This window comes from Pleurodeles waltl, chromosome 6 (assembly GCF_031143425.1).
Source record: "Pleurodeles waltl isolate 20211129_DDA chromosome 6, aPleWal1.hap1.20221129, whole genome shotgun sequence".
NCBI classification, from domain to species: Eukaryota; Metazoa; Chordata; class Amphibia; order Caudata; family Salamandridae; genus Pleurodeles; species Pleurodeles waltl.
Window position 1 is genome coordinate 722157722 of NC_090445.1, and position 144179 is coordinate 722301900.

The following is a 144179-nucleotide window of genomic DNA, read 5'->3' on the forward strand; positions in this document are numbered from 1 at the left end:
AGGGGTGACCCTGGCCAAGATAAGGTTAGCAGAGGTGGACACCTCTAAGACCAAAATAGAAAGAATGGGTGGAGACATTGAAGAGGCAGACAAGAGGCAATTCAGACTAGGTCCTATCACTGTGGAAGTAGGTCAGTTCCCCAAAGGGAATGACCTGAACAGAAGGATGTAAGGCAGAGTAGGCCCTGCAACTAACCAGCCTATTTCTCCTACTCTTCCTCGCCTGACAGACTAGGAAGACTCTCCCAGCTTGGGCTGAGTCTCCTGGCCTGTGGGCTGGGGGGGGCTTGTGTAAAGAAATGGCTCCCTGTTGCAGTTACCCCCCACTTTTTGCCTGATACTGATGCTGACTTGACTGAGAAGAGTGCTGGGACCCTGCTAACCAGGCCCCAGCACCAGTGTTCCTTCACCTAAAATGTACCATTGTATCCACAATTGGCACACCCTGGCATTCAGATAAGTCCCTTGTAACTGGTACTTCTAGTACCAAGGGCCCTGATGCCAAGGAAGGTCTCTAAGGGCTGCAGCATGTCTTATGCCACCCTAGAGACCCCTCACTCAGCACAGACACACTGCTTACAAGCCTGTGTGTGCTAGTGAGAACAAAATGAGTAAGTCGACATGGCACTCCCCTCAGGGTGCCATGCCAGCCTCTCACTGCCTATGCAGTATAGGTAAGACACCCCTCTAGCAGGCCTTACAGCCCTAAGGCAGGGTGCACTATACCATAGGTGAGGGTACCAGTGCATGAGCATGGTACCCCTACAGTGTCTAAACAAAACCTTAGACATTGTAAGTGCAGGGTAGCCATAAGAGTATATGGTCTGGGAGTCTGTCAAACACGAACTCCACAGCACCATAATGGCTACACTGAAAACTGGGAAGTTTGGTATCAAACTTCTCAGCACAATAAATGCACACTGATGCCAGTGTACATTTTATTGTAAAATACACCCCAGAGGGCACCTTAGAGGTGCCCCCTGAAACTTAACCGACTACCTGTGTAGGCTGACTAGTTTTAGCAGCCTGCCACAAACCGAGACAGGTTGCTGGCCCCATGGGGAGAGTGCCTTTGTCACTCTGAGGCCAGTAACAAAGCCTGCACTGGGTGGAGATGCTAACACCTCCCCCAGGCAGGAATTGTCACACCTGGCGGTGAGCCTCAAAGGCTCACCTCCTTTGTGCCAACCCAGCAGGACACTCCAGCTAGTGGAGTTGCCCGCCCCCTCCGGCCAGGCCCCACTTTTGGCGGCAAGGCCGGAGAAAATAATGAGAAAAACAAGGAGGAGTCACTGGCCAGTCAGGACAGCCCCTAAGGTGTCCTGAGCTGAGGTGACTCTGACTTTTAGAAATCCTCCATCTTGCAGATGGAGGATTCCCCCAATAGGGTTAGGATTGTGACCCCCTCCCCTTGGGAGGAGGCACAAAGAGGGTGTACCCACCCTCAGGGCTAGTAGCCATTGGCTACTAACCCCCCAGACCTAAACACGCCCTTAAATTTAGTATTTAAGGGCTACCCTGAACCCTAGAAAATTAGATTCCTGCAACTACAAGAAGAAGGACTGCCTAGCTGAAAACCCCTGCAGAGGAAGACCAGAAGACGACAACTGCCTTGGCTCCAGAAACTCACCGGCCTGTCTCCTGCCTTCCAAAGATCCTGCTCCAGCGACGCCTTCCAAAGGGACCAGCGACCTCGACATCCTCTGAGGACTGCCCCTGCTTCGAAAAGACAAGAAACTCCCGAGGACAGCGGACCTGCTCCAAGAAAAGCTGCAACTTTGTTTCCAGCAGCTTTAAAGAACCCTGCAAGCTCCCCGCAAGAAGCGTGAGACTTGCAACACTGCACCCGGCGACCCCGACTCGGCTGGTGGAGATCCGACACCTCAGGAGGGACCCCAGGACTACTCTGATACTGTGAGTACCAAAACCTGTCCCCCCTGAGCCCCCACAGCGCCGCCTGCAGAGGGAATCCCGAGGCTTCCCCTGACCGCGACTCTTTGAACCTAAAATCCCGACACCTGGGAGAGACCCTGCACCCGCAGCCCCCAGGACCTGAAGGACCGGACTTTCACTGGAGAAGTGACCCCCAGGAGTCCCTCTCCCTTGCCCAAGTGGAGGTTTCCCCTAGGAACCCCCCCCTTGCCTGCCTGCAGCGCTGAAGAGATCCCGAGATCTCTCATAGACTAACATTGCGAACCCGACGCTTGTTTCTACACTGCACCCGGCCGCCCCCGCGCCGCTGAGGGTGAAATTTCTGTGTGGGCTTGTGTCCCCCCCGGTGCCCTACAAAACCCCCCTGGTCTGCCCTCCGAAGACGCGGGTACTTACCTACAAGCAGACCGGAACCGGGGCACCCCCTTCTCTCCATTCTAGCCTATGTGTTTTGGGCACCACTTTGAACTCTGCACCTGACCGGCCCTGAGCTGCTGGTGTGGTGACTTTGGGGTTGCTCTGAACCCCCAACGGTGGGCTACCTTGGACCAAGAACTAAGCCCTGTAAGTGTCTTACTTACCTGGTTAACCTAACAAATACTTACCTCCCCTAGGAACTGTGAAAATTGCACTGTGTCCACTTTTAAAACAGCTATTTGTGAATAACTTGTAAAGTATACATGCAATTTTTATGCTTTAAAGTTCCTAAAGTACTTACCTGCAATACCTTTCGAATGAGATATTACATGTAGAATTTGAACCTGTGGTTCTTAAAATAAACTAAGAAAAGATATTTTTCTATACAAAACCTATTGGCTGGATTTGTCTCTGAGTGTGTGTACCTCATTTATTGTCTATGTGTATGTACAACAAATGCTTAACACTACTCCTTGGATAAGCCTACTGCTCGACCACACTACCACAAAATAGAGCATTAGTATTATCTCTTTTTGCCACTATCTTACCTCTAAGGGGAACCCTTGGACTCTGTGCATGCTATTCCTTACTTTGAAATAGCACATACAGAGCCAACTTCCTACAAGCCATCTGTGCTAGGAGGGAGGGTTGGAGTGGTCACTCACACCTGAAAGGGCTGTGCCTGTCCTCCTACAATGCAGTCTCCAACCCCCTGGTGAGTGTCTGGGGCCTGGCCTGGGCAAGGCAGGATTTCACATTCAAGAGAGACTTTGCTTTGAAGTAGGCCAACTTCAAAGGAGAAATTGGGTATAAGAAGGGCACCTAAAACCACAGACTTTGGAACACTTCTGGAAACCGAGAGGAACCTCGGCCTGGAGAAGAGCTGAAGAAGAGCTGCCCTGCCTGTGATTGAGCTTTGTGGAGATATCCTGCTGTTGCTGCTTCTGCCAGAGTAAGAGGGCAAAGACTGGATTTTGTGTGCCTTCCATCTTGTGAAGATCTCCAAGGACTTGATTTAGAGCTTGCCTCCTGTTGTTTGAAGTCTCAGGGACAGCAAAGACTTCTCTCTGCCAGCACTTGGAGTCTCTGGAGAGACTCCTACTCTGCCAAGAGGTGCCCATCCAGATCCTGGGACCCTGAAAGGAGAAGCTGACAGCCTCAGAGGAAGAAATCCACGCACAGAACGCCGTGCGGGGAAAAGATCAACGCAACTCCGATCAGCGGCTGAAAAATCGACACGCCGCCGGCTGCGCAGCTGAAAATCGACCCTCGCCTGTAACGCGACCGAAGAATCGATGCACAGAGCTGGAGAAACGACACACAGCACCGCTGATGGAGGCTGGTGAGATCGCAACCCGTGCTGCGTGTTTTTCGGATCATCGTGCAGCTGGATTTCCGATGCAAACACCGCTGGGTGTGTAAAAACAACGCAAGGCCTGCCCGTACCCGAGAGTGCTGACTGGATCGACACATCGCTCTCCTACGGAGAGAAGAAACAACGCGCCCGACCCGACGAATGGAGAAACAATGCAAGGTCTCGCTCTTGAGTGAAATCAATGCATCGCAAGCTCTTTTTGACGCACACTCGCCAGTGTGGGGTTATTTTTGACGCACCCAAGGTACATTTTCACGCTAACAGTGTTAGTGTGTGTTTAAAAGTACATGAAGACTCTTTTTGCTTTTTAATTGATAACTTGACTTGTGTATAATGGATTTTTGTCGTTTTGGTCTTGTTTTGTTTAGATAAATATTTTCTATTTTTCTAAACCTGTGTTGTGTCATTTTGTAGTGTTCATTAAGTCAGTGTGTGTGTTGGTACAAATACTTTACACCTAGCACTCGGAAGTTGAGCCTACTGCTTGTGCCAAGCTACCAAGGGGGTAAGCAGGGGTTAGCTGAGGGTGATTCTCTATTACCCTGACTAGAGTAAGGGTCCTTGCTTGCCCAGGGGGTAACCTGACTGCCAACCAAAGACCCCATATCTAACACAACTAATGGGCCTGCAGCACTCATTTTGCAGTCCACTGGAGTACCCTGTTACAACATCTCTCCGGGCTGCAACTGCCATTTTGACCTGGCAAAGGAAACCTTCCTTTTCAATGCATATACTACTATTACATATATTTCACCCTTAAGGTAGGCCCTGAAGGCTCAAAGGGCATTACATTTAAAAAGTAGGATGTGTACTTAGGTTTTGCATCTCCTGGCAGTGTGAAACTCCTAATGCCATTTTTAACTGTTGTAAGGGTTATATCTCCCATTGAATAACACTGGGTTACCTTATTACATTTAATAAGTGATAGCTTTGGATTGGGACCAGATAAACATATGCTGTTTACACTCATGTGGATTGTAATTTTAAACCCTTTTTAGCCCCTTCGCTGCCAGGCCTTTTCCCCTCCTGTGCCGAGCCTTTTTTTGGCTATTTGGGGCAGTTCGCGCTTAGGCCCTCATAACGTTTTGTCCACATAAGCTATCCACTCCACATTTGCGTCCTTTTTTTCCAACGTCCTAGGGATTCTAGAGGTACCCAGAGTTTGTGGGATCACCTGGAGGAGACCAAGAAATTAGCCAAAATACAGCAAAAAAATCGTTTTTTTAAAAAATTATTGGGAAAAAGGGCCGCAGAAGAAGGCTTGTGGGGTTTTCCCTGAAAACTGCATCAACAAAGGATTTGCGGTGCTAAAATCACCATCTTCGCAGCTTTTAGGGACAGGCAGACTTGAATCAGAAAGCCACATTTGTCAACACAATTTTGGCATTTTACTGGGACATACCCCAGTTTTACTATTTTGTGTGCTTTCAGCCTCCTTCCAGTTAGTGACAGAAATGGGTGTGAAACCAATGCTGGATCCCAGACAGCTAAACATTTCTGAAAAGTAGACGAAATTCTGAATTCAGCAACGGGTAATTTGTGTAGATCCTACAAGTGTTTCCTACAGAAAATGACAGCTGAAATAAAAAAATATTGAAATTGGCATTTTTCCCCACGTTTTACTCTGTAACTTTTTCCAGTGATGTCAAATTTTCAAAAGCAATATACCGTTACGTCTGCTAGACTCTTCTGGTTCTGGGGATATATAGGGCTTGTAGGTTTATCAAGAACTCTAGGTACCCAGAGCTAATAAAGGAGATGCACCTTGCAACGGGTTTTCATTGTATTCCGGGCATACAGCAATTAATTTGGTGAAATATAAAAAGTGAGAAATAGGTATCAAGAAAACCTTTGTATTTCCAAAATAGGCACAAGATAAGGTGTTGAGAAGCAGTGGTTATTTACACATTTCTGAATTCCAGGGTGCCCATACTAGCATGTGAATTACAGGGCATTTCTCAAATAGAAGTCTTTTTTACACACTGTCTTACATTTGGAAGGAAAAATGTAGAGAAAGACAATGGGCAATAACACTTGTTTTGCTATTCTGTTTTCCCTTAAGTCTTCCGATAAAAATGGTACCTCACTAGCGTGGGTAGGCCTAATGCTCGCGACAGGAAACACAACATGGACACTTCTCATTTTTACATTGAAATCTGACATGTTTTATGCAAAGTGCCTAGCTGTAGATTTTGGCATCTGGCTGAGCCGGCACCTAAGGAAACCTACCAAACCTGCACATTTTTTAAAACAAGACACCTAGGGGAATCCAAGATGGGGTGACTTGTGGGGCTCTCAACAGGTTCTGTTACCCAGAATCCTTTGCAAACCTCAAAATTTGGCCAAAAAAACACTTTTTCCTCACATTTCGGTGACAAAGTTCTGGAATCTGAGAAGAGCCACAAATTCCCTTCCACCCAGCATTCCCCAAGTCTTCCGATAAAAATGGTACCTCACTTGTGTGGGTAGGCCTAGCTCCCACTACGGGAAATGCCCCAAAACACAACGTGGACACATCACATTTTCCCAAAGAAAACAGAGCTGTTTTTTGCAAAGTGCCTAGCTGTGGATTTTGACCTCTAGCTCATCCCGCACCTAGGGAAACCTAGCAAACCTTCGTATTTTTGAAAACAAGACACCTAGGGGAATCCAAGATGGGGTGACTTGTGGGGCTCTGACCAGGTTCTGTTACCCAGAATCCTTTGCAAACCTCAAAATTTGGCCAAAGAAACACTTTTTCCTCTCATTTCGGTGACAGAAAGTTCTGGAATCTGAGAGGAGCCACAAATGTCCTTCCACCCAGCGTTCCCCCAAGTCTCCGGATAAAAATGGTACCTCACTTTTGTGGGTAGGCCTACTGCCCGCGAAAGGAAATGCCCCAAAACACTATCTGGACACATCAAAATTATCAAATACAAAACTACCTATTTTTGCGTAAGGGACATCTGCGTTCTGGTCCTGGGCTCAACAGCCATCTAGGGAAACCTACCAAACCCAGACATTTCTGAAAACTAGACACCTGAGGGAGTCCAGGGAGGTGTGACTTGCGTGGATCCCTCAATGTTTTCAAACCAGAATCCTCAGCAAACCTCAAATTTAGCTAAAAAATACATTTTTTCCCACATTTCTGTATAAGATCACCACACCGGGACAACTTTCATACCACCCAACGTTCCCCTCAGTCTCCCGGTAAAAATGATACCTCACTTGTGTAGGTGGGCCAAGTGCTTGTGACAGGGAAATGCCAAAAACATGTCGCAACTGAGGGGGAACCAATGCAGGTCCAAAAGGGCAGTTTGAAAAAAACAATTTTGGGGTGACAAGTGCAGCAGAATTTTTATCGGTATAGAGGAGACAATGCTGGGTGGTAGGAATTTTGTGGATTCCTGCAGATTCCGGAGGGTTCCATCGCAAAAATGTGGGGAAAATGTGTGATTTCCAGCAAAGTTGGAGGTTTGCAGGGCATTGTGGGTAAGAAAATGGTGCAGGTGCATGTGAAACACACCACCTTGGAATCACCCAGATGTTTAGTTTTCAGATGTGTCTAGGTCTTGTGGATTTTTCTACATGGCAGCGTCCCAAAGTCCATAAAGTGCAGCCCTCACCATTCCAAGTGGGACGATTTTGAGAGTTAGCCAAGCTCTCATGGCCCAAATGTAAAACCAAAACCCAAAATAATCAAATGTCCTCTTGCTTGCCGTGGGATAAGTGGGATTTAGTGTGTGGGAGAGAGCTGAAAGACTGTTACCCCCTTCAGTTGGGTGGGGGCATAACTAGGCCCATACTGGTTGGTAGCCACCACCTTACTATTTTTTTTTTATTCCCTGGCATCTAGTAGACTTTCTGCCCCCGGGGTGTGGATCAGGGGTAACTGCCCCATCTGCCCACTGGTGGGCAGCACAACTTTGGCCCCATTTATTTGGGGTGGGATATGGCCATACCCTCACCCTCTTATTTTGGAAAAAAAATCTTCACTGGTCTCTGGTGGGCTGTCTGCCCCCCCTTGGGGGCAGATGGGCCTTCCAAAAATAGGCCAATCTGCCCCCAAGGGGGGCAGATGTAGCCAACAGTAATGTGCCCCAATGGGGAGCGACCCTTACCCAAGGAGCTTCCCCCTAAAGAAAACACAAACACACACACACACCAATCCCTGGTGCCTGAGTGGTTTCGCCCCCCCAGGGGCAGATCAGCCTAATAGAAATACGCTGATCTGCCCCTAAGGGCAGCAGAAATGGCCTAAAATAAATTTGCCCCCCCCCCCAGTGGAGCGACCTTTGCCTAAGGGGTCCTCTCCCATGGCGTGAAATTGGCGCAAAAAAAAATCCCCGGTGCCTAGTGGTTTCTGCATCGGCCTAATAAAAATAGGCAAATCTGCCCCCAAGGGGGGGCAGAAATAGCCTAAAATAAATTTGCCCCCCCCCCGGGGAACGACACTTGCCTAAGGGGTCGCTCCCCTGGCGTGAAATTGACGCAAAAAAAAATTAAGATCTCTGGTGTCTAGTGGTTTCAATTGGCCGATCTGCCCCCAAGGGGGCAAGAAATGGTTTAAATACAATTTGCCCAACAGGGGAGTGACCCTTGCCTAAGGGGTCGCTCCCCACCTCTAAAAAACAAAAACAAAAAACAAACAAAAATTATCCCTGGCGCATAGAGGTTTCTGCCCTCATTGGGGGCAGATCGGCCTAATAACAATAGGCCGATCTGCCCCCAGGGGGGCACAAATGACCTAAAATAAATTTGCACCCCTTGCGTGAATTCGCCTTGGGTGCAGATTGGCCTCATAAAAATAGGCTGATCTTCTCCCGGGGGTGGGGGGAGGGCAGAAAAGGCCTTGAAAAAAATTGCCCCCCTGGGGAGCGACCCTTGCCCAAGAGGTTGCTCCCCTTGTGCCAATTTCTGTTGTTAAATAAATCCCTGGTGTCTAGTGGTAATTTCAGAAGCCGAATCACTTCACGATCCGGCTTCTGAAATGCTCTGAGAGACTTCAAAAGGAAGGAAATTCCTTTCCTTCCGTTTGAAGCCTCTCAGGCCCCCATCACATGATCGGAAGAGAAATGCTTTGCATTTCTCTTCCGATCACGCGACGGGGAGGTGGTCTCTGATGAGGTCAGCGCTAGATCGCACGCTGACATCATCAGACGTCACTGGGGGGGGGGGGGTCGGTCGTGGAAGGTGAATGGCTTCCCCTTCCATCCCTGCCTTGGGGGGGAGTGGGAGGGAAGCCAACGGAGGGAGCGCTATCACTCCCTCCAAGCTCATGTCCGAGGACGTAATGGTTACGTCCTCAGCACAGGAGCACTATGCTGGTGGATGTAACCATTACGTCCCCGGCACAGAAGGGGTTAATGGACTAATACTTCCACTATAGGAACATGTTACCTCATAGCCATGGGATCAACACAGACTTTTATACTTATGAGGTCGATAAAGTGTGGAACAACTTAACTGGTAACAGAAAACATCTGTTATTCAGCTCCAGTATACCCTTTTGGGTTGATGTGTGCTTGACAATACATAGCTTATATTATGTTATTTATCACTGTTCCCATTCCACAATATAATATATAGGCCTACTGTTGTTTCTTAATCACCTGCATAGTTCAGACTATGCAGGTGAAGTGTGCATAGTGATTACACAAATTGTGATAGCAAAAATTAAACAAATTGATTACACAAATTGTGAGACCAACTTATCATGCTGGGGTCTAATGTTCAGTGAAGGAGTGAATAATATGCTTCATTTATTTTCCCAGGAGCAGCACATGAACACACTGGCTTTTAATTGCTTGAGGAGGATGTCTGAATTTCAAAGGAAGATTATGCTGGTCACCTGAGCACTCTGTCAATGAACACTGAACACAAAGTGAAAAAACGTTGCACTCAGTGCTGCTGACCTAAGGAGAGGTAATGGGGGAGTTTAATGAAATTTATTTCTCTGAGATCAGCAGAAATCCAAATACAGACTCTTGTTACAGGGGCGGCTCCTCTGCAATGGCGGAGGAGCGTCGCCCCACTGGCTTACAGCCAGCAGCTGAAAAATAAAACAATATTTCATTATTGTTTAATTCTTCAGCAGCTGGCTCAGCCAGCATGTGCAGGGCGGGGCTGGGCTGGGACATGGGAGGAGGGAGAGGCGAGGGGGAAGGAGTGCACCTAAGTGCACATGTTAGTTTGGCCGGCTGTCTTAGGCGGGCCAAACTGACATGCGCACTTAGGTTTCTCCAACCCGGCTGTGTTACACAGCAGGGTTGGAGAAACTGCACAGACTTCCATGTAGTGTCTGAGCGGCAGACCAAGCCGCTGAGACCAATCCTGGCACTACTCATACTAGGTATAGCATAACAGGAGCGCCAGGATTGCACAGTGAGCCTGTGAGGGTGTCCCAGGGACTGCTGGGACACCATCAGGAGAGCAAGGTGGCGGGAACTGTATTTTTTATTTTTTATTTAAGTATTATCCCCGTCCCCATTGACGCTCCTCCCCTTGAGATTTGGGGAGGCTGCCGCTGTCTTTTTAAAATCGTAGGTATTTTCAATGTGCTTGTTTTGTTAGTTGTTTTAGTGTTAAATAACTAGTTTTAAATTAGAAATACATTTGTGATTGCTTAGACTATTAAGAGCAGATTTCACCTGTTGAGTCTTTGGCAGATTAGAGGGAGGCTCCATGCAAGCTGATCTTTGTGAAGTATGCCAATAGGACCACTGTCTGTCCCACTGTGTGCACCTACATGCTAGCTACAGTGAGAGTCAGGGAAAATCTAACCAGTGGGCCAAATTATGTTGTAGTTTGTGGCAAAACATTTAACCCATACCCTGCAAGTGATGTTACAATTTGCTGTCTTGCTGTTAGGACATTTCAAGAGTAAGGAGGACAGTATCCTGGGCAAATCATTATTCAGGGGAGAGAATGCCTATTATCATCTGCATGGTAATGTTGTTCCATTCCACTTGACCTCTGTGAGGGAAACGTCTAATATTGGTCATCAAGGGAGGTAAGTAGCAAGCACAGCAGGAATGTCCAGGTTCGGCCCGGAACACAGCTGATTTCAAGATAACCATTGGTAATTTAAATTATTGGCATATAGATTGAATGTATGTAAACTTATTTCATGTGGCTAGACTGAAAATCTAGCATGGCAAAGACCAACATTGGACATCCCTGAAGTAAAAGACATCATGAATTACAACAGCTTACTGCAAATAACAGTCGTATAGAAGCTAGTCTCTCTAGTCAGTGTTTCATCAACAAAGGATTATTATAAATAGCCATAACAATTCAGATTCTAAATTCATTTTATTCTTTTTTTCAAATATACCAATACATTTCTCCGCACACACATAAATAAACCTACAGTTTTTTTACACACACTTTATCCGTGTTCTTACATAAAGTGCCTAGTTGTGGAAGGGGAAGCAGTGCCTTGTTAAAGCAGTCGGGTTATATAATGGTGTGACATGTGGCAGTGAGCCAGGTCAGGACCGTGCTGAACTCTATATAACAAGTGTAAGCCCTCTCTCCTACCCCCGGTATGGGACGGTACATTCAGATTGTTTGAGATTGTGAACTCCACGATTATGGTGCTAATCGGCCAGCATTAGCATTGGCCAAAAGTAGTTACATTCATATGGCTTCAGAAGTAGTTATAATCATATGGCTTTAAAGATTAATTATAATCATATGGCTTTTCAGTGGTCCATGTTTTGTAGCTGGTGGCCTCAGTTAATACGACCTTTTTTAAACTCCTTGTCCCACATTTGACCAGTTGGGATAATGCCTATATCATAGTCAAATGTCAGAATTACAAGGCAATATCACCCCCTTAATATTCTCTAGGCAACACATCCAAGAAGACAACAAGGACTGCACTACAATGTACGGTGTGGCTTTGCTGGCAATAAAGGTCAAGCATAGAATAGCTATGGAAAGAAATCCATCTCAGGTCTTCTTGCAAGAGAGGGAAGGGAAACAAAAGAGTCTGGGTGATCCCTCTCCAAAGAATAAGTCATGGATCAAACGACCCTGAAGACCCACCCATATTTATTTTTAGCGGGAACTCCTAAAGAGAGATAAGGATCAGCATAGTCTTGAAGACTCTGTGCTGTAAACATAGCGCTTAAAACGGCTCTTTCTGGAGTGGTCAATGTCTGACAACGGACAGAGAAGAAACTCCTTGACTCCCCTATTCTTAGAAATGGAAAATCTGTCCAGAGAAGGGCTGAGGCACATTGGTAGGAAAAGGCAAAGGGGAGGAAATAGGGATTTTGAAGTACAGTATCTGCTTCACAAAGACAAGAGAAACGTTATCCAAAGGATCCATTCTGAGAGTGGCTTGACGTCACTACTTTGCATATGCGCCAGAAAGAATCCAATGCTGGAAGAACAATGTAACTTTGCAACACTTGACGAAATTGCCACTCCCCAACATGGCCACTGGTACTGAAGAGTATTGCAGGGGAGGCTGCCTGAAGAATTCACAAATGATTGCCTTTGCTTGATATTATTCAACTGGAAGCTGGTTGTGATCTGTTTCGCTCACTCTACGAAGGACATATTGGCACATATTAAGTCTCTCACAGGAGCTCAAAACAGGATATAGTGTCAGGTAAAATTCCCTAGAGTTACTAAGAGCATTAACAATAGTATCTTCACAAATAGCAATGTATATTTTTAAGAGTCAGGTTTAATGTCCTGAATACATTGGGCTATTTCAATGTTAATTGCTACAAAACTTCCCAGGAATATTCGGATGAGACACATTTCACCTTAATTACACCAAAAACTAATGTGGAAAACAAGGCACTGTGGAAGAAAATGGCTTAATCTCTTGCTCTGGATTCAAAAGTCATTGAGATTTTATCATTGAGTAGACAGATAAAATATTCTGATTTCACTTTTCTTGCAGTTTGTAACCAAGAGTTAAAACAGTTGTTGACTAAAGCAGTTCTTGTTTGTTTATCAGCGCAGATAGATATGTTCAAAAGATTAAACCATTAATTGCTTCTTAATTGCTTTTTTCTCTCCCGCCCACCAACAACATGTTCTCAAAGCCATATTTTGTGCAATGCTCTGGAAAACACATGCAACATAAATGACACTGAAAAAGCACAATTAAGGTATTCAATTTGTGAAAGCTTATAGCTAGTGCGTCACCCTCTAGGGTGCAGTGGCATCGCCTGGTGTCTGGGAAGAGCTGGTGGGGTTGGTGAATCCGTCTTCCTTTGACTCCGATTGGCGAGTTCCCCTGCCACTTTTGTCTGCTCCAGAGTCAACCTCCATGCTTTCCTGCATGCATGGAGGGGCATTGCAAGTGTTTGCATTCTCCTGTGCCTTCTGCTCCAGTCTTTCCAGAATGCTCTGGACCTTCCGGACACCGTCTCGCCTGACTTGGCGTACATCTGCCCGACCTTCAGGATCCACAGAATCCAAAGCCAGCAGCTCTTTGGTGAGGTACTCTTCCAGCATCAGATATGGCTTCTCATTCTTCTTGCCCTTAAATTTTTCAACGGCTTGCTCCAGTGTCTGTACTCGCTCTAGAATCCACTCGACCTGCAGTATGCCACGGTGCTTTGCAGACATCTCTGGTTCCGTAGACTGCTGAGGTGCAGACTTTTGGGGGGAGGGTGTCTCAGGTGGTGGAGCACTTTTATCAGGGCTAGGCATACTTTTTTCCATGCTCTCAGTAAGGGAGATCGGAGGAGGTGGCAGCTCCGGCTCAACCTCTTGGTGAGCAATGTGGGTGGGAACATTGCTAGGAGGAGAATCAGGCTCAGAAAGACTTGCCTTGCTCTCGGACAAGGGTTGTGGAGAGGATTCCTTCTGATGTGGTATTTCATGAGAAGATGTTTCTTGTAGAAAAGCCTTCAGAAAGATAAAAAAGAAATTGGTAAGCCTGATGTTGTATGTATTCTGACATCTTTCTAGTCCATCTAATATTTTTGTATTGAACACTGAAGATATCCATGAAAAATAACATGATGGTCTGCCTTTTAAACGGTGACTCATAGAAAGAATCAAAGCAAACCTTAGGTTTATTGGAAGTATCTTAGATTCTGCACTTGTACCGTGATTTTGCAAAGGAAAAGGTTCACCCATGCCTCATTTACACTTTGTTGGTAAGTTAAAATGGGGCATTGTTCCAAAACAACAAGTTAAAATGGCAACCTTATTTTCCATAATGGAACCTAGGTATCTAGTACAAAAGGTCAATGTCCCTATGAAAATATAAACATTATGATGTCTATTTATGTTTCGGCCTATTACTATGTGCAAGCCTTATTATCACTACTGAAATGACAAAAGATGAGCCCTAATGAAATCAATTTTCAAAATTATTTGATCAGCTTAAGTGCAGTTTATACTGATTCTTTAAAATAGTGGCAAAAAAGTGTAGACAGAGTGCGGACAGTGCATTTTAAAATATCTCAATTGGATAAAATGGAAGAAAGAAGCAAGCAGTTGAATTAAGGTAATGCAAATAGGCAGTCTATCACTCTGGTGGTAAAGTTTGTTAATTGAGAAAGACAGGCATTGTTAAAACCTATTCTTTGCCTCCATGTAGTGTAGTTGTTGCAAGCACTAGCAACAATGAACACAAGAGCTTCTGGGAGGTGGGGTTTGGCCATGAGGAAAATAGCAACTCTCTAGAGGAGTTGGATGCGGTTTTACCAGTAACCAGACACTCTCTCTACTGATTGGCCAAAGTTATATCACCGCACTTGGATCACAGAAACCAATTCTGCACACAATGACAGCCATGTTGCCACCCAAAACCTACTAGAACTGGCTGAAATATGGCATAATATCCACAAAGCTGAGTCTAGAGTACAGAAAGACTACAGCACGCCTCCTGCACTGTGGAAGAACGCACAACATGTTTAGTTGCAGAAGTCAGATAAGTTTACTCTTCTGCTGGATAGGTGGGGCAACAAACTTGAAAGGATCAGTTTTATAGGATTCACCTAACTCTGGGGAGCCAAGTACCTGTGTCGGCAGGTAGAGGAGGGATGCAGTGGAGACAGAGAGTCACCGGCACCAATCCTGACTTGTCATTCTCCCTAAGGCAGATGGCGGGTGCAAATGGCATGCTTGCTTCCTTTGTTATTGGAGGGGGAGACCGCCCTCTGAGGCAGTTGCTGATAAAGAGAAATACCCCAGTGTGCATTTGATCGGTGCAGAATGGAGCCTATGAAAAGAAGCCATTGTGTTAGAGAAAAAAGACATAAGCGGTGCCATGAAGACGCCGGTTGGCCTTCTGAAATATGTGTTTTGGTGATATGTAACGCCTGGAAACTTGATCCCGAGCTATAACACAGTCTACTTGCCTACTGCCATCAAATGTCTGCCAGGGGAGGCCCACCAGAAATATATTCCAATTTATTTCTCCAACTTCCAGGTAATATGCATGGATACATTCATTTGCATTACAACATTAACCTACTTGAATGTGGAACCGGATGTATTACGGGACCTACTCTTTCCTGTGATCAAGGACACATTTTATACAGTAAGCACTAATACATAAAGCCTGGGCACTGGTTCTGAACTAGACAACAAGATACAATTGCCCCTGTGTTCGCTAATTTTATTGCCAGTGCCAAGTATGACAGCAACAACATGACTCGTAGCTTGTGGACACTGACTGGCATATCCATATCTGTAGCCTAAATAGTACTAGGAAACATCACATACACAGAACCCTGTTCTCCCTGTATCTATATTTAAATCATGGCTGGTGAGACAACTGCTCTTTTTGGAGTACCCAATGAACTTCCAAGTGCAGCCCCGAGAAAACACCCTTACAATACCTTAGGTTACTCTTGAACCAATCATTAAAGAACTTTGAAATCAGAACTTGCGATACGCTAGTTAAATTACTGAATGTTGGAAAAATGGATGAAAATCAAGTCTATACACTTTGACATTGCTGCCTCCCATACACAATTTGATGCAGCAGAGTGATGACTTCAGGCAGTGGAATATAGACACAGTAGTACTCAAAGTGAGCTAGAAGATGGAACGCACAACTAAAGGTTACAGACCTGGACTATCGATCACAAACGAGCAATGTTCACTTCAATGTAATACCAGAGAAGCAGAGAATGAAGGTAAGATGAGATTCTTGATTGCATTTATACCGTGCTTAACTAATATACAATTCCAAGAGCCAGTTGAATTCCAAAAGCATGAACTTGTAAGACAGACTGATCTACTCAACAATGCCCCATTATTGTTTGCTTCCATCTTCGCCAACACACCAGACTATTTCTCCAGGAAAATGGTCCATTCTCTTTTGAGCCGCCCGATAGGAGTGCCAGCCAACTACTCATCAACCACCAACATTAAGAGAGGGAAATTCTGGGCATTTAGGCCCATATTTATACTTTTTTTTCACCGCATTTGCATAATTTTTTGGCGCATAAGTGGCTCAAACTTACAAAATACATTAGATTTTGTACGTTTGTGCCGCTTTTGCGTCAAAAAATGAAGCTAATGAGGCACAAAAAAAAAGTATAAATACGGGCCTTATTCCTCACATCTGCCAATGGGATATTATTAGAGCTCCCAGTTTTCCGTTTTTACTGCTTTTTACAGATAAATACAGACACAAAACTATTTATTTTCCTGTCTGTATTGATTTTTAAATACAGAATAATACAGAAAATATGCCTTGTTCAGATTATTTTTTCTACTGCCAATCATGAGTAACAGGTCTGTAGGTGTACAGACAGAGAGTAGGGGAGATAAAAAAAAAAGACAATAGATTTCCTAGTTAAGCTTAATTAAGTGCCGATCTGCAGTTATTTATGCTATTCTGCAATGCAAGTGTTTTCAGCTAATGCTATTGTACTGTATACTGCTGAAACCTTTTGAACATTCAAATGCGAGTTTACATTTTTCAGTTAAACAAATGTGGAAAAATACCTGTAGCAACTTCCTTCATACAGTAAACGTAAAATAAAAATGGATAAAGGAAAAAATTAGCAAAAAATAAATATGGATAAATACAGATAGAAATGTCAAAAAAGAAATACCATAAAACTGGGAGCCCTAATTATTTTGTATGGCCTTCTAGAGCCGACGAGCATGATAGTAACACTTGATGGTTAAACTACAAAGTACTTGGAGCCTGATGCATTGGATGAGTTTATTAACTCTTAATTCCTACATTATGTGAAAACAATAGTTTCTTTAGAATCAAGACACTGACAAACCAGGCGACTGCTTCACCCGACGGATAGCAATTACACATTATAATCATATGTAAATGGCACATCTGCCGGACTGATTACTTCCTGCTACAAGGCTCCACTCTTTCTAATATAAGTAACCGTGATTTATTGATTGATGTTTGTTCAGACCTCATTTTGCCTGGGCTTAGACTTGGGTCATATCTCTGACCACTAGCATTTTGGGCCATGCATGCTTATAGATATAAATTACCAGATGCCAGGCGTGAACTCTGCTCCCTTATACAAACTTTCAGATAGCGAAACAAAGATTCATACTCTTCTGCAGAGGTAGTATGGGCAGTGAGCACTTTATTTGGAGGGATCTAATAATGAAGAAATCTGCCATCATCAGGTGAAAAACATAAGCTGAACATGACAGATGAGAAACTTTATTAGAGTCCGGGTGGACCACTACAACCGTCAATCCAAGCGAGCATTCACAAATGACATTAATTAGAATTGAATAAATGTTTTTCGAAATTCCTTGTGTATATCAGCAGTGTAGCAAACTCCACTGAAGTTAAATATTACAAATTATGAAAGGGGAAGGGGCGGAGTCTACAGTTTAGTGCCCATGCAAATACATCAGAGGGAAGCACAACTTTCCATACCAGCATTATGTGATTCCAGTAGTTAACGTATTTTACAACCAACTGCCGTAGGTGAGTTATATGGTACATTTTATAAGGAACTGTAGTTTCTCCATTGAATATACAGCAAGACGAGCTGGAATTTGTTCAACATTTATGTTTACCCACTTTGAGGAATGTATCTTACTAAAAGAAAGCATGATTTCAAAAGATGAGATTGAGGTTATTTCTAAACTCTCTACTTATATATATATATATATATCCCTGGATGCCTACCCTAGTGAATTCTACAAAGTTAACAAACCATCGTCCCATGCTCTGCGCTGCATCTAAGAATGCTGAAGAAACAGCAAATCACCAAAAAAGTGTTCTCTACCACACTACACTTCTCCCACTGAAGAGAACAATTATGCCAAATTTATATTATTATCTTTAGAGATAAACAGAGGGACACAATAGGAATGACAATTGACCCCAACATTTTTTCTACTGCCAGTAGAACCTCTGTCAGCAGCCACATTCAAATTGAATGATATAATAGGAATTAAGACCTCTACTACTCATATCAAATCATTCTTGCATTCTGATGTTATCTTACATTTAATGAGCCCAAACCATCTACCCTTGCAATGATGTTCCTAATCAAATCTTTCTCATGCTTTTCTGGTTACAGAATTAAGTGCAGATGTAAGGCCTTACCCACGTCACATACCACTACTAAAGCTATCCGATTATAATGGGAAATGGGCCTCAAGGGTTAGATAAGATGGTTGAAGACAGTTTACTCTCTCTTGTTGCCAAATAATTTATCCGATGGTCAGAACTTAATCTGTTGGGCAGGACACAAATAAAAATAGGCATTAGCAAAACTACCTGCTCTTGCTTTGTTCATTTATTGGCTTGCCAATACTTTTTGCTGATGCTATGTACCATAGGCCAAAAAAAGGAACAATGACAAGCCTCCTGCAGCTGGTCACATCATTTTATAGGTGCATGCATCTTTGGTGACATCTGGGTCACCATGCATGCATGTTCCGATTTTTTTTTTTTTTTTACCGATATAAGGTGGCAGACGTCATTTTACAATCTAAGTTTAGTGTGTGAAAGTCCCTTTGAAATAGTAGAATGGACCAGCAGCAAATGGAGGCTGCCAGGCCTTCCAAAACGTTTAAATTTAAAGAGGTAGTGGACAATAGGGGAGCAGGTGCAGGGGTTGTGGGGCGAGGGAGAAATGGAGATGCTCGAGAGTGCAATTTAGAGTGAGGAGAGGCCTAGCAACAAATGGCAGTTTCCGGGTCCTCCCAAAAAAGTAAAAAATAATATACTCATATGACTGCTAAGGGTGGGGGAGAGAAGCAATAGGAAGTACTGGGGGACAGGCAGCATAGGGAGCAAGAAAGAGCAAGAAAACACATGCCACTCTCTTGGAGTGCTCAGTGAAAAATAAAAAATAATTCCCTAAGTGCATGCAGTGGAACAATACAAGACAGCCATTCCAAAGGCTGGTAATGATGCTATGCTTAAGGAGAGAGACAAACACAAGAGGAAGAAGGCAAACAATTGAATAAAAAGCATGCAAATGAGAGTCACAGTAAAGCCAACCAATATTAAAAACTGAGCATGCTGTAAACCCAGTGTACGTTTATGGTAAGGTCCTCTAGAGACTTACAACTGTCTGGTAGGTGTAAGATGAGAGCACCACTGAAACACGGCAAAGGGTCTGGTCACCAGTAATGTTAGACTCGAGGAATCAGTGGTTTGTCGAGTGATTAATAATACGTTCCCGGGGCGTGGTCACTCTTGTCATATCACCATTATCCAGAAGGAGCACCCTTCGTTTAGTGCTTTGGTGTCCCTGTGCCTAAGTGAGGGTGTACTTTGCGAGAGGGTAGCATCAATGGAAGTGCGACTGAAATTAACACTTAATCTCACTTTCGTCAGTTTGTACTGTATGCAGGGTCACCCTGGAGTAAAAAGCTGAGTGCTCCGCAACAGCGTTAGTTTATGTCAAGTGAAGCACGGCATAAGTAAAATACCTGAGTTCTGTCCAAAGTTGTATGTAGCCGAGTTGGAGATGGTATCTGGTTGCTGGTTCGGACTGGCGACCCTTCACGGCTCGAGCCCTTCGGGGCCGCTCTGAACAGAGCCTGTTGTGGTTCCTGCCTGGGCTCCCAGTCCTCGTGAACTTTATGATACACAGGCTGGTGCTGGTGGAACTCGCCTGACTGGGCTGGGAAGTGTGTCTTCTGTGCCTGGTGGTATGGCTGCGAAGGCTGCCTTGGAACGTTGGGAACATTGCTCTCGTGGATCACCGGGATAGGAATATACCCTCGCGGGAGCTGGTGACTTGTGGAGCCCGGCCTGCCTGGCAGCTGAGGGGAGCCAGTGTGACTTTCCACGGGAGACGGAGACGTCTAGGGAGGAAAATGAGGTTTGATGAACATCAAGAGCAAAACAATTATTGTGTCAATGCTGGCTATCTCCTTTGCATGTGTTGTATCACAACGGGGGGTGGCGGGGGGAGAAAGCAGATAAGATAGCAACACAAGATGCTTTTTAGGAAGTGAAAGGCGAAGAAACCTCATGAAAGGGCAAGCAAAAGACAGACTGCTCAGGAGCTAACCACTCGTCACAAACCTTACAACATTACAAGTCAGCTTCAACTACAGTAAGAATTATTACAGAAAAGAAACTTACCTCACGTTCTCTTTATGGTGACATTAATGCGGGAAACAGAGACAAAAGCGCTCAGGGAAGTCGGGTCAATGTTGTGACACGACTTGCATGAACAGACTGCATCTGAGCAGTCTCGCCATGGCTGAGGGCTGAAAATGCCTGCACTTTCGTCTCAAAACATTATTTCCTGAACCTTATCATTATCAAATAGTGTGAAAAGTGTCACAGTACAACAGAAACCCTTCTTAACAGCTGTAGCAAACAAACTTTATTTCCCATTTAAAAAGAAATAGGCCAGTGGACACACACACACACACACACACACACTATTTCCTCTGGTGCATCTCCCTTCCTCACTCTTGCGAGTGAGCCAACCTTCTATTGGCTGAGTAAGAGACCAGGAAAGTAGGTAGAATCTTGGTAACCAGGAGGGTATGGACTGAACATACCAGAGTGACTCCTAAGAATAGAACACACATGGAGAGGAAGGCAGCTGTAGTGATCTTTAATATGACACGAAGACAAACAACCAGCAATAGGTTTATTTGACAGCATTAAACGTACAGACCTACCACAGGGAGCACAGGATGGTCTCTCCTCTCTTGCACCTGGACCACCCTTCCCATTTCAAAGTGAACATTCTGAACGGTTTACATCATGCACATTCTACAATAAAGTAAGAGTCAACCAATACTAACCGCAGGTTGCTACACATAGATTTATGAAAGGTCAAGCAGACAGGTTGAGAAACATGTCTTGGCCAAGTCAATGAACATCTATGAACCTGCAATCCAGGGTAATATGGAGTATATCATGTGACTGCCATAGATCTCTTGAGTATGAGGTCATGGTAGAATAATTTACCAGGTTCTCAACCATTTTTTGGATAAACAGAGCTTTAATCTCCCAGAGGGGGGCGATTCAAGATAGGATCCAGCGATAAACAGAAGTAATTGACAACAGAACATTTCCACTAATGGTAACATGCGTCCTGATAGTGAGATGAACGAGCAAGGGTACTACATAGTGATACAAGTACAGCGCAAGTTCAATATATCCTTGCTATTATGGCCATTGGTTTAATTATCATGCCTCGTACATTGAGCTCTATTATGCAATGTAGATCTACCTGCTGGGGCTATAATTGTGTATCATAACCCTGGAGAAACATGTGACCAGTACACCCCATGACCTGATTACCTTCAGTGATGAGAAAAGGTGTTCTGCACTGGTGTCGGCTACCTGGATCTGTTTAAATGATGATTTGACTGACTAAGCATGTATTAAAGCCACAAATGTCTGCAGCCAGCTGGCTTAGATGAAGCCTGTTTCATCTAAAATGTAAGGACATGCATGGACCATGGAATCCAGAAAGCATTGTGACTGGGAGTGGGCCTGCTTTGCTTGGTGAATCCATTGACCTTGTTGGAACACATATTATCCCTTTTATAATGTGAAAACGACACAACGGGTTTTGAATTTTTAGCACAGTTCCCACTGTGGAGACTGGATGCTCTGATTCTAGACCCATTCGAATCACATGCTTTATGGTCAATGTCTGTACATGTTTTAGGGCCCTCATCCTACCTATCAGTTGCCCTGTTACTAGTAAAAACCTTTTAACCCAGTGAGTGTTCCAGTCACAACTACCCAAAACATTTTTCTACTGCCAGCCAGATAGATAAACACTACACCTTCCCACTGCCTAGGAACCGACTGTGGGTGCCAAGTTCTTTCCAGCACCATTTATTCTTTAGCTGAAACACTGACTTTCGAGACCAATTGGAGTTCTAACTGACCCCTCTTTGACAATGTCCAGCAACCTGCCACTGAACATCGGATCCACTGAGACCCTGTACCTTGACTTTGAAACCTAGTTCTAAAATACATTAAAATTGGCATCTCTTGAGATTTGGGAACGCTGTTCACTTTTCTGCAGTGAGGTTTAGGATTTCAGACACTTTTTGCAGACTATCACCACCTAGGTTTAAACCCACTGAGTTCTCCTTCTATAACCCCAAGATCAATGAGAAACCAGATACTTAATTCAACTGTAACATTCTGTTTAAGACCTTTAGTTACTGCAATGACTAAAGAATTGAGATTTGAGTAGAGAGTCCCAAAGATCTCTGTCCCAGAGAGTAACGTTATCATCTGTAGTTCCATGCTATTCTTAATCATAGAGCCTTACTGTGTAAACGCTATACCTCATATCTGTTTGTGTGCCGTTTGCTGGAACATCCCTGTATGTTTTGAAGATTGTCTTTTTTAAGTGCCCTATATTTCAAATTATTTTTAAAATATACAGCTCTGCTTCCACATCGAGATTATTGACTGTCACTAATGTGCCAAACTGAATTGGAGCTCCATATCTTCTACCACAGCACTAAGTAAGCATTCACCGCTTGACATATTTACCACGGGAGACCGAACTGTTGAAAGAGTATTACCCAATTGGAGAGCAATAGTATTTAAGACCTTGGGACAGCAGTGATTAATGGTGTGGGAAAATACAGATCTCTCTCTCTCTGCTAGGTCCAGGGCTATTTAATATACTTAAGCTAATGAGATGAACAAGAGACCCAGCACTTCTTTAAGTCCACCTACTGGTGGACAGCACTCTGTTTGGTGGACAATAAACAGATCTAATACAAATGAGCAGGAATTTAATTCATTGCCATAGATTCCACACCTACAGTAACCTCCCTCAGATGCAAAACACACTTAAAAACAAAATTAAATGTGATCAGTGCTACGGAAACAAAGGTGTGTAGTTGTTGATTCGTCGCTAAAACCAAGAGCTCGACCAGCACCCAGCACTAAAGTTCAGCATAAAAGCAATGTATAGGCTATACTTGTCTGCCGTCATTATCGCAAGCATAGATGTGACAGGCAGGCCCATGGCTGTCTAGACAACCAAAAGTCTTTCATTGTTGGTACTGAGTGTGAGGCCAACCATATAAGGATTAAACAGGAACAACGAAGGCACGCGCTGTCAAAGGCAGTGCACAGTTTCTGGCCAAAAGAAGACAACAGTTCATGCCCAGGAAATGACCCTGGCAACAGCCAATGGAGATTCTACCTTAGAATGAAGGAGATGCCAAGGCGAGTTCTGGTGAGTCTTCCTGCACAAGTCCTTTAAAACTGAAGTGGGGATACTTGTTTATGTCCCACTGTGAGGTGCACAGAAGGGTGCAAAACCTTGAGTAAGGGAAATACGTAGCCAGGAAGAAATAATCCCAATCCACCTTCTACTTAGTTGAACACCTCATTCAACACAGGAATAGAATAAAAGGACCCTCAAACCTCAATAGCTTCCATAAGCCCATTCTTGGGACTCAGAACAACAGTGGCGTCCAAAAATATAAAGATCTAGGTCAGATCCCTGCCTCGAAACAGATGGAAGAGAAGTGACAGCAGCCCCAGACAAAAAAGCAGCTCCTCAAGTTAGAATTTCACTGATGACATACCCTGCAGACCCAGAAAGGAGACGGGGAAAAAACATCCTAAAAATTTCAGCAGTGACTGAGCCCATATAGGGAGGTGGGGTGAAGGCCGCCTCAGAGAAGGCTGCAAAGGCTGAGAGGGTGGCTGGTGACAAGGCAGGCCAGGAGCCCCAAAAAGGGGCTATACATTTTACTGTAGTGCTAATTCAGCACCAGCCAGACAAGAGGAACTGGTAGCATGCCTGCATGGAAGGAGAAACTTAGTTGTGCCACAAGCAAAGAGAGGAAGGACTTATGACTTCTTTAGACAAGGAGGTAGATGGAGTGTGGAGATCTCAAAATGGTTAACCCGGGAAGGGACTCACATTCTGCAGAAACCTCATACTCGTAGTGGCGCTCCAGGGATGTACAGATCCCTCAGGAGTCACCCAAAGTAGTCCACATCAGCAACAAACAGTGAATAAATAATTAACACAAAATGTGTTGCCCTTATATTCACGAAGCTGGATGCAAGGTAAGAAAATGAGGCTATGAGAGGAAATCCTATGATGACTGCTGAGAAAAAGTCCTGTGTGGGCTCTTGGAAGATGAGCCGAAGACAGGAGAACACTCGGGACAAAGATGAGCATACAGACCTCCTAAAAGGTGCTTTTTAGAACTGTGTTCAACAGTGTTGAGGGGAGAACTATGAAAGACTGAGCAGGACTACTGGTAGTGCAAGAGACAGCATAAAACCTCAAAGGATTCCATGGGGCCCTAGCAAGATTCTCAATTGTGACCTTGGAGGGTGCACTACTGGGGCATAACTCACTGAAAACATCTTTGAGAGCCCAATGTCAAAAAACCCAAGAATAACCACAGATTGTGCTCAGGTCAGAGTAGAGAAAAACTACTATAAGAGCTACTCAAATAAGCATGAAGATACCATCATCTTCATGAACCAACACTATGGTTTTAAATGATAATAACTATATATTATTGACCAGTTGTATACTCATGATATCAGGCTACTATACTTAGGCACTTGGTCACAGATAGAGTAATCCTATTACATAATTTTATATGAAATTATTTTGAAGATAAAAATATTTTATTATTCAATAATAATACAATCATGAAAAATATACATAATATCGAAAAAAAAGGGGGGACATACAAAGCACCTAAATCAAGCATACCACATGCACTCTAAACTAGGCGAATGAAAAGACGTGTCATATTTACAGGTGAAACAGCACATCAAAAAAGGCTAATCCAAATAACATAATAAAGCTAAAGCAATTTTGAATAATAAAGATATGAAAATATAAATTTTTCTAATACATTGATATTGATACTCTAATACACACAAAAAAAGATAATGCTAACAGAGTTCTATCCGAGTGGTACCGTAGGGACCAAAGGCCTACGCGCGTTTCGGTGTTTTAGGATATTATGGGCCACCTTCCTCAGGGCCGTTCCCAGTGGTACGGTTCAATGATGCTCTAGTCTTAGCAGCCAAATCTTCTGGTCAGATTGATTATAGGTTTGTGATGTATTTTTTGATAATGCAGTCAAGGAATTTGCAGAGTTCTGTCTAGCGTTTTTTTAGGGCAATGATTTTTCCGGCCATTTCTACCTCACTGCGGAGTATGGTGATACCAATTATTATACAGGAAAATAATCTAAGTATTCGCTGGTAACAGCTGTTGGAATTAGGTCCATATAGTCCGTTTTTTATGGGTCCTCAAGATCGTGCCGGCATACAGGGTAAGTCCAGGGTATGTATGCCTGGATATGATAAACTCTAGACAGCAGACGCGGGACGATTGAACGTCGTGATCGTCTAGTTTATCATATCCAGGCATACATACCCTGGACTTACCCTGTATGCCGGCACGATCTTGAGGACCCATAAAAAACGGACTATATGGACCTAATTCCAACAGCTGTTACCAGCGAATACTTAGATTATTTTCCTGTATAATAATTGGTATCACCATACTCCGCAGTGAGGTAGAAATGGCTGGAAAAATCATTGCCCCAAAAAAACGCTAGACAAAACTCTGCAAATTCCTTGACTGCATTATCAAAAAATACATCACAAACCTATAATCAATCTGACCAGAAGATTTGGCAGCTAAGACTAGAGCATCATTGAACAGTACCACTGGGAACGGCCCTGAGGAAGGTGGCCCATAATATCCTAAAACACCGAAACGCGCGTAGGCCTTTGGTCCCTACGGTACCACTCGGATAGAACTATGTTAGCATTATCTTTTTTTGTGTGTATTAGAGTATCAATATCAATGTATTAGAAAAATTTATATTTTCATATCTTTATTATTCAAAATTGCTTTAGCTTTATTATGTTATTTGGATTAGCCTTTTTTGATGTGCTGTTTCACCTGTAAATATGACACGTCTTTTCATTCGCCTAGTTTAGAGTGTATGTGGTATGCTTGATTTAGGTGCTTTGTATGTCCCCCCTTTTTTTCGACATTATGTATATTTTTCATGATTGTATTATTATTGAATAATAAAATATTTTTATCTTCAAAATAATTTCATATAAAATTATGTAATAGGATTACTCTATCTGTGACCAAGTGCCTAAGTATAGTAGCCTGATATCATGAGTATACAACTGGTCAATAATATATAGTTATTATCATTTAAAACCATAGTGTTGGTTCATGGAGATGATGGTATCTTCATGCTTATTTGAGTAGCTCTTATAGTAGTTTTTCTCTACATTGGTTATTTCCCTGCTTGAGCTACGCTTATTTGTTCAGGGAATCTCCTTATTACTATTTTCCTGTGCTCAGGTCAGAGCCTGTTTCGGAACTAAAAGACTCAAGTTGAAGAAACTGGAGGGGATCTTCAAGAGGAGCTGTTGGTGAGGCTTCTAATGTCACACTTCAAACGAAACCTGGATAAGGAACCTTGTAGATATTCTCAACAAAAAACCCATAGGTTACCTACAGTGAAGCACTCATACATAGCTGTTAAAGGAGCCCTGGAGGAAGCCAGGTGTAGGTACTCACGGGATGATTCAGTTGAAGAACTAATAAAGAGGACAGATGAGCATCCAAGCACATGCCTGGAATCAGGCCAGTTCCTATCGGAGGAAACCTGGCACATAGCCCCGAGGAGAATTTTAAGCTAGGTTTAGCTTAAGGCCCGTCAAGAAACTTAAATGAAAGTCCCATACTCGGCTGTGAAACGTCTTGGTGATGGATACAGTATTAAGCCCAGCTAAACATCTAGGGGTGTGAGTCTGGGAATGTCACCTTCGGATGAGACCCTATATTAATGTGAACCATGACACATACTGTGATCCTAGAACCGGCATGTACTTCCTTTTTAGGTATAACAATTCACAAAAAGTAACGAGGATCACTGGACAGACTTTAATACATGCTCCCACTCAGCCCTCCCCTTCACTTGCTCCAAAGGAGACTTTTCTTATGCCACCTGTGGTTAGAAATTATACATTATTTTACCTCCTTATCGGCTGTCATCTCTCTTGAATCCAAGTAATGGAATCAGTGACAGAGCAGCTCTACTCCTCTCTGCAGCTACCAACAATGTGTATATTTTATGCACCCTACGTACAGCCGGCCAGCCACCCTCGGCTTCAATTTTAGATTGTTGTATTGGATCCCAACTGATCATCATCTTCACTTCAGTTGTGTTAAATTAATAAATATTAGTTTAAAAATGTACAGAGGCGATTAATGTATTTTTTCTGTAACAACTTCACAGGAGAAATGTGTGATGGCAGAATGACAATATTTCAATTAAATGGTTAAGAACATACTATGGATTTTTAAAAGCAGTAAATCTATTGGACAAAGGTTTATCAATTACTATCATACACTGAAATTAGCATTGGTGGATAGGTTGATCTTAGATAAACAAAGTTTCACCATTTATGTCCTTTTATTGAGAAGAAACTATGGTTTTAGGTGTGTTACCTAATTAGCTACACAAGGCTTTATCAATGGCAAAATGCCAGTATCATAACATAATGATGCACCAAGATGACTTGTTGTAGTATGATTTTGTAGTAAGGGCCAAAACAAAAGTGTTTTGTGTTTTTTTTTATTTTCACGTTGCAGCTCTGACCATGAATCTTTGAAGATTGTCAGTACCATATCACATGAACAGATTATCATGTTTCGATGCTTAATGAGAGCTACAACTGACCAATCAGTACCATGTCACACGAACAGACTCTCTTTTTTCAGTGCTTAAGTGAGAGCAAAAAACTGGCCAGTTTAAGCATCCACCAGGGCTTCACTGGTGCCTAAGTTGGAGGAGCAAATCCAATGAACAGCGAAGTTTGTCTAGGTCATAAAGAGGAGACGCGCCACATGGTGTTGCAAGCTATCAAAGGTTAGGTGAAAGAGAATATTTCATGATGTCTTACTAACTGAGGGGAGTGGGGGAAGTACAATTAAAAGAAAGCACTTAGGGCTACATGTACTAAAGTTAGGTTTTGCGACTCCGCAAATTGCAAGTCAGAGTGACTCGCAATTTGCGAGTCGCAAAACCTTATGTTGCACAGTGTCAATGACACTATTTGCGATTCGCAAGGGGGTCGCAAATGCCCTACCTCATGAATATTCATGAGGTAGGTCGCAATTTGCAACCCCCTTGGGAATGGCCGCCCTCACAGGGATGGTGGCTTGCTGGAGACAGCAGACCACCATGTCTGTGACTGCTTTTAAATAACGCAGTTTTTTTTTTTTAAATGCAGCCCGTTTTCCTGTAAGGAAAACAAGATACATTTCAAAAACAAAAAATAAAACGTTTTTGTTTCATTTTTTTCAGAGCAGGCAGTGGACCATAGGACCAATGCCTGCTCTGAAAAAATGTTTTTCCTGCCATTCAGAAAGGGGAAGGGGTCCCATGGGTGACACTGGTGCTAACTGCAATTGTTTTGCGACCGCATTTGCGGTCACAAAACAATCATACATGGGACTGCGAGTCGCAATTAATAAGGGAACACCCCTTCCTAATTGCGACTCGCAATCCCTTTTTGCGATTCAGTCAATAGTTTCCTATTCACCATTTGTGATTTGGAGCACGTACCCACAGACTCTATTTACCTCAACATGGAGGTAAGCTTGGTCATACACGAACTATGAGAGATACCAATGGTACAGAGCTGCAATTGCAGCAAGTAACTTATTTTATTGGACACTGAGTCTAATATGGCTCAATTCTGTTTATTGAATTTCCAAAAGAAAACAGAGATCATCCACCTACAATGCGAGGACTGGCATGCTTTAGATCATGTCAGATAATGAAAACAATCGAATCAAAACCTAGGTAGCAACTCCTTCCTCCTTTCCCTCCTGACCCTTTTACGTTCTGTGCTTAATAACAATCTTATTCCACATTGCTATTGCCCCATGCAGTGTACGTGTAAAGCTGTTAGTCTCCTGCCCCATATACAACATACATTGATTGACCCTTTTGTGGGCGCCACCTACGCCTCCCTGTGAGGGTGACATTTTATGAATTAGTGTGAAGTATTTGGGTCATGTCTGCTCACTGAATTCTGCAGAGATGAGGTTAATGCATGACACCCACAACTCTTGACAACTTTCCAAGTTGTACTCTAAACATAGAGTAAGCTTTTCCATTCCTAATAGATGCCAGATTCTGTGAAGCCAGTTAGTATGATCTGGAACACGGTCAGAGGCCCATGTGGAAAGAAAAGCTTGATGTGTTGCCCCAACGATAAAGCTATTTGTCTACTCTTCTTGGACTTAGTCATTTGGGAAGGCATGTTACATAGGCTGGGAAGTGCGTGATCTGCATGTTGAAGAAATAATCTAAGTCATCTATGGCCCTCTACCAATATTGGGTGAGTTTTGTACAGCTCCACAACACGTGCAGCAGTTTTCCAGAATCTCCGCAACCCTGGCAGCGCTCCTTACTACATCAATAGATCCTGGAGCAACAACATAATTCGGTCTGTATACAAAACAGGTCCGTGTATTGTTAATTACAAAGCATTGTTTCACAACACGAAGTGCAATGTCCAACAAAGAAAGCAGCCGACACGTTTTGTCTTTCTATGCGACTTTTATAACACTGAGATTGTGATTTCAAAAAAATAAAGAAATGGAAACTAAAAGATCTGTTTCCTTGACAAGGTAAAGATTCGCACATGATCCACTTTGAGGAAAACTCCCTGACATTAAATGTATTGAAAGCTTATCTGGTATGTCTCTTGTATTTTCGCCTGGGCATACAAGTGTAGTACAACAAAAGGGTAAGATCAGTTTCTATGACTTTCCTAGGAGCCAGAATGTCATGTTTAGATTGCCATAATCACAGTCCACCCCGGTAAGGTGAGGGGTTCAGGTGAGGCGCTGGGAGCTAGCCAGGAACTGAGCAGACAGCCTCTAATGGTGTGGAAGGGCTCTGTCTCCTACATTCTGAAGTTCTGCTGTCCTACTACGCAGTCCTACTATCTTAGTAGGAATCGTATAACATCTTCTTTGTCTCAGGACCATTCTCTCTCCCAATCCCTGAAGAATGATGGTCTGAGGGGCATGGTCTGAAAGGGGCATGGGTTTGATGCATATTTCCTGCATCTTTGCTGTTGGTTCGGGAGTACCTGAAAAATAATATATTTGTGCGTAGGTTTTGTGAGCAGCTGAGTAGAAGGTATAATCTCTGTGGTTAAGGTGTGTGAGCCCCCATAAATCCTCTAAGCTGCGCCCCTTATCTAGTTCAAGTATCTGGTGGGCAATGCCTCAGTCAGGCCAAAATGCGGGCCTGACCTGTCAAGGGTGCTATTCATTACTAGAAGAAAATCTTCCCCAACCAAGATTACTGAGTATGGGACTTGCACAATATTTGAGATTACCTTAATCAGGAATGATTAATGGTTCTCACTGGGATGTAGAACGACACTACAGTGAAGCATTGCTCGCCCAACTTTATACAGTAGCCCAGCATTCCCTCCTGATCTCTGCCACCCTGCCCACCACTTCACCTCAGAAGCTTTGGGCAATGAGTACAACGACCCCTTCCCTCTTTGCCAGCGCTCAGGACAAATGTTGTTGGGGATACCAAAGTGACCTTAATCTATGCCAATGCCTCACCAGGTATGGCGCCAGCAGCGACAGGATAGCTATCTCTTGGTCGGGTTACTTAAGCCTCTTAGATTGAGGCTAACTATTTTAACATTGAAAGGACCAGATTGCAGATGTTCTTGACAATTTTGGGCAAAATCCGAGCAGGATTACAGGAAGAAAAGACAATAATCACATATTGTATGTGCTCAAAATGAACCAAGAAGGATTTTATTATATGACATAAAGCACATCAAACGGTGTTTCTCTGAATGTCTATCCTCAACCAACCCTGAAACAAAGCAAGAACATAATAACCATGAACAGGTCCATTTACAATGGCTAGAGTGAGTTTGTATTCTTCAGGGATCGCCAGGATGGGGCTCGACTTTCCCACATCCAGATCAAATTACATCAGTCTAGCCCCAAACCCCATGCTCTGTCCTGCGGCAGTGGACCTAGGGTCATGCTCAGGCCCAGTGGTGACTGTCTCACCTTCGACAATGGAGACGAACCTGCGTCCTGATGACTTGCTTCTTCCAATAACCTGTCCTGTACTGCCTCTCGTTCTTGCACTTTAGGGCTGGGGTCCGGCCACAAACCCCTCAGCAGCTTTGACACCCACTGCCATTCGTAGGCGCACCCCATTCGGGCCTGACCTGGTCTTCTGGTTGTGGGTTACACCTCAACAGGCCTTTGACATTGACCTAATCTGGTGAAGCTTGCCTTCATTATTCAGAATGGGGGACTCCATTCATAACGAATGTCCCTGCCCAGAGGTAATTGGTGATTAAGGTTTAAAGTCTCTGCACCTTTGAAGAGTGATCAGGGAGAGGTCCTAGAACAACGCCAGATTGTATCCTTGGAAGGTGGAAGGGTGATTGTCTTCAGCATTCTTAAGTATCTCTTCCTTAAGATGAAAATCGTGAACACAGGCCAGGATATCCAGTGGTCATGTACTGTTTCCCCCAGAGCGGCCCACTCTGTGAACTCTATCCAACGGCACCTTCACCTCCTCTCCTCGGGCTAAGATCTGCTGGAACAACACTTTTGTAAAAATGATATCCACACCTTCAGCATTGATAGGCACTCTCCTTGTTCTGATATTATACATTAGTCCTTGGCATGAGCTTAAAGGTCGGGTTGTTGCTCCTGCAGACAGATTACTTCCTGTTGTATTTGTTAAACTGCTTTATTGGATAGAATGCTAATCAGCGATTGCCAGGAATACAGGTGAAGAGTATGTCCATGTTCTGTGATTAGATTTTTCTGGATCAGATTTCCAACTTGTCCAGCTGCCATTACATCTACTTCCGGGACTAAATGCAGCAAAAATTATTTAAAAGCCTCTTTGCAAGGTCAGCATCACATGGGATACCCAAAATTATGATTTAGGTTTCTAGGTATGGGGACCTGAAGGACTTCTGACTATACAACTTGTATCTTGTCCCAGTAGTTTTGAACAATAGACAGCCCCAGAGAGTGACAAAACCTTCCCTCAAGTTTGTTGCATCGCATAATATTGAAGATAGTGCCCTCCTCATTTTATGTTCTTTACTCATAGTTTACTCATATTGTAAAGCACGCTGTGGAGTATTTTCAAATGAGTTAATCTCAGCAGGGCTTGATAGCTACTTCTTATGCTGCATCAATGTTGCCTCTCAATCGATGTCCTCTGGCTGGCCTAGATCTGCCTCCCAAGTCACCTTAAATCTTGTCAGACTTTCTAGTCTGTTACTGATAAGAGTTTTATAAGGGAAAGAGGTGGCCGTGCTCAGCAGCTCCTTTTGCAGCACTTTTCCAGAGGGTTACTGTCAGTCAAATCCGACCTATCTCTTCTGTCTGTCCCTATGGCATGAATACGTTGCAAATATTTTTATCTCTGTGTTGGCGCTAAGTCATACTCCTTACAAATTTATTTAAAGGACTTCATGGAACCGTATTCTATAATATATACTAGTTTTCAGATGTTATATCTATACTTAACATGTTACTCGTAAATATTTAAATAAAGAGCAAAAACATGAAATAAATATTGGGAACCTCTAGAAGTCATGAAGGTAGTTTACTGTTCTTGTGATTCCAAGAACATTGGATTCCTCAAATTGACTGTCAATCCACGCTCGAAAAGATAGTTACTTGACCATCCTGTCTAAGAAATGGTTAAAGGAGGTATATCACAAATAGACAGGGCATTGGTCAATTACTCACCTTGTACTCTCGTTAGCCTGCAAACGTGATGGGAGAGTTGGCTGGGTCCCTTAGAGGAGGGGGAATGGAGGGAGGCATGCATGGCACCACGCACCTTAACGATATATGCTTGGCTATGAATTATTCAGGTACATTATCTACACTGAACATACTTTATGCCCAGATGGTTATGGCAAGCTCGGAAACACGTAGAGCCAAGTTGCAGTAGGTGCAGGGATGATACATTAGACAACTTTCCCTATGGTTTAGGGTTCCCCATCATTCAACCATATTGGCTCACTATTTATCAAACACTTTCAGATGTCCTCGGCTACTGAATCGAGGCCTCCCCTAAAGTTGCCCTACTCAGGACTTTGAATGACTTGGGGGGACCAGGGGTGAACGGACTTTGGTGGGTTTGGGAACGCTACTGGAGAAGAGAGACATTGGCAAATACTGGAAGAGGCTGAACGCCCCTCATAACAGACTGGAGAGCTGGCATGGACAGCTGTATAAAACAGAAAGAACCTATTTACACAGCTCATGGGTGCCTAAAAAGCATTCTAGCATGTGGGGAAAATGGTGGTCGTATTCTGGGCTTGAAGAGGACAGTACTTGAGTTGGGGCAAAGGGTAATGGCTGTGTGCAGGAAATGTTTTGGATAATTCCCAAAGGATCCCCTTGAGGGCATGTAATAGGTGTATTCTCTTTCTATTGTGATTGGAAACCGAATAAAGTGTTCTTATAGAATAAAAGAGAGAAATGGTGTGATCTCCAACACCCATTGAAACTTTAGCTTTGAAGCACCGACGGATGCAGTGGCAGTCTATCCTGACAGGATGAGCTATTTTGCATGGTCAACAGCAGCAGGCAGATGAAACAAAAGGCTTCCCTCCCTTAGGACAGGTTATGCAGGAACCTATGAAGTGATTTTCAGGTAGACCCTCCAGAGTGGATAAAGGGGAATGGCAGGCCAGAAAGGTATTCCACCCTTCTTAGATGACATCTTAAGTATTCTGTCCTTCCACGGAGACCAATGGATTGGGGTAGTGGTGGAAAATGCCAAACGTAATGTTACTCTATCTTCTCAAGAAGCCCATCCTCCTGCGCCTGAATCATGTTCAGCAGGAGAACAAAACTGCCTCTCTCCAGTGTTCCATGGAAACATCGGACTCACCGTACCCTTTTACCTTATTCTGTCTTGTGCTGTATGAGCACTCAGTACCCTGGGGCGTTTGGGCACTGTCCCTGGCATGGGTGCCCACAACATGCAAGATTGCACCTGAGAAGTTTGCTCAGCAACACTTTATGAATGGACACTGATTTATCAGAGCTAGGGCACTGTGAATGGTATCGGGGATACTGTATTTCATTTTGCGATTTCTTTATTTTACGTTTTTAAGCCAAAATGAACTCTGTATGCAAACTGGATTGTAAGTATTGGCATCAGTTCAACTCCAACTAAATTCATTGTACTGTCCTCAATTCACCACTCAAAGTGTATTGAAAATGTAGCGTTCAAAAACCATTCCATTGCAAACTAGGAACACACCAGGATGCAAAAAGTAGGGTAAATGAGAGAACTCAAAAAAGCAAGTGCTGCTGAAGAAATCATGAAAAGGAGAACAAATGCAATGAACAACAAAGATAGGCAGTGAATTACTCGAAGGCACTTCATGGCACATTTTGCAATAAGGACAGAATTGGAGGTAAATATTCTTTCCACATCCTCTGAAGCCAAATTAAGAACAAAAAGGTCTTGAGGAAGAAAGTTACGGATGTTTGCTAAAAATAATATGCAGAAATATGAAAATATCCACCCTGGGAATTTCCTAATGTTCAGGGTTGGTACCTTTTTGACCTCAGGATATGCAAAATGATGAAATAGTGAAATAGATGGGAGAGCAAAACTGTGGGATGCTGAGAAGGTTCAAGCTAGTTATTGTAATAGTTGTGTACATCCTTCGAGTAGCCTGAGAAGGAATCCCTGTACCCAGCGCTCCCAGTGTCTGCGCTGCAGGTACAAATAATTGCCTGCCAGTGGCCCCTGATTAAAACATGTCATTACATTATTTACCAAAACTAGTACTGCCTAAAGTTCCCCTAGAGGGTCCCATGTTGTCCAACACTACTACTCACTGGAGCCCTGCTCTTCTAAAGCAGAGGTGATCATTAAGGACATATGCCTCTGCGTGATTCATTTTTAGTCTCAGGACAATCGTCGTGCAGACAGCATGGCCACGGTTACATGTTTGTACATTACAGGGCAAGGATGACCTAAAATAATTTTAAGTCTACAAACGCTTGAAGTAGAACATCCTAAAATATCCCCAGGTATGGGTGGGAAATAGTTCTCCATTTAGGCAACAGTACTTGCTAGCACGGGGAAATGGAATACTGGTTTAGATGATAATTGACACACTGTGTTTTTATAACAAAAATTATAAGTGCATTAAAACCCGGTAAAGAAGATCAACTTTTACAGAGAAGCAGCTCATTTTGAGCACATTCCCAACCAAAAGAACACATCAATTAAATGGAGACATGCCGAAAGTTTCAAGCCGTACCGGGACTAAAGTCATATAATTCTTAAGACAGATTCCATAAATGGAGGCACGAGAGTCTGACTTAAAATGCCGAAAGTAAGCTAGGCACACCCTGCTGTAACCGCTTACCTCCGGCCTCTGAGAGACGGGGGACTGTCCCACTGAAGCAGTCTGCCCACTTGCTTTTTCCATTTGGGGCGCATCGTCAGTGCCTCGTGCTGGTGACTGGGACCGCCCGCCGCCCCACAGAGGTGACTGAGAGCGCAGCGGCGGGGTGCCCGGCTCCGCCATCACTCTCTCCATGCCAGGCCGATGCTGGCCGTAGTACGGGTGTCGCTGGCAGTTACTCAGGCCGTCGTGTAGGACCTGGATCGGGATGTAGCCAGGCCGTAGCTGCGGGTAAGAACCGCCTTCTTTGGTTCCATCTCGAAATGGGCCATTCGGCAAAGGTTGATTCTCCTAAAAAAAAAAGGAAAAAAAAAACAAATAAGGAGACTGGATATGGCAATGCAACCAAAACGAAGAGACAAAAACAGATTACATTTACAAAGTGTCACGAAGTGAACGTACTTTTTTCACATTTCGACAGAATCATTTGTTAGGGCAATGTCGATATGTTACATTTTCATTGTCGAACAGAAAAAACAGTCACCCTGTGTCTATGGTTCACACTAAGGAAAGAGATCACCGTGCGCTACCATATACGAGATACATGGAAAAAATGAAGCACGCAAGACAGCTCGGCGAGACGCCCCAGGCGCGGCGCCAGATAGGGTTCTGAAGTTGGGGGGGGGGGGCATTTACTCCCCATCTTTGGAAGTAGCACGTAAAATGATTTTTATTGAGCATAGAATGTATTACCATTCCCAATGTGAGTATTTTAGCAGGTAAATAATTTGGCTAGAAGCATCTCGATAAGTACATTTATTTTCTAAACTATAAGAAAAATATGCATGTTCAATGCAGCCATTGTTTTCTTTGTACCTTAGCTTTCAACTTCCGAGAAAATATGTATTTCCCCCTCAAATTCCTACCTTGGATCAGAAAGTAATGAAACTAGAATAGTTTCTTCTGGCAGATCTCTGCAGAAGTCATTGATTTGGACATATCCCTAAGGCAACTGGCGGAGAACTATTTATATGATATCCCCATTTTATTCCGCAGGCGGTATTTGCCAGATTACAGGAAGTAAAACTACATTTGGTGGTTTATGGCAGGATTTTAACCGTTCCACGTTTAATTATGTATTAGTAACATTTCCTGTTCACAGTGGTACGTTACATCTTTTTATATTCCATCATAACTCTCCTCGACTCATATGCATCAGTGCCACAGTCCACCTTTTACTCTCTGCAGTGGAGCGTGCTTAACAAACGGAGCCACTCACGCCTCGGTCCCATACTCATGGACGTCATCTAGGGGTCGCAACTGCGACCCCTGGCTTGCCCCCTGCGACCCCTGTCCTCCCATGGCCTCAAAGGTGGCAAAATGAGTGCCTGGAAAACGGAGGCATTGAAGTCGATTGGGGACCCACTTTCCTGGCTTTCTGTCAATTTGTTTACTACCCAGATAGTGAACGATATTTTTCACTATATATGTAAAAAGAAATGGAGTACAATTAGCTGGCTTATAACCCTATTTGGCAGCTAAGGTAAGTAAAAATGTTTTTAAATGTCTGTTGTATGCATACTTGTGGGTGAGAGTGTGTTTATGTGAAAGAGAGTGTGTGAATGTATATGTAAGCATGTGTGTGAGTTAAAGTAAAAGGTCAAATGGTGTGTCATGTGATGCCATGTCCGCTACCCCTGGCATTTTGGTGAATTGACGCCCATGCCCATACTGAGCGCCCTATGCAGTCCAACCGTCGAAATAAAAGTAGGGCTAAGGTTAAGCGGTCTAGGAGCTAGCAGTTAATGCCTAACAGAAATACAGGTTAGACTGCTGCAGACGGGAAACCAAACTTGAAGGCACCATACAGCGCACTCAACCTGTCGCCTCTTTCCAGATTCGGACATTGCAGTTACTAATGAGTCTTGCGCTTTTGATCCCTACATACCTTTATCAGATGTACAGAGCAGGCGGCATCCGCTTAGGGATTGCTAGCCTTAATTAAAACTATTTCATAAGCGGGCAATTGAACAATAATTGCAAGCCCCATGGTACGGAACACAATGCAACAACTGTATGTCGCATCACTTCCTGCCTGCAGCGACGGTGAATCAGTAAAGGCAGAACAAAACTTGAGCTGAAACCAAAGACAGCCACGCTAAGGATGAATGGGAGGTTGTCCAGCCCATATCATATATTTTCATACTCATTAGTCAGATTAATTTTAGGTTGACGCACGATTTTGACACAGAAAAATGCAGTTCTGAAAGAAAACAGGATGTTCTGTTAGCATGTGGGTGGTGGGGTGGAGACTACGCAGCTCTACTTTACCCTTGCAAGCGCAGCCAGCGCTTGATCAGGAAATTCAGAAAAACGTATTTAAAGGCATATTTTAAAGAGTATTTTTCCACTATTCAATGGCATGTCTTGAAAAAATAGCAGTACTACCTTTATGCTTAAAAGACCCTTTGTGCACTCCACGCCATTTTCAATAGGTCGCGTTGGCACATGCACTTGTGAAAAACTAGATGTCTGAGATCGGTTTTGACAGAATCCACAGAGACCTGATTGGCTGTCACCTGGTATGAGTTACGGATAGGAAGTACCGAGGAGGACAGTGGGGGGGGGGGGTGGACTGTCAATATGGCGGTTCAGCTTGTTGTTTTCTGCCCTACACTGATGGTGGCAGGAATCAGAGAGGTCATAATGAAGGGTTCTAAAGCAGTTATAGGAACTCACAGTTCAAATGGAATAGGGTATTTGAACATGGCAGCACTAGGCTGGCCCTGAGCAAGCACCATGTAGATTCCTCAGGGGACATCATTTTCTCAACCTGCCCCTATTGGCGTCAGCTAGCGATGAAAAGACGTGGGATGACAAAAGAAATCCCGATCCACCGGCCTCCTAGCAGAGCATTAAGTAGGCAACACAGGTCGCATCACCACTCGGCCTACCGACCTGTGGATGACATTGCTAAAATAGCCCTTATTCTCACCAGCTCACAGCCAGGTACAGAAGCACAGGCCTGCCTTCATGGAGATGGAATTTGATCAACTCATCACTCTGTCCAGGTAGGACATAGGAAGGATGATCCTTCGTATTGGCTCGCATACCACATTTTGCTTCTCCACAGTCTTCACTCCTATAGGTAGGTGAACAGACATACTAGGACTGCAGCTGTGAGGGAGGATGCTCCCCTTCCCAGGTCAGAGATTTGCAGGTTAATGATATAGTACTGGTAGAGTGTGTGAGGTAGGACATGCAAGGTACAGAATGAATGTCTCAGCTGCCTGGATAGCCAAATGGTTGCAGCATTGTTCATCTTTTCATTAATTTTCTTTTGTCTATCTATTTAAAAGGGCCCTGTCTGCTCCTGAGAAGTTGATTTATTAAGACGCCACGCAAGAATATGGCACAGAGACCCGAGGGTATGTGCATTTTATTTGGGGGCAATCTTGTCCTTAGCTAGGTAATGCAGGTGGAAGCACTATACCCCACTTAATATTTAAGATTAGATGTGAGGACCATCTTTTGGTAATCACCGCCTGTCTACCCTACACATACCTGAATGGCTTTCAGAAAAAAAGACCAGCTGCTCGGGTTTCTTTTCCTCAGCTTACACCACTTTCGGGTTGCTGCTACACTGTGAAAGTATGTCTGAGAAGTGAGAGGTTAGGTACTGGCATCGATGGCTGGGCCATGACTGTATAGCTTGCCAGTAGCTGCTGCTTATGACATTGCAAGCTCTTCAATTCTATTACATCCCTATCTGGGAGACCCACTGGAATGGGAAACCTGAAGGTGAGGGGCTTGACCAGAGGGTTGACCATCTTCCCTTTTTGGATGGATGAGATTTAAAGCGGATAAGTGAATTATTAGTTTTGAATATTCCACTCAGGATTATCACTATTTGCTGCCACTTGATTGCTGGGGTTTGGACTTTTACAAAATGTAGTAAACCACTGATGCACCACTGAATCTCAAGTTCATAACTTAAAGCTATCATACGTGGTATTGGGATCACTTCTCAAACTATTCTTCTGTCACTACTGGCCTTTGCATCAACAAAGACGACTGAATGACCAGCCTTGTTTCCACCTAGCAATGTCTGAGTGATCTCATGGACTCCTCAGGTGAATCATAGATCATCGGCACTTCAATCTGGTATGTCAAACTTCATCATCTCTACATCAATAACACTAGTCTGTGATTAAGATTAAGGATTCAGATTTAATTTGTGTTCAGCTAATAAAAACATTCACAAAATGCTTCAGAATTCACAAAACAATATAAAATATAGTTTTTTTTCCAGACAACCCTAAAAAAGAGCATTCATGAAATAATCATAGGTACAGCAAGTACAGCGCCAGGGCTAAAGTGCACTTATCACGTCTAAAACATAACCTATATAAATCCTAAAACACAGTGGTGAGCAGTCATAAAATAATCATATCTTGCATACATCTAATTTCACAGCAGTAATTGTATTTAAAATCAAGTCCCGTACACATATTCAGGAGAGGCATAGTGACATTTGCTACACTATTTGGCGCAAGTAAAATTAATGCAAAATTGCTTCTTACCCCCTTGGCCATCATTCCTGGTCTCTTTTTAGGTCGAGCGTAAGCGTTCAACCTCATGCATACTTTTAGAATACTTCTTATGGCTTAAAGCGATTTCATTTGTTGGTTGCACTGTCCTTTAAAAATTCTTGCTCGCTAGTGGTCAATTCTGCCTTTTTCTCTCTCCCTTTTCTGTTTCATAGCAGTGACCAACTACTGTATTATCCACTTTGGTTTCTTTATCTGTTGCTGTGATGGACTATTTTTGTTTTTTTCTTTGGTGCTCCCCTTTCACTGTGGGTGTTTTAGGCTGGTAGCATTCCATTTTTCCCATCTCCTCCCACGTAGCTGACATTTGTTTTGGCTTTATTCCAGTGCTGCCCTCATTTACCTCTGGCTCCTAAAATAAACTTAATTTAAAAAAGAAAGGCGCGGTCGTTTAGCTCACTGAAAGCCACAATATGCCCTTTCTTGTAGAATGTAGATAAACCTAAAAGCAATGATGTGAAACTTGCTTAGCCTGGCACCAATCTCAAGTCTCTCTCTCCAGGGCCTCTCTCTGCCAGCACTCATGACATCATGGCATCGCACACAGGGCACTGCTTATCTCCGTTATTGGAGCAATAAATCTTCTCAGCCTGCTCTGCTGAAATGCAGGCAAGAATGCTTGCAAGACTTTTCATTCTGTTAAAATAAAAATAAAATACTTTTCCAGCTTTATTTTCCAATTTCTGTTCAGATGTTTAACCAGTCGAGTTAGTGTAGCCATCTTCTCATTTCTCCTCAATGGCTGGAGATTTCTGATGTCAGTAGCCGCCTGTGACCACCAAAACATGGCTGGAAAAGGCGAAATTATGAGACAGGGTTCAATCAATCAATCAATAAATCAAAGCATTTGTAAAGGGCACTACTTACCCGTGAGGGTCTCAAGGCTCGGGGGGGGGGGGGGGGACTGCTACTGCTTGAACAGCCAAGTCTTGAGGAGGCTCCTAAAGGTAAGTGAGTCCTGTGTCTGTCGCAGGTGGATGGAAAGAGTGTTCCACGTCTTGGCGGTGAGGTGGGAGAACAATCTGCCACAGGCGGTCATTCTGTGGATGCTTAGGACGGTGGCGAGGGCGAGGTCAGCGGAGCGAAGCTGTCGGGGTGTAGAAGGAAAGCCGTCTGTTGAGGTATTCTGGTCCGGTGTTGTGCAGTGCCTTGTGAGCCTGGGTGAGGAGTATGAACGTGATTCTCTTGGAGCCAGTGCAGGTCTCTCAGGTGGGCTGTGATGTGGCTGTGGTGGGGATGTCCAGGATGAGGCGTGCAGAGGCGTTCTGTATGCGTTGCAGTATTTTCTGTAGCTTGGCCATGGTTCCTGCATAGAGGGTGTTGCCGTAGTCCAGTCTGCTGCTTACGAAGGCTTGGGTGACCGTTCTTCTGGCTCCAGTGGGGATCAATTTGTAGATCTTCTGAAGCATGCAGAGGGTGTTGAAGCAGGAGGAAGAGACGGCGTTGACTTGCTGGGTCACTGATAGCGATGACTCCAGGATGAATCCCAGGTTACGTGTGGGGTCGGTGGGTGTTGGTGCGATTCCCAGTGTGGCAAGCCACCAAGAGTCATCCCAGGAGGAAGGGGTGGAGCTGAGGATGAAGACCTACGTTTTGTCAGAATTCAGCTTCATCCATTCGGCGATGGCCTTCATTCCTTCGTGGAGGTTGGTTTTGGCGGTGGCGGGGTGCTTGGTAAGGGAGAGGATCTGCTGGGTGTCATCAGCGTATGAACGATGTTGAGGTGGTGAGATTGGACGATGTTTGTGAGCGGAGCCACCGATTTATGTGGCAAGAAAAGTCCAGTTCTGAATTTACAAAGCCAGTAGCTCTAACTGAAGAAAATGAGAGGCCTACTGCATTGCAAATGCTTCTTTAAAATCTAGTCTGCAGCCACTAAGTGGAACATCGCCTCAGCCACCCTTATAGTTGGACACGTGGTAGTGGGATGGCCCAGGTCCCTATCTAGGCCTACAACAGTGGCAGCACTGTGCTGTTAGGAGAACTTAAGGTCTTTAATAAGGAGACTGTCCTGTGTCACAGGCAAAGCTGCCACAGTAGCAGCGCCCGCCGCCACAAAGAGACTTGTGGGAGCACCGTGAACCCTTGTACACCTGCAGCGGTGAGAGCTGTGTGTCACAGCTAGTGTTGTTGGACAGAACCGCTCGGCTTCACGGCTAGACATTTACAGCCGGATTTGCAACGGTGGGAAAATTAACGAAATATTGAAATTGTAATTCCTTCCCTGCAATGTAAAAGCATGCTGAGAATACTTGCGTATGCACTGTGCCTCGGGTTCTTACATAGTTTCCAGAAGCCTTCGCTGTCAGAACCGTATTTTAAGGTCCCAATTTGGAAGTTTCCTTGTTGGAATGCAGAGTACAGCAGAGAATGTGACAACATAAAATAAATGATTCCAATATGTGTACCCTTAAGTCCATTCCTGTAAAGCTTTGTACAATAAAAAGGTAAATGTGCCCAATGCCCAGGGTCCGATACACACGTCTGCTGCCAAGGTTGCGAGTCACTGACAGAGCCTGTGAAAGCTCAGCTCGTGAGTACCCCCAGCCTAGCTCTTGCACATTCTCCCGAGCCCCGCAACATGGGTCTTCGAGGACAAAGAAGCTATAAACTACTTGCCAAGAGTGCTGGTCTTGAGAAATCGCACGCAGTGTCCCACACGGCGGCTTTGCGGGCCCTTGCAATAAAGCTGCAGACACGGCAGGAAGCGTCCAATGGGCCGGCTCTGGCGTGTGGGAAGCCATGAACCGGGCTCGCGGCTTGAGGCGCACGTCTGGTCCACTCTGAGAGCCACTTCTGCTGCTGTCGAACAACTGTGGGGTTCACAAACTGGCCTGAGTCTGCGTGCCACGGCACATCCAACGAACTTCTAGGCACAGTGCTGTGAAGAACTACATCTACACTGGGTTGCTTTCTCGTTTATTCAAAAGAAAACGCATTCTGTTTTGCCGGCATTATTCCCGCGCAACCTGTGCATTAATTTGCAAAATGAAGGAGCCCAATGTGCGAAGGTTCTGGTGTGTACAGGAATGACGCAGTTAGGTCCAACCTACCAAACACGAGTGCTGTTTACACCCAGGATGACGGGTCATAGTCACCTTGATGTTTCATTTAGTCGTTAATTGGTATGCTCTGTAATTGCTCTCTTTTGTGTTATGTTGTATTTTTAGTTTCCCTTCCCTTGAGGCACTGCCCGGTGTACAGGAGAGAGTTAAATCTAACTGCCGCCGACAATAGTTATTTCTAGGGATAAGTCTCGATTCCTTAAGCACCCATGGTGGAACTAGCACCAAAATAGCCCCCCCCCCCAAAAAAAAAAAAAACATTCATGGATGATGACTTTTCACGAATCACCATTTAGTAGAGGGCGTAATTTGTGGTGAAATGTGTAGTAAATGACAGGATCTGTTTCCACCCACGCCTTCCACCTTCTTCTCTCAACCCTCCTCATTTCCATTCTTTTACTTGTGTGAGGGAGGGACGCTCGCTCTTGCTATCTGTTTCTCCTGTTTTCGTCCAAGTACCTTCAGCTCTTCTTCCCCATGCTTGTGGCACCGCTCCTATAACTATTCTTTGTGTTTGAGAAGCCCTATTAGGAGTTATGCAAAAACTCTGTATTCTTTTTCAACACAGCAATACTGCTTCCATTTAATATAATAAACATTTGAAAACAGCCTAGATTTTTGTCACATTATCATATTGTGTTTGGTGCTCACAGTTTATATCTCAAATGCGAAAAATAACGGATATTAACAATATTCACATTTTTTACTTATTTAGCATGAAAATACTGGAAAGGCTTGTAACATAGTGGCCAAGAGGCTTCCTCCCCAAAAAGTGGCTTCTCCCATGACGGATACAGCCATTTTGGTGGACAAACCTCCTAAACCTAGTTGGAACTTTAAAAAAATATGAGGGGTTTTCCACCACTGCCTATAGATCCATATAGTTTTACACCACATCTGTGGGCTCATTCCTTCAACAGATGTCTCTGCTACACCACGTACTTTGCACTGACAAACTCACAGAAATAAAATACCATGTCCTGCCCTTCCAAGTGCTCAGCTAGTGTGTCCTTCCAAATGTAACAGATGCATTATTAAACTACACAGACAGAGCGGAATGCGCATACATACTCGTGCAGAGAGCAGCATTCTGTTCTCCAGAGCAGGATCCTATTCTGGAGCGGATGCCTACTCGACAGCGTTTTCTCATCACCTTCAGTATCTTCTAGCATTAGCAGCACAGAAGGCCTCACCGCAGCAAGGGATACAATGACACTGCTGGTATCTCTGGACCCCCAGGCTGTAATCAGTCTTCCAGCCCCTGATCAACGTGTATGCAGTAGGTTCAATGTTAATGATGGAAGCACTTGCCTGTCCCTGCCGCAGGGTAGCACTGTGTGTGACACTCATCTGCGAGCACCCAGGAACAGTTCCTTGGTATTAGGTCACCAACGTGTCACGGAGGATTCTGACTAAGCATAAGATTTAACAGAGATACAGGACAAAGTAGGTGTCTATGTCCTCTAGATGGTACTCTCTACTTTCATACAGCTATTCCGCAATCTTCATATACCACGTAGTTGGTTTTGTTCCTTGACCCTTTGGGCCTAAGTTTCGTGAAGTACATACAGCACTTCTGAACAACAGTGCTTTTTTCATCATGGTCTACGGTGGTCTTAGTCAAGACCAGTCCCAGAATGACTGGAAGGTTCCACCCACGGGGCAAGGTTTGAAAATTCCCGACATTGTGTTGCTTCAGTCAGCGCTGTCCTCTGTTTTGTAGGGTAGCCTATGGGTTAGAAAATTGTTTGCCTTTAATTTCTCACTTGATTAGAAAAATAACGCTTTGCGTTGCTTTTTGGAATATGTCTGAAACGCCAAGAAACAGTACTCATAATTTTTGGGGGGTTTCTATAGTCACATGGTTCAATTGTATGTTTCAGGTATAATCAATCTGTAAGGCAACACTCCATGCATGTGTTGTAATATTAAGGAAAAAAGGACCATCAGCACTGGTTTAATCAGGTGCAGGAACAGGCACAGTATTCCTTTGTAGTAAAAGTGATGGGCCAAACAGGTCAGCTGGTGCTATTTTGACAGAGAACAAAGATTAGACACATAAAGCAGGCCTTTGGAAAGTAGCCAATAAGGTGCAGCTCACCAGAAGTACAGAGTGCTCTCAGGGACACATTTGCCCCACCCACGATTCGAGCGCGTCTTTCAGCATCTCCTGGGGTGAAAATCCACGTCACACTGACTGAACGAGTACAAGTACAGTATCCAAGGAAGAAAACATCTAACTATTATAAACAGGTAGTTTGTTCCACTGACTAACAATGCCGTCGCTGTAACAGGCACGCTCTAAGTTAACCAAATGGTCCCAAATTTAATATCTTCTGAAGGATGGATGGAAGAGGTGACCCTGCCAGCATTCAGACCTGTGGCCTACATACCTCTTCAGCAGGAGAAATAAGCCCTTTATGCAATTTCACAGACGTTTCTCCATGCTTTGAATGCCAGCTGTTGGCTTTTTTTATGATGTTCGAAACAGTGAACAGTAGAGGGGCAGCTTGCTACCTGTTTAGTGGTTAAATGCTGTGATACAAATAAGCAGAATCCAAAAATTGCCAGACCCCTCCAATATATATCTCAATGGCATAAGCCTGGACAAAGAGAAATTGTTTATTGAAATCCTCATGTTGAGCTCTGGGGGACACCAAGTGCCCTTACCAGCCTGTTTTCATAATTAAATATAGACAACCCAGCATCTCTTTGAAGATAGAGATCCCTAGGGTTTTTCAGAGCCATCAACAGACCCATGCAAAGAGCCTAGGAATTGTTCAGGGCTAACATCTATCCAACAAGGTGGGTGGAAAGCCTGAATTAATCTCAGTTGCTCAAGGTCGCATCCCCGTCCATCATTTTTTGCCAACCATGCCACCTCAGTTTGGACCCAGCCATATGCAAATCACTCTTGACCCTGCTCCTCATGAGAACAGTCCAGCTTGAAATGCCAGGCCTGGTCCGCCCTGAACCAGAACACAAGCACCCTAGGAATGGTTTTGCCCTAGTTACGGCTCTTCAACTACATATAGCTTGGTTCCACAGTGGTGGCACAGTGAGCCAGGGACCCACGTCTGGGCATACCCAGTGCACTTAGTGCATCAAATGCAAAAACAACAAGATGATGGGTGGAATGCATGATTCATCTCAGCCACTGGCAATCACTCAGGGCCACAACCCAATACATAATTTTTTGCCAACCATGCCACCTCACTTTGGACCCAGCCGTATACAAATCAGTCTTGACCCTGTTCTTCGTGGGAACAATTCAGCCCTTGTAACCGGAGGAAATGAAATGCTTAAATGAGCTGATCTGGATGCAGTACTCATTTGCCATTGACCAGCCAGGTGCAAGGGGTCTTCTTTTCATTCCAAAACAGAATGGAAATAAGGCAGAAAAGACTGAAGGATGCATTCAGTTCCAACTGTAAGAGTATTTAAATCCTAAACAAAGTACAATTTAAGTTGATTCTGGCTCCAGAGCCCCACATTTTAATAAATACTGGCCCACTGGGATAAGTATTTTGGACTGTACCTGGATCAACCTAGACTGAGTTTGACCATGGACAACCCCCTATGCAGCCATCATTCTTTAGGGGATAGGACCACTTCATAGACTCTCGAAGAGCCCTGCTGCTGGGACATAAGGAAGCAGGACCAGTGCTCACTGGCGAAAGAAGAGTTTACCCCATAACTAAAAAGAACAGAACAAAGCACAGTTGAAGGAAGCCTACAGGGTGTCTTACTAGAGGAACTACAAAGACCTCGCGGATGATCTGCCCACAATCCACACAAGATGCTCTTGCATGATCGGCCGTCGTGGACCTGCAGTGGTGCATTTTAGACTGTGACTAGGATGAGCCTCCGACTCACCCAATACCATCCCTGGCCTCAGGGTATTTTTTTCCTGTTTCAAGCCCTAGCGGTCCTGGAGGGCAGTGCAGGTTTGGGGGGGAGTGGGTTCCTTGCCTAGCACCCCTGATGTTGACAACCCATGAATCAAAGAGACTGCAAAGGATCACATGTTTAGAAGGAGTGCCGCTATTGCACTGTCTCTAGTTTCATTTGAGCAGCACTCACAGCAAGATTTATTATTGGCTGTTTTGGATGCACATTGTACCAGGGTTTGAAAGCATATCTATATTTACAACATGTGTATACGTTTATCTCTGTGGTACAGAATGATCCAGTGCTAGTGAGAGGTGAAACACCCAGTGGTGTCATTAATGCAATGTTGGGGCTGGTGCTGAGGTGAGGGGAATTCTTGTCATAGAGTTGAGAGTTGGGAGAAAGAAGCTAAGTCGTTGATTGGTGTCTGCCAACACAAAGGAGTTCAGGCCAGAAGCACAAACTCTACTCAAAGTCACTGATGGATCCTTCCCCCTGTAAGTCCTGGGTAGCTCTTAATTTTGGAGAGCTATGAGGGGCCTTAGAGAGGTCCCAGCCTCATCAAACGGTATTCAGAGGTGAGGGAGCCTCATTTTTTAGAGCAGCAAGGTTGAGAGGCTGACTCTGTGATAACTAATACCCAAGTGAACCATCAGGGTTTTAAATATTGTCAGCAGTACGGTATGTACTTCATTCTCTGACTGAGACAGAGGTCATGCAGGTAGAACTGTGACGAAGGTAAGAGTAGATGGACTGAACGGTATTGTCTGCTGACGGTCAGGAAGTTGCTTAAATTAGCAACTAGACCAAGTAGAGGAAGGTACCGCACTTTGAGGAACAACTGAGGTGATTCAGTCTCAGTACAGGTATTCAATAAAGTCCAAATGCGTATGAGAACACTAAACTTGGATGGGATAAAAGTAATTGAGATTCATATATTTGTTCTATATAGTAATATATTGACCATTCATTGAAAGATCCATGTTTGGATAGGTGAATGGAAGTGAATTATGCCCGATCGAGTACTGTAGAATATTAAGAAGGCAAGTGATAGAAAACTGAAGTATAAGTTTACTCAAAGATTAAGTCGAATAGGTCAAGAAGAACCAAGATGCGCCAGACAGTTGTGTGTTCAAAAGGTGTTTAATGATGTTTTACATAATGCTGTGCAAGTGGAGGAACCTGAACATATACATTCCATGGTGTGAAGCTCTTGTATATTTTCAGTCTCAATTGCAGATTATCCTATCAATTATCCAGGGAGCAGGACTACTTAGCCTCAGGAAACTGAGAAAGTGTAACCCCACCTCCAGTTTTACCATTTTACCACACAGTCATAGGTTTCAAACGGGAGTACCCTTTGGGTCACTTTGTACACCTTTTGGATGGGGTGAAACTCTTTCGTGCATTGTATTGACTGAAAAGAAGTGATGCAGATTTCATACCAATTAAAATACTCTTTCACAGCCTTATCAATGTGGATTTAGATTCATTTGGAGTTCCGGTTTGGCTGTTAAATCTCAGTTCCCAGGCACTAGTGGTTGAGTCAATGTGTGCCCCCGTCAGCTGAAGGTCTAAACCTCAACTGGTCCGCTTTAAATTAAGGACCTTGCCTTTTACACTGCACTTAAGTAACTTATAAGTCACCTATATGTCTAACCCTCACTTGGTGAAGGTTAGGTGCAAAGCTACTTAGTGTGTGGGCACCCTGGCACTAGCCAAGGTGCCCCTACATTGTTCAGGGCAAATTCCACAGACTTTGTGATTGCGGGGACACCATTACACGCGTGCACTACATATAGGTCAATATCTATATGTAGCGTCACAATGGTAACTCCAAACATGGCCATGTAACATGTCGAGGATCATGGAATTGTCACCCAAATACCATTCTGGTATTGGGGGTGACAATTCTAAGCATCCCCGGGTCTCCAGCATAGAGCCCGGGTACTGCCAAACTAACTTTCCGGGGTCTCCACTGCAGCTACTGCTGCTGCCAACCCCTCAGACAGGTTTCTGCCCCCCTGGGGCCTGGGCAGCCTGGTCCCAGGAAGGCAGAACAAAGGATTTCCTCTGAGAGAGGGTGTTACACCCTCTCCCTTTGGAAATAGGTGTGAAGGACCTAGGAGGAGTAGCCTCTCCTGGCCTCTGGAAATGCTTTGAAGGGCACAGATGGTGCCCTCTCTGCATAAGCCAGTCTACACCGGTTCAGGGATCCCCCCAGCCCTGCTCTGGTGCGAAACTGGACAAAGGAAAGGGGAGTGACCACTCCCCTGACCAGCACCTCCCAGGGGAGGTGCCCAGAGCTCCTCCAGTGTGTCCCAGACCTCTGCCATCTTGGATGCAGAGGTGTGAGGGCACAATGGACAGCTCTGAGTGGCGAGTGCCAGCAGGTGACATCAGAGACCCCTCCTGATAGGCGCTTACCTTTCCCTGTAGCCAATCCTCCTCTGTGGGCTATTTAGGGTCTCTCCTGTGGGTACCGCACCAGATAACGATTGCAAGAGCTCACCAGAGTTCCTCTGCACTTCCCTCTTCGACTTCTGCCAAGGATCGACTGCTGACTGCTCCAGGACGCCTGCATAACCGCAACAAAGTAGCAAGAAGACTACCAGCAACATTGTAGCACCTCATCCTGCTGGCTTTCTCAACTGTTTTCTGGTGGTGCATGCTCTGAGGGCTGTCTGCCTTCACCCTGCACTGGAAGCCAAGAAGAAATCTCCTGTGGGTCGATGGAATCTTCCCCCTGCCAATGCCGGCACCAAACTACTGCATCACCGGTCCTCTGGGTCCCCTCTCATCCTGACGAGCGTGGTCCCTGGAACACAGGAGCTGGGTCCAAGTGTCTCCCACAGTCCAGTGGCCCTTCTGTCCAAATTTGGTGGAGGTAGGTCCGTGCCTCCCCACACCAGACAGTAATCCTGTGTACTGCGTGAACTGCAGCTCGGGCTTCTGTGCACTTTTGCAAGACTTCCTTTGGGCGCAGCCTAGCCCAGGTCCCCAGCACTCCGTCCTGCATTGCCCATCTCGCCGAGTTGGACTCCGACGTCGTGGGACCCTCCTTTGTGACTCTGTCGACTGCTGTCCTCAGATCTTCTAAGTGCCTGTTCCGGTACTTCTGCGGGTGCTGCCTGCTTCTGCGTGGGCACTCGGAGTTGCTGAGCGCCCCGTCTGTCTCCTCCTCCAAGGGGCGACACCCTGGTCCTTCCTGGGCCCTAGCAGCACCCAAAATCCTCAACCGCGACTCTGGTAGCTAGCAAGGCTTGTTTGCGGTCTTTCTGCGCGGAAATAACTCTGCGTCCTCCAGCACGCAGTGGGACATCTTCTGACCAAAGGAGAAGTTCCTGGCACATTCCGACGTTGCAGAATCTTCGGCTTCTTCCACCCGGAGGCAGCCCTTTTGCACCTTCATCCGGGGTTTAGTGGGCTCCTGCCCCCCCCGGACACTTGCGTGACTCTTGGACTTGGTCCCCTTCCTTTACAGGTCCTCAGGTCCAGGAATCCGTCTTCAGATTTTTTGCAGTCAGTTGTTGTCCTTGCAGAATCCCTTATCTCGACTTTACTGTCTTTCTGGGATAGTAGGGTAACTTTACTCCTACTTTTCAGGGTCTTGGGTGGGGTATCTTGGACACCCTTGGTGTTTTCTTACACTCCCAGCGACCCTCTACACACTACACTATGCCTGGGGTCCATCCGTGGTTCACATTCCACTTTAGGAGTATATGGTTTGTGTTGCCCCTAGACCTATTTCTCCCCATTGCATTCTATGGTGATTCTACATTGTTTGCACTACTTTTCTAACTGTTAATTGCCTGTTTTTGGTTTGTGTGCATAAAACTTGTGTATATAACTTACCTCCTAATGGAGTGTATCCTCTGAGATACTTTTGGCATATTGTCACTAAAATAAAGTACCTTTATTTTTAGTAACTCTGAGTATTGTGTTTTCTTATGATATAGTGCTGTATGATATAAGTGGTATGGTAGGAGCTTTGCATGTCTCCTAGTTCAGCCTAAGCTGCTCTGCTATAGCTACCTCTATCAGCCTAAGCTGCTAGAATACCTCTATTCTACTAATAAGGGATAACTGGACATGTCACAAGGTGTAAGTACCACAAGGAACCCACTATAAGCCTAGCCAGCCTCCTACAGATACCCAACAGGTCTTCCCTTGCGACTTGTACTCAGAGCACTACATTTTTCACCAACTGCAGTTCCCCAGCAGCCCCATTAACTAAGGAGTGAGATTTTGCAGAACTGTGCCTTTGGCAACCAGCATAATGTTTTGGACTGGAATGTGACCACTGTTCTACTCTGAATGGAGGATTCTGGGGCGTAACTAGATTTGCAAGACTGTTTTTAATGAAAACCCAGCTACACTTTTTCAAATCCACTTAGTTGTCCAGTTCTGCACTGAGGAACTTAGGAAGAGTGCAGATATATCATACCTAGCTGAATACATGGAGCGTCTTTGTTGGCACCTCTGTCTCACTGACTGTGGCCTGTAAACTAAAAATAGTAAAGCTGCAAGACAACCTTGAGCCACTGAGCCATGTGTTCAATGATTTAGGCTAATTTGACAGCACCTCATGGGAAAACATAGCCCTTATGAACACATGCTATTTATTTTTGTAGGGCCCAACCTACACAACAATGTTGGGGACGTATCTCAGCCCGAGGTGATTATATGACCATTGGTTGTATTGTGCCTGCCCCCATTTTTAACTGCCACATTTCACCTCTCAGTAAATAAAAGTGATAATTATTACTGTACTTTTAGTTTGTTGTGTTTTACTTAATATGTCATGATGTTCCTGAGTTTTTAACATACTCACACATTCTAGACTGAGACTTGACATTGACTATTCATCTTCGCTATCACTTGAGATTCACTTGCCCAGAGCGAGTAACTTAGAAACAAAACAGTAGATGTGGCTCTGAGACATCAATGTAAAAAAAAGCAATACACTCCACAGTTACTGGCATGTAACCACTTGTGCTATATCTGTTCCGGCATCTGTGCAGATGACAGTACCAGAGCTCCCTCAAGACCACCTCGATTCAGAAAGAGAAGAAGCATTCTGCATGCTCTCCATCACCGCTTGTCAGACAGAGGCCATGCTCAGGCCACTGTTGAGCACCCTGCCGCTTGGGTCATTTTGGCTATCCAATTATTTTATCCTTCCTGATGTCAGGAGGGGTGTGGTGCCTTGCTGGTTTTCCAGTGCTTTCTCCATCTTCAATCAAGGATTACAATATTGCCAAAGTAGTTTTTCCCCTTTGAGGGTTTTAACGACTGGGACCCTCTAGCGGAGACACTTCACACTTTTTATGTATATTATTCTTTGCAGGTTGGCACAGGAGGCATCCTTTCCTCAGGCAATTGAAAAGGGTACTCGACAGACTTTCTCAGCATCCAATCCTTGACAACTCATTGGTCCATAAACCAAAGAAACCTCACAGTGGGTCTGTTTATAACCATAGTACCTTAAACATATGTATATTCCTGTCACTCCAAAATACCTTCTAAAACATGCTCTTTGAGAAACATCTTCATGCGATTGCATAATAATTTTTCTTTCTGCTGTTTGTAGCAGCCTCGGTTAATTTATTTTACTAACCATGTCTTACTTGAGCTCACTGTTTAAAGGTGATAACCAGCTCTGTGATTTAACTGCCCCGCATATTTATCAGACGCTCATCTTACTTAGTCGTCATCTGCACTTGGTTATGCCCAGCAGGCATCTTTCTGGACTGGAATGTTCATTCTATTCGTGTTTTTGGAAAATGGCCTTTCAGAGCACTGTGAATTGGTTCCCCTCATTGCGTCCGGTATTCACATCTGCACAACGCGTTTACAGAGCTGTAAAACTGTTTCGCCCCATGTTTATTCTACATCGTTGCTATAAGCAGCCGAACAATGATAACTCCTTAAGTGCTAATCTTTTGGCTCAATTCAATGGCTAACTCTACACCGTTTTAAGTATGTTCGGTGCTCGAAATCCAGCACGGAAAACAATGAATAATCCTTGAAAAATACCTACTCCTGCGTCAGAATGCTCGTCATCTAGTGGTCATTTGTGAGCCCCTGCGTCACATAACTGTGAAGGTGGCTGAAGAATGTCGCACCAGCATGCCGTGGAGAACCGGCGGTATGAAGTACTTAGGCTCTGAACGCAGTGGCATCCGCGAGGCCGCAGAGTCGGCCAGTCCGAATGTGCCACCATAGTGTAGCATTTCATCAGCTCCGAGGAGACCTCCGCCACAAACGCCCCTCCCGCCTTCCCCACTTGACAGCTGGGGGAGGCAGCTGCTGCCAGGAAGCGTCAGGGGGCCGTCACCGAGAGCCAGGTCTGCTGGCCTTTCAGAACAGGGAACACGTGTTCACTGTCAGCCGCCATGTCACACCGCTGCGACAGCTCCGGCCCTCCTCCTACAAGGACGCACAGAAAAAGAAACGTCGCAATCCCACACGGTTTGATTTTAACTGTGATGGTCTTTCTAACAGTGCCGACCCCCCTGCCCAAATGGAACTGCTCAGGTCTCAACTTCGGGCTCTTCCAAACGAAATCTACAACAGCCCCCCCACGAACATACAGCAACACAAAGAGTCCCCTCTCTTAAAAAAATCAACAGTCCAGCTCCCCAAAATCTGGCCCATCTCCCTCAGAGGTTCTGCTGCAACACAGCTCACATCCTGCCATTCCACTACACTGGTGTTGCCTCTTCATCTTTTCAGGGTCTCGTTCCTTTCCCATAACAGCATCTTCCACCTCTCGCCCCTGTATCCACAAGAGAGCCAGCCTGTCCCAGAGCCCGGACCTGCCCTGCGGCACACCTTCCTCACGACAGAGCCCCTGTCTAGCGCTGTGTAACAAAGGCCTCTTCTCCAACGACCCTGCCCGCCACCTGCAGAGCACGCAGTGGCAGAAATCTCAAGTTGCTCTCGTCAGGTGTCAGGAGTCCAGCCAGTTCTGTTTTTGTGGCACCGTCCTTCTGTAGTTAAAATTTGAAATCACATGCACCGAAAGGCAAGCAAAACAATGGGACAGGGCCAAATACACCTAACAGGGAACACGCCATGCGTTATCTAACTTCCTGAAAGTCTGGTCACTAAAATAGAGATGGTGTGGCATCAAGTACAGACAGATACTCCTTGCGCACCCCCTCCCTCGGCCGGCGCTGCTGTACCACTGCCCAAGATAAGGCCAAGCAACCCAGCCCCTCCCCACATTCCTCTTCCAACATTCCACCAGGGCCAGATGCTGACTGGAAGTAGAGCTTTGGGGAAACAAGCCCAAAACATCAGCACTTTCCAGTCGAGTATCACGTCCACGCCAGGGGAAAGGAAATTGTGCGCGCAAACCACCATTTGCTGCAGTTAAAATGCTGCACTTTATGTGAACCATTGCCAAAGGGAAATGGAAAATAAATACTACAAGACAGTCTCATCATGGCGAGAACCCCCAGAGCCTTCAACACAACTATAAGCATATAAAATATTACCAGCATAGTACGAACATTTAAAGAACAGCAAAAATAATAGAAGACAATCCATGTTCACTAAACTAACATAAAAGCACCAACGAAAAAAAAAATTCAAAGGAAAAAAAAGCTGTGAGACTTCAAAGTGAATCCTTGTTTAATTCCAAAGCTTAAACAGAGGCGAATAGACAAAAGTAGAGGGAGGCAGGAAGGGGTTAAGAGGAGCCAAGAATGCCCTGAAGGTGTACCCCCGCCCACACACACAAGAAGGTGGGGAAGGGAGGAGCAGAGGAGGAGGAAAATAAATAAACCCTTTTTACAAATGGGTGAAAGAAGGTTAGAACCCCCACCTCATAAAAACAGGGAGAGAACAGGGAAGAGAGGAAGAGAGAAGAAACATGGGAGAATCAAAAACAAGCAACGGGAAGAGGGAAGAGTAACTCAAGATACAACCCACGTTAACAGCAATTTAGAACAAGCATTGACAAAGACAAAAGATGTGGCCTTAGCAACCTGCTGAAATGATTGTTATTTTTTTATCGCACACGTCACAAAACGGAAAGGAAAACATTCTGCCACCTATAATGGCGACCGCAGACTTGCAATAAAAAAAATTACATTTAAAAAACATTCGTCTATGTGGCAGGTTTACTAATAACGTTTTTAAATAATACGCCTATCACTTGTGACATAGTATTTGTGTAGAAGGCAAGAAGTCATCAACTAACCAAGCACTCAGATACAGGCAGCTACAATGTTTCAATGTCTTAACAGCAGCTTTAAAAGGGATTCTGGAACACATTTAACTACAATTTAAAAAAGGAGTCAGAAGATAAATCACCATCAAACTGGGAACCCAAATTACAGGCAAAATAAATAACTGTTATTTAAATAAAACCTGAATCAGTGTTGGCACCAAGAGAAAAGGAACTATTTTTAGGCAGAGGTCAACAAGGATCGCAGGCTTTGTGCAGTCACTCAAAGTGCAGGGAGCCAGCAGGCAAAACGGGCTGATACTTTATCCCATGCTGTGTGCTGTGGTCAGTGGAAGCAACATGTGAACTGCTATTTAACAGACTAATGGATACAGGCCAATGAACAAAAGCTCCTCTACGAATACATATTATATGTGATTTTTTTTTAAAAACAATAACCTCTTGAAACAGATAACCTTTTTCTCAAAAGCCAGACATTAAAAAGTAAAACGTTGCCCAGGGACAGGACATGGGAAGGTTAAGGGTCATGAAGGAGAGAAAATGGTCTTTGGAAAATATGTGTAACATATTTTCAAGGGTAATTAAATGTATACTTTAATAAGAAATTTCGAGAAAGGCACTCTTAATTTTTTTTTTCAAATGTTAAATGCCATTCATCTTGAAAATGTCAATTAAAAACGTTAGGTGAAATAATTTAACAGAACTGGTACTCTACTGAGTAATTGTTTTATTAAAGCACATACAACCGAATGTGTAATACAAGGTTCAAACGAATTGTACTTTAAAAACAGTAAAGTTAACAGGTCTGAGCTTTAAGACCACATTGGCTTTTTGTCAAACTAGATCACTTAACCGGATAAATAGATATGACAAATTCCCCTAAAAGGACAACTTTACGACAATTAAAAATGGTGACATTTCCCAATTCGTTTTCGTGTTTTAGTGTATTTTCTAGACCAGTTCTACGTGCTTGCTAGGGTAATTTTTTTTTTTTACTGCAAACACATGGCCGCACATTCAGGCAGCGAGATTTTTTCTTTTTTTTATTGTTTTAATTTTTGTGGCATATGCACGAAATTATTTTTTAAAATTTCTCATCACGTCAGCTTGCTAAGGTCAGACATTTTAGCTTTGACAATACTTGCTATTTCTGGCTTCCTTCTTAGCAGATCTAATTAAGTCGTGCATGATGAGTGGTACAAGACTGTAAATCTAACTCTTGTTAGTGTGCAGCATGATTAGACCAAAGTTTAATGGAACTCTGTGGACACAGCAAGGATTCCTTATCAAGAACCATAGCACAGTGGGCTGTAGATGCATAAATGCATGCGTGTGCGTTCAGCCTCGGTATGGTACGGTGTGACACAAGAGAAAACTGAACTCCAGCCATTCTTTATTTCTGAAGAGGTGTCTCCTGGGCAGGAAGTCAGACTAAGTGTGAGCTGTGCGCATAGGTGATTTTCAGCTGTCAACTTTCACAAAACGTTTCTTTCTCTCATTTTAGCACTCCTTTCTGTGTAATCACCCACTGGTAATGTCGCACAAGGGATGTCTTTCACACTTAGGATGGAGTACCTGTAGGAAAATGCCACTGTTGGCATCGTTACCCCCCACCTTTTGCCTAGTGTTGATGCCAAACTTGATTGCAAGTGTGCTAGGACTCTGCTTATCAGGCCCCAGCACCAGTGTTCTTTCCCTAAAACTGTACCTTTGTTTCCACAATTGGCACAGCCCTGGCACACAGATAGGACCCTAGCAAGAGGTACCCCTGGTACCAAGGGCCCTGTAGCCAGGGAAGGTTTCTAGGGGCTGCAGCATGTATTATGCCACCCTAAGGGACTCCTCACTCAGCACATGCGCACTGCCCTGCCTTGTGTGTGCTGGTGTGGAGAAAAGACAAAGTCGACTTGGCACTCCCCTCAGGGGGCCATCCCCACAAACCACTGCCTGTGGCATAGGTCAGTCACCCCTCTAGCAGGCTTTCCAGCCCTAAGGAAGGGTGCACTATACCACAGATGAGGACACAGCTGCATGAGCAATATGCCCCTACAGTGTTGAAGTCAATTCTTAGGCATTGTAAGTGCAGTGTAGCCATATTAAGCATATGGTCTGGGAGTTTGTCATCACAAACTCCACAGCTCCATAATGGCCTTACTGAATACTAAGAAGTTTGGTATCTAACTTCTCAGGACAATAAACCCACACTGAAGCCATTGTGGGATTTATGAAAAAATACCCACAGAGGGCATCTTAGAGATGCCCCCTGTATGTTAGCCAAACTGCTAGTGTAGGACTGACCGGTCTGTGCCAGCGTGCCACTTTCAGACGAGTTTCTGACCAAATGGGGTGAGTGCCTTTGTGCAACCTGTGGTCAGAAACAAAGCTTGTCCTGGGCCAAGGTGTTTCACACCTCCCCCTTGCAAGAACTGTAACACCTGGCGGTGAGCCTCAAAGGCTCAGGCCTCGCGTTACAATGCCCCAGGGCACTCCAGCTAGTGGAGATAGGGAAAACAAGGAGGAGTCACCACCAAAGCCAGGACCACCCCTAAGGTGTTCAGAGCTGAAGTGACCCCCTCTGGGCAGAATCCTTCATCTTAGTTTGGAGGACAGGGACCAATAGGGTTAGGAATTTGCCCCCTCCCAAAGGGAGTGAGCACAAGGAGGTTGTAGCCACCCTCAGGGACAGTAGCCATTGGCTACTGCACTCTGACCCCTAAAATGGCCCTATATTTAGTATTTAGGGGCCTCCCTGAACCCAGCTCACCAGATTCCTGGCGACCTACAAGAAGAAGGACTGTTAAGCGGAAACCGAATAGAGAGAGAAAAGGAGATGAAAACTGCTTTGGCCCCAGCCCTACCGGCCTGTCTCCTTCTTCAGAGAACCAGCAAACCAACAGCGACTCACCCAGCGGGACCAGCAACCCCTGTCCGATTACAGAGGACTGCCCTGCACCCAGAAGGACCAAGAACTCCCGACGTCAGCAGAAATGTCTACAAAAGAAGAGCAGAAGACTCTGCTTCTAAGGACTTCCATCTTACTCCAAATGCATCAGTCCTAACCACTCTGCCCCTGATGCCCAGAGGCTGTGTCCAGGTGGCCCATCTATCCAGGGAGAATCCCCAGGCGATTCCGACCGAGTGTCCACCCTGGCCTGACCTCTCCACCCCTCCACAACGCTTGCAGATGGAATCCCGAGGACCCTCCTGGCCACGACTGCGCAGGACAAACATATCCAACACCTGGAGAAGCACTGCACCTGCAGCTCCCAGACTAGAGAGAAACCGACCACCGGTGCAGTAATGGCCAGCAGGTGGCCCTCCTCTCTATCCAGTCGGTGGCTTGCCCGAGGAGCCCTGCTGTGCCTTGCCTGCAGCCCCTAAGTGATCCCCGGGGTCCCCTCATAGAGTTTCATTGGAAACCCGATGCCCTGTATGCACCCTGAACCCGGCCGCCCCTGTGCCGCTGACGGTGTAGGATTGGTGCCCCCTACAACAAGACTGGTACTTACCTGCAAGCAGACCGGAACTGGAGTACCCCCGATCTCCATAGGGGCCCAGGTTATTTTGGCTCCTGTTTGACCTCTGCACCTAACCGGTCCCGTGTTGTTGGTGCTGGGCTACCTATGCTTCTGAGACTAACCCTTTAAGTTTGTTACTTACCTCGAAAACTGTACTTTGCTTTCCTCCCCCAGGAACTGTTGAAAATTGCACGGTCTACTTTTAGAATAGCCTTTCGACATTTTAAAGAAAACTATATGTACTGTCAATTTAATTCAAAGTCCTGAACTTACCTAAGCAAAGTACCATTCATTTTATGTACTTACCTGCAAACTGAATATTGCGGTTCTAGAAATAAATTAACAAAATATATTTTTCTTTATAAAAACCTATTGGTCTGGAGTTGTCATTGAGTGTGTGTTTCTTCTATTGCTTGTGTGTGTACAACAAATGCTTAACACTATCCTCTGATAAGCCTAACTGCTCGACCACACTACCACAAATAGAGCATTAGTACTATCTATTATTGCCTCTGTCAACCCTCTGGGGAAACCCTGGACTCTGTGCACACTATGGCCCTCATTCTAACCCCGGCGGTCTCAGACCGCCGGGGCCAGGGTCGGCGGGAGCACCGCCGACAGACCGGCGGTGCCCCGCAGGGCATTCTGACCGCGGCGGTTTGGCCGCGGTCAGAAAGGGTAAACCGGCGGTCTCCCGCTGCCCTTAGAATCCCCCATGGCGGCGCAGCTTGCTGCGCCGCCATGGGGGATTCTGACACCCCCTACCGCCATCCTGTTCCTGGCGGTTCGCCCGCCAGGAACAGGATGGCGGTAGGGGGTGCCGCGGGGCCCCTGGGGGCCCCTGCCGTGCCCATGCCAATGGCATGGGCACGGCAGGGGCCCCCGTAAGAGGGCCCCACAAAGTATTTCAGTGTCTGTCTAGCAGACACTGAAATACGCGACGGGTGCAACTGCACCCGTCGCACCTTCCCACTCCGCCGGCTCAATTCTGAGCCGGCATCTTAGTAGGAAGGTTGATTTGCCCTGGGCTGGCGGGCGGCCTTTTGGCGGCCGCCCGCCAGCCCAGGGCAAATCCCAAAATACCCTCAGCGGTCTTTCGACCGCGGAGCGGTATTTTGGTGGGGGAACTTCGGCGGGCGGCCTCCGCCGCCCGCCGAAGTTAGAATCACCCCCTATATGTCATTTTGATATAGTATATACAGAACCAGCTTCCTACAGTACCCGTCCACCAAACTTTGTCAGGCTCTGACACAAGTGACTGGCCAATCAATGTCCCTCACTTACACTTGTCCCCTACCTAAGCGTTTGTTATATCAAGTGAGGGCAAACTTTGATGAAACATTAATGTTTGGTTGGAAGCAGTACTGGGTCTTCAGTAGACCAGTCATGCTGTTGCAGTTTTATGTTTTATTGTGGAGGGTTTCAAAGCACAAACCTAGCTTTGTAAAAGCATTGACAGTAGCGCATAGTAGGGGGAAGCAGATTAGATGCACAACACATCTCGTATTTCAGGAGGACTTAAAAATACCAGGGAGACCTGAAGGCACATCTCTTCTGCTCTAGCGGATCTCACCTAGCATTTGTAATTTCGAAAAGAGGGGGTAATATTCATGCAAGTCACCTTTTCCTCTGAGGTGTTATTACCTTCTATCACTGCAGGGCACCTGCAAAGCACAGTTTCAACTGGCCATGTTAATAAACACCACCATGTTTAATGCTACAGTTGATGGCTTTCCCCCCGCCAACCCGCTGCTTACTGCTGTAAGGAGGATCAACTGTAGCAGTGTGCAATGCTTTACAAGGACCCTAAACAAATAAATAAGTGTGACAGTATTGATACATAGGGGAGGGTCATGTTTTTTTTTTTTTTACATGGGGCCACAAATGGGTAAGGTGGGAGTTTGGCGGTAGAAGGTGCCACGCCCTAGGCTGCTGGCATCTCAAGTAAAGTGTCCATTAGGCTGTGAGGTTTAGCAGCTATGGTTTCAGGCATGACCAGACTGTATGGTGAAAGTCTCTTATCTTACCACTCTCCACAGATCAATTATTTTCCCATCTTTAACAGTCAGGTTTTTGTATAATACTCTTTGTGCAACAGTTTCAGTTGAACCCCGGTGAACTCTGCATAACGTTTGCACTTTTGTTTAGGTGAAGAGAGTCTAGTGACCTTCTGGAACAACAAGAAGCCTAGTGATGTCCACGTACTTCATCAGTGAAACTGGCATGAGGGGCTGAAGGCTGCATTCGTCAGATGTGTGAGTAGCAGGCTTGAAGTTGCCATTTTCAGTGAACCAGTGGGAACAGAGGTAAAAGAGAGATGTGTAAAATAATTCCTAGCAGGCAGTACCTAAGGTGTGCTCATGGCAGAATGCTCAAAGGCAAAATACAAGAATCCAGTAGGGATAAATACAAAACCAAATAACTCAGAGAAAATGTAAATTATTCACTGGGAAAATACATTTCTTTATTCAAAGTAAGTCAATTAAACTAGATTAAGCTTAGTGTCTACAGGTCACACTCTAACAACTGTGTGACAAATAACGATACCTTATAAACAACAAATAAATAATACAAACAAAAAATTGTTACATATCAAAAATAAAAGTGCTTTACAAAAGACTGTACAAAACACCCAGTGATGCAGTCATTATGTGAGCGCTATCTGCAGCAATAACATACCACTAAGGCACTGTTCGTGTTGTCCTGAGGAGGCCAGATTTATAAAGGCAGAAACGCGTCGACTTTAATAATGGAGGAATGCATGCTGAAATTTTCGAATAATTGGATGTTAAAAACATTGGACCGTATCGGAGTTTTTTCCCAGCGATAGACTTTCTGCTGATGGACGATACGTCTTTTCCATCTTTTGCATTACCTCAACATAATACTGCTTGCCATTGTATGGCTAAGCAGCTTATAGGCTAAGACATAACGGTGCTCAAAGGAACTTTCGATTCATCTCTTTTTAATATTATTTTGTGTTTTGTACAGTCTTTGCCATCACCTCCTTCCTCACAGCAAAAATCTAATCATGCCTGGAGAGGGACCTAGCGTTTTGGACTTCATTTTTGAAGAATTATCTCTGTCCTTTCAAAGACATGTGACCAAAAAGCACCAAAACTGGTTCAAGCCCAATTTAGATTTTTCAAACTCCCAACCACCTTTCTTTATGACATTTCCAGTAACTACTACCCCAGGCCCCATTCTTACAAATGTTGTCTGGTGTTCAGTAGGCTAAGGCACCAGATTCAGACTCACTTTTACAACCTGAAAGTCACATTAGAGCCCAGTGAGAAAGGTGACCGGGCTATTGCATCTGTTACAGGTAACAGAGTAACATGGATAGCCAAAAAGGTCTAAGCAGCTGCTGCAGAGGTAAGCGTATTATCACTGGGTAGATTGCGCAGCAGGGGAACACATCTCCTGCAGAGCTTTGTGATCAACTGCAAGTAAATTTATTTGAAATCTGGCAAGCTATTGTAGCGATGCATGTTGAACCTGTAGGTCACCGATTTGGATGTGGCAGAGTTGACTCAATTTAGTATGCCAAACTGAGTAGACTTTGTCAAATCACTATCCAAAGAACACACTAAACCCTCTCTCCTTAAACAATAAAGTCCTCATTGATAGACCTGATGTAGCTGCCAAAAGCATGGTGAGGACCCACAAATACGCTGGAACTTACACTGGAGTGGGTAGGCACTCACTCACTGCTCACCCTACCCCTCAGTTACGTAGTACTTGGAACAAGGGGCCTTTGGTTGAAATGCTCTTTTCCCCATCTGAAAAAATTATTTGATCATTAGCTACTCAATTTATTTCACCATGATTCTGCTTCCCATCTGCCAAAGTAATTTCCCTATGGGTAAACCCTTCCCCGTAGAATATGCTGGTGTTATCATATGCAGAAGAAAAATCCCTGTTCAGATCATCACAGGTATAGTTGCTCTACTGCGTTCGCAGAATTTGGTCCTCTCTACTCTGAGTTTGTAATGCATGCTTGTGGAATGAAAACCAACCCCTGGATGTAGAACAATACATTTAAAGTAATGCTACTAAAATTAAGGTGTTGTCGGTGTACCAGTATACTAATTTATGGCTTCCTGCCTGGGGCTTACCCCTCCCAGCTCATCATGTCCTGAAATCCTGGTGTGCTCCTCTATAGGGAATGTCAAGGTAATGCCAAATTTCAACTGATAAAACCAGTAATTGCAACCTTTGTTCCCTATGCAAGCTCATCAGATGACTCATGCTGTCTATGAACTAACTGGTGTCCAGTCTTGGGTTTTGATTTGAAAATTTCATTTTATCCCTAATTTACTCCGTTGATCAAATTAAACTAACACAGCTGAAAACAATAAATTGTAAAGAAAAGTAGCAAGAGTCCTTGGTGACCACATCCTTTGGGAGACCATTTCTATATCTAACATTTCCACAAAGAACCTCGGTGGTAAGAGGCATAGTTCTTTCTAAACCAGATTACGCTCACAAAGTTTACAGGGGTCTTCACCAGCACTGTCCTGTTTTGTCCAGCAAGCACAGGACGTATTGGCATGCATTCTGCTGTAAGCTAAACGAGGAAGCACAAACCTCCAGCCCACCGAAAACTCTTTTGACTGGTAGAGTTTAGACAACTGAGTTAAAATGTTATGCCATGCATGGAATAGGTCAAACTTTCAGAAGAAAATGTATTCGGTATATTCCACCTGAAAACTGAGATCAGACTCTGGCCGTCTATAGAAATGCTCTTATTTTCAGTCATTTACATCTGAACGGTAAACTTGATATGTTATTTGATCTTAGCTGAACTAACAAGCTTGAGGTTGCATTTTTACAATAGAAGACATTTTGGCAAAAAATTGTAGTGCATTTTTTGTTTATTAGGACTAATATAAACCAGCAATTGCCGTTCACTTCAATATAAAATGCAAATAAATATTGCCATTAAAACAATTCTACAACTAAAATCAACTTTTCCAGAGCACGTCACCGCATATCCTATAATACTTTCTCTCCTTCCAATTGCGAACCTATACCATACTTAATTTTACACGTAAAATACAACAGCAGAGACCCTCATTTCCTTTTATTAACCTCGTGAACTCAGCATGTACATAAAAGAGGCTGAGACAAATTCTAGCTTAAAAAACAATATGTTTCATCTCTGGAATCGTGAAAAGGGTAATATAATGATACATGAAATCCTCTATCCACAGCATCGTATATGATATTATATAATTGTTTGTATCCAAGTACTTTAAATCACTTATTCTTGCTTCATATGCAACCGAGGATCGAAATTCGTTTTCAGACCAGATACGTGGGGCAGCCAGATCATGAGGGTCAAAAATGACATAACTTTTAATGATGTCAAATTGCTTCCTTACCTCTCTTAGCTCAATTAAGTTCACTCTATGCTATTTCATGTAAATGTAGTTTAGCGGGTTTTATTTGGGATGGTAGTCAGAAGCTTGAAACATAGAGGTTGTTAAACTATAGTATATTTCAGGCCGTTTCACTGGTTTCTAAAATGACAGCTTAGAGCATCGCTGTCTTATGTAAACCTAACAAATGTTTTAAACATTGATCTTCTTTTCTATCCCACAAAAGATTCCCACTGAGGCTGAACATTTCAGCCCCAGGTAAAATCTGTGGGTGCAGCATAGCTTTGAAGGCACTTAATACCGGGTAAAAGATGGCCCACCAAAATCTTTTATACATTTCCAGAGGCCGACAACTCAACAACCCTTGATAAAGCTTGAGGTTTCTTGCTCTCTATATCGCCTTATTAGTTTAAGCTGCATAAGGAAAGACGTGGTACATGGGTACCTCCTATCTTCAGGGAATAAGAAGATGTCTGCGATAGGGTGTGTGGTAACTCTACCGAAAGTAGAGCAAATAAAGCAGGGGTGATTATTCGCCCTTGACGTAATCCATTCTTTATGGGAATTTTCCTGGACAAGGTACCTTCCAGATCAGTCCCAACATTTACCCAGTTTTTCTTGTGAAGTTCCTATAATATTAATAATACTATTCATGGATTTTCCTTTGTCTTAGTTTCTCCCATAACAACTCAAACCAGACAGAACTCAGTGCAGCTCGCAAGTCGAATAAACAACAGATTAAGCTTCCTGTAGTTTCTACCAATCTCAGCCAAACACCACAGGCTAACACAACTGTTAATTCTTGGATGCTCTTCTTTAAAACGCACTTGCTCCACTGAAATTAGTTCCTTCTGATCAATCCAATTTCTAAAAGCATAGAGCAAGATTTTGGTGTACATTTTTACACCCACATCAATTAAACTAATTTAATATTTTTTGGAATGAAAAGATCTCCCTTCTTAAAGAGGGATTTTATCATCACACACTTCCACGTAGTAGGGAATAAACCTTAAATGTAAACCATTTAAAGGCACGGGTAAACATACTTGCCCACTAATCGAAGCTGAATTTTATATTAACAACAGGGAGATTATTAAGACCAGCAGCATGTGATAAATGTATGTAGGAAGGTGTGTTCTTTATAACAATTTCTAAAAGCATGGCCAATGTCTCTTCATCACAAATATACTCCTCTATTAGTGGTTCTAAATATCCATTGCTATATATTTCTTCCATATGAATTGCCCAGGATTTTTTCTGAAACTATACATACAATAGAAACGTGTTGTCTAACTATCCCATGCTGCATTATTTTCTAATATTTCCCAGTATCTTTGGACATAAAGGCTGCCAATATTTATTCCTAACATGATGTCGGATTAAATGTTAAGACTTTTTTCCAAAACTTATTTAAATTCCTTCCTCTTAAATCTATGAATGTTCTTAATTTGATCATCCCCGACTTCTAGTTTTCCCACAATTACTTTCTTAATTGACTTTTTTAAAATAGGCAAAGTGACTCATACCACCTCCACTTATATTTACAACCATTTCAGTAGACCAATTATTTTATTACCCTATCATATCCACAGGTTGTGTCACTCATTGGATCAGCCAAATTATCAGATGATAAATGAATCTGAAGGCACAATAAATTTTGCAATTGCTTTTATCCACTTAGTCAAACGCCTTTTTAAATCAATCCTCAGATGTATTACTTTTTCATGCACTTACGGTTCCAGAATATGTAACATTATTTTTAAATAAGTATGGTCACTGTCTCTGCATTTAAAAACCTGGAACTCAAACAACAATTCAAAATATCAAGCATGTATTAAATCTATAGATCATCTTTAAGTGCCCGTTACTAAACATTTGGGCAATCGGTATATCGGAGTTAAAGTGACCATACAAATAACCCATTCCCTCTGCTAGAAGAGTTGTTTTGCATTTCCTGTGCAAATTTTGAACAGACAAAGGCATGGAACTAAGCTATGGGAATATTAAACGCTGCTAATAAATCTATTTGTTTTCGGTTGCATCATTTTGGATTTAGACAAAGATAAAAATCACCCATTTAACAAAACATAACCTAACCTTTCAAACCTCGCAGAGTTGCTAACTGTGCCTTTAAAGTTTTTGTTGTTTTATTTGTATTTCCTCAGGGGAATACTACCTGTAAAACATTTATGAATAATGGGCAACATACAAATGTATGCGGTGTGGCATTTTACGGGGTCCCCTCCAATAACATCACCTTTCTTACCTAGGAATATAGACTCTTGTCAGCATAACAATAATCAGATTGAAATTAGCAGATTTGATCTTCCCTCACATATCAGGAAAATATTGTTATCCATTCATATGGCTTATTAAGAGCAATTTAGATTATAATTTATACTTTCTCATTTCCACATTGACCTTACACGTGGTCTACAGTGTCACCAACAGCACATCACACCCTCTTAACTTATCCATCCAGCCCCAAGAACTCTTCTCCTCTTGCACAAATGTTCAGGAACTTTTTCAGGCATCCAGTACCCTCCTAAATGTTTTTCTGATAAATAATTTGCAGTATATATACACAGCATATACAGGGTCAAAGAATTTACAAAACTAATGTTAGGAAACAGAGATCTAGCCAGCGAGGGGGAAATTACAGCTACACCACATCAGAAAATAAAGGCCAGGACTCGCTTGATTCCTCATTCAGATATTTCAATAATATCACGTCTCCATATTTATGGTCTGGATTGACAGCACATCTGTAACCAGACCATAAATGATGTGAGCATTACTAGAAAGGGGCTTTGGCTCCAACCACTTGTTGGGCGCCAGGAGTATGTTATGATTGGGCAGAAGTTGTGTGCTTCCATAAAAAGTTCTTGTCTTCCACACAGCTGTGATCATTTTGTTTATTTATCCAGCTGCACTTTCAGGGGCACACACATGGTACTGTAATGCTATTAAAGCATTAAAACAATTTATGTTGCTTTTCTTTGGCAGCATCACAGATGGAACAACAGTCATTAACCTACATAGATGTTTAGGTCTGGCTTGAAAGTTCAACTTTCTCCTCGTCTTTTAGCCTACATTAATAATATTCTACTGTCCTTTAGTTCTACACAAATACATATCCATCCCCGTGCTATTTTCACACAGCATTCCTTTAAAACTGGACCTATTGCCATTGGGAATGCTTGTTATAAATGTCACCAGAGGGTGGAAAATATTAGTATGCCTGCTGTAACTGCAGTAGCTTTCAAAGTGTCTCTTTGTTCAAATTCTGCTCTAGCCACACTTTGGACCAGTAAAGCATAGGATCATTTTAGGATTTGGTACCAAGCTTGTCCTTAGAGTATCAAGGCTCCATCTTCCACAACTGACAGTTACGCGGCCCGACAGAGCCCCACTCAGCCACAGTCATTTTTCTAACCTTTCTCAAATCTAAAGCCCATATTGCTGAAAACATGCATTTTCATTTAACTCTATTAAAGTTTTCTTAGCTGGAAGGGGGGCTGTCGTTTTTGTTGCAGGCATAACATTATTTCCTTTATCATTGACAGTCATCCCTGAGGGCCTGAACCCTTTCGCTTCACAAGAAAACCAGAGGTGAATTACTTTAAGGCTGGTTTTTCATGGGGTGTTTTCTTTAAAAAATCGCAGTTAGTGGTGTACTGAGTGGTGGCATGTCAGGTGTATGCTGTTTCATCTACCGAGGCTCGGCTTTCTTTAAACCTTCATGCTGATACTTAAAATTACGCGGCTCCTTTCTGCCCCGACTTTTGGTGAAAATGATTTCATTCCACAGCATTTCACTTTTTGAAATAGCCAACCCTTCTGATATCTCCTCTGCTTTACTGCGCCTCTATTCTCTGGCTTCCTGACAGAAAGCGCGACTGCCCACGACACATCCTCTCTGGCATCAACCAGCCGTCATCACTATTAATAGGAACAACTTTCCTCAGACCTGAGTCTTTCACTGAAAATTCTCGTTACAGGGACCGACTTAGCTAAAGTCTCACGTTCACCGAGCTGAAGGAACCTCCCTCGCGACAGCCTCCCTTCCGACAGGCATTACAGGGGCCCACCTCCTCGCCAGTGACGTGTAGCGGACACAATTCTACCAAGTGCCAGCCATTCACTGGCACCACCCCTGGCACCTACTTCTTTATAGACAGTCTACCTTTAGTCTCTTCTGTGTCCTGGCAATACTTCCTCGAACAGCCGCCCACACCTGCTGAAGAGCTGCTTCCTTTCTCTGGGATGACAGGAAGTAGGTGATTGTTTTGCCCAAGCTCCGATCTTCACCCAAAGATGAGTAAACAGCGTGTTCCGGTTTAGGTGGGAGAAACGCCTGCCTGCAGGAAGTACTCTGACTGCTGGGGGGCTTCTTTACAGAGCCACCAAAAACCAAAGCATGTGATGTACAGCTGCGAACAAACAGCATTCAACGCCTAAAGCTGAACTCTGAAAAAACGAAAGTCCTCATCCTCGGCAACACCCCGTCCGCCTGGGACGACTCCTGGTGGCCCACGGCCCTCGGCACCGCACCGACCCCCGCAGACCACGCCCGCAACCTCGGCTTCATCTTGGACCCTCTTCTCACCATGACCAAGCAAGTCAACACCGTGTCCTCCGCCTGCTTCCTCACCCTCCGCATGCTCCGCAAGATCTTCCGCTGGATCCCCGCCGACACCAGAAAAACCGTGACCCACGCCCTCGTCACGAGCCGCCTGGACTACGGCAACACCCTCTACGCTGGGACCACAGCCAAACTCCAAAATCGCCTACAACGCATTCAAAACGCCTCGGCCCGCCTCATCCTCGACGTACCCCGCAGCAGCCACATCTCCGCACACCTGAGACACCTGCATTGGCTCCCAGTCAGCAAAAGGATCACCTTCCGACTTCTCACCCACGCACACAAAGCCCTCCACGACAAGGGACCGGAATACCTCAACAGACGCCTCAACTTCTACGTCCCCACCCGCCCCCTCCGCTCCTCTGGCCTCGCACTCGCCGACATCCCTCGCATCCGACGCTCCACGGCGGGTGGGAGATCTTTCTCCTTCCTGGCGGCCAAGACCTGGAACTCCCTCCCCACCAGCCTCAGGACCACCCAGGACCACTCCGCTTTCCGGAGAGTCCTAAAGACCTGGCTGTTCGAGCAGCGATAACCACCCCCTTTGCCCCTAGCGCCTTGAGACCCGCACGGGTGAGTAGCGCGCTTTATGAATGCTAATGATTTGATTTGATTTAAATGTCCATTGCACGCGTGAACTAGAGCTTGCTCACTCAGCGGAAGACTATTCTAGAAGGCCACGCTAGGGGCACCGGCTCCTTCAATGCTAGGCGTAACTTCTATGCGCTGCTTTGCAAACCTTCTTTTAAATTAAACCTGATGCACATTTTGGAAAAATTGTAGCTGTTTTTGAAGCGGAACTGCGGTCTATCTTTTCAGCTCCAGTGCATTCAGAGACTGCGGCTACAGAGCTGTGCCTTTTGCTGACCCCTCATTGGCTACGGTCTTGTAATGTCACTCTGTTGACATCAAAAGCCACGATGTTTGTCGTCAACTTCCAGGATTCCCTACTCTGGAAAATACCCTTCCTCTATTCAGAGAACTGGCCGCAACTGAGGATGGCCTCGGTGATGGCACATTCAGACTACTGCCAAATAATTCATTCTGGGCTCCCGGCTTCGACTCGTTAAAATGACTTCGAACCCGAGCAGATAAAATGTAAGTGAAACAGAGAAAGTGTGACCGCATAAAATCAACCCAGAAAGCGACCCCGGGTACCCATAAGGGCAATGGATATCTACAAAAGCTAGCATCCACTCTGAATCTAACAGGAAAAGGTATCCACCCACCACACACTGAGTGTCAGTGTCACTCAGTGAAGCTTAAAATGGCTAAAACAGAAAGGCAGAACCTGGGAGTAAGGAGTCCTAGGCTGTGCAGTGCACTGAACGCAAACCAGAACTTCATGCACACTAGTAAATGCTTGAAAACTGCACTAGGATGTATCGCTCACAAGTGTACTCCATGCAAGCAGGGATTGCCACTTTAAGATATCGGTATAAGGTCCATCCTTCTTCGGCTGGACTCTTGGTGTTCCCCTTCTTACAGTGTACCTGCTCTGGGAGAGCTCTGACATGGCCAACAAAGGTTTTGTGCTGTGCTCCAAATGCTAAATAAACAAAGACCAATATAAGGAAAAGAAAGTGTGTGGTGAAAGCCCAGGAGTGTGTACACTTTCACACAAGAAATTAATAGATTAAAAATTCGGGCTGGTTCAAGGGTTGTGCACTGAATGCTTCCTGACACTCCACTACTTTGAGGACTTCAGTGACCTCTCAAGCCAACTATGCTGACAATGTTACTTCAGCAATGCTTGTTTAGGTCTGCTGTCTTTTTCGGTCTTTGAGTGAATTTCAATTCCAGCCTCCGGGTCAGCTTAGGACAAATATCCTAACATTGCCTTAGACCGCACCAACTCTTGTCTCCAAACCTCACACCTTCCCAGTAAATCTGCCCAATCTGCCTTAAATATCCGTGTGAAATAAAGCATCTATCCCGCTTATTGTTGCAGTATGCTTGGGCCTAGTTTCTTTAGTATTTGCATCAAGGCCCCTATGCCTTCGGTATCCCGAATAAGACTTTCAAGTTCTTCCACATTAATACTGTCATGTAGCCTCCTCTTTATGTTTGACTGGTGCCAGGGAAATGCCAGTCCAGACAAACATTTCACCAGGTACGATTGGTTATCGACTTTGTGTACATCAGTTTTCAGCGTCATCATGAATTTTGCTAGAATTATTTTCCAACTGCAGCAGCAACAGATTAGAAGGTCTCTGATGACACACCGCAATATGTTCAGGTGCTATCCCTCATCCCATATTCAACCCACCCCACTTTGCTGCCAGTTACCGTGAAAAATATTTAGTTCTTAGTTGTCACCTTTATAAGCCTGTTACTATGGGAAAATATGCATTTCTAAACTTCCTCCTCCACACTCCCCAAGTAGAATGAGTTCCGATTGTGCTTTCGCCATCAATAGGTTCTGTTTGGAGAAGCACAGTGTTTACCATTCAGATGCACAGCGAATTAAAGAAAATATGACAATGTTCTATTTTAAGACTGAAGTCAATCCTTGTTCCAAAGGGTCAGAGATATTTGTAGGACATACTGGACTCTGCCATCCACCAGCTCCTCTACCACACCCACTCAGCAAAGCCCCGCACACGCCCAGCTGCTCCAATTACTTGTGAGCACAGCACAATCTTTCTGTTTACAAGGCTGGATACGCTGAAGTGCTTATGGCTATTCATTTCTTGGTATTTTGCCCTCTATGCTTGCTGCCTGGAAGCTTCGGCTTTGACTAGCCAGTGAGTAACCAGTGTCACTATTACCCAAGGCAACGTCACTTCTCTTACCGGCAGCAGGAGAAAGGCACCTATGATTTGTGAGTTACGCACAGATCCCTTCGTGTACACTCACCTGTAACGCGTGCAGTGCAATATTTGGACACAATGGGGTTGTGATCTTGGAGTATTCCTGTAAGCTCATCAATACCTGAGCAGAGAGGTCATAAGATGTCTTACTGGCAGAAACAAAACACCCACACACAGGCAGTCTTGTGGGAGTGGGGCCTATTAACCAATGTGGGGTGAGGGGGTTCATCTGGCGATTGGAACCCAACACGCAAGATCAGTGCCATGTCTCCCTGCCTTACCTTCAGTCCTAGAAGGAGTGCCCAATTTTACTCTACTTTTGCAAAGTCCCAGTGCCTACCCACGCAGTCCCCACAACACGAATCCTTTATGGTATGTGCGCCCACGCAGGCTGGCCCCTTCAAAATATTATACAAACCTAAATATTATACCTAGAATGATAAAGTACAGTGGGTCAAAGTCGAAGCTGTGATTAGACTCCCACCTTCAATCCAAGATTACATTCCTATCACATTTTAAGTCTGAAATAAAGGACGAACATGTGCCCCCTTCTCGGACCCCCACCACCTTATAAACCAAACAAAATCCTACATGTACAGTGGCATCCAGAAAGAGGCATCTTCTAGACGGGACAGTCAGAAACCTCAGACTCCGCCCACTTTTACCCCCGCCATAACAAGACAGCCAGAATCCCCCAGGGCCCCACAAAGGACACCCGTCCGCCAGCCACACACAATTGTAAGGTGGAAAGTATCGACTACATCACAATTCGTCCGAACGAGACCTGTCCCAAGTGATGTACCCCAACAATTATGATCCTTCCTACCTTGGGACATCGCCGAGTTTTAGCAGGGAGGGACATGTTTGATTCACTCGGGGACATTTCTGTAACTAGGCCGAGAGGGAGGAATTAGAGGGAAGGCAGCCACATCAGGAAATCATGGGGGAGCTCCAGAGAAGTGGAATAACAAATCTGGAGAGGTGTCCTGGTCAGGAGAACTAGACAATGGAACCTGGAGTACCAGGCGCCGGCCCAGGCTAACTTGAGAGGACCTCTAAATTCTGGGGATAGTGATCCTCATGCCAACGGGTTTACACAGTTGAAAGGGGCTAATGAGGGGGTGGGGTTGGGGTTAGATTATCTCTGTAGTCGTTGTCATTTCAGGTTTATTAACACCTAAAGCAATGGAGGCAGAAAATGCGTTGTTTTTAGTTTAGATCGGATTATAATCAGTGCTTGAAATGGAAAAAATAAAGTGCAGGTACTCTGTGCCAGAGTACCTGCTTGTTTCTGAGACGTGCCACTACTCTACAATTAAAAGTATTAGGTTTTTCTTGAGATGTGCCGGTACTCTCCCTCTCGAAATAAAAAAAATGCCGGTACTCAGTACCGGCCCATTTAAAGCACTGATTGTAATTAAAATGACCTGTGTCCGAATCGGTATGGCCGCACGTCCCTAAAATGCGCCAGTCATTTTGTTTTTACCCTCTGTACAGGAAGGGACAGGTGTGACAGCAAGAGACCCAGAGAAGCCTGGCTTTCAACAACCGGTGACAATAGGGATTAGAGCGCAAAATGTCAATTAATGCTTCTTATTCGAGTATTAGCGTCACTAAATTTCTACCGGACAGAACAAATCTAGTCTGAGCTATCCGACTGGCAAAGGAAAGCAGACGGCTCTGGTTGCAAACATGGAGCCGCTCAGTGTGAGCACTCGAGACGGTAGGAGAGGGCACCCTGCTCGAGCCTGGAAGGACACCGAGAGCGAGTGCAGCGTCTCTGGGGCACAGGCAGGAGTGGGTCGAGGCAGGGCCAGGAGGGGCTGTCAGTTAGCCGTGACGCAGTAATAGGGAACCCCGCGAGGGGAGCAGGGGCTCAGTCACTAACACTGCTCCAGAGAGACTACGCCGGCCCCTGAAGTTTCACACGGGTCTGATTACTGTAAAATATCGGAAACTCTTTTACAAAATGCTGCGCTGGTAAAGTGGGCACAAACCGCTGAAGGCGATGTCTGGATCCAACCGTGTCTGGCTAGCACTGACGGTGTGCCTTCCAGCGCCCGCCCTCCAGCGGAGGGCGCCACGAGGTCGGCCCGTGGACCCTCACTTTGGCTTCTAAGGTAGTGTGCGCTCCCTTCTCGGCCCGGGTGGCCTCGCCTCCCTTCAGCACACTGCAGGTGGCCGACAGTCTCCTCCTGCCCCCTACCTCGCATGCTCCTGTGGTATCACCCCGCCCGTACCTTCTGTGCCCCCCAGCCCCTGCCCTACCTTGGAAGGGTCCCCGCGAGGGTCGCTCCAGGTGGTCGTCCGGTTGTTGTGATCCACGAAGAAGGGCCATCCGGTGTGAGGGTCTAGCTTGATCTCCCAGCCGGGGGGCAGGGGCTCTCCCCCGGGGACCTGCAGCGGGCTCCTCATCCTCCTTGGCTGAGGGTGCTCCATGGGCCGCCGCTCTCCCTAAATATCACCCCGGGCCAGACTAGAAGCCTCTGGAAGAGCCCGGAGGAGAAGGGGGAGCTTCCGAGGGAGGTGGGAAAGAGTGGGAGGGCGGAAGAAGAGGAAAAGGGAGGAGGGAAGAGACATATAGGGAGGAGGGCAATGATAGGAGGGGAATAGCGCAGCCAAAGGGAGAGGAGAAACAGAGCGGTGGGCGACGCAGTAGGAGTGAGGAAGGGAATGAAGACGATGGACAGGGGAGGAGAAAAGAAGGAGAGGAGGAGGAGGAACAGTGGAGCTTGACACGAGGAAGGGGCGGAGAAAGCGAGTGAGAGGAGCTTAGGAAAAGGAGGGGAGTGAGAAAAAGCACGTTGGCTAAGAAGAATCGAAAGAATTGGAAGAAAGCGAGGCGGACTGAGAAGAGAGAAGGACAAGGAAAAGCGGCAGGGACGCGTAGAAGAAGGGAGAGGAAAGAACACGGGCGAGGAGAAGAAGGGGGAAAGAAAGGGAGGAGAGTTGAAAGGATGGTGGGTGGGTTGGAGATTTGTCAGTCATCTATATTTGAATGTGTGCCCTTGTTTAGCCTCTGAACGCCAGAAAGGAGCACACGCTACACAGACTCGCGTCTATTTGGACAGAAGCCAAAGACCGCAGACATCCCACAGAGCCTGTGGAAGAACAGACAGAACAAGAGCAGCGCGCACTCAAGGCGGTCGATGTAAGCAGATTCAATGCGCTACTACTAGTTGTGTTGTTACCAGAAAACGCCAGAAAAATACCTTTTGTTACCGGATAGGGCTGCCCCAGCAGTAAACCTATATGTTGTCTACAGCGTTGACAATGCTTGGCCCGCCTTTTAAAGATGAGGGACATCGTCTTGTAGCTGAACGTACGCAGGTTCTGCCCTGAACCCCACTCCAAACCCCGACGCAGACAGACATTCCGAAGACATACAGCAGTACTTTATTTGTAAAGTTATAAGTGACGGTGCCCAAAGCGCTGTTCAGACACCAACGGCTGGCGCTGTAACACGAATAGCAAGGGAGGCGCAGTCCAGAATCCACTTTAGGCCTCTTTAATTCACCGCCAAGCACTCCCTGTCCCGTTATTTCACTCTTATAGACGTCTGCTTTACCCTTGGTGACAGATTTGTAGTTTCTTTTCCTCCGTCTTTTGAATGTGTTTATTTGTATTGTGTTGGCCCCAGGAAATGCCTGATGTGCTGAAATAAGTGCCCGTCCCCAAAAATAAGTACCAGTGCCCAGTGCTTACTTTGTGTTTGTTGTTTATTCTACTGCCTCAACCACTTGCTGCGAGCAAAATACACATTTGGGAAAGACAGAGGAAGAGAAAAACGGAAAGGCATCACAGTGGGAGAAAGCAGAAAGCTGCAAGAGTGAGCTGAAGGGGCAGGGAGTGTCTATAAATGGATTAAGGGGCCCGAGATCGCTCCAGGATTACGCTGCCTCAGTATTCTGTGCGCATTTAACTGCAGAAGCCACGTGTTTCAGAGGAGAGCTCTGAGCACCGGGACCTTTTTATTTACAAATTAAGCACTTCCTTTGCCCCCCACCGGCAACCACCGGCTCAAATTAAGCACTGAACACAGCGTTTCAGGCACCCCACTATCATACATCAGGAGGTGCAACCCCAGCACTTTATCAGATGACAAAAAGCCTATGAATGCATAAAGTTGTTACCATCGCACACTCCATCCTTTCTGCTACTGGCTCCTGCGTTGGTAGTGGAGTGCGTCATTGTGACGTTGTGACACTGCGAGCTGCAAGAGTCATAAAGCGGGTGTCAGCCGGCTAATCGTCGGGTGGCTGATCGCCAGATGATCACAGGTTGCTGCCCATCGGCAGCCTGTTGGCTTTTTGGAGCGGAGCCATGGTAACCAGGTGCCGGGATCTGAGCGGCCAGGAGGCTGGTCGCCGGACGCCCTTTGGCCCCACTGTGCCGCATCCGTGCCCAGAGGCTGCTCGCCTGCTGCCCGTCAGCCCTCCCGCCCCCGGATTCCTTTGCACTGCTATTGTGCCTCACCTGTGCAGGGGAAGCCGCAGATCTGCAGTTCAAGGAGCCAGGAGGCTGCTTGCAGATCGCCCCCCATTGGCAGCATCAAGTGGAGGTCAGAAGGAGTGGGAGCCGTACGGGTGCTATCTTGCCCTCAGCATCCCTCTACCCTCCCCATTACTGACCCACGCAGAGGAGACGCAGAGTCACAGGCCGGATGGCCTTGACGACCCTCCGCCAGCAGGACGACTGCAGGACACCACCACTCTGGCTCTCCTCCGGCATCCAAGCCTTTGCCTTTGAAGGGGACCGTGCAGGCCACAGACCGCGCAATTGACCGCACAGCGCCTTGCTAGGCAGCCGCCCCAACAGGACATAGTGACGTAGGCTGGGAGGCAACTAACGAACAGGGCTTGGCCGCGGTCAGGCAACCGTGCGGCAGGCTCCACCGCAGCATGGACCTCTACTGAGGGTGCTGAGCAGGCTACATAGGCTGTGCAGCTGACCTGTTGCCAGTATGGCCCGCAATTCAAAGGAGCAGTAACTCGGGTCATGGGCTGGAAGGCCACAGTCCACAAGCTTCAAGCCACAAACCCCTAGCAGCAGAGTCTCAGACTGTTGGGGGCTGCCGCACTTGGGTCCAGTGAATCGGGCAGTTCTGACCTTTCATACAACCTGCCTCCGAAGCGACCAAGTGAACTGTGATCAAGGAGCCCTATCTAGCGCGACCCGCCATCAGAGAAGACGCATGCAGCACGTTCAACACTTCGGGAAAATTGGTAAAAGACTGCTGGGAGCCTCAGGTGGTCCACAGGGCTCCTAGTGCGACACAGGGGTGGTAACATACAGGAGAGGACAACAGTGTCTGTGCTATAGAAGCGGCCACAGGTCTCTTGAGGCGCGGCTTGTTGCCTTTCTTCCTCTGCCTCCATGTCCCCCTCCACTTTGCCAAGATCTATGCCTGCTCTAACTTGGGAAAAGGGTACCGCTACCTGTACTGTAAATATACACTTGATCAATGTTAGAGGACGGTTCTGACCATCAGGTCTGCCCTGATTTTTCACTTTTTGACCACCTGGTTTTTGATCTTTTCCTGTGAGGGAGCCTCCTATGCGGGACTCACGCACAGTAAACTCATGGTACAATGGACTGCTCGTGTTTACCGCCAGTGCCGCCTTGCTAAGGAAAGGTTGCTGTGGCGCAGCAAGGGCAGGGGGCCCTGGGCGTGTTACATGTGATCATGTGCACCCATGTGAGGGGTGTGGGGTGAGGAGTCCTGGTGTGCGCAGCCCAAGAACTGCGCTTAGGTAAGCCTGGTGCAGGAGGAACTATACAGAGTGGGTGGTGACCTGGAGTAGGTCTCATGAGAGGGGTGTACACATGTGAGGGAGAGTCAGTGGGCTTACTGTCTTCTCACTGTAGGGACACTCAGTTAAATGCCAATGTTAGTGTGCTTAAGGTATTTGCATTGTGGGGATACTCCATTAAATGTCAATGGGAAAGGAGGGCCTAGGGTGCAACACTAGTTCTCTGGGGTCCACCGAGACCAGAGTCACACCAAAGTACACTGTAACCTGTAAGAAACGAATGATGCAGTAGGTTACAAGAGCATATACAACTTATGGGTCATCCATGGATGTCATCTTTCTCTGACTCAGCTCAGGATTAGGGCCAATTACTGCTCTGTCCAGTTGCTTCAGCAGGGCCTTGCATCAATCAGCCAGCTGTCATTCCGTGCCAGGAGCTGGCTGGAGAGGCCCTGCGAGGAATGTCAGTGAGGAGGGGCTGAGACTTTCAGAGCACATGTGGCAACTATCTCCTGGAGGATGCCATTTTGAGCTATCCCAGAAGACCGTGCAAGAAGGAGGAGACGGGGCAAGGAAGTGATGTGGCACATCTGGATAGGCCAGAGGTGCAGACCTGCTGGACACTTACACCCCCACTTAAAAGGTCCTGCAAAGGGAGATCTCTCTCTCTTCGCTGTGCTTCACTGCTGGACACTGGGGCTGCAGACAGGCGTCATGGACAACTGGAAGGAAGAACCCCCTGACTGCCCCTGGGGCAGGGACTCTACCTCTGAAGGACTCCAGGCCAGCGAGACGAATGCCAGGGCCAGGCAAGCTGGTCCCCTTACCCCTCCAGAGGACTAGTTGGGGGAAGGACTGGGCTAGCGCAAGGAGAGCACGCTTCCCAGAAGGAAAATAGGACACCCAGAGGAAAGGCTGGAGCAGGGAGTCAGTGGGACTGGCTCCCTATGACCTGGGACCCTTCAAGGCCAGGAGACCTAAGGAGAGTGCTCTTGGTGGCAAGGGCTTGTCACCAGGAGCGAAACAACACCGGAATAATGAAAATCGGCCCTTGGGGGCCCAAGATATCCAGGGAAGAAGGATTGTGACCTTTGACCTTTTGAGAAGCAGCGACGTAGCGCGTGGGGCTCTGCCGCTGCTCCAGACTGTGCCCCGGGGTGTGCGCAAGATGGCAGCCGGCGGTGGAGGGGCCGGCCAACGAAGAAGCCGGGGAGCGCTGTCGTGTTCTCCGTGAAGATGGATCTGAGGGGCCCCAGACCCCAACCTGGGGCCCTAGCCAAAGTCAAGTCCGTCCCGTGAAAATCACCACCGGGGCCCCAACAGGGAAGATGGTGTTGGGGAGCGCCATCACGCTCCCGTGGAGTCGTAATTGGGCCCCGGACTCCATCCCGGGGCCCCAAGTAGAGGAGGACGTCGGGGAGTGCTGTCGCGCTCCCCGTGGAGGTGTGGAGGTGCCCCGGACCCCATCCCGGGGCCCCACAGGGGTCGTGGAGGAAGGGGGGAGTGCCGTTGCACTCCCCCAAGCAGCCCATATTGCCGCAAGCCTGCATGTGTCTGCCTGCTGGAGCGGCCAGGCAGCACAGAGAAGGCCTGCTCCAGTGGCATCACACAGAGGTGCTGGCCGTGCGGGGAGTCGGCGGGGGTGGCCAGGGGTGTACTCCCTGCGCCGCCCTCCAACAAGGGAGCACTTACCTCATGTCGGGGTGTCTGGATGGGACGTGCACCCCCCTGGAAGAAGCCTCAGTTTTGCCGGCACGGCGGCTCTACCCGGCGCAGCGGGAGAGCCGCTCATCTCATATGCGGGCACCCCAGCATGCTTTGCGGGACATGAGCAGGGGTTTAGTCCCCTAAACCAGCTTGTGGTGGTCCCAGGGAGATGGGGCCACCACCAAACCCATGCCCATGGACAAGGGGAGCTGCAGGAGCAGCGCAGCCTCCCCTAACGCAGTTTGTGTCCCCACCCTAGGTAGGGTGGGACAAAGGAATGATAACCCCCCCAAAGGTTCTACATGTTGTTAAAACACAAGCTTATGTGTACTTTTGTTGTGGCTTGTGGGACTGTGTCTACTAGAGGTGTAGGCTGGTATTACCCAGTGTATTAAACTGTTAATTGATGGTCAATTAAGAGTAATTTGAAAGTAATCCTAATGGTTAAATTCCTTGAATATGGTTCTATATGTTCCCTGTTGGTGCTAATTTCAATAATGAGACTGACAGCCATCTCTTGGCAAGATAGATGTACTTAACTGCAGATGTAGGTTTTCATTCCACATTACTGTCAAATGTTCAAATGTTGCAGGGGGACAACGGGGATTGTTTTGCCATGTGGGTTGTTGGATTATATCCTCCCTTGGAGGAGACATGAGAGATTACACAATATCCTCCCAGAGTGATTCCATCACATTTATGTATATTTGTAGATTGGTGCAGAGTATTGAGTAGTGTGTGTGTGAGTAATAAATGTACTTTTACTTTATCAAAAGAAAAGCACAGACTGGACAATCACTTATTGAGAGTCATGCTTGTGTGCTCGTGAATGGGGATTACTAGACCACACCACCCCCCCTTGAATAAGCTTTGGACTGCTCTACAACGCTACCCTATGAGAGTCAAACGATACAATGGTGTGTTTGGTTCCCAGTGGCGGTCACATGCGGACCCATTACTTGTGCAGGCCACACAAGTAATGACCCACCTTCCAACAATCAAATCCCTTCAAAGCAGTGCATCTTACTTTTGGCCGGACTGTCACTCACACCCTAAGCTTCTTTAGTAGATTTATTTGATCCCCGGACTAATACACCGGTGCCTAGGGAAAGCGTGAAGCAACATCTGGGCAGATTGACATTGGCAAAGGCACAATGACTGCCAAAAAAGTGAGATCAGGTTGTTTACTCCCAGGGAGGTCTTGTTCCAAAACTAAATCTAACCCTCTCCGCAACAAAGGAGCAGTAGCCCCGGGGCTGAAATGTAGAAATCAAAATTTTTCTTTCTGGGAAAAGGAGAAGGCTGTACCTGAACCCCCGGAGACTAGGCCTTCCGGCAACAGGTTCACACCTAATGTTGTGCCGCTGGGTGAATCACAGCACCCTAGTCTCAAGGGGTCAGCACGCATCAATATCTCTGAAAAGGCCGTTCAGGATTCCATCGCTTCCCTAGTAGCCCTCTCCCACACTGAGGCCCATGGTTCATGTAAAGCAGTTTCGCCACCCCACAGAATTCTCCACCCTTCTGCTTGTAACTTCAACTGTTTTTCCCATTACGGGGAGGGTGTGCCCGTAGGAGCTGTAGAGGAGGCCTCCCACCCCAAAATGTTGACTTGGAACACTGGTTGGATAACTTCACTCTTCCATACGTGGACTCATATAAAATATATGGCCCTCAACAGAGGTGAATACTTTTTAATCTTCTCCCCTACCATTGTCCACAGGCCTGCAGCTCTTTAGCAGTATGCCCTCTAACCATCCTTCACTGTGCTCACATCTCTCAGTGACTCCTGACTTGAGCATAAATGTTAATCTCCCAAGCAACCCCCCCCCGGATCAAAATACTCAGGTTTCCTCCTCCTTAGTCTAGAGAGACTTCTGTCATCTACTTTAAACATATTAGAAAAATGGGTTGGGGATCTGACTGTATCTTTGACACTGTTACAGCTATACTAAAAGAACTAATTGCTAATAAAGGAGGTATCTATAAATGTATCACGTTACACAGAGAAGGAGTTTCAGCACAGCCTTGAATCTCAAAGAGCAAGAATACCCATCCTGGGATTGACTCCTGCTCCCAGGCCAGTAAGCCTCAGGTTAAGGTACTACCCACAAACTCAGCTTCTACGGAGAGCCCGGTAGACTCTAGCCAACTTGTATTGAGTGACTTTTCTCTAAATAAAAGCCTGAACTGTGAACCGCAAAGCATATTACAGGAAGTATTCCCGATTTTTAAAGCCTGCTCAAAAACAAATACAATGCAAAAGCTTATGTGAATAAAAAACTGATTTGAAGAATTTCTAAAAAGGTTGAAGAAGCGTGTGTTTCATTGAGGCACCCCCCCACCACAAGAACCTCTATCCCTGAAGGATCCTATTCAACATCACTATATTGCAATCGCTGAACCTCGAGTACTGGAGGCTTCTCCTTGTTCCCCTCGAGGGCCAGGCATGAATGGCCCAACCATGAGTCAAAAGACGCCTCCGTCATTGTCAAGTAAGCCACCTTTTGGGGGGCGTGGCTTGAGACCCATGGAGTAGGCAGCTCCGGAGACGAGCTCTGGCATGGGTCCCCGCTAAACAATAATCCTGATGGCATAGACCGGCTACCCACGCACCTTCCCCTCTCCCCAAAGACCAGGAGGAGAGGGGCATGAAGAGCAGAGCCGAGATGGTAGTTTCTGGGCCCTGGACCCCAAAATGGCGGGTGCAACGGAGCCAGAGGCGCGCAGACTGGGTGCGGCCTGCAGAACCTGCTTGGCGGACCGTGAGGGAAACACTGACGGCACTGCTCTCCGCTGGCAGCAGTAAGTCGATCTGAGACAGTCGCAAAGAATGCGGTGACCCCCCCCATCCAATTAGCAAATAGGAAGCCCGAGGGCGCCTCTGAATCGACAGGGCCCTGGGGGGGCTACTTCCCACAACCTTACAGAAAGGAGGGGTGCACACTGCGTAAAGACAGAGGGGGGCCTGGATGCATCGGAGGACCCCGAGATGAGGCTGTTGGGCGGTGGAGTCTGGGCATCACCGAGGCATAATCCACACCAGGCAACTTGGAACACAAACCCATTTCGAACAACCTGTTTGAGATCCACCAGAGAGTCGCTCTAGGATGGGCAACATCAATAAAAAAAAAAGACATGACCAGTGACCCCGGAACACATCAAGACGGCCCTCACCTCCCTCCAACCGGGTTGATGCAATCTGCAGCTGCAGGGGGCATGGCGGGGGGCCCTTCGCTGGGAAACATCATGCAGGCTATCACGTCCTCCAGGGAAAGCCTGGAGTCCAAAATCAATATGCTAGCAGTGGACCTGGGACTGCTGAGAGAGGACCAACGCCGACTGGGAGAACGAGTAACAACAGCCAAAAGAAATGTGGGGGAGCTTAGGCCTGAGCTGGTGGCGACTGGGGACCGTGTAACCGCCCTTGAGAAGCAAGTCGGAACCCTCCTGGTCTGCGCCGAGGATGCCAAGAACAGATCACAGAGTAACAATATTCGGGTAGTTGGCCTGCCCGAAAAAGTAGAACAACAAAACTTACCTGAATATCTGGAGCGATGGATAGCTGAGGTGGTGGCGCCGGCGGGCCTCTCACGTTTCTTTGCCTTCGAGAGGGCACACAGGGTGCCAGCGAGAGATCCTCCTCTGGGGGCCCCGCCGACACCGGTAGTGGCTCGACTACTGCACTTTAAAGACCGCAATCATATACCTACGCAGGCTAGGAAGGCCGGGGAACTAAGAGTGGAGAACAATATTGTGCGAATTTTCCCTGACTTCTCCCGCAAAGTGCAGAAACAAAGAGCAACTTACCTGGAGGTCAAGAGGCACTTACGAACATTAAATATCCAGTACGCTATGCTTTTCCCCTCCACGCTGAGAGTATCGGACGGCAGAGGAGCAAGATTTTTTCACACACCCCAAGAGACGAGAGCCTGGCTGGATGAGCGAGAGGGCCCCACGGGAGCAGGAACACCCTGAGCGCCCAGATCCAGAAGTGGTCGATCCCGAACTGGTGGACACAAGCGGGGGGAGCGGCACCCACCTCGGAGGAGAGCCGAGAGGAACGACAGCGAGCCACGGTGGCTGTGACATCACTGAGCGGAGGGGATACTAGCCTGAGTTCCGCGGTGACACAGAAAGGAATGCGAGGGTCGGACTCAGACACCGAATCTGATATAATATGACATGACGCCCAGGTGCCACAAATTATCTATGAAGCCCTGGAGCGGCGACGCTTCCGAGTATTTACATAACACGGGGTAGCACGGTCCTCAGGATAGGAACGGGGACTAACCTGGTGCTGGCAGCTTCACCTGACAGGAGCACTCTTTTCACCCACCCAATAAGCATTGACTTTGGTTAGTAATAGTTTGGATGGGGGACTGTTCTTACGCCTGTCCTGGGGAAGGGGAGTTGGGGAAGTTTTTGTTAGACTTTGGGAAACTCGCCAAATACCACACCTGTGAGAGAGATATGGTCCTGACTGCTGCTGCACATGGCGAGGGCGAGCAAAGACATAACAATGTTGATCATTCCCTATGAGTAGTCTCCATGAATACAAAGTGATCTCTTAGAATACAAGGGGCATGCATAATATGGCCAAATTATACAAAGTATACTCCTACCTACGTAGGAGGGGTGCACATTTAGCAATGCTACAGGAGACTCACCTGACGGCGGAGGGCATGGCGCTGCAAAGGAGATGGAGGGGCCAAGTTTTTTATACAACCTACTCAGCATATGCAAGGGGCACCCTGATCTGGATAAGACCAGGGGTACCGTTTCAAATGACCAATACACTAATTGATCCGAACGGGCGGTACGTGGTGGTTACAGGCCGATTTGGAGGGCGGGACCTCATGCTGATAAACATATACGCGCCTAACATAGATCAGGGCGCATTTCTGGATCAGCTATCACACACATTAGCTCCTCACTTGCTACACGCAGTGCTGATTGGGGGAGATTTCAATTGTGTGGCCAATCCGGGACTTGACAGATCCCACCCTCCTTTGCGGGATTCCTCGGTGAACGCCCTAGCTAAAAAAATTCCTAGAGTGGCAATCTGGGTGGCAGCTATTAGACTCATGGAGGGCCCTTAACCCCAGACCAGGGAGTATTCTTACTATTCCACAGTGCACGACCTGCATGTGCGACTGGACACCTTCCTGTGCACGCCAGAAGTATACACTCAGATACGGGACACAGAGTATTTGGGAAGAACCCTCTCCAATCACAATCCTGTATTATTGCATTTGCCATGGACACGGGCTAACCCCTGCATACTCACCTGGTGCCTTAAACCTGATTCCCTTGAAGACCCTGCATACCGTGACCAAATAAGGGGACATATTACGCAGTACTTTGAGGACAATGCGGCTATGGCCCCCTACCCTCAAACATTATGGGAAGCATTCAAGGTGGTGATACAAGGACGCTGTATTGCGGCATCAATGGGTGTTAGGAGAACCTTATTACAAGAGGTCGAATTAGCTGAGAAAGAGATCCGATCTGTAGAGAAGTTGACACCAGAGCTCCCTGATTTGCAAGGGGAGCTCCAGAAGGCCAGAGAGAGGGTCGCTGAGTATACAGAAAAGCTCTTCTGCTTTGATTATAAAAATTACATGGCAAGGGCACACGCAGAAAGGGATTAGGCGGGCGCGCTACTGGCGTGGTTGGCCGACCCTGCTAAGCAGGGTTCCCCCATCACAGAGACTAGGCTCTGCAGACAGACTGAAATCAATCATCACTTCCTCGAATACTACACCACCCTCTATATTAGCACACCATATGGGGAGGGAGAAGATATACAGGCATTCCTGGATGCACTGCCACAACAGCGCCTTAGCGAAGCGGAGAGGGATGTACTGGAGGGCGATATTGAGACGTCAGAAATTAAAGATGCCATCAAAGGACTGGCCAGGGGGAAAACACCTGGGACACATGGCCTGCCAATTGAGTTTTATGCCACATACGCGCAGCACCTGACCCCTACACTACCACATCTGTACAATGAGGCTCGCGCAATGCAACACCTCCCACACTCCACAGGTGAAGCCCTGATAATCCCTTTGCTCAAACCAGGCAAGCCATCAGATGACAGCAGGTCTTTTAGACCCCTCTCCATGCTGAATTCAGATTACAAGATCCTAAGCCAGATAGTGGCAACAAGATTACTCCCCCATATGACCCGACTGGTACATCCTGATCAGGTGGGCTTTATTCCTACTAGGAACACTGCCCAGAACATACAGCGTGTTATCCTTATTACGGACACCAATGCCCCACTCATAGACGTGGCAGCAATCCTGGCAGTAGATATCGAAAAGGCATTTGACAGCCTAGAATGGGATTATCTATACATGGTGCTGGCCCGTATGGGCCTGGGTGAGGAATTTATCAACTGGACGAAGCTGTCACACACAAATCCCAAGGCAAGAGTTAGAACTGGCATCATCATATCGGGGCAGTATTCAGTGGAGAGGGGCACCAGGCAGGGTTGCCCTCTATCGCCGTTATTGTTTGCTCTGGCAATGGAGCCATTGGCTGCCCAGGCACGAACAGCCACTTGGTATCAGGGGTTGATGCAGGGCGCCCAATGTCATATGATAGCACAATACGCAGACGACCTGCTCCTAGTCTTACAGAACACTGGCCAGGAGCGGGAGGGAGCTCAGAGTCTGCTGGTGCTATTTGGCCAACTGACAGGTTTGAGGGTCAGCTGGCAGTAGTCATTCTTGTTCCCCTGTCAGCGAGCTGTGATCCACCTGTGGAGATGGGGAACGTAAGGTGGGAATCCCGTTGCATGCCCTACTTGGGAGTTAAAATTTATCACTCCAGATCCGACATACTAGAGGGCAATATAGGGAATGCCATCAGGGCCTTGAGGGCCAGCGTGTGTTTCTGGGGCTCGCTCCATTTCTCGGTAGCTTGGCTGATAGCAATCATCAAGATGGTAGCATTGCCAAGGCTATTGTATTATTTCGCAGCCTTGCCGATTTGGATCCCGATGGCGGTGTTCAGAGAACTAAACTCTATGCTTACGGCATTTATTTGGGGTAGAGGGAGACGTAGGGTGGCACTAACCAAGTTAAAACGACCTCGGGCAGAGGGAGTGCTGGCGGTCCTGGACTTCGAGGCCTACTACTTGGCGGCCCAGATGCAGTGGCTGACCAGATGGGGGGCGGAGCAAGGGGCCTGGAGGAAGGCGTGGACATTACGGCCCCCCAGGTCGGTAGTGGCAAGGGTGTTCTTTGGCGGCGCAGCCATGGGTCCCAAGCTTGCGCCTGAGGCTGGTGTCCTCTGCCGGTGTTGGAGGTGCTGTCTCTGAAGAGCAGGCTTAGCCACGTCATATGCACCCGAGATCCCAATGGCTTGGCTTCAGTGGTTGCCCCGGGCGGGAGACTGGAGGGGACTGTTATCCTGGAAGGAGGCAGGGGCCTTACATGTGGGGGACTTATACCAAGAAGGTAACCTCCTGCCATTCGAGGACTTCCGACAAGACCATGACCTCCTGCGGGGCCATTTCCTGATGCACCGTGCAGTTACGCGCACCATTCGAGAGCACTGGAAGGCGGGTGGCGAGGAACCCATTCCTCATCGCCTCAGCTCCTATCTATTAACGTCCGATGGGTTACGTAAAGCTGTCACAGGCTTATACAGAGTAATTTGCGTAGGAGAGCAGAGCCCCCTTGAGGACCTGCGTCACAAATGGGAGGCAGACTTGGGGACCCCAATATCGGAAGGAGATTGGGCCCAAATATTGAAAAGGGTGCAGAGAATATCCAGAAATGCTAGGTTTCAACTCATACAATTCTATATTTTACATAGAGCCTATCTTACCCCGCAGAGACTCCGGGATCATTTTCAGGTACTAGAAGCAAAATGCCCCTGATGCGGGGCAGAGGCGGCAGACTTTATACATATGATGTGGTTCTGCCCCTAACTGTGGGACTACTGGAACACAGTGGTGCAGGACATTGCAGAAATGATAGTGCGCAATGTAGCATGTACACCTGCCCAAGGATTGCTACATTGGTTTCCTCATACCCCCAAGAATAGAGCAACTAGCAGATTTCAGGACCTCGCATTTATACTAGCTAAAAGAGAGATGACCAGGAATTGGAAAAGCCCAACGGGTCCCTACCCTCCAAGTTGGAGGAGGGAGCTGAGAAAATGGGCGTAGTGCGAACGATTAGTCCTACACACGGAGCTCGGGAAGGGAAGAGGCTCTCCTGAGCTGAAGGAGGCCTGGGAACAGCTTATGGTTACATTGCATGCTGAGCCTTCGCACTCCTGCACGGAAGAAGTAGAGCCAGATTCTGCACCCACCAGAGAACAAGACGGTCTCCCCATACACTCGCCAGATAACTGATATAGGAACTAGGGAACTGGCCGGATTCATTCAACTGGTATTCTTTGCGTGAGAGCCAGGGGCAGCATGGATGGTAGAACAGTGGGGAATTTCAACACAAGGTGTGGGTTGGCGGGTGGCGGGGGTCCAGGGGGGGAGTTAAGAGTTACATAAATTTACACGTCAATTCACCACAATATATTGCTGAGGGAGATACCACACTACCACACACTGCATCGTTAAGCAACAGAACCTAGGCACCACCAGAGAGAAAAATAGGGACTCAGATGTAAGGTACACTGGGTTGCTCTTTATTAAGGTACCATTATTGGAAGTATATCTCTGTTATGCGATCACCGTCAAAATTAAGACTATTAATTTGTAATACATGTATACTGCCATTCCTTTGCTTAATGTACCTACGTGTTCGCAATGTGAAATCAATAAAATTTGTTTAAAACACCTATTCCTAGAATTGCTTGCCCGCTGCTTTAAGCAGCTTTTCCACAATGTCTCATCCCACAGTACCATCATAGTAGCAATGGGCTCACCATCGTATCCTGGAATGTTGCTGGTATCAAAAATAAGGGGGGAAAGTTGAGTTTTTGAATTCCTTAAATGCAGACATAATTTGCGTATAAGGGACTTTGGTGGTCATTACAACCCTGGCGGTCTGTGTTAAAGCGCCGGTAAGACCGCCAACAGTCCGGCGGTAAAAAATTAGCAATTACGACCGTGGCGGAAACCGCCAACAAAGACAGCCACTTTAACACTCCGACCGCCACAGCGGTACAAACAAACAGCGCGGCGGTCACCGCCAACAGACAGGCGGAGGACAATGTACCACCCACACTATTATGACAGGCCAATCCGCCACCTTTTCCGGGGCGGATTCACTGTGGATAAAAACACAGCAGAAACAGGAATCCCGAAGGGAAAACGCTCACCTCTACACACCCCACGAGGAACGAGGACGCCGTGGACCCGGAACTCCAAATTCTTCCTGCAATAGTCTTCCTGCTCCTCTACCAGGAGCACGAACGCCGGCAGTGAAGACCGCGATGAGTACTGCACCTACGACACAGGGGAGGGGGGAGGCAAAAAACAGGGATACACACGCAGCACCCCCATCCTCACCCACTACAACACACACACTAATGCATATCAATACATCACAGTTACACCCCCCGGACCCCCTGGAAGAATGCAAAGACAATAGAAAATGAGTGTAACCATTGTAATATATTAAAAGCAAGTAGGCAGAAATATATATATACACCATGTACATAATATATACCAAGCATAGTAGTCCAGGTAGTGCTCTAAGAAAGTCTGTGGAACACTGGGACCACACGGTATGGGCGAGGCCCAAACAAGATCCCCGACCATGACAGAGAGAACACTGCAGGGGCATCAGAGAGCAACTAAACAGGCACCTCAGGGGGAGGGAAAGGGGGGGCACCTCAGCCGCTTGAGTGCACAATGCCAAATCCACAAGGGGGCCACATGCCCACTGTTACATCCTGGGGAGTGCTGAGCCACAGTCTCTCAAGTCTCTACAGTGGGTGGGTTGCCCACTGTTCAATCCTGGGGAGTGCAAAGCCGCAGTCTCTCAAGTCTCTACAGTGGGTGGGTTGCCCACTGTTCAATCCTGGGGAGTGCAAAGCCGCAGTCTCTCAAGTCTCTATAGTGGGTGGGTTGCCCACTGTTCAATCCTGGGGAGTGCAAAGCCGCAGTCTCTAAAGTCTCTACAGTGGGTGGGTTGCTCACTTCCATCCTGGGGAGTGCAAAGCCACAGTTTCTCAAGTCTTTACAGTGGGTGGGTTGCCCACTGTTCAATCCTGGGGAGTGCAAAGCCACAGTCTCTCAAGTGGATAACAGTCTCCACTGGTTCTGGAGGGGGCATGGTGCCCAGAGTGCTTCATCCTGCTAAGGACAGAGGTAGTGGATGACAGTCTCCACTGGTTCTGGAGGAGGCAAGGTGCCCAGAGTGCTTCATCCTGCTAAGGACAGAGGTAGTGGACTCAATTGCGTCAGTGCCCTTGCCGCTCATGGGCCAGCAGTGCTTGAGATGGCGGTGCCCTGTTCAGCGGTGCTTGAGATGGCGGTGCCCTGTTCAGCGGTGCTTGAGACGGAGGTGCCCTGTTCAGTGGCGCTTGAGATGGCGGTGCCCTGTTCAGCGGTGCATGAGATGCCGGTCTCCATTGCAGGGTTTCAGCTGCTGGCGGTCCTTCATGGCCCAGTGGGGCTTTTGCTGGCGGTCCTTCATGGCCCAGCGGGGCTTTTGCTGGCGGTCCTTCATGGCCCAGCGGGGCTTTTGCTGGCGGTCCTTCATGGCCCAGTTGGGGCTTTTGCTGGTGGTCGCCTCCTGGCAGGTGGGCTGGTGCTGGCGGTGGCCTCCTGGGCAGGTGGGCTGGTGCTGGCGGTGGGCTCCTGGGCAGCTGGGCTGGTGCTGGCGGTGGCCTCCTGGGCAGGTGGGCTGGTGCTGGCGGTGGCCTCCTGGGCAGCTGGGCTGGTGGTGGGGGTGGCCTCCTGGGAAGCTGTGCTGGTGCTGGCGGGCCCCTCCTGGGCAGGTGGGCTAGTGCTGGCGGTCCTCTCCTGGGCAGCTGGGCTTGTGCTGGAGGTGGCCTCCTGGGCAGCGGGGATGATGGCGGTCTTCTCCGCCGTGCTGCTCTTCCCAGACTTGCCGGGTTTCCTGTGGCCCTTCCCCACCTTGGAAGGTGTCACAGCTGACTCCACACTCCCACCTGGACCCCTGGGAGCGGCTTTGGTGGCTGGAGTCTTCCCCCTCTCCCGCCGGGCACTGGCCAACTTCTGATGCTTCACAGGTGGGGGACTGTCTGTGCTGTGGCTCCGTGCCACACTGGCTGCCCTGGTGGCCGGTGCACTCCAGATTCCAGTGACTACAGGCACCACTGGTCCCGGAGATGTTGTGGCTGAGGTGCTAGTTCGGGACCTAGGAGACGGACAGGGTGGGGGAGGTGTGGGAAAGAGGTCAAGGGTGGACAGGAAAAGTTTTTGGGACACACTGGGACGGGTAGCTGGAGGGGGTTTGGGAGTGGAGGAAGAGGTGGTGGTTGTAGGAGGTGTACGTTTGGTGACTTTGGGTGAAGGTGCATGCGCTGGAGGCTGTCGTGAGGTGGATGGCTGTTGGGTGGGGGTGTGTCTGCGTTTGTGTATCTTGGGAGGGGGCGTCACTGACACACTGGGAGAGGACACAGGGGACGTGTGAATGGTAGTGGGGGTGGTGACTGTACATGAGCGGGGTGTGGTGGTGGGTGTGCTGGAGAGGGACATAGTGGCTGTAGATGTAGTGCATGCAGGTGTGAGTGTAGACAAGACTGGGAGGGAGACGAGGAGGGGGACACAGTGGAGGCAGTGGATGTTGGTGTGTCTGCATGTGTGTGATGCTTGCGTGAGTGCCTGTGGGATGTGTGGTGCTTATGTTTGCCAGAGCTTCCCTTGTGTGTTGACGTGTGTGCATGTTGGTCTGTAGGTGTGCTTGGGATAGGCTGAGGTAGAGGGGATTGGGTCTGGGTGGAGGAAGTTGGAGGGGGAAGGCTAGAGACGGGGACAATGGCTGCCATCAGTGCTGAGGCCAGAGTCCGAAAAGCTTGCTGAAGGGCCGCCTGACCAGAATGAATGCCCTCCAGGAATGCATTAGTTTGTTGCAAATGCCTCTCTACACCCTGGATGGCATTCAAAATGGTAGACTGCCCAACAGTGAGGGACCTGAGGAGGTCAATGGCCTCTTCACTGAGGGCAGCAGGGGTGAGTGGGGCAGGGCCTGAGGTGCCTGTGGCGAAGGTGATGCCCTCCCTCCTGGGTGAGCAGGCACGGGGCAAAGGCTGAGGGGCTGCTGGGAGGGCAGTGCTTTTGGGAGTTGGCGGCTGTACCTGTAGATGCGGGGGGCACAGATGTTGCCACCACCACAAGGGAGCTCCCATCAGAGAATGAGTCCGTGTCGCTGGTGTCAGCTCCTGTCCCCGCCATGGAGCTCCCCTCTCCTTCCGTCCCACTGGTGAACTCTGAGTCTGTAGTCTCGCCCTCCAGGGCCATGTGGGATGCAGCTCCCTTGTGCTCCGGTGCCACTGCTCCTCTGCCTGATGATGCTAATGCACACAAGAACAGGGAGACCACAAAAAGGGGGAGACGACAGAAGAAAGACATGTTGAGTGCATGCATTACCGCCACCGTTGGCGGACACGACAGACACAGAAGCCCCCTACACTACGCCGTGCTCTTGGGCTCCACTGTTCAATTCCTGGGAAATGGCCTACAAGGCTATGGACGACATCTGCAAACATAGATGACACAGGGGCATGACTAGGTGTACTTGGCACTCTACAGAGGTGGGATGGGGTGCCACATGGCCTGCCTTACAGAGGGGCCTTGCCTACGGAACTCGCCCTGGCCTAGGGAAACCCACAGCCCACCTCCCCCACCCAGACACCTCCACTGCGCGCAAAGTCAGCAGAATGAGAGTGTACTCACCCCCTTGTGGCTGCTGTGATGCCCTCAAGCGCCCATCCAACTCCGGGTAGGTCACCGCCAGGATCCTGAACATCAGGGGGTCATGTTGCGACGGGCACCCCTCCCATGTTGGGAGGCCATCGCCAGCTGAGCCTCTGCCATCTTCTTGCTCCAGCGGCGAATGTCCTCCCATCTTTTCCGGCAGTGGGTGCTCCGTCTGTGGTAGACCCCAGGGTCCGGACGTCCTTGGCGATGGCACGCCAAATTACTTTTTTCTGTTGGGCGCTGACCTACATGAAATGTACAGGGGAAAAAGAGAAGTTATTACCAACTGCACCGTCAAAGAGATTGGCCCCCATCCCTACCCTTACCATGTGGCACATGCATTCACCGTCTTTCATGCACGCAGCACTCTCCCCCTTCCTTCTTAAATCCAGCCCTCTCCACACAGGCATAGCCCATACAACATGCTCCCTGTGTACTTACCTGTTTGTCTGGAGGACCGTAGAGTAGTGTGTACTGGGGGAGGACCCCATCCACGAGCTTCTCCAACTCCTCTGATGTGAAGGCAGGGGCCCTTTCCCCAGACACTCGAGCCATTGTCTCTTCCAGACCGAGGTCACAGGACAGTGTAGGTCCTCTCCTGTCGAAGATCAGGTATCAAGTGATTGAACAGATGGAAAATGGCAGTTACGTCCGCGGCACTGCGTACCGTCACCGCCGGCGTACATCGTCATTGGCTCCTGGGACCCATAGGGTCCAATGTTAACCAGTGCAGCATTACGCCGCGGTCATCGACCGCTAACCGCTACGGTGTAGAACGCCAGCGCAGTTACCTCACATCCCATTGTCCCACTTTACAGGTCAGGCAGCCGCCATTTCAGGGGCCCACATGGCTTCATTTTCAACTGCGGCACACATACCTAGGCCTACACTCTACACACATACAGGCCATCTTTTGTGTATGAATGGTGTTCTGTGTAAACTGTGGGTACGTACCTCTGAGTTGTTTGACTCTGTGCTCGCTGTTGTCCTTCATAGGCACCGTCCGCTGGGACATGTGAGGAGATGGCGGCATCCTCCGGTGTACCGACCATTGGTGGACCTGTCGACAATGGAGGAGCGACATGTGATTATCACATACAGGCTTGACCGTGCCACAATCCAGGAACTGTGTACCCAGTTGGAGCCAGACCTGATGTCAGCAATCCACCATCCCACAGGAATCCCCCCTCAAGTGCAGGTGCTGTCAGTGCTCCATTTCCTTGCAAGTGGGTCTTTTCACACAAACGTGGCCATAGCATCAGAGATGTCCCAGCCTATGTTTTGTCCAGAGTGTTGTCTGCCCTTCTGAAACACATGCGGAGCTACATCGTTTTTCCTCAGGTGGAGGATTTGCCTACAGTGAAAGGTGATTTCTATGCCTTGGGACACATCCCCAACATCATAGAAATTGATGGGACCCATGTGGCTTTGGTCCCCCCCCACAGGGGTGAACAGGTGTACAGAAACCGGAAGAGTTATCATTCCATGAATGTACAGATGGTATGTTTGGCAGACCAGTACATCTCCCATGTGTATGCCATGTTCCCTGGCTCAGTGCATGATGCCTACATCCTGCGGAATAGCAGCATCCCTTATGTGATGGGTCAACTCCAGAGGCACCGTGTGTGGCTATTAGGTGAGTACCTGGAAGCAAGTCAGTGGGAATAGTTGTCTGGGGATATCCCTCCAGGTTAGTGCGTGTCTAACAGTTGTCCCTCTCCATTTGCAGGTGACTCTGGTTACCCCGACCTGTCATGGCTACTGACCCCAGTGAGGAATCCCAGGACAAGGGCAGAGGAATGCTACAATGAGGCCCATGGGCGAACTAGGAGGGTGATCGAGCGGACCTTCGGCCTCCTGAAGGCCAGGCTCAGGTGCCTCCATGTGACAGGTGGATCCCTATTCTACTCACTAAAGAAGGTGTGCCAGATCATCGTGGCCTGCTGTATGCTTCACAACTTGGCTTTGCGACGACAGGTGCCTTTTCTGCAGGAGGATGGTCCGGATGGCGGTGTTGTAGCAGCTGTGGAGCCTGTGGACACTAAAGACGAGGAAGCAGAGGAAGAAGACATGAACAACAGGGACTCAGTGATCCAGCAATATTTCCAGTGAGACACAGGTAAGAGTACAGACCTGCCTACTACATGTACTTTAACACTACTACCTCTCTACTGTCTGTCGTTTTTACCCAGTGTATGGTCACTGAGTTGTCACTTTCCCTTACGATTTCACAGATGTGGGTCCCACTGTGTGACATCTGCTTAGATTCCTCATGGACTAGAGCTGTGTGACCTAGGTATGTTGACATTACAATTGAAAGAGCATTTTGTCACTGTAATTGCTAATACACTATTTCAAAATCACAGACAGACTCCAGATTGTTTTGTGCTTTAAGTGTGTTTATTTAAGTGCTTAGTATTGGAGGAGGTAGTGAAATGGTGAGGGGTGATGGCGGAGGAATGTCCATGGCAGAGTCCAGTCTATTAGTCTCACAGGTGCATTGCCCATATGTGCATAGGAAGTGGAGCTGGGGCAGTTTAAGTATGGACAGGGTGACAAAGTGGGACAGTAGGATGACAATCAGGGTGGTCTCATTTCTTGGCGGGGGTCTTGGCACCGTGCTCTGTCTTGTTCCTGGATCTCAGGGACCGTTTGTGGGGTGGTTCTCTCTCTGCAGGGGGTGGGGTGCTGGTGTGGTGGTCCTGTGGCGGGGCGTCCTGTCCACTAGCGCCGGCGGAGGTGATGGGCAGTTCATCGTCCCTGCTAGTGTCAGGGGCCTCTTGTAGTGCCACAGTGTCCCTCCTGGCATTGAGTACTTCCTTCAGCACCCCTACGATGATGCCCAGGGTGGAGCTGATGGTTCTGAGTTCCTCCCTGAAGCCCATATACTGTTCCTTCTGCAGACGCTGGGTCTCCTGAAACTTGGCCAGTACCGTTGCCATTGTCTCCTGGGAGTGGTGGTAGGCTCCCATGATGGAGGAGAGGGCCTCGTGGAGAGTGGGTTCCCTTGGCCTGTCCGCCCCTGTCGCACAGCAGCCCTCCCAGTTCCCCTGTGTTCCTGGGCCTCTGTCCCCTGGACCGTGTGCCCACTGCCAATGCCCCAGGTCCCTGTTGTTGTTGGGGTGGTGGGTTAGCCTGGGTTCCCTGTAGTGGTGGACACACAGCTGATTGACGTGTCCTGGGAAAGGAGGTATGGGCCCGCTGGGTGAGTGCTGTGCTGGTGTTTCCAGAGGGGGGAAGGTCTGTGGTGGCCTGTGACTGGGTGAGGGGAACCGACTGTCCCGAGGTCCCCGATGGGCCGGGCTGGTCATCTAGATCCAGTTGGACAGAGCTGCTGTCATCACTGTGGGCCTCTTCTGTTGGTGGTGTGGATATGTGTGGACCCTCATGTCCGGTGACGTTGGGTAGGGGTCCTGCAGGGGTATAAAAGGATGGTTATTACATCTGTGTGTGTCATGGTGTGCAACGGTTGGGTGACCGTGTACCCCAGTGCTTGCATTCCTGTGTGGGACCTTGTGTGATGATGGTTTAGGGGGTTGTATGGGTATGTGCAGTGGGCATGCTTTAGTGATGGGTGTCCATGCTTTGTTGTTTCATGCAGGGCTTGGTGTTGGGATGGGTGGTTTGTGATGTTGGGACATATGTGAGGAGTTGGGGTGCTGGGGGTGAGGGTGAGGGTGGGGTATGTGCTGGCATGCAGGTACGGTGGGGTATGTAATAATTAAGATTTGTCTTACCAGAGTCCATTCCTCCACCTACTCCTGCGAGGCCCTCAGGATGCAGAATCGCCAAGACCTGCTCCTCCCATGTTGTTAGTTGTCAGGGAGGAGGTGGGGGTCCGCCACCAGTCCGCTGAACCGCCTGGTGGTGTCTGGAGACCACGGAACGCACCTTCCCCTGTAGGTCGTTCCACCTCATCCTGATGTCCTCCCGATTTCTTGGGTGCTGTCCCACTGCGTTGACCCTGTCCACTGTTCTTCGCCATAGCTCCATCTTCCTTGCTATTGAGGTGTGCTGCACCGGTGATCCGAATAGCTGTGGCTCTACCCGGACGATTTCCTCCACCATGACCCTGAGCTCCTCCTCCGAGAACCTGGGGTGTCTTTGCCGTGCCATGGGGTGGTGTAGGTGATGTGTGGGGTGGAGTGTGTGGTGATAAGTGTGCTGATATGTAATGGTGTGTTGTGTGAGGTGCGTGGAAGTTCTGTGGGTGATGGTGTTGTGTGCGTGTGGATGCTGTTGTTCTTGCTGGTGCTGTCTCTCTCTGGCCTTCTTTCTGAATTTTTGGTAGTACGGGTTTGTGGGTGATGTGGGTGTGTGTTTTATATTGCATTGGGTGTGTGGGAGTGGTGTGTGTATGTGTATCAGGTGTGTGTATTTGGAACTGTCCAATGTGGCTGTGTTTTGTATGTGTGTGTGTATTTTGAGCGCGGCGGTGTGTACCGCCAATTGAATACCACGGTTGAAAGACCACCGCGTGGATTCGTGTGTCGTGATAGTGTGGGCGTATTTCTGTTGGCGTGACGGTGGAGGTTTTGTTTTCGCCAGTTTATCACTGTCCTTTGGTGTGGCGGACTTGTGTGGGTGTCTGAATTTTTGCGGATTTCGTAATGTGGGTCATAATAGCTGTGGCGGAATTCCGCGGCCGCGGCGGTGTGTTGGCGGTCTTCTGCACGGCGGTAAAACGGCTTTTACCACCGATGTTGTAATGAGGGCCTTTGTGTACTGGGGAGCTCTCGTGCAACAAATATTATTTACTTTGCTGTAACGCTACCCCTTCAAAGAGAGGCCGCGCTAAGGGTGGGGTAGCCTGCTTGCTGTCCAATACGTTTAATTGTTGTTACGAATGTCTTAGAGATCCCAGCAATCTGTTTCTGGTTGTAATCTTATATGGTGTTTGAGGGGGTTCTGATGGAGCTTCCCTGGCGATGATAAACTCCGATATCCCCCCTGGAGCCTCACATGATAGCCTCTTGGCTAAGATATTTCTTTTTATTACCAAGTTTTGCGACAGGGAGCCTGCAACTCGAATTGTCATGGTTGGGGACTTATATTGTAAAATTTCTAATCCCGCCCTTTTACATTTTTGGGATGAGGACAAAGAGGAAGCATTTCGAATTCCCACTTGTATCTTTCCCTTTAAAATAAGAACTGAAAAGCGTGAGAAGCTTCTCCTTGAGCACCTAAAAACAAGCGACTGTATCATGGCAAGTGGTAGACTCCCCTTCTCGCCAGCCCATTATACGCCCAAATCACAGAGGGGCACAGCTATTCTAGATTATGTGGTAACCAACTATCAGACATTCTCCTTGGTACATGACATAAAAGTGATAGAGATAGTACTCAGTGATCATAATACTCTGGTAGCATCTATTAACCAGAAAGTTCTCCCCGCTGATACCTGGAGCCTAGATGGGTCAAAATCAAAGTTTAATATTAAAAATGGTAGAACGCCTTGTCCAATGACAGGATAAAGGGGCTGGAAACTATTCCAGAGACCGTCATTGGCAATCTCGAAAACTGGGCAGGTAATGATTTGGAGAAATTCTCAGAGTTTATGCAGCAGCTACCTATGATCACCCACCAGAAGACCGAGAACAAGCATACAATAAAACACCGCCCCTCCTTTCTCTGAACAGAGAAATCAATACCCTTACTCACAAGCAGTACAGGGAATATACTTTAGAAAGGCATATTCAGCTAGGCCTATGAAAAAGAAGAAGGAGGCGTTTAAGAACATGTCTAAAAAGAGATGCAACTGACAGATTTCAGATTAAAGTAAGGGAAGCAGCTTTTAATGGCCATTCAAGGCGTTTCTGGCCATTGGTAGTGATGGGTGTGGTTTGAGAGCTAGATCACTTCCAACGGTCATCAATGAAACAAGTTGGTCCACTTTCATATCTGGTCTGTACGCATCCAATGGGATTACTGTGGAGCTTCCGCCAGCTGGAGACGACCCCTCATATACTCATCCCTCTACGAAAGAAATTGAGGATGTTATTAGAGGCATGCGCAGTTCAGCAGCAATGGGTCCTGACAAAATCCCCGTATTGGTAATAAAACATGATATTCTTACCTGGAGTAAAATCCTGTACCAGGTCTTTCAGTGCTGCTATGAAACTATAAAAATGTCCCCATCCTGGAAGGGTAGTATTATTGTCCCTCTATATAAGAAGGCGGACCGCAACTGTCCCTGGAACTACCACCAGATCACTCTGTTGAATGCAGTAGGCACAATATTTGCTAAAAACTTGCCATCTCAGATTAGTGACTGGGAAGAGAGGAACAAAATCATCCCTCTGAAGCAATCTCGCTTCAGAGAAAAGAATGGTACAATTGAATGGTACAATTGATAACATCTCGGCCGTCCAGGTAATAAATGAGAAATATGTCTGTTTGAGAGGGGGGTAATTTACGCAGCCTTTATTGATTTTTCTGTGGCATTTGATGAAGTAGACCGGACCATGCTGTGGAGAAAACTCTCAAGTTTAGGCATGCCAGGTATCCCTTTAGATGTGGTGAATGCCCTCCGTTCCTCCACCTGTGGTAGGGTGCTGTTAGAGGGAGATAGAGACTTGTCCCATTAAATCCCAACTCAGAATGGTTTAAAACAAGGGTGCATGTTGGCCCCCTTGCTGTTCTCCTTCTACGTCTCTGATTTACCCCCTCACTTAACTTGGGCGAGTGTTTCACCCCCGTATTGGGAGGAGGGCCAATATCCTGTTTGCTCTATGCTGATGATCTAATCATTCTGGATCGTACACCTAAAAGGCCAAATAATCACTGCCAAGCCTTACAGCAATTTGCAGAAGCTCATTTAAAAAAAAAAACTGCTCCTAAAGCAATATTCTGTGTTTTCACGATAAAAAGGCTTTAATATGGTAATTTCTGCTGGTCATTGGGAGCTCAAAAACTCGAAAGGGTAAACTTGTATAATTTTTGGGGCAAAATTGTTTGCGGGAGCCTCATCGACAGAGCGCAAAAAGAATATAACCAACGCAAGGCTCTATTTCAAGCTAATGGCTTGAACACCCTCTACAGGGCAACTGGCAGGAACCATTTTAAACATCTCTTAGCCGTCTATTGAGCAAAGATACCTCCCTCCTTACTTTATGGCTTAGAGCATGTTAGAGTTTCTAACAGTTTTTTTTTTTAGGTAAACTAGAGGACGCGTCCTGAGGAACCTAACATCTGCAAACTCAGCCCTCTTAGCAGCAACCCTAAGGCTTGAGATGGGCTTATGAAGAACAGTTGTGCAAGGACTGTCTGGGGTTGTACGCTGGGTGGTTAGTTTGATGAATTGTGGTGATGATTCTCTGAGGTCATTGTTGAAAAAATAAATTTTGGCTGGCAGCAGGGCGAAATACATAATTGGCAGGAATTTCACACATGCCACAGATGTATCACAGTTAGAGCCTGTCTCTATTCTCACACTTTCTCCGCTACAGCTTAGATCCATCATTAGGCAAGCAACCTAGTCTGCAAGCCTTGGCCTGTATAAGAAGGCCTGTGCACACAGGCAGGGTTTCGAATCTGTAACTAATACTATACTATTGAAGAAAATGCAGCCCTTTTTTAGCTGGAACCTGCCTCACGGGGTCAGACGATTCTGGCCCTTATTGTGACAGGGGCTGCTCCCTCTGAATACTTTACGGGCTAAATGGTGTGGATCTTCGGCTACTTGTAATTCCTGTCAAAATGGTGATCAAGACATGAATCATGTGGTTTTCATTTGCCCGCCTTGCTGTAATTTTTATGTAGGTGGTTAAGTCCTTCTCTGCTCCCCCAAATGAAATGTTCTGCTATAAAAAATGTTACATTTTAAAATGCTTTTTAAGGTTTGATTGATTTAATTATCAAATTACTTTGTAGAAGACGGGAATGTAAATTGTACATGAAGGTTTTGGTTTTCTATTTTACGGTCGTTTTTATATGGGCGAGCACAAAGTGCTCCGTCCATTCTGTAATCTCTCTTTGGGCTTGAAACCACGCCCATGCCACGTCAGTCACTTACATTGGTTCGTAGGCTTGCCTTTTAAAATCCGCTTGCTTTCATTTGTGAAAGGCATGCATATATCATGCCTTTTCCGGCATTTAGCCCACCCACACAGCACCGGTAAAGTACCAAAAACATACGAGGCTCAATATTCTCACCCTGGAGTCCGGACTACTTTATCTGTTTATTTTCCACGCAGCGCGATCGCGCTGCATTTTACATAGCACGATCGCGCTGCGTTTATTTTTGCTTTACAATGCTAATAGCTCTAACTCGAACAAATGCGAGACCCGTTGCATTGAAAATGCTTGTTTATATGTATGTTTTATGTGGACCTCCATGGGAGTTCCATATCATAAATAAACGTGAACTTGGCACACTCCATCCTCTGCAACTTAGGACAGCAGCGTGGCTGATCACGCTATTACTGAAGCAATCTCTTGGAGAAATTATTTAATTGCCGGAGAGTAGTCACCACTTTCACTCTGCTGCATGTTTGTTCAACACATTAAACAGCACAGAACCACCTAAAATAAACACCCTCTGCAAATAATATTTACAGGTTTCCACTTCCTTCGGCAGCACAGTAAACTGTCCAGATCAATGAATTTAGCAGTATCACGAGGGCCACAGTGGGGCCCCATGGCCCACCCTTATGCCTGTTTCTTCAGCTAGGGAACAAGGCTGCTAAAGTTAGACCCCCTCCTGTGTCTCAGGAGTCAGGCCCGCTGTCCGACAAACTAATAATAATAACGCAATTTCTTTCCATTTATTTATTTGTTATTTCTATTTTGGTGCTAACAAAACACCAAGGGGCAGATGTAGCAAACAGTTTGCACATCGCAAACAGCGAATTTCGCTGTTTGCTACATGCAAACTGCACTTGGCAATGCACAAAACCCCTTTTGCGATTCGGTAACCTGATTACCGAATCGCAAAACGGGTTTGCGAGTCGCAATTAGGAAGGGGAGTCCCCTTCCTAATTGCGAGTCGCAGTGCAATGCCAGATTGCTTTGTGACCACAAACGCGGTCGCAAAGCAATTGCAGTTAGCACCCTTTGTGAATGGCGTTAAAAACATTTTTCCGTAGCCGGCAGTGGTCCTATGGACCACTGCCTGCTCTGAAAAAATTAAACGAAAACGTTTCATTTTTTAGTTTTGAATTGCATCTCGTTTTCCTTTAAGGAAAATGGGCTGCATTACAAAAAAAAAAAACTGCTTTATTTAAAAGCAGTCACAGACATGGTGGTCTGCTGTCTCTAGCAGGCCACCATCCCTGTGAGTGCCGCGAGTCTCAAGGGGGTCGCAAATTGCGACCCACCTCATTATTATTAATGAGGTGGGCCTTTGCAACCCCTTTGCGAGTCGCAGATGTAGTCAGGGACACCATCCTACATTCCAATTTGCGACTTGAAATTTGCAAGTCGCAAATTGGAATATACCTACATCTGGCCCCAAGTGAAATGTGTCAGAACGCATCATAGTTATTTGATACAATCGATAAAAAAATATTAGGGAATAAGAGGGAAGAGAATTGGCTCCGCTATGTAGTGCGATATAATAAACCGGACTGGTAACCCAAAGGTAAAAATCAAAAAGTTGAAGAGGGCCCAGGTTGGTTATTAAAATAATTTCTAGAGTTATCGCTGACTTCTCTTAATTCAGTTCTTTCAATCAGCACTTACTAGTGAATTATAAGATATTGACAGTAATCGAATCAAATTAATCAAAACAGTACAGTTCCTTCAATGACATTTACTTTGCCACAGTAACCCAAATAAAACAGTATCCACAATTGGACAGTGCTTACAATGCAAATTGTTCATTCAACATATTTAGCGACAGTCGCATTCCCAGGGCTCATTCATGAATACATAGCTCCTTTCCTTTGTTTCTATTTTAATTTGTAAACTACATAGAGGTGGAGCAAACCATACTGGTTCGAACAGATTCAATTATCAGCGCTACCTTATAAAAGAAGAAACCCAACGATGAGCCATGTTCCACATTTAGAATCCAGTGTCTCATTCTGCATCACACCAAGCCTATGATACAATCCTTGCTAACACATTACTCAGGAATATGCTTTTTTAATTAGATGTGATGAAGCAATCAGGAATCAAATCCATTGTAAACACTGCTTTTTTGGGTCAGAGAGAAGGGAGAAGGAGTGGGGGTTTGAAGTCTGTCAGAGGTATTCAGTGGCTTCACAGTCTGGCGTTGGGGCCCTAGAATTGGAACAAGAAAAGGTTTTATTTAGTTTAAATTTCTCAGAATGGGTTAATCTGGGTTAAATCTCAAGTGTGACTGAGATTTGGTATTCCTCATAGGGTATTATGGTGGCTGGAACTTGGGGTATTAAATACAGTGGGTGGAGATTTATGCCCAAAATGAATTCTTCCTGGGAGGTGGATTCTGAAGTAGCAAGGTAATCTGGATTGAACATTTTCCATAATTTGGATTATGGGCTCAGATTTAAGAAAAGCAGCGCTTTGTGTTGTGAAGCACCACTTTTCTTGTTGCCCATTGCGCCTCCCTAACGCAGCCATGTGTGCGCCGTATTTAACATGCGGCGAATCTCATAGATTCTACTGTGCCATTTTTGTGGGTCCTCTAACAGGGGAACTCCCCCCTTATGTACTCCATGCCTGGTGCAGACATAATGTGGTGCAAGGGTTTACAAACTGACGCAATGCAGCATTTTTGCCACACTATTGCCAGATTAGCATAAAAAAAATTACGCGAGTATTGCAATAGTTGGTGCTAGGCCCTTCATAAATCTGGGTTGTAGTCTTTTAGGTGAAATGTTCAGTAACAACGTAATGTTTTAAACTAAAAAATAAATAAAAGAAAAAACAGAGAAATGTACCTGTTACAGTTATCTCAAGTAACCATAATTCATGCCCTAAGGTAAATATAACTCGCACCCCCTGAAAGTACAGTTTTTACAACAATAATTCCATTGCAAATGTTGCAGTGATATTATCAGTGAAGTCGTAGAAGTTGTCACAAGTGATGTAATAAGTGGAGTAATTAGCAGTGCAGGGCAAGGGCACAGCCCTGTGGTCAACCCTTTGCAGGCAGTTAATCCCACGCTGTGCATGGTTTGGCTAAGCCCCCCGCCGTAGGCTGACAAACCCACGCTGGCAACAGCCTTCGGCTGCAGGTCAGGCCCTTTGGCCAACTGACCCAAAGGCAGCCAATCCCCTCCCCCCTCAGGCTGCCAACCCCATGCCACGCACAGCCTCTGGCAATGCGGTGTAGGGTTAACTTTTGGGTCCTAGGGACCCCATCGCTGGGGCCCAAACCATATATATTATATCTTCCCAAGCCTTAGTAGGCCCTGCAGACCCCATCTCCCAAGGCCAAATTCAACAAGAAACTGAAGTGGGGGCCATGCGACCCCCCCTTCCCCAAGCCTTAATTGGCCCCAGGTTTCCTGATCCCCAGGGGCTGAATTCTAAATGGAGGGGACATGTGGCTCCCCTCCCTGAGCATTATCAGGCCCAGGGACCCTATCCCCAGGGGTGTATTGCAGAAAAAAGGGAAGAGGGGCTGGGCAGCCCCCCTCCTTGAGCCTTATTAGGCTCTGGGGACTCCCAGGGTTGTATGGTAGTTTGAAGGGGAGGAGGGCTGTGCTGGCCCCCTGTTTCCAAGCCGCCATAGGCACAGGGATCCCATCCCCCGGGGCCATGGCTTATTAAAAATGGGGGTCCTCCCTCACCCCCAAGAGCCTATTTGAGTCCCGGCAATCCCATCCACATTCCTGCCTCTTGCTTCCTATTCATCGAAGGCCTTCTCAAGTAGGACCTTCATCTAAGCAGAGAAGCATTGAGGACCCAAACAAGACAAATGTAATGACGCCATAGGAAAAACAGGTGACCAAAGAATAAATAGCCTTACCCAGGTATGCATGGGACTAATGGGAACTGATAGTGCTGACACTGCCTGGCAAGCTCTCTAGAAAGATGCTCCTTGAAAACCTAACCACACTCAGTGCTTCACCCTCTGGTGCACAACCTCTTGTGATGGCAGCTCCTGTCTGCACCTAGCATGGTATCCTTAGTTGGTACTGCCACTCTTCCATCCCTTTACCCGGTATCACCTGGCATAACTGGCACACACACACTGTACCCCAGGCTTGCCCTAGGACATGCTTTTTATGCTTTCTCCCCAACGTGCATGGAGTCAGAACTTCTATAACATTTTAAGCTACCAGTTTAACTATATATGCTTTATTGTATATTGAAAGACATATAACCTTTATAAAGTAAGTAATGAGCTATTTTCATTTAATGACATTGGTAATATATTTTTTCCTTCTGTATCTGCTATCAACCATCTAAGCACCCATTGCAGGATCTAGACCCTAATTGCTCAGCGACAGCAACCACTAGTGAGCCAACAAAGCCAAGGAGGTTTTACCAAACACCATTATGAGTGGTACTTGTAAACTTGGCTGGGTGCCAGGTTTAGAACGGCCGGGGCTCGGAGTGGGAAGAGAAAACGCGTGCACACCGTACTGGGTGTAATAGGGGACTGCGTCAGCGCAGACCCTGATTTATTTTTACAGCTCGGTTCCGCGTTCCGTCCGGACACGCGGAACCAGATACAAATTATTATAGAGGCCGGGTGGCTCTCTACATCCCTCCCATGTTTTACTTCACACAGAAGAAGATAAACACCCCTCAACAAAAGAAACACAAACATAAATATATATAATCATGAAAAAGTCAAAACCTCGATGAGATGACTTGCATCGCCTAGAAACAAAGTCTCTTCTGACAACAACAACGACCAAGGCCTGTCACATCTCACTAGGTACTTAGAGAATATACGAAGTCCCGGAGCTGACTGTTCGGGGCTGGGTTAGGGCGTAGATCATATCGCCCGCCCCTAGGGGAAGGTCCCTCAGAATCGTTGGATTCACCTGGATGTGATTGGACACTTGGCGTCGCCCCCGGAATATCTCCATTCCTGGCTTCCTCGACAGTAGACTCTACCGCGGTGTCTTCGACCTCCTCCTCCTGGCTTACTACGGGGACACCAGCCCTCTTGAAATGGGACACGTTCCTGGTGACCCTCTGACTGCCTCGAGCTGCCGTCACCATGGTGCCTCTCACACTGACAACCCGCCAGGGTTCAGGTTCAAACGGGGTCTGGAATTTTCCTCCTGGCCGGCGATTCTTCACTACCACCTCGTCTCCCTTTTGAAAACCTCAATATCTGCTTCGCCGTCGTTCGGTGGCTTTCCGATTCGTGGATTCTCTACGTTGTTGTGCGGCCTCAACATCAAGCTCGGGTGCGACCCACTGGGGACCCGATGGAATGTAATCCCGGGGAGGGACCTTGAACATCAGTGTGGCCGGGGCACATGTTCCACTCCTATCCTGAGGGCTCGGTTCAGAGTTCTCATGAACCTTTCGACGTCTCCATTGGCCTGCGGCCAATATGGCACGACCCTGCGATGACGTATGGCCAAGCCCTCTAGGTAAGACCGGAATTCCTGTCCATGGAACGGCGGCCCGTTGTCTGTTCTGACTTCATCGGGAAAACCAAACATGGCAAAAGTCTTCTGCAGTACCGGTCTCACATTTTCAAACGCGGTGGAGGACACAACATCCACAACTGGGAACTTAGTGTACGAGTCCATGATGACGACCGTCAGTCGCCCATCCGGGAAGCTCCCAAAATCCATACTCACTTTTGCCCACGGTTTTACACTCGCTGGCTCTGTGACCACGGGGCAACAGGGTGGCTCTCCTGATGTGATGATACAGGAATGGCACTTCCCCACCAGTTCGTCTACCTGGCTGTCCATTCCAGGGAACCATACCTTTGCCCTCAACCTTGCTTTGGTCTTAGCAGCGCCTTGATGGCCCTGATGTGCTAGCTCCACTACTCTGGCCCACAGACTCTGGGGCACCACAATTCTCCTTCCTCTCAGAACCAGTCCTTGCCCATCCGTGGATAGCTCATCACGCACTCTCCACATTCCTTGCATCACGGCTTTACACTCCTGATTTGCTGCTTTGGTTCTTTCCAGAAACAGCTTCCACCTCTTGTGCTGAAGCGCTTCTTTAACCTGGTTGAGGGTGGCATCCTCCTTGGAGGCGTCCACAAGATTTGCAATATTCAGGGCTTTAGGGCACGCCGACTGTACCACCATGTTAACAAATATCTCTGTGCTCTCCTCATCATTTTCTTGAGAGTCACTGGATTCATCTGCGGAGGGGTGACGAGACAGATAGTCTGCAGGGTTATTCACTCCTGGTCGGTAGACAACAGTGAATCGATATGGTTGCAATAGGACGGTCCACCGTTCTATCCGTGGGGGTGCCAGACGAGGACAGCCGGCAAACAACGTGACGAGAGGCTTGTGATCCGTCACCACCCGGAACTCTCGGCCGTACAGGTATAAGTGGAAGTGTTTGCACGCCCACCGAATCGCCAGGGCCTCCCGTTCTATTTGAGCGTAGCGTGTTTCCACCGATGACAGTGCTCTACTGGCATAAGCAACCGGAACCCACTCCTGCGGATTCTGCTCCTGCAGCAGGACGGCCCCTAGCCCTACTGGACTCGCATCAACCACGACCTCCGTTCGCCGATGAGGGTTAAAATATGCCATCGTTGACTTGTCCAGTAACGCTGCCTTGATGTCGGCAAACGCCTTGTCTGCCTCTGGGCCCCATGCCCACCGGTGTCCAGTCTTGGTGAGTTTCCTGAGGGGTTCAGCCATGGTCGCAAGCTGCGGGATGAACCTACCACAGTATGTGGCCATGCCCAGGAAGCTTCTCACCTCCGTGGTGTTTTTGGGGATCGGCGCCTGTCGGATAGCGTCAGCTTTCCGAGGGTCAACTTGTAGACCATTCTTTGAGAAGATGTATCCAAAAAATTCTACTGACGTCTGATAGAACGCACATTTCTTTTTGTGGAGTGTCAGGCCTGACTCTGATAGCCTTTGCAATGTAGCTCTTAGGTGTCGGTGATGCTCTTCTCGGGTTTTAGAGTAAATGAGGATGTCATCACTCAAGTTGATCACCCCTTGCAGTCCTGAGAGCGTCTCTCTTATCGCGTTTTGAAACACTTCGGCGGCCGAGGATACCCGGAAGCTCAGTCTCTTGTACCGCCTCAGTCCCACGTGCGTTGAAAACGTAGTGATATTCCTACTATCAGGCTCTAGTTCCAGCTGATGATACCCCGCATTGAGGTCCAACTTCGAGAACCACTGTGCGCCGTTTAGGTCTGCTATGATATCATCCATTGTAGGGGTTATATGCTGCTCTCTTTTGATAGCTTTGTTGGGCAGGCGCATGTCGACACACAGACGAATGGCACCAGGCTGCTTGGGTTTTGGTGCTACTACCAATGGCGACACCCACGGTGTGGGCCCTTCTACCTTCTCGATCACTCCTTGATCCTCCAGTAGTTGTAGTTCCCTTTCCACGGCGGGGCGTAGGTGAAATGGAACCCGTCGATGCCTGAGGGCAACGGGTGTCACCCTGTGGTCTATGTGCAGCTTGATACTCTTGTCTTTAAGCCGCCCTAGCCCTTCAAAGAGCTGCGGGAACTCATTGACCAGACATTCGGCATGAGAGTCATAAATCTGCCGGGCAAAAAATACTAGCTCTAGCTCCTCCGCGGTATGGCACCCTAGTAGCGTGCCTCGGTCTCCGGCCACCACATAGAATTTTGCCCGTGCCGCCACTTGTTCGCTGGACACGGACACCTCCACCGTGCCCCTCAGAGGAAGCGGTTCTCTGCCCCCATAGTTGTAGATCCTGGTGGTGGTTGGAGAGAGTACTGGTGCGGGAGTCAGCTGTCTGAACAGAGTCTCATCCATCACGTTTACTGACGCTCCGGTATCTATGAGGACTGTCGCGGACTTGCCATTGATGTGGACCTTGCTCATGGGGGGTGGACCCTTCTTTTGTAGTCTCTCACCAGCGAATGAGATGACAAAGATATCTTCATCTTCATCCTCTTCGAATATGGGAGTTTTCTGAGCCGTCATCTCGCTCGGAATGTCAGCTTCAGCCGTCACACTTCTGACCCTGGTATCTCTCCTTCTTTGGTACCCCTGCCAACCTTTGCCAGATCTGCAGACTCTGGCAAAATGGTTATCTTTGCCACACTTATCACATTGCTTTCCTTTTGCTGGGCACACCATGGGTGGTTTGTGATCGTTTCCACAGCTTCGGCAGGCTCGGGCACCTTGTCCCCCAACGCTCACCCTCCTTCCCGATGTCTGGCGTGTTTGGATAGCCTCCACGTGTTCTTCCTTCACCTGAACCGGGTGAGCCGTCGATGCAGCTGCCAGGGATTGTCCTCGAACAGCTGCCATGGCATCTGCCCTTACCGTTGACAACTCATGTGAGCGCGCCAGCACTAAGATGTCATCAAGGGGCATACCCTGCTGGCGTAGGATGAGTTTCCTCAACGCATTTGAACGACATCCTTGAATGATTTGCGCCCTGATCTCTTCCTGTTGATCGAGGCCTACGCATGAGCTTGCTAGTTTCCTTAATCGGGCATAAAACATATCCATTGACTCAACATCAGTTTGTTGAGCTTGCTGAAGTTTGAAGCGCTCAAAGTCTGAATTTAGTTGTGGGTCAAAGTGCTTGTTCAGAGCTTCGACCGCTGCATTGAAGTCCGACTTATCACCAGTGCCAGGGAGTGCATCAAACAATTCTTGCAGCTCATCCCCTCCCATTAACAGCATGAGAGACCTGCGCACAGCCCCGTCTGTCTCCCTTGTGGCGCAGAAATAATTCTCCAATCGATTTAGCCATAGGCGCCATCTTGGCAAGGCGGTGGCAGGGTCGACTAGTTGGCTAAACGGTGGTAGTGGGGTTACAGCCGAGTGGGCCCTGGGGCCTGCTTGCACGTGCGCCTGGGGGTTTTCTTGTGCTGGGGCACTCATGGTGTGTCTACTAGTATCACCTCTCCTTCTTTTTTTTTCTTCTGTCTTCACAGGGGCTGCCTTAATTGTTAATCTTCGCTATGTGTTTTTTTTTTTCTCTCTGCTGGTGACTTATAATATTGAGGTCCCTTACTTTCAGAATTTTTTTTTTTTCCACAGGGCCTTCTGCCCTATTTATATCTGGCTTTCTGTCTCCTTTCTTTTTTTCAGTTCCTGTCTGGGGAGGGGGCACAGCCCGAGCGGGGTCTCTGTGCCCAGGATTACACCTCCCTCTCCTGGTGCTACCGGCTAGGGCGCTCGCGGTGGCTGTTCCCCTCTTTTCTTCTTTTTTTTTTTCTTCTAGCTGCACGTGCAGCTTGCTGAAGCTCTGCACGCCTCCGGGCGGCAGCACCACTCTAGGGCTCTGTTTCTGTGTGGGACCCTGAGTGTCCCTCACTGCACAAGGGCGGGGCGCGCCTCCCGGGTTGGAGCGCCTCGCGCCACTTGCCCTTTCCTCTTCTTACCGTCGGTGTCCCCGCCGGGCACGGGACCTCAGCCCGTCTCTGCTGGGCTCTGTCGGGCTCCTGCGGTCGATGCGGGGATTCCGTATCCCGCCTCGTCACCAATGTAAACTTGGCTGGGTGCCAGGTTTAGAACGGCCGGGGCTCGGAGTGGGAAGAGAAAACGCGTGCACACCGTACTGGGTGTAATAGGGGACTGCGTCAGCGCAGACCCTGATTTATTTTTACAGCTCGGTTCCGCGTTCCGTCCGGACACGCGGAACCAGATACAAATTATTATAGAGGCCGGGTGGCTCTCTACAGTACTCAGCATCCAGGCCAGTAAAGAGCAACACAGAACCATCTATGGGCTCTTTCCACATCATAGTAAAATAAAGGTTGTGCGCAAAAAGGTGGTCTGCAAGTCTCAGTATTATGTCCTCAGCCCCGACTTCAGACCATTTAGAATGCCGCAGCTAGACTAATCCTGGACCTCCCACACCAACACTCAGAGAACGCCACTGGCTGCTGATACACAAACGCTGCTAATGAAAATGCCTCACACTTGTATACAAGGCACTGCACAATATAGATGAGCTGGTCATAATAGCAGAGATGTTTTTAAGGCATGGACAAAGTGGGCTCTGGTCAGAGCCCCAGCCTTTCAGGACCTCCCCTGACAGAGCCAGCTCTGATCTGCAGATACGTGCCCTGATGACTCTGAATAATTATTTCAAAGATTTTTAAAAATAGTTTTCTTTTAATTTATTTTTAATGTGGGTGATGTGTGGGAGTTTATTAGAGACATTTTGCAGAGAAATGTGTTTGTGTTTCATGCAATATTAATAAAAGTTTATTTTAGATCAAAACAGGACCTCACACATGAGAAATGAGGGCGTCACAGAGATTATTTGCAGTCAAGTTAGTGAAATGCTGCTGTGTTACAATGTTAAAAACACTCATGGCTATTCCTGAATATTAGATGTAGATACATTTAGAATTTGAAGAGTGTGGCTGTGCACTGTCAGTGACATGGCCAAAGAGGGTATGTAAGAGCTGAAATTCAATTATAAATTCACAGCTGTTCTGAACAGGGCCCCCATAATATGTTTGGCCCAGGGGCCCCAAAATAGTTAAGATGTCCCTGCATAACAGCATCCGACTCCAATGCAGCATACATTTATTAAAAATGTACTACAGAATCCACGACTAGACACTCCCTGCTCCTTTGTCTCACCCTTACAGGTTCCCTCTTTTCCAGTTTTTCTGCATTTCTCTTCCTCAGTCTTTCCACTTTAAGTTTTTGTTCCTTCTCCTGATAAATGTTTGATGTAGAAAAAGAAGCATCAGTGGTCCCCACCGGCAACCAGTGGCTCAAATTAAGCAATGGATATGCTCCATCTGCCCCAAACGTTGGTAACAAATTTGTAAAATTACCAGAATCAGATGCTGGCGGGCATAAAATATATTTCCTCGTAAAGGGTCTACCTGGCTAATTTCAGACAAAGAAAACCAGGATATTCCTCCTAAATATACTATATAGGGCTAGATTTACCGTGGGTTTGCGTAGCCCTTGCACTGGGCAAGGGGGTGCAAGGGCGATGCAAAATCTAAATGAGAATTATCAAGACATGCAAGGCCACCTTGTGTGGCCTTTTGTGGGTTTATAAATCTAGAGTAAATCAAGGCCGCGCAAATCGATGTGTTTCTCTGCAGCAGGGAGGCATTCCATGGGTGGAGCGTGGGTGTTCCTAAGTATCCATCTATGGATCCTGATGCTGATGCATTCCCAAATTTATCAACACTGGTAGACCTGGGAATGCGTCACAATTATACACCTCCCCACCAAAGACGCAATGCTGTTTCCTCTTTCTAAATGTGCTGCATTCTGTAGGACAGACAGAAAGAAGAAAATGACTCTATGGATTGTTTTGTACAGAAAGGTGGCCCTTCCTGATCCTGTACAAAAACAATGCTGCCTACAATGCAGGCACCCTTGCAAAATGATGCAAGGGTGCCTGTGTTGACGCTAGGGAGCCGAGAGTGCGTCAGCACTAGGAAATAACAGGAATGCGCTGCATACTGTTAAATAGGCACATTCCTGTCTTTTCCCTTTCACGCAGCGCCACAAGATGGCTTGCTGCGTTGTGCTGTGTCAAAATTGGTAAATATGACCCATAATTTGACCATAAAATCATTTTCAAAATATTGTGACTACAAAAATATCTTGGCTCAAAATATTGAAGGTAAGAATATCATTTTTAAACTTTTACTATTAAATAAAAGTTCAAAATATTTACTTCAAGATAGCTTTTTTTATTTTTTATTGTATTGCACACACATACTCATCATATGGAATCACAAAGGCACTAATCACAGAAATATATTGTTACATTTATGCCAGGTGCTTACAAGATATTTTATGTTTTCAGAAGAAGGTGGTGTGCTTCTCACTCAGTTAAGCAGGACATCGATGGATGTAATGCATGGGTAACCATCCTTGCTGTAAGTAGGGGTACCCGAATCACTATTATACTAGGTGGATACCCCTGTTACAATAAAAAAAAACAAATCAAATGAGGAACTTTCAGAATGTCAATATTCCCGATGTTCAGAGTGCAGAGGGTGGCACCATGGTTATTGGGAGGAGCCACCCTTTCCTCAGGCAATCAAGAATGAGATTCAACAGACCTCAGCATCCAATCCTTGGCAGATTTACAGTCTAAATCATATTCTGAGATAAACATTATAGGCATAAGAAACACACACATAGAATTTTAGAGTAAGAAATAGTAACTAAAATACAGAGATGCACAATCACACAGCACAGATAGTTTGTTGCACACAGCGTTTGTAAACCGTAAGCACACGTAAAGATTCATGACATTGACCATACATCCTTCAGTCACATTTATAAAACATATAGGTCCTCATTACCACCCTGGCGGTTGGTGTTAAAGCGGCGGTAATACCACCAACAGGCCGGCGCCTGCCCACTGGGGCTGCTGCTACTGACAGTCGTGGTGCTTACGGCGGTACAGGTGGCGGTGTTTGCGGCGGTGATTGCGGCGGTGCAGGTGGCGTTGCAGGTGGCGGTGCTGGCAGTTGTGCTGGTAGCCACCAGACCTTCACCTGCAGCCTCGGATGGCTGAAGTGCCTTGGCTGGCTGGTGTTTTGTGCCCCTTCCTGCCCTTGGCAGATGGTGGTGTCACCTTGGGTCTGGCAGGTGGAGTCTTGCTGGGTGGTTTTGGCTCCTTCCCCTTACTGGATGCTGTCCCCTTCTTCACCTTGCCAGGTGGCGGAATGTACTTTGCCTTGGCAGTGGTTGGTGGTACACTTGCTGGCCTGACAGATGCATTAACCACAGCGGACGTGGACTTGGTGGCTGAGGTGCTGGGCTGGGTTTTGGCCACCCTGGCCCGAGGGGAAGGATGGGGGCGGAGGGGTAGGGAACAGGTCAATATTGGCTAGGAAAAGCTTCTTAGGGACATTGGGGCGGGAAGAGGGTGAAGATTTGGGAGTAGAGGAAGAGCGAGTGGTTGTAGGAGGTGTCAGTCTGCTCTGTTTGGGTGCAGGTGCATGAGCTGGATGCTGTTGGGAGGTGGATGGCTGTTGGGTACGTGTGTGTTTGCGTTTGCGTATTTTAGGAGGAGGGGTCACAGACACAGTGGGAGAGGACACACGGGACGTGTGCATGGATGTGAGGGTGGTGACTGCCAGTGAGTGGTGTGTAGTGATGGGCATGCTGGTGATGGAGGTAGTGGATGAGGATGTAGTGCATGCAGGTGTGAGTGGAGACGCAACTGGGAGGGAGGTGGAGGACGAGGAGGAGGGGGACACAGTGGAGGTAGTGGCTGCTGGTGTGTCTGCATGGGGATGGTGCTTGTGTGAGTGCCTGTGAGATGAAGTTTGGTGCTTGTGTTTGCCTGAGCCACTTTTGTGTGTTGATTTGGGTGAATGCTGGTCTGAAGGTGTGCTTGGGATAGGCTGGGGATGAGGGGATTGGGACTGGGTAGAGGAAGTTGGAGGGGGAGGCTAATGACAGGGACAATGGCTGCCATCAGTGCGGAGGCCAGAGCCTGAAATGCTCTCTGTTGGGCCACCACGCCAGAGTGAATGGCCTCCAGGTATGCATTTGTTTGTTGCAAATGCCTCTCAACACCCTGGATGGCATTCAGAATGGTTGACTGCCCAACAGTGAGGGATCTTAGGAGGTCAATAGCCTCCTCACTGAGGGCAGCAGGGCTAACTGGGGCAGGGCCTGAGGTGCCTGGAGCAAAGGAGATGCCCACCCTCCTGGGCATGGGAAACACACAGAGGGGCTGCTGGGAGGGCTGTGCTGGTGGGGGTGTGGCAGCTGTACCTGTTATTGGGGTGGGCACAGAGGTGTCTGCCACCACCAGGGAGCTTCCATCGAAGGAGGAGTCGCTGTCTGTAGTGTCCCCTCATGTTTCCGTCGTGATGCTCCCCTCACCCTCCGTCCCATTGGTGCACTCACCCTCTGTGGATTCGGCCTCCAGGCCCATGTGGGATGCAGCTCCCTCTGTCGCCGGTGCCTCTGCTCCTCCACCAGATGATGCTAATGCACACAAGGACAGGGTGACAAAACAAAGAGGGGGGGAGAGACAGAGGATACACTTGGTCAATGCCAGCAACAACACTACTTACTGTTGGCGTACACAACACACAGGGAACAGCCCTATGCACTAGGCCATGCACTACCAGTTACAATGCTAGTCACCAGCCCATGGGGGACATGGCATAACCAAAAAAAACAAGTGATGGACGGAATGCTGAACAATGTCAAACATTCACCCCCAGTACAGAGATCTGGGCCTAAATCCAAAGTTTTTTTTTACCCATGCCGTTCCAGTTTGGACCCAGCCATATACAAATCAGTCTTGACTCTGTTCCCCATGGGAACAGTCCAGCCCGAACTGCTAAGCCAGGTCCTCCCTGGACTGGAAACAAGCATCCTATGACCCGTTTCAGGGTGTCACCCGTCATCAGCCAGGCTAGCTTGATTCAAGTGGCATGGGGAGCACGGGACCTACGTCTGGGCATACCCTTCCCACTTGGGGCAGCAAATGCAAGAAGAACAAGTAATGGACGGAATGCTGAACAATCTCAAACATTCACCCCCAGTACAGAGATCAGGGCCTAAATCCATCGTTTTTTTGCTACCTATGCCATTCCAGTTTGGACCCAGCCATATGCAAATCAGTCTTGACCCTGTTCCCCATGGGAACAGTCCAGCCTGAACTGCCAAGCCAGGTCCTCCCTGGACTGGAAACAAGCATCCAAGGACCGGTTTCAGGGTATCACCCTTCATCAGCCAGGCTAGCTTGATTCCAGTGGCATGGGGAGCATGGGACCCACGTCTGGGCATACCCTTCCCACTTGGGGCAGCAAATGCCATCAGAAGCACACCTGAAACCCACAGGACCCTGCTCAGTAGTAGATGCCCACTAACACCATTGGGTTTGGAGTGCTTGAGAGCCTGCCCAACAAGGGACCTACTCTGCCATGTTCGTCCTGGCCTAGGGGCACCCACAGTCCACATCCCCCACCCAGGTAAAACCTTAACGCACGCCAACTCATGAATCTGAATTTTTACTCACCTCCTTGTGGCTGCTGTGATGCCCTCAAGCGCTCATCCAACTCCGAATAGGCCACCACCAGGATGCGGAACATTGGGGGGTCAGGGTATGATGGGCATCCCTTCCTCGTTGGGAGGCCAGTCCCAGCTGGGCCTCCACCGTCTTCCTTGCCCAGCGGCCGTTTGCGGCAGTGTGTGCTCCGCCTGTCAAAGACCCCCAGGGTCCACACCTCCTTGGCGATGGCACGCCAAATACCCTTTTTCCAGTGGGCCCTGACTTGCAGAAAAGGCATTAGTAATACTGTCCGGACCGTCACACTCATGGCCCACCATATCCCTCCCATCCACCAAGGCACATACATTGACCACCATACATGCAGCACTCCGCCCAGGACACCTCAGCCCCCCCTACATGTGGCTTACACACACAGCACTCCATACATTCATGGCCCAGGCATCATGCACACAGTGTACTCACCTGTTTGTCTGAAGGTCCACAGAGTGAAGTGTACTGGGGTAGGACCCAATCCACCAGTCTCTCCAACTCCTCCTCAGTGAAGGCAGGGGCCCTTTCCCCAGACACATAAGCCATTGTCGCTTTCAGACACAGGTCACAGCAGCACTTGCAGTGTAGGTCCTCTCCTGTTGAAGGTCAGGTAGCAAGTGAGTGAACAGATAGAAAATGGCGGTCTCGTCCGTGGCGGTGCGTACCGTCACCACCGGCATACATCGCCATTGGCTCCTCGAACCCATAGGGCCAATGATAACCAATGCGAAGTTGCGCAGTGGTCGCCAACCGCCTACCGCAACGGCGCACTACGCCATCAGAATTACCTCATTTCCACTTGTCCCTCCTCACAGGTCAGGCAGCCGCCATTTCAGGGGGGCACAGGCAATGGCACCTAACTGCGTCACAGCAGACATTGGAACATCAACTGACTCTCGGAATCACATACTGGTTCTGTAAATGAAGAGATGCATCATTCTTGCAATTGATGTGTGAATATGACCCTCTGCTCACCGTTTACCTCCCTAGGCTTCAACCGCTGAGGATGAATATGAGATGGAGACATCCTCGAGTGTACAGACCCCTGGTGGACCCTGCGACAATGCAGGACAGACACATTATCCTAACGTACAGACTTGATCGGGCCACAATCCAAGAACTGTGTGCCCAATTGGAGCCAGACCTGATGTCAGCTACCCCCCCAGCCCACAGGTATCCCCCCTCTAGTGCAGGTCCTGTCCATGCTCCATTTCCTGGCAAGTGGTTCCTCCCAAACAACAGTGGCCATGGCATCAGCGATGTCTCAGCCAATGTTCTCCAACGTGTTGACCAGAGTGTTGTCTGCCCTGCTGAAACACATGCACAGCTACATCGTATTCCCCCAGGTGGAGGATTTGAAAGCTGACTTTTATGCCCTGGAACATATCCTCAACATTATTGGTGCCATTGATGATACACATGTAGCATTTGTCCCCCGTAGAAATGAACAGGTATTCAGGAATAGAAAAAGCTATCACTCTATGAATGTGCAGATGGTGTGTTTGGCTGACCAGTACTTTTCCCATGTGAATGCCAAGTATCCTGGGTCTGTGCATGATGCCTTTATCTTGAGGAATAGCAGCATCTCATGTGTGATGGCTCAACTCCAGAGGCACCGGGTGTGTCTAATAGGTGAGCCCAAGGTCCCCGCCCAGTATATGTTGGTGTCTGGGTATATGGTTGTCCCTAAGGGTCAGTGTGTGTCTAACAGTATTCCCTCGATATTTGCAGGTGACTCTGGTTATCCCAACCTCTCATGGCTACTGACCCCAGTGAGGAATCCCAGGACAACGGCAGAGGAACTTTACAATGAGGCACATGGGTGAACAAGGAGGATTATTGAGGAAACCTTCAGCCTCCTGAAAGCCAAGTTCCAGTGCCTCCATCTGACAGGTGGATCCCTGTACTACTCACCCAGGAAGATGTGCCAGATCATCGTTGCATGTTGCATGTTGCACAACCTGGCCTTGAGACACCAGGTGCCTTTTCTGCAAGAGGATGAGCCTGGAGATGGTCGTGTGGCAGCGGTGGAGCCTGTGGAGAGTGAGGAAGAGGAGGCAGAGGAAGAAGATGTGGACAACAGAAGTAATATCATACATCAGTACTTCCAGTGACACACAGGTAAGACACTGTAACTTCAGTTTTCTTTCTGTTGAACATTGTACATGGCAGCCTGATTTCCCTATGTCTATGGCCACTTATTGTGCCCTTTGGCATCTCTATTGTCAGATCTCTGTGCCCCACTCTGGCTCCTGGTATGTTTACTGCTGCCCGCTACAGGTCATACCAGTGTTTAAATTACTGTACATTAGATTTGCAATGTTTTCAGAAGGTTGTACTCATACATATTTCAATCAATTGACAGACTCCAGATATGTATTTGTTCCAAGGGAATTTATTTCAGTGCTAATAAGTAGAGGGGGATGTGAAATGGGCTGGGGTGATGGTGGAGGAAAGTCCAGGGTAGAGTCCAGCCAGTCTCTTGGTATCACAGGTGCATTGTCCAAAGGGGCATAGGAAGGGGAGCCATTGCAGTTGAAGGTGGACAGGGTGACAAAGTGGGACACAAGGGTGACAATCAGAAGTCTTATTTCCTGGCGGGGTCTTGGCAATGTTCTCTGGCTTCTGCCTGGATTGCAGGGACCGTTTGCGGGGTGGTTCTCCTTCTGCAGGGGGTGGGGAGCTGGTGGCCTGTTGGTCCTGTGGCGGGGCCTCCTGTCCACTAGCAGAGGTGGAGGGCTGTTCATCGGTGTGGCTAGTGTCAGGGGCCCGTTGTTGTGCCACTGCCTCCCTCATGGTGTTGGCCATGTCCGCCAGCACCCCTGCAATGGTGACCATTGTCCACACTGATCCCCAGGTACTGTACTGTCCCTCCTGCAGATGCTGGGTCTCCTGCAACTTGGCCTGTATCTGGCCCATGGTCTCCTGGGAATGTTGGTATGCTCCCAGGATCCCTGCAAGTGCCTCATGGAGAGTGGGTTCCCTGGGCCTGTCCTCCCCCTGTCGCACAGCAGCCCTCCCAGCTCCCTGTTGTCCTGTGCCTCTGTCCCCTGAACCATGTGCCCATTGCCACTGACCCCAGGTCCCTGATGGTCCTGTGTTTGTGGGGTTGCATGGGGTCCCTGTAGTGGTGGACACACTGCTGATTGACATGTCCTGGGGACAGTGGTATGGGCCCGCTGTGTGGGTGCTGTGGTGGTGTTTCCTGAGGGGGGAGGCTCTATGGTGGTATGGGACTGTGGCAGGGTAACCGACTGTCCAGATGTCCCTGATGGGCCAGGTTGGTCATCATGATCCAGGCGTGCAGAGCTGCTGTCATTACTGTGGACCTCTTCTGTGGGGGGACTGGATGTTGGTGGCACCTCCTCTCCGGTGACGTTGAGTGGGGGTCCTGTGGGGATGAAAATGCAGTGTTATTGTATCTGTGTGTGCCATCTTGTCCATGGGTGTCTTTCCCTGTATGTTTGTGATTGCCCTGTCAGCTTTGCCTTGGGTGCACGGTGATTTTGTGGGCTAGGTGATTCTCTCTAATGGGCATGCTTTAGTGATGGGTGTCCATGCAGGTCTGGGATGCGTGTCCATGCATGGGTGTTGCCTGCAGGGCTTGGTATTGGGATGGGTGGGTTGTGACAGTCGGGTATTTGTGAGTTGGTGGAGTGATGGGGGTGAGGGTAGGGGTAGGAGTTTGTGATGGCATGCAGGTAGGGTGGGGGATCTAGTAGTAAAGATTTGACTTACCAGAGTCCAGTCCTCCTGCTACTCCTGTGAGGCCCTCAGGATGCATTATGGCCAAGACTTGCTCCTCCCATGTTGTCAGTTGTGGGGGAGAAGGTGGGGGTCCACTGCCAGTCCTCTGTACAGCTACCTGGTGTCTTGCACCTTTTCCTGTAGGTCGTTCCACCTCTTCCTGATGTCATCCCTTCTTCTTGGGTGCTGTCCCACGGCATTGACCCTGTCCACGACTCTCCGCCATAGCCCCATCTTCCTTGCAATGAACATCTGCTGCACCTGTGATCCGAATAGCAGTGGCTCTACCCGGATGATTTCCTCCACCGTGACCCTTAGCTCCTCCTCTGAAAACCCAGGGTGGCTTTGGGGTGCCATGGATGTGGTGTGAGTGGTATGTATGAGGATGTGTGGGGTGATGTGTTGTGTGCTGTGAGGTGTGTGGATGGTGGATGGTGTATGGGCGATGGTGTTCTGTGGCTCAGATTGAATGGGTGCTCCTGGCTTGTCTCTCTCTCTGTTCGCAATTTTATTTTTTCGTTGAAAGGGTTGTGGGTAATGTGGGGGGGTGTTTTATAGTGATGTGAGTGTGTGGGTGTGGTGGGTGTATGTGTGTCAGGTGTGTGTAGTTTGAATTGTCCAATGTGGTGTAGTTTTGTAAGTGTGTGTGTATTTTGAGCGTGGCGGTGTGTATCGCCATTGGTTTACTGTGGTTGAAAGACCGCCGCAGTGATTCGTGGGTCTTGATACTGTGGGCGTATTCCTGTTGGCGTAACGGTGTGGGTTTTGGTACCGCCATTTTATCACTGACCTTGGTGTGGCGGACTTGTGTGGGTGTCTGTATAGTGGCGGATTTCTCTGTGTGGGTCATAATACCCATAGCATTATACCGCCGCAGTCACGGTATGTTGGCGGCTGTCAGCACGGCGGTAGGCGGCACTTCCTGCCAAGGGTGTAATGAGGGCCATAGTCAAAGATGCACAATTCACATCAATTATCTACACACATTAGAATACAAAGTGACATATGTGGCATATAGCGACATCAGTCACACAGCAGAGATAAACACACCACAACAGCAGAGTAAAGCACACAATTGCAGCACAAGGCTTAGAGACAAAGTGTTTTTGACTGCATGGCAGCTCTTTCCCCAGTCACTGGCAGCCTCCTCCTCTCTGACTCACCAGCTATTAACTGATTTTCTGAAAGCACACACAAAGCGAGTTCTGGCAACGTGTAGACTGTTGATGTCACAACATCCCTGATTCATCAGCCTTTTCCTGTAACTGCCGTCCTCCCTCGGAGCAGACACAGACACAAAGAATGCGACAGCAGGTAATGACCGCTGCCCACATGCATGCTGATCACTGCCTCTCTCTTCACCCTCCTACAGCCATCTAGGACCCAGAGGCTGGAGCTTGCTGACTCAGCACCTTATTCCCGCGCCTGTTCTGCCTAAACTGCATCCACGCTGATGCTGCTGGTAGAGCTGTTTTATTTATTCATGCAGGGCGTACATTCTCTTCTGTAGTCAATCCATTGCAAGAAGGGTGTTCTTTGCTATGTGGCACTGGGACATGCTGCTACTATGTGTCTGTGTTGGTGAATACTTGTACAGTGCGTTATACTGTGACTAATAATTCATGAGGTATATGCCTCTTCATGTAATGCTGAGTGGAATGTTTGTCCATCAGTCTGTCTATTTGCAGCAGTGGATTTAGAGCAGGATTGCCAAACATAGAGTATAAAGCAATATCGTTGTATTTTATCCGTTACTTAAATAGCTCTGGGTGCTTCAAGAAAACCGCCAAGCATCTGTGAGACTGTGGTGGGCCTGCCTAGAGAGGCTGGGGTGCCGTGACTAGCAGGCCAGCCAAGGGTGAGCGGTGAATGCGAATGGAAGCTGCCTGGTAACTTTAGGTGTTGTATTGCCATTTCGCTTGTCATTTCAGTTCCATAACATTTGTCCCGCGCCTCATCTTTGTTATTTTCTCCCCTGCCGTTCCTCTGGTTATCTGATCTCTGCCTGTTTGACTGATTTTGACTTCTGGATCCCATTTTTGCTTTGTCATATTGCTCTCCCTTTCCCTCATCCCTTCGATGTGCAGAAGTTCCCTGGAATGACTTTTGACTTACTGACTTCCTTCCAGCGTCGCTTAGGTTCACAACAGTCCACAATTAGAGTGAACTTTATGTAACAATATCATTACTGCAGAACACTATAATGATTATTACTGATACTAACATTCTATGTGCTCTGTTTTCACTTAGTGGGGCTTTAACTTTTTGGTGAACATTTGCTGTGCCGCCAAACAAGACCAAAAACCTGAGAGAGTGGTCCCTAGAAAGATTGGTTTCTGTCTTTCTTTCTCTTGTAATCTCATACCCTCCTCACTCCAGTATTTAGTTCTACTTTTGGCATTCTCACGTGTACAACTAGAACCACATTTTGGGAAGTGTGACAAATTGTAATCACCAGCAAAAACCCGCAAATCCTCACAGTTTCACAGAAGATGAGAGGTAGTAAAAGAAAAGATGAAACAGATTGTGACACCTTTTCTTCATTTCCAATTATGTAGCGGGCATTGTTGTTAACTGTCCAAAGGCCTAGGCTAACACTGTGCTCTAGTTGGATAGCCAAGACTACCATTGCACCCCTTAACTCTCCCAAAGTAGTGAGGGTGAGCAGGCAGGGATCACTTTTGGACACGATTTTAGAATTAGGAACTCAGGTAGAATATGACATGGTGTTCACATACAGTTTGCATATATGAGAAGTAGTGTAGATAAAAAAGACACAACAAAGATGACCAGTATGCCCTAGAACCTTGTGGGTTTGAGATACAACTCTCATGTGTTTATAATATTAATGTGGTAAGGCTATACTCTCATTATCAGGAGTGCTGGAGCAAAGGTGTCATCGACCCTAATGAAAGCAAAGAAAATGGCCCTAAATCCCCTGGCTGCTAATTAAACAGCTATGTTGCAGATGGCACCTTTTTTAAAGCTTTTCTAAAGCTGGTTTGTAGTGCATGTGCGCGCACACGCACACACACACAAAGACATTATGGTGGTCATTCCGGCCGGGGACCACGGAAGCACTGCCAACAGGCTGGCGGTGCTTCCAGGGCCATTCTACCGCCGCGGTCAGAAAAGGGGAACCGGCGGTTTCCCGCCGGTTTTCCCCTGGCCCAGGGAATCCTCCATGGTGGCGCTGCTTGCAGCGCCGCCATGTGGATTCCGACCCCCTTCCCGCCAGCCTGTTTCTGGCGGTTTTCACCGCCAGAACCAGGCTGGCGGGAATGGGTGTCGTGGGGCCCCTGGGGGCCCCTGCACTGCCCATGCCAGTGGCATGGGCAGTGCAGGGGCCCCCTAACAGGGCCCCACAAAGATTGTCACTGTCTGCTTAGCAGACAGTGAAAATCTCGACGGGTGCCACTGCACCCGTCGCACCCCTGCAACTCCGCCGGCTCCATTCGGAGCCGGCTTCATTGTTGCAGGGGCTTTCCCGTTGGGCCGGCGGGCGCTCTTTTGGAGGGCGCCCGCCGGCCCAGCGGGGAAGTTGGAATGGCCGCCGCAGTCTTATGACCGCGGTACGGTCTTTCGGCGGTTACCGACCGGCGGGCACTGCCCGCCACCCGCCTAGGTCGGAATGAGGGCCTATGTGTCTGGTCTATGTCTGGGTGAGTTTTTCGTCATGCTCCAAAAATAACAGACGAAACAGTGAGTCACCTTTGATGTATGCGCGAGAGAAAAAGAGAGCGTTAAATCTGGTGGCTGAATTTCAAATTGTGAAACCAGATAACCTGGGATGGATATCGGCTGCCCTGCTTGTCCAAAATATGTGATGCTAGGCAAAGCATTTTTTGTTCACATAACCTTTTTCTTTAATATGACATATGAGAGCACTTTTAAATACTGGAGTTCAGGGAGTGCGCTGTACAAGTACATCTGAGGCCTAATTTGATAGACTATAATGTTGCTCTATAATAAGAATCCTGCTCTATAATAAGAACCTAGGCCACGTTTAGAGTTTACGTGCCAACCGGCTTGCCTCAAAATGGACTAATAGCATTATCCTGCTGGGTGAGCCACTAATGTTCCTAAGGTAATGTTTACAAATTATTACTTTGAATACGTGTCTGTCTATGTAGTAATATGACTCGATGTACTAAGGTGAAACGCTGTCGCATGTTAAGGAAATTCACTTTTTAGAATTTTAAAGAGACTGTATCATGTTATTATTAAGTTTGTTGCACAATGGTTTGTCTTGTGTGTGGACTCCAAGGCCCAGATTTACAAACATTTGGCTCTGGGTTTGCATCACACATGTGACACAAACCTGCACAAAATATTTTTTTTATTTACTTTTCAGTGAACAATTGCCTCAGAACAATGCAATAGTAAAGGAAACAAAGGTCCTTTTAAGGGGGAAGTGTAAACCTCAACGTCCTCTGAAATTAGTAAAAAAAACATAAAATGATTGGTTTTCCTAGAAATTACTTGTTTTTTTTTTCAATTATACATCATAAAATCACAGAAGGAAAAATCTTAATTGGCTTTGTTAAATGCATTCGAGGATGAAAAGGTGCTCCCAAACCACACTACAGCGCAATGAAAGTGAAGTAAGTGAGGAGAAAGAGTTCTAGTGCTGTACTGTATAGGTACATAAATAGTGACTGATTAAGGACGCAATGGTATTTTATACACATTCTGACAGAGTGAAAGGCTACAAAATCACATAAAAACAGTACACTATTATTGTGTCAGAGGTTCGACCCAGAGCAGTACTTATGCAGGGTCATCATCAGGGCGAATATTGGTAAGCACCTATGGAGGAAAAAACAAGCAGTTGACTTAAAATAACTTATGTATAATCATTAATGTGAGCAGAGGGACAAATGACCTACCGTATGAGTAATGTTTGTATGAATGTCAACGAGTGCTTTCCAGAATGATTCCACTTCATTGGTCGGATATAGGATACTGCAATGAGGTCCAAGTCTGAAGTGAGAAAAACATCAATGAGATGCTAGGCATTTCAGAATCACCTAACGCAATCAGTTGTTTAAAATACAGCTGTGGGTACTCACCTAGTGGGTCTGGCACCCTTCTGTTGTATGTGAACTTGGAAGAAGTCTACTGTGTGGGATCCATGTAACTTAGAACCCGGTGCACTTCATCATGGAGAAACTAGGAAAACAGGGGGACATTGGTGAATGGGAGCACCCTAATGCAAAAAGGTTGGGCTAATGTGGTGTGCTAGGGGAGGAAATTCACCTAATTATAAGTGAGACTCTAAGGAAATCAAGTATGCCTCCAACCACTACATTCTAATGGATCCATAGATGATGGAAACCTGTACTAGGAATAATGAAAGACCACCAAGTGATAGGCATCTAGCAAACAACTAACTAGTTGCAAACAACCTCAGGATGTGGGGAGGTTGAGGATAAAAAAAGTGCCCCCATATCACTAATGCAGTATCGTAATAATGATCGTAGAACGTACACTAAATTGTGGCATAAATGGGTGAAAAAGTGACAGAAAAAATGACTAAGTATGGCATGCCCTGAATTGACTGGAAAAAGGACTAAGCAAGGAATGTCCTGGTCATTCCAAGTAATTGCATAACAAGGTGATTTACTTATAACAAAGAAATTTAAATCAGCGCATACTACTCGGCTAAAAAATCACATATTTGAATGTGAATTTCATTTTGACTTCTTTTACAAATTGTAACACCAGCAATGTAATTTATGTGATATTGTGTCCATCTACATTGGTCACACTACACAAAAAATCAAGTGCCAGATATTTTGCAACACCACAGCGGAATTAAATGTCGAGTCGCCAGTGCATCCTTGGTGGAACATTATCAACAAGCAAGACACACACCTGAATACATAAGATGGCAAGTAATAGGACATGTGACTTTTGGCCTCCATAGAGGTGATATTGCAATGCATTAGCCCGCAGAGAATTTCATTTGATTGACAAGGTGGACTTGATTACCCATAGGTTCAATACAATGGAAGACTGGATTCGATCCACACACTTGCTCACGGGACATGAACGAGAGACCCTGCGCTCTCCAGGGCCAACTGCAAAGGGGTATACCTTACTCCCTTTCCCCCTTGGAACCACTACTAATCTTTTTTTTGCATGTTTATTGTATCCTCCGGTTGCCCACGTTATAACACTCGCATGTAGTAGCAAATGGCAGCGCCAGAGAGAAGGTTTCAAAAGTTACTGTTTTGCTTCATTTTACTTTCTGATGAACACATTGGATAATTCTCTGCATGACAGGGTGCATTATGTCGCTTTGGGCTGACATGCTATTCTTCTCTCTCTTATTATCTTCTGCTACCCCTCCCATGTTACTGTATGGCCTGCTACCAGAATATTGTTAATGTTGAAACAATGGAGGGTGTCCATCTGTCTACCCCATGAACATGATGATTATTGTATCCTATCGACTATGTGGTGATTCTCAATAAATGCCAATACAGAAATTTGAAAATAAAATGCAATGGAAGATTGGAGACAAGCAGCCTTTCAGTGAATCTTCCGTCCACACTTTTAATCTCTTTGAGTGTTTTAATTACAATTTGCTGTGTTGTCAAAAGCACTGATGTTCAAAATAAGCAATGTGATACCCCAGGTTCATAATAGTTTCACCCAGTGCGGCACCCACTGAGGTCCATAACCACATTTGGGGCCAGATGTAGCAAACAAAAAATTTGCGACTCGGATTTTGCGAGTTGGTGCGACTCGCAAAATGCGAGTCGCAAATTGGAATGCAGGCAAAAAAAACGTGCCGAAATTGCGACTCGCACCCGGACTCGCAACGCAGTGTGCGAGTCCGCCGATTGCGAGGTCGCTTTTTGCGAGTGTGCAAAAAACGAACTCGCAATTAGCGAGTGGATGTCGCAAATTGCGATTAGCCTGTTAATTGATTACAGGTGCAGCAGAACACTCCAGAAACCACTCCAGAACACTCTGGAAACACTTCCTGGCACATGATGATGACATCACAGCCAGGAAGTTTACTAATACACCTGGGAGGAGGGAGGACCACACCCTTTTAAAACTGCTGAACTACACACAGGACAAACAGCAGCTGCAATGGAAGGAACACCAAGGAAGAGGAAGCAGAAATTCTCAGAGAGGGAGCTGGAGGTGCTGACAGACGAATGCTGTCAGCACTATGATGACTTGTTTGGAAAATCAGCCCTCAATGTTCCTGAAGCCACCAAGAAACAGCTGTGGCAGGACATACAGGACAAGATAAATTCCCTGGGGGTGAGCCACAGGAGCATAGATGACATCAAGAAAAGGTGGTATGACCGCCGCTCCCGGACCAAGGAGAGGGTGGCTGAAAGGCTCCGGGAGATGAGAGGCACAGGAGGGGGACCATCGTCTGTGCCACCACCCACACCCCTGGAAGAAAGGGTGGAGGAAACCTTGGAGCAAGAGGCAGTTTTTGGATTTGGGGACCTGGACACCTCAGAGCCCAGCACATCAACCGGTGAGTACCATGTGACATGCCTGTACCCCTATCAAAGCCATACCCCCACCCACCATGTACACAGGGGCATGCACAACCAAGATAGCTCCATTTCAGGGTAGCAAACGCCAGAAGGATGCATTATGGGAAATGTAGTCAAGTAGGCAGTTCATAGGCAAATGTTTATTAGGAAGTGTGCAACAGATAGTAGACACTGACAGTCTGTTCCCCATGTCCCACAGGTCTCCAACAAGACACCACCACTACTCCAATCAGCCAGCCCCATGAGGACACCTCAGGACCCGCCAGCACCCCCACCTGCACGGTCAACAGCATCCCTGCAGTAGCCACACCTGCTGCAACAGTATCCCAAGAGGCTGCCCCAGCAACAGGCAGGGATGAGACAGGTGAAATCACAGGGCAGCCACCGCTGCGCAGGCGTCGCAGGTCCAGGACATCAGGGCTGCAGTCTGCATCCGGGCAACTACCTCCCAGCACCAGTGAGGCACATCTGCTGCATGGTCAGCGCCTACAAAATCGAATTTTAGGGAGGATTAGTGGTGTTCTGCACTGCTTCATGCGCAATAACCATGCCAGCATGCAGCACCTGAACTCAAGGATGGACATGATCTGCACTAACACTGGGGACCTTGCCCTTGCCATGAGGGAACTGGCGGGAGGACTACTGGCCCAGGCTGAGGGTGGGCGGCACAGGGACCGTCAGCTCCTGCACAGACTGGACAGGATGGCCACATCCATCGGCAGGCTCGCCATGAACACCACAGGCATGTCGAGGAGGACAGTTGTGCTGCAGGTGGAAATGGGCCATTTCGCTGGGGATGTGGCTAGGGGCCTGGGACGTCTGACCCACATCATTGACTTGATGGAGACACGGAATATGTCTAGGGGCACAGGGGAAACACCCCAGGACAGTGAGGAGGGCTCGACAGTGAGCCGTGTCTCTGTCACTGACAGCAGGGTGCTCAGGAGTAGCAGGCAGAGCACCACGGAAGCACCAGGGACCAGCCAGGCTGGCAGGAGGGGCAGAAGGTCATAGAGATCACCCTGGACCATTAGAAGTGGCACATGACGTCAATGTGCCACATGCCTGGTGTGCATTTTCATGCCCATGGACATTCATTACTTGTAAATAGTTTCATTTCTGCACTAATAAAATAGTTATTTTTGTTCCACTTAACAAATGGAGTTTTTGGTCAATAGGTGAGTATGGTTGGAGTTGACACGTACCTTCCAAAGTATTGTGTTGCGATGTGTTCCCGTCTCAGTCTGCCTTGATTAGCTATACTCCTATCCCCATGATGGCGATGTGGTTGTTCTTGCTCTTCATCATCAGGATCTGGGTCTGCAGGGGTGAGAGGTAGCCCACGTCGGGTGGCTATGTTGTGGAGGATGGCGCATGCGACCACAATTTTAAATGCTGTAATGGGGGTATACTGGAGGGCACCTCCACTGCGGTGGAGGCATCTGAATCTTGCTTTCAGGAGTCCAAAGGTGCGCTCGATAAGGTTCCTGGTCCTCTTATGTGCATTGTTGTATCGCCTCTCACATTCATTGGTGGGTGTTAAAAACAGAGTCATGATACATGGCCTTAGAGCATATGCACTGTCACCTGTTGGGCACAAAAAGTACACTGTTAGGAAGTCCTGATTGTTGTGCACAGTGACCTTTGTGTATGTCTGCAAGGTGTCTGTAGCTCTACCTAGGAGGTATCCGTCTCCAAATTCCCCACGTTCCAGGCGTTGATGTATCCCACTATGCCTAAACATGTATGAGTCATGGGTACTGCCTGGAAACTTAGCTACAATGTCCGTGATGACATAATGGGCGTCACAAACAACCTGAATATTCAGTGAGTGGGTACACTTTCTGTTGCGGAAAAGATGTTCCAGATTTGCAGGGGGGCATATTTGAATGTGTGTCCCATCTACACACCCTATGACATGGGGAAAGTGGGCAATGCAGTAAAAGTCCAGCTTGGTGCTGTTAATTTCTGCCTCATTCCTGGGTAGGTCTATGAAGTGAGACCTGTGTGTGAGTATGGCATATAGGAATGCCCTGAGGAACCTTGACACTGAACTTTGGGATACCCCACCTGCCACAGCAATTACCCCCTGATAGCTCCCTGAGGCCAAGAGGTGCAGTGAGCATAGCACTTGCACATGCGTATGGATGGCGCAGCCACGCAGAGTCTGGTGTTCTAGCTGTGGTTTCAGTAAATCAATTAATTCTAGTATGGCTGCGCTGCTAAGGCGGTATTTATCGTATATCTCATCCTCAGTTTGCTGAAAAAGAGTCTGCCTTGTTCTATATATCTTCTCCTGTCTGAGGCCCCTCCTCCTCCTCTGCTGGGCTGCGTGGACTCTCCTCCTCACTGCTATCAGGTATATCTCTGCCATCTTGAGTAACCCAGATGCCTTCTGGGTCTCCTTTTATACTTTGGTTATGGTTACCACCTGCTGTTAGTGGTAAATTGCAAGTGCAAACTGGGCTTTTTGCGACTAGTCGCAATTTGCAAGTTGCAATTGCATATGGTTTGCGACTCACAAATTGCGACTTGCAATTTGCGGGTCGCAAAATGGGGTCGCAACTGATGCGACTCGCAAACGGGTCCCATCGCTTTTTGCAAGTCGGAAATGGGGTTTTTGCATCCCATTTCCGATTTTGCACTGTCGCAAATAGCGAATCGGCCCATTTGTGACTCGCAAAACTTTGCTATTGGTTCCCAAACACTTTGTCAGGAAAATTTTGCCCAGTACACTTTTTTGATTCCTTTCCAAACTATTAGTTTTTTAAAGTTTACTCTTGAGAACCCTAGGGGGCCCCCATCAGTCACTGAAAAATGTTTTCATTTCATGTCATTCCGCCCCCGCCCTTATTTCGCCCATTTCAGTAGGTGCCTATTACCCTGGCCCACCAGTGGCTTCCAGGCCATGAGACACGGTCCGCATGCATACTTTTTTCTCTATTTTCATTTTAGGTTTGATTCACTTCTCTTGAATGTAATTATACACAACCAGTTCCACGCCCTCACATAGTACTATTGAAGGATTTTTTTTATAATTCCTTCTTGAGCAATCCATTTAGCGCAATACTTTAATTGAATCATTTTTCCATTGTTACTGTAGTTCACATCTGTTTGGAACTACTGTAGGATGGGATCTAAATATCAATTCATTTAAACACATACTTTATTCATTCAAATAATTGTTTTCCTTTGCTTGTAATTTTGCACGACAGCTTCCGCGCTGACTTCTAGTGGTACAGAATGATTTCATGATATTTAGTTTGACAATCACTACTACTTCCAAGTGAAAGGCTGGTTTTGCTCCTGATCTGGCGAACCTTTATATGGCTGACTATGAAGGATGCAACATTTTTACAACACAAAATCCTCACCTAGCCAAAATAAGAAAATGGGTGAGGTACACAGATGTGATTTTCCTATTTGGACAGGGACAGAGGTAGAATTAGACGACTTCCAGACATGCCTTAACACATTGTAAACATACATGAAATTCACCCAGGACTTAAATTACACAGCTGTCCCATTCCTAGACCTATGGGTCAAAGTTGATGAAGGCCTCTTCTGTGTCTCACTTTACAGGAAGCTGACAGAGAGGAAATCACTGCTCCCTTACTCATGTAATCACCCACGGAGCTTAAGGGACAAACTGCTCTTTGGCCAGTTCCTTCGGAACTGCACCAAGCGATCTGATTGTTTCAGCAAGTCTGAGATATCGATTAAGAAACTGATCGTTGAGGTTGCCGCAAACGCCTCGTTAGGCAGGCATGGAGAAGAGCCTGGTATAATCCCCAAGATGCACTACTTGAACAACAACAAAGTGATAACAAGTGCAAATGCATTATTTGCATGAGTACCTTCAAGCCCGCAAGCAATTAAATTAAAAAGATTGCTGGGAAACATTGAAAATTGGTGGACGATCATCTCACCACAAAATAGGAACCTATGTTTTCTTTCAAGAGAGGGAGTTATCTCAGACATGCTCTGGTCAGTGCTCCCACGCTGGGATTACATTAAACTGACAATGGGGTCTGGCAGCACTTTTAGGCCACTTCTAGTGCAGCCACTGCGTGGCTTGTAAATACTGTTTAAATAAAAAGGCATTTGTTTATTTGAATGTGAATGAAATTTTGAGTTCCTTTACAAATTGTAACACCAGCAATGTGATTTATGCAATATTGTGTCCATGTGAGCTCATCTACATTGGTCAAACTACACAAAAAATGAAGTGTTGGAGTTTGCAACATCGCAGCAGGATTAAATGTGGAGTCGTCTGTGCACCCTTGTTGGAGCATTATCAACAAGCAAGACACACACCTGAAGATATGCAAAGGTGTTAGAAATGGGGTCTCTAGTTGACAGTGGTTTGCACCCTATCCAAGTAGAGACCCTCACTCTAGTCAGCGTAAGGGAGTCACACAGCTAAGATAACCCTTGCTCACCCCACTTGGTAGCTGGCTCAAGCAGTCAATCTTATCTCAGAGACAATGTGTAAAGTATGTGTACACACACACACACACACACACAGTTGCACAGTGAAAACACCAGAAAAGTACTACTCAACAGTTTGGAAGAATAGCCAATATTTATCTGAATAAAACAAGACAAAAACAACAAAAATCCAACATATTCAAGCACAGATAGGAATTTTCAAATATTAAACTTCAGTGTAGCGCTTGGAAATACAATTGCTCCAAATCAGGCTATCATGACGTCTTGACGGAATCGTTCCCAACACTCTGACAGCACTCGCAAGGGAGTGCGGGCCGTTTACAGAGTTGCATGGACCCCAAGTACAGTACCTTTGAAAGTGATGAAACAAAGAAGGTGCATGGAGTCGTGAGGTGAGGTGTTGCTGGAGCCGGTGCGGCGTTGGTTCCTTACTGCTACCGGAAGGTGAGGCGTCTGTTCCTTACAACTAGGCAGAGGAGGTGATGCATTGGTTCTTTACAGTTGCAAGGCAGGTTCTGAGGCATTGATGGCGAGGCGTTGGTTCCTTGCGATACGGTGGGGTCGATGAATTCAGCAGGTCAAGTCACAAGGCGTCGACTCTGCAGTGTCACAATCACACCATGGGGCCACAGGTGCTGCGGCATGGTCGGGTGTCCCGGATGTTGGGAACACTGTACTCAGGACTCATTCTGTGGCAGAACTTTGGAGATGCTGCCGCGGCATCGGGCTTGTGGCATCAGTTGCTATCATTGCACTCAGGAGGGACCACAGCTTTGGTGCTGGCAGCGGAGTCAGACAGTGGCGCTGGTTAAAGAAGTTGCTCCGGAGTCGATGTACTTGGTTTCTTCTTGGTTTCACCAGAGCTCACTCCCAGCGGTCCAGGAACTGGCAGATGAAGTCTTTGATGTCACTGAGACTTCTAACAGGAGGCAAGCTCAGTCCAAGCCCTTGGAGAACCTTTGGAAGCAGGATGTAGAAAGCAAAGTCCAGTCCTTTTCCTCCTAGGACAGATGCAGCAAGCAGCAGGCCAGCACAACAAAGCAACAGGCAGAGTTGCAGGCCCTCCTACAGCATCCAGCTCTTCTTCCTGGCAGAATGTCCTCAGTCCAGAAGGATTCTAAAGTTGTGGTCTCAGAGGTCCAATACTTATACTCATTTCTGCCTTTGAAGTAGGCAGACTTCAAAGGAAAGTCTTTGTAGTGCACAATACCCTGCCTTTCCTGCCCTAGCCCCAGACACACTCCAGATGGTTGGAGACTGCTTTGTGACAAGGGCAGCCATATTCAGGTGCAAGTCGGCCCAGGAAGACCCATCAGGATATGCAGGGCACACCTCACCTTCCTTTGTGTGACTGTCTAGAGTGAATTCACAAACAGCCCAACTGTCATCCAGACCCAGACGTGTATTCCACACACAGGCAGAGGCACAGATTCGTTAAGCAAGAAAATGCCCAATTTCTAAAAGAAGAATTTTCAAACTTACAATTTAAAAACCAACTTCACCAAAAGATGTATTTTTAAATTGTGAGTTCAGAGACCCCAAATTCCATAGCTCTTTCTGCTCCCAATGGGAAATTACACTTAAAAATATATTTCAAGGCAATCCCCTGGTAATAGTGAAAAATGAATTTAGCAGTGTTTCACTATCAGGAACACACCAGTACATGTCCTACCTTCTAAATAAACTGCACCCCGCCAATGGGGCTACCCGGGCCTACCTCAGGGGTGACTTACATGTAGTAAAATGGAAGGTTTGGGCCTGGCAAGTGGGTGCACTTGCTAGCTCGAACTGGCAGTTAAAACTGCACACACACACATTGCAGTGGCAGGTCTGAGATGTTTACAGGGCTACTCCTGTCGGTGACACAATCAGTGCTACAGGCCCACTGGTTGCATTTGATTTACAGGCCCTGGGCACACAGGGTGCACTATACTAGGGATGTATTAGCACTGGTCAACAGTAGTAAACTGCCCAGAGTCCTAAAGCATACAAAAACAGGTCAGAAAAAATAAGAGGAAGATAGGCAAAACGTTTGGGGATAACCCTGCAAAAAGGGTAATTTCCAACAAAACCCTCTGCCATCCTAAAGCCAGGATAGGGCAATCAATACCTTGCTAGACTTCCCTGCTTAGGGTGATAGAACTTGGAAAATGGCCTACTACTGCAGGGGCTCTATCCAGTTTTTCACGCCTCTCTAAACCAAGGTGGATACCTCTGTCTACATTCTCAGAGCCCACTGAACTAAACCAGGGGGTACCCTTCCCCTCATCTGAGGACTCCAGTTGTGTGGCCCCTAACCTTACCTTGCTCACAGATGCATGCCAGAAGGCAAACAGTACCACCATGGCCAACAGTGTGAGGTGGCCCATTCCACACCTTTGTTTCCCCACCTGGGGAATACTCTGACCACAAGGACAACAACCAACACAGGCAACTGACAGCTGTCAGTGTCAAGAGCCTGCCCCCAGGTCATCCTGGGGTCTTTATCCTCCTAAGTTTTGAAAAGTGGAGGCAGTAGCCCCACGTGCCTTGCACCCTTTTTCCATTTCACCTCTCATTGGTTCAGGGGTGGTATCCTGAGACTGGTCACTCAAATTATGGTCTGCACCCTCAGGCCAAGCAGTGGACAGGGGTGGGCTCTTCCTCCTCCTGTCCTCTTGCTGGTGTCCTGTACCTTCCGCTTGAGAGTGGTACCCCCAGAAATCTGTTAGAGTGCCTTTGGCGGTCGCCCCTCCCAGTTCCCCTGACACCTGCGGCAACTCATTCCCCAGAAGGATGTCTATGCGCATTTGGGGACTAACTATAACCCTCCCCTGGGTCACCTCTCCAGAACACTCTAAGGATACCAGGGCCATAGGTTGGAAGAAGTCCCGCCCATGGGCTGGTGTCACCCTACACACCTGGCCTATGTGCTGCTCTTGGGAGACAAGCCATTCCACCATCATGTCTGGCTAGCCCCACTGTCCCTCAGAGCAGTGAATGGGACCTATTCACTGTCACTTGGTAGAAGTGACAACTCCCTCCCTCAGGGATCACCAATTCACCAGCTGAGTCCACCTTCAAACTAAGGGATGTCACAACATGATCTGTGACCTGTTCTGGGGGACTACCTTCCCTTAAGGCCACATTGGCCACCCCTGTAGATGAGCTACCAGTGGAGGTGTTCTTAGGACAGACAGAGTCCCCTTTCTTGTGTCCTAGATGGGATTACTCAACGCAACAGGTTGAAAATGGGGTACTCTGGCCACTGCCCACCAGAATCTCCCTTCTTCCTATCAGAAGGGACTTGGGAACCTTTTTCTCCCCCTTTATCCTGGAACCTGTCTGTGTCTCCCTTGACCTCCCCCTCCTTCTTCTGTTGGGGACCCTGCCCACCCTTGGCTCTGTCTCCCACATACAGCTTCTTTTGGACCCTGGTGCTGATCCAGCGGTCCGCATCCTTGACAAGCTTCCTGGGGTCAGTAAGCTTGTTGTCAATCAGGTGCTGGTGCAGCTCTAGAAAACAACGACTAGCAAGTGCTCCCATGCAATCAAAATTGTAGAGCCCCTGATAGTCTGTTACCTCGCTGCCCTTCACCCAACTATCCAGTGCTTTGCAGAAAGAATCTACATACTTCATCCAAGTTTGTGGCCCAAGTTTAGCACTCTCGCTAAACCTGACCCAGTAACTCTCTAGGGTGAGACAGAACCTCCTGGTTAGGGCTTCCTTCATGGCAAGCTACCTCATCTGATCGTCTATGTTTGAGGCCAACAAGGTGTCCCTCCCCTTCACTGAGAAATACTTTCACAGGGTTCCCCCCTAATCTCTGTAAGGGACCCTGTTCATCTTCAGTGCCGCTTCACACCCCCTGAACCAATGCTCTACGTCATCACCCACAGCAAAATCTTTCGCCACATCCTTGGGTATATGTACCTTTCTCTCCTACTGCACTGTAAAATTGCAGCCACCATCTGTGCTGGCCTTGCTTTTCAAGTCCAGCTCAGTTAAGCTCAGCTCATGAGCCAAGATCAGTTTTCTTTCCTCTATGGCCAGTTTCTTTGCCTCCATGTCCCAACGGAGCCTTACAAGTATTAAAGTGTGCTTCCTTGCCTCCTCCCTGTTCTCCAGCCCCTCTAGGGTCAGAATCTTGGAAGAAACACTGCTCCCTGCCCTGGAGGGTGCTTTCCTCCCAGGCAGATTCTCTTGTGCCACAAAATCATCATGTAGGTTCTGCTCACACTGTTCACCTCTGCATGCTCACCAGCCTCCCAGGCTGCCAACCAGGCTCTCAGTGCCTTTACTAATTCTCCCTTTTGAGTGAGGCCTCTAAAAGGACACCCGAACTCCTTGAGGACCTTTTTGAGCTGCGGCACCATATAGGTCTCTAACCTCTCCTGTTCAAGCACCACGTCTGCAACAACTGCTGATGGTTCTCCAGACTGAGACATGATTGTGGATCACTCAAAAGTTGCAAAGTTTCAAGAAGGCAAAAAGAAAAGAAGGCCAAAAAAGAAAAAAACTGTATTTGGTCAAGTAATGGTCTGCAATATGGAAGTAGTGTACACCAATCATTGCATGTCAAGTACAAATGCAAGTCCTATCCTCACCGCTGATCACCAGTCTTAGAAACTGAGTCTCTAGTGTGCAGTGGTTTGCACCCTGTTCAAGTAGGGACCCTCAGTCTAGTCAGGGTAAGAGAATCACACAGCTAAGATAACCCCTGTTCATCCCCTTGGTAGCTTGGCTCAAGATGTCAGGCTTATCTCAGAGGCAATGTGTAAAGTATTTGTACACAAACACACACACACATACACACACACAGTAACACAGTGAAAACACCAAAAAAGTACTCCACACCAGAAAAATAGCCAATATTTATCTGAATAAAACAAGAAAACAAAACAACAAACATCCAACATACACAAGCAAGGAGACAAATTTTCAAAGATTACATTTCAGTATAGTGCTTAGAAACACAATAGCTCAACTGGGGCTACCACGATGTCTTGACAGAGTCGTTCCCAACAGTCTGACGCTACTCGCGAGAGAGTACGGGCTGGTCACGGACTCGCACGGACCCCAGGTACAGTACTTTTAAAAACGATGAAACAAAGATGTTGCTTGGAGTTGGGGAGGTGAGGCGTAGCCGGAGCGGGTGCAGCGTCGGTTCCTTACTGCTACCAGGGATGTGAGGCATCGGTTCCTAACTGGTAGGCAAGGGAGGTGATGTCTCGGTTCCTTATGGTTGCAGGGGAGGTGATGCAGCGTTGGTGGCGAGGCGTCGGTTTCTTACAATCCGGCAGGGTCAATGAATCCAGCAGGTCAAGATGCGAGGCGTTGTCTTTGTGGTGTTGAATCTCACCATGGGGCCACAGGTGCTGCAGCAGAGTCAGAGTCGGGTGTCTCGGACGTCGGGGACTCAGCACTCAGGACTCACTCTGTGACCAAATTTCGAAGATACTGCAGCAGCGTTAGGCCTGCAACATCAGTCGTGGTCCTTGCACTCAGCAAGGACCACGGCTCAGGTGCATGCAGTGGCGTGGAGTCGGACAGTGGTGCTAGTTCAAAAGTTGCTCTGGAGTCAATGTACTTGGTTTCTCCTTAGTTTCACCAGAACTCACTCCCAAGGGCCCAGGAACTGGATTTGGCACCACTTTGGGAGTCAGGATTCTCAGCAAGAGAGCCCAGGTGCTGGCAGATGAAGTCTTTGATGTCCCTGAGACTTCCAACAGGAGGCAAGCTCAGCCAAGCCTTTGGAGAACCTTTGGAAGCAGGATGTAGAAAGCAAAGTCCAGGTCTTTCACTCCCAGGACAGAGGCAGCAAGCAGCAGGCCAGCACAGCAAAGCAACAGGGAGAGTGGCAGTCCCCCCTACAGCATCCAGCTCTTCTTCCTGGCAGAATGTCTTCAGTCCAAAAGGAGTCTAAAGTTGTGGCCTCAGAGGTCCAATACTTATACTCATTTCTGCCTTTGAAGTAGGCAAACGTCAAAGGAAAGTCTTTGTACTGCACAAGACCCAGCCTTTCCAGCCCTGGCCCCAGACACATTCCACGGGGTTGGAGACTGTTTTGTGTAAGGACAGGCACTGCCCTATTCAGGTGCAAGTGTCAGCTCCTCCCACCACTCTAGCCCAGGAAGACCCATATGCAGGGTACACCTCAGCTCCCTTTGTGTGACTGTCTAGAGTGAATTCACAAACAGCCCAACTGTCATCCAGACCCAGACGTGTATTCCACAGATAGGCAGAGGCACAAATTGGTAAAGCAAGAAAATGCCCAATTTCTAAAAGAAGAATTTTCAAACTTACAATTTAAAAACCAACTTCGCCAAAAGATGTATTTTTGAATTGTGAGTTCATATGCCCCAAACTCCAAACCTCTATCTGCTCCCAATGGGAAATTACACTTACAAGATAATTTCAAGGCAATCCCCATGTTAACCTATGGGAGAGATAGGCACTGCAACAGTAAAAAATGAATTTTGTAGTATTTCACTATCAGGACATGTAAAACACACCAGTGCATGTCCTGCCTCTTAAATACACTGCACCCTGCCCATGGGGCTCCCTTGGGCCTACCTTAGGAGTGACTCACATGTAGTAAAGGGAAAGTTTTGGGCCTGGCAAGTGGGTGTACTTGCCAGGTTGAACTGGCAGTTAAAACTGCACACACAGAGACTGCAGTGGCAGGTCTGAGACATGTTTACATGGCTACTCCTGTGGGTGACACAATCAGTGCTGCACACCCACTAGTTGCATTTGATTTACAGGCCCTGGGCACACAGGGTGCACTGTACTAGGGACTTATTACTAGCTAATCAAATATGGCAATCATAGACAAACCAATCACCAATACCAGTTAGACAGAGAGCACTTACACTTTAGCACTGGTCAGCAGTGGTAAAGTGCCCACAGTCTTAAAGCGAAAAAAAACAGGTCTGAAAAAAGTAGGAGGAAGAAGGCAAAACATTTGGGGATAACCCTCAAAAAGGGCCATTTCCAACAGGTGGCAAGTAATAGAACATGTGACTTTGAGTCCCTGTGGAGGCGATGTTGCCAATGCATTAGCCCGCAGAGAATTGCAGTGAATTGACAACGTGTACTTGATAACCCATGTGTTCAATAAAGTGAAAGATTGAAGACAAGTAGCCTTTCATTGAATCTTCCGTCCACACTGTTTTCATCTCTTTGAGTGATTTAATTACAACTTGCCCTGTTGTCAATAAGCATTGATGTTCAAAATAAGCAATGTGAAACACCGGGTTCATAAAAGTTTCACCTAGTACTGTACCCACTGTGGTCCATACCTACATTTGGTTCCAATACACTTTGCCAGGAACATTTTGTCCAGTACACTTGTTTGATTCCTTTCCTAACAATACGTTTTGCAGTGTTCACTTTGGGAAACCCCGGGAGATCCCCATCAGTCATCAACATTTTTTTTCATTTCTCTTCAATGCCTCCCCCCCACCCCTTTTTGGGGGGCCTTTCACAGTGGGAGCCTATTACCCTGCCCCACTAATGGTTTCGAGGCCGTGAGACAAGCCCCACGTGCATACGTTTTTTTTTCTATTTTCATTTTAGTTTTGATTCACTTCCCTTGAATGTAATTATACACGAGCGCTTCTGCACCATGTTTTAATGACATGGAAGGATTTTCTAATTGCCCTTTGAGCAAGCCATGCAACCATAAAACTTTCTTTGAAGGTTTTTTCCATTATAACTGTAGTGCACAACTGTTTGGAACTACTGTAGGCTGGGATCTAAATATCAATTTATTTAAATATATTCTTAATTCGTTCTAATAATGTTTTCCCTTGCTTGTAATTTTACTCAATCACTTCCGCACCAACTCATAGAGGTATAGAATGATTTCATATTTCCCCCATGAGCATTCCATTTAGCTCTACACTTTCCTTTAGGATTTTTTTCCCCTTTTTATTGTGGATCGCAATCCTTTGATACCACTGTAGGTGGGGATCTGAGTATGATTTCATAGAAATACATTTTTTTCATCAATTAATTCGAATACATTTTGTTTAATCCATTTAGAGCGCCATCGTGCCATTCATGTATGTTGGGCTTGATTTGTCTCCCCCGAGTGCAGCTCAGCTGGCCACAACATGCGGTAGTCTCCCTCTCGCTACCGCCATTTAAAGGGTGGCCCGAGCTCATCCACCTGCCCTCATCTTTTCGAATGGACGCAGTAGGCAGCGCTGAGCATCCAAACTATCGGCATGCCTTTTTGGGGTTACCTGGCCACTTGATGGCAGCAAGTTTCCAATTTACATGATACAAGACTTCTTTCTGTTTTCCAGCACAGGTCTGTTCCTTGGCGGTGAGGATTTAGAACATGGTAAATAGGATGCCTTTAGTTTGCCAAGTCAATTTTAGCCGAGTAATACGCGCTGGTTTGTTGTTATAACTAAACCACTTGTTATGCAATTACTTGGGATGGCCAGGACATGCCTTACTTAAGTCATGTTTCCAGTCATTTACTTCGTCATTTTTCCCCTATTTATGCCACATTTGAGTGTAAGTCCTATGACCATTATTACAATGATACTGCACTAGAGATATGAGGGCACTTTTTATACTCAGTCTCCCCGCATCCCGAGGTTGTTCGCAACTAGTTAGTTATTCGCTGGATGGCTATCACATGGTGGTCTTTCATTATTACTGTTACAGGTTTCCATCTCCTGTGGTTCCATTAGAATGTAGTGGTTGAAGGCATACGTGATTTCCTTGGAGTCTTTCTTATGATTAGGTGAGTTTTAGGTGAGTTTTCACCCCTAGCGCACCACAATAGCCCAATGTTTAGCGTTAGGGCGCTCCCATTCACCAATGTGCCCCTGTTTTTCTAATTTCTCCATGATGATGTGCACCGGGTTTTCAGTTACACGGACGCCGCATAGTAGACTTCTTCCAAGATCACATACAATCGAAGGGTTCCAGACCCACTATGTGAGTACCCACAGCAGTATTTTCAACAACTGATTGTGTTGGGTGACTCTGCAATACCTAATATCTAATAATATATGTTTTTCAGACTTGGACACCATTACATTGTGCTTTATCCAACCGATCAGGCAGAAACATTCTGAACTAGTTGACATTCACATGAACATCACACATTGGGTAGGTCATTTGTCCCTCTCCTGACCTTAATGACTACACATAAGTTTTTGTAAGTCAACTGACGTGGTTTTTCAACCATAGGTGCTTACCAATCTTCGTCCTGATGTGGACCCTGCATAGGTAATGCTGAAGGGTCAAAACTTTGACACATTTGGAGCCTTTCACTCTGTGTAAGAGTGCGCTTGAAATATCACTGCATCCTTAATCAGTCACAATTTATGTGCATCTACTGTATAGCACCAGTGCACTTTTCACTCACTTACCTCACTTTCACTGCAACATAGCGTCGTTTGGGAGCACCGTTTTCATCCTTGAATGCCTTAATAAAGCCAATTACGTTTTTTCTTTCTGTGATTTTTATGATGTATAACTGAATTATTATATATATAGATTCAGACCCTGGGGAGGTGAGCATTAGGTACAGAGTGGGAATGTCGCTTTGAGGAAAGTGTGACTACAAGCACCCACCCCTCCCGGAGGAGCTATGATATGAGAGTCTAAATATGACCGAGTATCAATGACGGACACCATAAACGATAGGTATCATCTTATGACACCACATCAGTTAGGTGAATTGCACCATATCACTGAGCATGTATTATTTATGTTTTCATTAGTGGTAGTCAACCTAGGAGTGGCACCAGGGAGTCCTCCTTGGTCCTGACGAGGAGCCTAGGGGTAAGGCTCCGAAACATGTAGACTAGGACGTCAGGTACATTACATCCCCCACTTCAGCAGCCCCCTTTTTAATCATACAGCCTCCAAGAGATCTATTAAATCATTGGAATTACTAGAAGACAGGTATTTTTAACTCACCCAAGACCCATCACTCCTATTCCTCTTGTGATTTAAATTGACAAGACTACATCAGTGCTCCAACATATTCCGTATGTCGTAGCATGCCCCGCTCCATAGCGTATAAGGAAGAAACCCAATGATGAAGTATGTCACCAAGGGGTAACCCTGGTGGGTGAGGGTGTTTCTAAAAGGAAAATCCTTTTTCCTATCCATCCTGTGGTAGTTATTTTAGCTGGGCCTCTGTTGTAATATTAGATAAGCTATAAGAAGGACAGACCCAGCCCGACAACCTCCTTCTCCAAATCATTCCTAGGAACACCAATCATTTGTTTTTTTCTACTATTTACTGAGGAAGTTGAGGTTTACACTTCCCCCTTAAGGGACCATTGTTTCCTTTATTATTGTATTACCCAGGTCCGAGGATTAGTGGGTTGCCCCTTGTTTTTAGGGTTGAGCCTGCAATAGCATGTCCTAGCTCATGTGCTCACTTGCGAGACGCTGTAGTATTCAGTCAAGGGATTTCAGCCCACCCATGCATACCATTTGTTGGTTGCAGTTTCAGTCTTCCTTTTCTGCTTTCTAATTTGCCAGTGCTGGTTTAACGTCACTTCCGGTCGTGTCTGTGGGGCAGGGACCAAGCACAGATGAATCAAATTTAATCTGTGCCTGTCCGCTGCTCCCAACATGATTAAGGTACTATTTCCTATCCGTGCGCTTTAGTGGATCTATCTATATATCCTACTGGCGGTCGCCAGTAGGTAGTTATAGTTAGGACCTAATTTCCATAGGAATAGCGTTTTTGACTTGGCTATATCTTTGGCACTGTTTGATGAATCTTCATGAAATCTTCCAAGCAAAAAAGTGTCTTGTTGAAATTTGTTGTGCATGGAATGTTTCAGGGTTATCCGTGAAGTGGGGGCTGAGAAAAAGAGAGGGTCAAAAAGGTGTGTTTCCTGTGTTCATTTCTATAGAAACTTTAGATATGACCAATCTGTTTCATTCGTGATGTCCTCCAATCTGCCACTTACCTGGGTGGCTTCGGAAGCCATTGCTCCCCTAGTGGAGTGAGCACCAAATTTATGAATATCTACACCAGATTCTGCCATAATTCATCATACCGGCCTGGCTATTGAATGAGAAGAAACTGTCTTAAATGGTTTCTGCAAGGCAATTGTTTTTCTCCTGGAGGTCTAACCTCCATCATCGTGTCTTCATATGCTTTAATGCTTCTTACCACACATAATTTAGGTCACTCAGGGAAAACTGGATAGAATAGCGACCTGATATTAGTCTTACTCCTTCTGTATATAGTGAGCGTGACCCTTTCAGGAGTGAAAATTCTGGCGAAATGTCTAATTCTTGTATATCAGAGGCTCTTTTACATGATATAAGACAAAGTAAGATGGCTAATTTAGCAGATAGTCACTTCCGAGATAAACATTGATTATGTTACTAATTTAATTAAAAGCTTAATCCAATATTGACATCCCATAAACTGGAATAGCTGGGTTCAGGAGGTCTAGAGAGTCGAATACCTCTCATTAATTTACAAATCCAAGTATGCTCATCAATAGGTTTGTTATCAATCGCATTGTGTCCCTAAGAAATAGCTGATCTGAAAGAGTTTATTGTACAATAGGCTAATCCAGATTGGGCTAATTTTGCTAAGAAATCTATAATGTGAGTAACTTCTGCCCCCAAGGGATCCAGATGTTTTTCCACACACCAACTACTCCATCGTCTCCAAGCCAATCAATACCTCTAGAAGGTGCCCGAAGCCCCAGCTTGTTGTATGATGTTAGCAGCTTCTGCTGAAAGTTGTTCCTTTTTCCAGCGTCCCTGGAAATCCTCTATGCCATGAAGGAAAGATGGCCTTGAGGTACCGTTGGGTGGAAGCAACCCAGGTGATTCTGATGAATTGAAGGGAATAAGGGCAGTCCTATCAGGAGATCTCAGGAGAGTTCCATCAACGCTGGGAACCAAGCCTGTGATTTGCAGATTGGTGTTGCTAGAACTAGAGATTCTGCTTGACGTCTGACCTGTGCCGCCACCCTGGGAATCAATAAAAAGGGTGGGAAGGTGTATGGATGATTTTTCAACCAATCCAGAAGTAAATCATCCACTGCTGCTGCATACTGGTCTGGTCTCCATCTCACATATTGTGGGAGTTGATGGTTCAAGCGAGATGCAAAGAGGTCCAGATCACAAGGACCCCACCTCTCCATGAGGGTTGGGAAAAGAGAACGGTTTAATTTCCAATTGCTGTTGTCTGAGAAGTTCCTGGCGTTCCAGTCCGCTCTCATGTTCTGGGTTCCTGCAAGATATTCCGCCATCACCGAAAACTGTTTCTGAAGGCAATAATACTAGAAATCCTTGGCTAGGTCTACTAATGTTTTTGATCAAGTTCCTTCTAGGCGATTGATATATTGAACTGACAATATGTTGTCCATGTGCAACAGGATACAGCATGACATTTTGCCCTTGGTGAGAGATTTGTTTCCAAAAGACCCGGCTAAGAATTCTAGGCAATTTATGCGAAGCTGCAATTCCTCCGTCGACCATCTGTCTCCCATCGAAATGTTCCCACATCTGGCTCCCCAGCCCAAGCAACTGGTTTCCGATTCTATGGCTATATCTGGGGTTGTCCCGAAGATCGCTCTTCCATTCTAGGCTTCCATATGGTTTATCCACCACTGGAGTTCTATCCTGGCTTCCGGATTCAATAAGATCAGTTTTGTGTACAGTATGTTAGACCCTTACGTAAGTGAGTGACTTTTAGCCTTTGAAGGGCTCGATAGTGTAGGGGCCCCGGCAAGATGGCTTGAATGGACGATGAGAGCAGGCCCACAATTCTGGCTAGTTTATGTAAGGATATTCTGTCTCGCCGAAGGACTGTCTGAAGTTCTTTTTGAATTTTTGTGACGTTCAGTGAAAGAAGACTCATGGAAGCTTTAAGTGAGTCGATAAGGAATCAAAAGAAAATAATCTGTTGAGTTGGAATGAGCTCTGATTTCTGTTGGTTGATGATAAAACCTAGGTCATGGACAAGAGCAATAGTCATTTTCAAGTTGTATTTGAGATAGTGAGGGCGTTGGTCCATCAGAAGAATGTCGTCTAAATAGATGATCATCCAAACCCCCCTAGTACATAGAAACTCCACAACCAGTGTTCGGAGTTTGGTAAACAACTATGATGCCAAGGATAAACCGAAGGGGAGAGCTCAAAATTTGTATCCCTGATCCTTTAATAAAAACTGGAGAAATCTCTGGTGAGAAAGGAAGATAGGAATGGTGAGGTAAGCTTCTTTGAGATCCAACCTGAACATCCAATCTCCTGTCAGAAGAATGTCTATCAAAAGAGGAATACCTTCCATTTTTAAGTAGCGATAGCCTAACCACTTGTTGAACTCCTTTAAGTTTATTACTTGTCAGACATTTTGTCCTT

General features: G+C 46.9%; 1 protein-coding gene across 1 annotated transcript; it reads right to left on the reverse strand.

Annotated features, from left to right (window-relative positions):
• Nucleotides 1-10998: 10998 nt before the first annotated feature.
• BAG3 (BAG cochaperone 3) lies at nucleotides 10999-74287 on the reverse strand. Its single transcript, XM_069239236.1, has 4 exons — nucleotides 73983-74287; nucleotides 35610-35939; nucleotides 19580-19957; nucleotides 10999-13582 (listed from the first exon to the last, which is right to left on the reverse strand). The coding sequence occupies exons 1-4, from the start codon at nucleotides 74151-74153 to the stop codon at nucleotides 12878-12880; spliced, it is 1584 nt and encodes a 527-aa protein (XP_069095337.1). The 5' UTR covers nucleotides 74154-74287; the 3' UTR covers nucleotides 10999-12877.
• Between the last annotated feature and the right edge of the window lie 69892 nt (nucleotides 74288-144179).

Coding starts and splice junctions, on each gene's coding strand:
- BAG3 (XM_069239236.1), bottom strand. CDS start 74,153: ATGGAGCACCCTCAGCCAAGGAGGATGAGGAGCCCGCTGCAGGTCCCC. Junction 35,940..73,982: donor CTCGCGGGGACCCTTCCAAG/GTAGGGCAGGGG, acceptor TTTTTTTTTTAG/GAGAATCAACCTTTGCCGAA. Junction 19,958..35,609: donor CCGTCTCTCAGAGGCCGGAG/GTAAGCGGTTAC, acceptor TTTCCTCCCTAG/ACGTCTCCGTCTCCCGTGGA.